Consider the following 144,179-nt stretch of genomic DNA (forward strand, 5'->3'; position numbering starts at 1 on the left):
TTCCCCATTTTTGTAAAACTCCTTCAATCATCACCTGAACCTCAACACTGACGCTGAATGTTCTCCAGGATTTGTCACTGCAGTGAATGTAATAATCTAACTGCCCATGCACACTGCCCCTAAACATTTTTCTGCCTGTCACCATCACCAGAAGCTTTGATAGTTCACAATCCTCCTATCCTTTGAGCCAGGTCTCTGTTATTGCCACTATATCATAGTCCCATGTGGCAACTTGTGCCTGCAGCTCACCAATCTTATTTACCACGCTACGTGTATTTACATACATGCACTCCAAACCCATCTTAGACTGCCTCGCATCAGTATTCGCTGATCCCTCCTATTTCTGAACTATTCGCTATTCTAGTGCAATTTGCTTCTCCCAGTCCTCTGCCCACCTTGTTCCTCCTCTTTAATGTTTCATCCTAGTGCCAATCCCCATAATTTATTTTTTTTGTTTCTCTCTCAATTATCTCTTTACTCTTTTTCTTCCTTCCTTCCAGATGGGAGATGATGGGTGATATGGCATGACATAAAGGGAAAAGGCATCCCCATCAGTTGCATTTGGGGTGAGGGTTCAGGAACAGTGTAGTCTTTAGTGGCTCCCTTAACATCCCTTCCACCAATCATCTGTGCTTCTCCCCATTTCCTTGCTCCCATCGCATTCATTACCCAGTCACCTTCATGCTACCCATTCCACATTGCACAACCTCCTCAATCCTATCATTTCCCCACCTCTGAACTACCCACTCAAATCCTGTATCCTCCCTCCGTCACTTACTTTGCCCCATTTGCTCCCAAGTATGGGTTCCTAAAGGTCAGAGGCCTCTTCACCCACAATTAGTCTCCTTTCCCTCCCCCCCGCCTTGCTGCATGCTTCCCTTTAAGAGGCTTTGTTTGCTTTCAAAATTCAACTCCAAAAAAATCAATTTAGAACCATGAAAGAAACTGCCCATCTCTGTTTGAGTCTTTCTATCGCCCCTTGTCTCATAGGTATTAAAAATTAAAACTTGTCTTTTAAGTCATTAGCACCGGCCTTTTCTGTAACAAAATAGACATGAAGACAATTCAATGGATAAATTAAATGGAATTATGAATTATTTATCTCCTTAATTCAAACTCTTATTTTTATTATCAACTCAATTACTGAAGAATAAAATGGCAGATGAATATAAATTTGAGAAAGGATGAAGGAATTTGTAGGAACCCAGTAGCCAAATAGTGCACTAGAGAAGTGCAGCTATTGTGTGTCAAACCTTTAACATTGAAAATACTAATCACAATGCCACCTACAGGACTAACAGGTACATATGATGACTTTTCAATTAAGTGTAGGCACTGTGTATTGAATTTCCTATGCAATAGATAGGTAAGGCAAGGAAAGTAAAAACTTCCGCATCTTTTTTCAGCAAGTCATCAATTCCAAAGCACAATCTAGAAGGTGTGTAATACAGAAACTTGTCAGTGTAAATGAACAGTTGTGTTGACTTAAACAAAAATGCAAGTGTATGAATCAGATTATAAACTATTTAGCTGATTTGTGTGGGTTTTCCTGCATTCATGCAATGGCATGTTAAGCACTTGCGTGGTCTGGTGACAATGATGATCACTGAATTTTCTGGAGTTTCAGGACGATGCTACTCACATCAAGAAAACAAGTGCTGAACATTCACTCAAAGGTTAGTTAAATGTTTGCCACGGTTATATGCAACAGAGGTTTTCAAAATGTTCTGTTTAGGGGACTATCTGCAAATTTAGACAAACTCCCCCAGAGCCCTTGCAGCAGACAATGTCGGTTACCCAAAAGAAAATAGCACAATCATTCGTATACAGGAACTGATACTTAATACACTAGTTAATCAACACATGCAGTAAAACCCAGCAATGATTCAGAGAGGCAGACATCTAGTGAATTAATGTACCCTTTAGGATCCCCTGCAGCCCAATTTTTTAAAAAAAGTCTACTTTGTACATAGTCCATTCTGTATGCCGGCACATCTTATCGACAGGCCTATTTCAAGAAGAAAGCTGGGGGGGGGCGGGGAGGGCGGTGATAACTGAGTGTTTGCAAAGTTGGAGTGTTGAGCTTTGAACTAGAAGATCAGCGATTAAATCCAAGGTTGGATTGAGCTAACAACTATCAAAATTCTGACATCCATTTGTCAATGTGTTGTTACTCCTCCAGATTATCAGCCAAGAGAGATTTATTCTTTTATGTGCTCATCAAGATGCAACTCTTCCCACTTCAGGCAGCCAGTGTCAGCATGAAGTTCTCCCTAGTCAGATTCTGAGTAAAGCCCCAACCAATGCCCGAGTCTGAAACTCAGAAGAGCATGCCTATTGCCCAGTGTGATATGTTTTCCACTTGCCACACCAGTATGAACTCCTAGAGTGAGATTGCTGATTGGTGCCAAACTAGGGCAGTTTTGTGCTGTAGTCCCATGATTAGTACCTATTTCATACAAGATCTCACAGCCAGAAGACAGAAGAAACACCCGTCTTATCAATCTGGGCTGAACTTCATGGTCTCAGAGGTAAAAGGCCAGTGTTTAATCCACACCAACACCAAGTTTCTCTTAAAGGGCAAATGTATATTTTACAAAATGGCAAGAGGGACTAACGACTACTATAGGCACGACAGCTCCACTAAGTACACCCATGCATATTTAAAAAAATAAACTCAGTTGCAGCAAGGGTCTCAACATTTATGCAATACTCACCTCAACTGACCTTTCCACTCAGCTTTCCTCACAATGTTACCTTTGCCAATTTTAGCAAATCAATTTAGGAGTGAGAAAAATTAATTGAGTAATGAAGGCGAATCACCTTTCATGTACTGTTCACTTACTGGTGGGGAAAGAAGGAGCTCTCATAGTAGGCAAAATCCTTTATACAAAAAAAAAAGGTCAACAGTGAAACTTAAGGAACTGATGATCATAAAACAGAAGCAACACAATAACTGCAGGTTAGGCCAACTCAAGGGAGACATACCAGTATTATCAGTTTCAAAAGCCCTTTGTCAGACTGCCATTGGTATTAATCATAATGCTGATAGTGCTGACACCACTACCACTTAGAGAACAACCCTTGATATTTCACATTTAGTTTCAGTCTGATGTGTTATGACATTTAAAGAGATGTTCCTGCTGAAAATTTTGTTTTTTCTCTTCAGCACTTCCTCTTGCATTTGCTATAAGATGATTTTCTAGTCGCCAGACTGAAAAATTGCCATTTGAAAAATCTCTATACAACATATATCTTATAATAAATATATATATTGCACCACGCACCATTAATAACTGGAATTTATGAGACACAGACTATATCACAATTCCCAAAGTTTGCAGTCTCATTCTTCAGACTGACACTTCTATCATCAAGGTACAAAATAAACAAAAAAGTAGAAAGCAAAATACTGAAACTGCTGCAAATGTGAAACAACAGAAAATGCTGGACAACATACAGATCAGTCAGCATCTGTGGAGGAAACAGTTAAGTTAAAGCTTCTGGTGTGGGACCCTGAAACACAAGAGACAAACAGACATGTTAATATCCTGACTGACCTGCTCTGAGTTTCCAACATGTTCTGCAGACTACAAATGACTCCATTATTACTATGCGCTCACCATTTCCACATGAGGTTGAGTCTCTATCCTGTTTTCCTGATCTCATTATATACCTCTGAGCTCAGGAAAAAAAAAGCAAGTGAACCACCCAATGCTCTTGAGACAGCAAAGAGGAGATTGAATGAAAGCAAATCATAAGTTCAAAAATATAACACACATGTCTTGTACCCATCATATTTTTTCAGACGCTGCAGAACATTTCTCTATTTCTAAACTTAGTGTTCCATTTGACACACTCTACAAAGTCAAATAGCATATCAGTGTACGCATGTATGTCATGAAATTTGTAGAAGCAGACACATGTTGTTATGGCCTTGTTGGAATTAAAGCAAATAAAAAAGTGTTGGTTAAAGTCACAATTCTATTTTTAAAGAAGAAAAATGATTACAAGCAATTACAAAGCCTGTTCTAGATTCCCAAATCACTGGTGATAGGCAATATTCCCTGTGTTTGTTTTGGTGCGTGTGCCCTTTAACTGGCTACACGGCCCATTCAATTTTTCATGCATGGGCGGTTATTTACATTGAAAAGCCCTTGAGCAGGCTACGCGGGACCTCTAGACCACTGTGCAGCCACGCAGCCTACAGGGAACGTTGGCCAGGGACCCTTGTTATTTTTTCTAAGATTGTGAGCCTGTTGTTTTCAGTTGACAGCAGAGCCAGCCATTTGTTTTTTTTTGTTTTTAGAATTTTGATTTGTACTTTACATGCTTTCTCAAGACATGGTTTGATAGGGTATATCCTTTACTATCGATTTCATAGCATTTACAGGTGCAAACCAGGATGATTTTGTTATGATTTCCGACCACATATCCGCTTCTTCACCAAGACTGCCTACTTCCACCTCCGCAATATTGCCTGCCTCCATCCCTACCTCAGCCCATCTGTTGCTCATCCATGACTTTGTTACCTTTAGGCTCTACTAGTCTAAATGCATTCCTTGACAGCCTGCCACCTTGCACCCTCCTCAAACTGGAGCTCATCTAAAACTCTGCTGCCCGAATCCAAACTCACACCAAGTCCTGTTCCCCCATCACCCCTGTCCGCCGAACTACATTAGCTCCCAGTCCAGCAACACCTTATCCTGCTGTTCAAATTCCTCCATGGCTTCGCCCTTCCCTATTTCTGTAACCACTGCCATCTCTACAAGCCTCCAAGAACTCTGCAATCTCCTACTCTGGCTCCACTATTGGAGGTCGAACCTTCCGCCTGGCCCTCTCTTACCTCCTTTAAAATGTTCTTTAAAATCTACCTCTTTGACCAAGCTTTTGGTCACCTGTAGCTTGGTGACAAATGTTGTCTGATAACATTCTTTAAGTGCCTTGGGTATTTTGCTACATTACAGGTGCTAAATAAATGCACTATGTTGTTTTTTTGTTGTTTGGGGAGGCTAGAGGCTTGTGGCGTGCTGGAAGGGGGGGTGGGGGGGGGGGAAGAAAGAGGTACTACAATAGGTTTAGATAGCTTGAGCTATTAAGTTTAAAGAACTAAATTAAGGTGTAAGTTTGGACCTGTGGTAGCAGTCTCACCTCTGGGTCAGAGGTTGTGGGTTGAAGTCTCCCTCCAGGGACTTCAGTACATAATCCAGGTTGACATTACAGTACCGAGGCAGGGCAGCATTGTTACAAGCTTTATATTTTAGATCAGGCTTTAAACTAAAGCGCCATTCACCTGTTAAGGTAGACATAAAAGATCCTGTGGCATTATTTGAAAAGCAAGGGAGTTCTCCCAATGTCTTGGTCAACATTGATCCCTGAGTCAACACCAAAAACAGATTAAGTGATCACTTATCTCACTAATGTTTGGGGTCCTTGTTGTGTAGAAGTTGGCTATCACATTTTCCTACATAAAAACTGTGAAAGGTGCTTCAGGCTGTATATATATCCAAGTTCTTCTCTTTCAATTGGGAAGCCCAGTGCAAGGGAAACCAATGTAACTTTGACCCAAACCCAAGTTTCCACATGCGGCGAAAAAGGCGCACCTCAGAGCTGGGCGCCTGTTTTTCGCGCCGAAAAAAAACCGCGGTATTCTCGAGCTCCTTTGAGCTCGATGTCTGCTTGGCACGGCGCACAAGGGGGCGGAGCCTACCACTCGCACCGATTTTGTAAGTAGGAGGGGGCGGGTACAATTTAAATGAGGCTTCTTGGTGCCGGCAACCCTGCGCGTGCGCGTTGGAGCGTTCGCGCAGTCTGAAGTAAACATTGGCACTCGGTCATTTTTAAAAGTGCTGCAGAAAAAGTGAAGATTTGTTTCTTGGACCCCTGCAAAGGCTTGTATTTTAATTTTCTTGATATTTCTGTGTATGAGGGAGTGCTTATAGCAGCACTGCTGAATAAATCACCTGCTGAAATCAGTGAGTTCAGCTTTTCACTGCTAAACTTGCAGAACCGGTGCCTGCAAATTAAGGACTGTGTGTTTGGAGAAATAAAAGTGCCAATTCAACTTTGCAATGGATCAACGTCCACCAAGAACAAAGAATTTCCTGCATAAGGAAGTGGAGATATTAGTGAGTATAGTTGAGCAGAGATGGCAGGAGCTAGATACCAGCAACAGAGGTCGCATAAAAGTACCACCACAAGAAAAGAAGAAACGCTGGAACCAAGTTGCAGAAGATTACTGCGCAGTGGTGCATACCAGGAGATCTGGAAGTCAGTGTAAAAAGAAATGGCACGACCTTGGTCAAGTAGTTAGTGTAAGTAATATTTTCCATTTTTAATTTAATCGTAATTGTAACCTGGCTATCTGTATGTCCCACCTTGCAGACTGACACACACTGTAAAAAGTTATATTTTACTCTTTGCAGAAAAAATTGGCCCACAACAAAAGGGAGGCAACTCGGACAGGAGGAGGCGTACCCAATCTGCATCCACTGACACCCTTGGAACAAAGGGTAGCTGCTATGATGAGTCGGACATGGAGAAAAGCAATCGGTACAGCACAAGCTGGGCCCGCACGTGAGGAAGAGGGTAAGTCCTGAAAATGCATCATGGCCCTTTAAATCAACCTGCTGCCTGGCCTGCTATGTGTGAGAGTACTCATGCCACCCACCCGGCCCCCTCCCTTGCTGTTAAGCATTTGACTGTTCTGATGTATTTTGCAGAACATGATGATGATGATGATGATGACGATGCTGCTGCTGCCAACCCTGAGGATCCTGAGGGTACAGAACAAGAACCAGTACAACCAGCTGCGGACGATCCAGACTGGATGATGGCAGCAATGACTGAAATGTCTGCAGGGGAGAGCTTCCAATTTAATGTTTATGATCCCCCATCAAGGGGCATCAGAGTTTCAACCCCTAGCATAGGTCTTGGTTCCACCTTCCATGGTTTCGCTTCCGATGTTGCGGGTCCCAGTGGTGCTGCTGGTCTAATGCAACTTTCTACAGTCAGTGCACTACCGTCCCAGCCTGTGCCTCCCTCTCGCATAGGTTCTGGTTCCACCTACTATGGTTTTGATTCCGACGCTTCGGGTCCCAGTGTTGCTGCTGATATCATGGAGCAGTTTACACCCACTCGTCCAACATCCCAGCCCACGGCTCGCACTCGAGTGCTGTCGTCTGGAACACAGAGCATCCCACCATTCCAGCCCGAGCCTCTCCCTCCAGTTCAGCCGTCTGGAACACCGAGCATCCCACCGTCCGTGCCCGCGCCTCCCATTGTAGTGGTGCCACAAGGCAGACCCAGGCAGAGAAGGAGAAGGAGATTGGAGACACGCTCTCCTGAGATGCAGCGTGCAACAGATGCGGCTCAGGTTGCGGCATTGGCTATGGAGACCAATGAGCTTACCCGATCACTCATCGGTGGGGTCAATGCAGTAGGTGAAGAGTTGACGGGCCTGACGGGAGAAATAGCAGTAATGACACGGGAACTTAGGGAGGGAATATCCGAGGGAGTGCAATCGACGGCACAGGCCATCAGGGAGGGCATGCAAATTACGGCACAGGCCATCAGGGAGGGCATGCAAGTGTCGGCACAGGCCGTCAGGGAGGGCCTGGTTGAGGTAGCTGCTGCAATAAGGGCACACAGCCCAGCCAATCAAATGACACCTCCATGAGGAAGTGAACATTCACTGAGATGTGGATGAGACATGGTTGCAGCCTTTCTTTGCTGCTTTTGTTCTTGTTCTTGATGTAGCTGTAGTAGCGTTTTTCAAATTGAAATTGTTTTGTAACTTTACAACTTATAAGGGATCTTATGGTTTTTAAGTGATCTTATAGTGTAAATGCTTTCACATTTTTTTTGTATCTTATTTAATTTTGCACCTAAAAAGTGATCCTGAAGTTTAAGTGTTCTTCAGGAGTGTAAGATTTTTCACATAGAAAGTGTTTTGTAACTTTACAAATTTATAAGTGATCTTCAAGAATCATATTAAAAAGTATAGTTTGATATAACAAATATTTTATTAGAGTGACGTTAACGTTTCAATAAAATATTTTTTCATTAACAACACAACGTAGGAACAACTGCAAAGAATAAACATGTCCATATGCAAAAGTGTTCGCAGAGCCCTCAGGCATCAGTAATTGAAGCGTTCACGGATGAGCTGCTGGCGCAAGTCTCGAGCAATCGTTAAAGGGGCACGATGGACGGCCCTCCTCCGACCTCGTGCTCCGGCATCAGGCACTTGCATGCTTTCCTGATTGTCGTTATCATCCACATCCTGGTCTTCCGTAATACTATCATGTACTGGACCCTCACGTCGGTCTTCGGGTTCCACTACCAGCTCCTGCTGCCTCATGATGGCTAAGTTATGAAGCATCCAGCACACAACAGTGAAGTGACCGACCATCTGAGGAGAGTATTGCAACTGTCCTCCGGAATGGTCCAGGCATCGGAATCGCTGTTTCAATATGCCAATGGTCCTCTCAATGATGCTGCGCGTCGCAATGTGCGCCATGTTGTATTGACGGTCAGCTTCTGTCCGTGTCACGCATAGGGGCGTCATGAGCCAGGTGGTCAGGCCGTACCCTTTGTCTCCCAGTAGCCAGCTCTGCCCTTCTGGCTGCTGCTCAAACATGTCAGATATAACACTGTCGCGTAGGATGAACGCATCGTGGGTGCTGCCAGGGTATCTCGCATCAACTGACATGATGCGTTGCTTGTCGTCACACACGAGCTGCACATTGATAGAGTGGAAACCTTTCCTATTTCGGTACTGCTCAGAATCCTCCACAGGTGCTCACAAGGCTACGTGGGTACAATCAATGCAGCCCTGTACCTTTGGGAAGCCGGCAATCCTGAAGAAGCCCACAGCCCTCTCATGGATCACTTGTGCGGTCATTGGGAAATTGATGAAGTCATTCCTTCGCACATGCAGTGCAGCCGTGACCTGGTAAATGCAGGCATGTATTGCACGTTGAGAGATGGCACACACATCTCCAGTTGTAGCCTGAAATGATCCCGAGGCATAGAAAGAAAGTGCAGCTGTTACCTTCACTTCAACAGACAAGGCAGTTATCCTTCTGCTTCTGGGCTGCAAATCTGCTCTCACCATATCACAGATCTCAGTGACAACTTCTCTGCGAAAACGCAGCCTTTTCACACAATCAGCCTCGCTCATGTCCAGGTACGAGCGCCTGGTTCGATATTGTCGACGTGGGTAAGGTCTCCTGCCCATCAACCTACGGGCTACGACGTTCCTGGTGCGGTGAGCTCTAATCAATTCTCTCCTATACAGTGAATTGATGGCAAACCATTGCATAATATGTGGTGTTGACAATACAGTACCCATTCTGCAAATTTAAATATAAAACTGTCGATGTGGCTGCCTCTCCCTGTCCAAATGGCCTCAGTCCCCCTCACAGCCCGAAGGCTGCTGCTGTATCTTTGGCTGCCGGCCAGCCACTGACGCCGCCCCTAAAGCGTGGCCGAATGGCCTCAAGAACCTTAATGAGCTGCGTGTGTCCTGCGTTGATTCTTCGGCTGCCGGCCAGCCACTGACACCGCTGCAATCCCATGGCCGAATAGCCTCAAGTCCGTCCGGGTGCTGCATCTTCGCGGGGAATGAAGGCCTGCCTCAAGCACCGCAGCTCAGCTCGAAGGCTGCTTGCTGCCTGCCCCTGCCGTCGATAAACTGACGCCACACCGCTGCCTGAAAGGCCTGCCTGAAGCACTTTCACACAGGTAGGAACATGGTTTATTTAATCTTTTCTTTGCTTATAAATTTTTATTTAGGTTGGATTTATTTGTATAATATTTGTATAAGTATAACTAAGGATTTATTGTAGAATTTAATGACTTCCCTTCCCCCCACTTCGTTCCCGACGCCTAATTTGTAATCTGCGCCTGATTTTTTAAAGTGTATACAAGGTTTTTTCAAGCGTACAAAAATCTTCACTTGCTCTATTCTAAGTTAGTTTGGAGTACGTTTTCACTGTGGAAACTTTGAAATCAGGCGTCAGTGGCCGGACACGCCCACTTTTGAAAAAAAAATTCAGTTCCAAAGTGAAACTGTTCTACCTGACTAGAACTGCAGAAAACTAAATGTGGAGAATTCCGATTTCTAAGATACTCCGTTCTACACCAGTTGCTCCTAAAAATCAGGAGCAAATCATGTGGAAACTTGGGGCCTCTGTCTCTACCATTATCATAACCAGGACTTGAATAAATAAACAAGCTCATCCTACACTGTTCCAAAACCTCTATTTGCACTTTCATCGGGCTCAAAAATGTTGCTAACAAACATTTGTACTTCATGTCATAAAGCCCTATTCTTAATTATATGTTACAAAATTACAATGGTGATCATGGTACTGACTCTTGCTGAAGTGGGAATTGCACATACCTGTATTACATTCATGTTTATTCATTCTCTATTTTGATTATAATATTGCTGGTTAATAACAAGAAGTTATATATGCAAGAGCCTGCTCTGCCATTCAATATCAGGGCTGATCTGATCATGGACTCAGCTCCATTTCTCTGCCTGCATCCCCATAACCCTTTACTCCCTTATCGCTCAAAAATCTGTCTATCTCCGCCATAAATATATTCAATGACGCAGCCTCCACAGCTCTCCGGGGCAGAGAATTCCATAGATTTACAACCCTCAGGGAAGAAATTTCTCCTCATCTCTGGTTTAAATGGGCAGCCTCTTATTCTAAGACTATGTCCCCTAGTTTTAGTTTCCCCTATGAGTGGAAATATCCTCTCTGCATCCACCTTGTCGAGCCCCCTCATTATCTTATATATTTCAATAAGATCACACCTCATTCTTCTGAACTCCAATGAGTATAGGCCCAACCTACCTTCGTAAGTCAACCCCCTCATCTCTGAATCAACCTAGTGAACACCTTCTCTGAACAGCCTCCAATGCAAGTATATCGTGGCGGAGGTGCGGCAAATGAGGGTATATGCGCACTAGGTCCGTGCAGCAGAGCAGGTCTTCAGTCATCCCGGTTAATCCTTGCCACTGGATAAAGGCCTAGCTCTGTCAAGCCTGTGTGATGGCTGATGTGCAACGGTCACCACACGTTAAAAAAATTCACGCACAGGCATCTTCTACCCCCTCAACTGGAGTTCAGGACTGGAACATTGGGTCCTTCATTGAACCGTCTGAGAAGTCTCGTGGAAGCAAGTCATCCTCGTTCGAGGGACCGCCTATGATGATGAAGATTGAGACTGCACATAGGGAGGTTAAAGTAACAGTGACCTCATTCTTTACTAAGACACTCCAGAGTGAGGAACAGGCCTTAGGGGCCGGCTTATTTACAGTGCTCCCAAGGGATGCTGGGATCCTTTGGGACTTCAGGGGATGTGCTCCCTGGTGGCGGTACATGGGAGTGCATGCTTTACAGATACACAACAATGAAGAAATCACTGACAAAGATATTCCACTGACATCTAGCTTACCAAATGTATCCTTTCTATGGGCCCAAATTTGGTCAGTACAGTTTTCTGCCGCACTCACCAGAGGTGCGCCGCTTTTGTAGAACTCCAAGGACGCCAAAAATCTTCAGGCCGAGTTTGGCCGCACCCCAGCCTTTCCTCCATGGTGGCATAGCGTGGCAACTGGATTCGGGGGTGGAGCCTTCAGCGCCGGGACCTCTGCACATGCACGCCAGAGTGTGCGTGCATGCACAGTAGCTCCTAGCCCCCAGAATCTGAGCGTGTGTGATGCAAACAGTGTGGGAGGGGCCGATGCTCGCCGCCCCTATCCCGGGCTGAGTGGCCTGATGCACAGGCCGGCCGCTGCCTTCCTGTGCTGAGGGCTACAAGCGACAGGTTGGCGGGAGGGAGGAAAGAGTTTTGATCGGGGGGGGGGGGGGGGGAGAGGGAGGGGGGAGTGGAAGAAAAGAATCTTCAAAGATGTTCCAATACTTTAATATTTAGCTATCTTTACTAAAAATATACTCAATTTAATCAGGCTGATAGCACCTACACCCTGTCCAGTCTCGCTGCTTGCGATTTTAAAAAAATAACTAGCATTCCTATCATAACATTGTCATTTGGAGACTACCTGCGCTGATCTCTTAATTCACCACAGGGTTTTTCAGAAAGTACAAAAGTGGGCACTTACTCTGGCCTAACTTAGTTTGGAGTAAGTTTTAGCTGCCTAAACTTGCTTAAATGACCAAAACAGGCGTAAGTGGCTGGTAAGGCCCCCTTTTGAAAAAAAACTTTAAAAAAAAAACCTAACTAACTCACCTTACACTGGAGCAACTTAAATGGGGAGAAATGCAATTTTTAAGTTACTCCAAAAAAAACTAGTTGCTCCAAAAAAAAACAGAGCAACTCCTGGGGAAACTTGGGCCCTTTGGTTCTATTGGAAAGGGATATACAAAACAGCAAAGTGATGCTCGCTTCTAAACTCTTCAATTTTAACATTCTGAAAAAATTTCACAGAACCAGTTTTAAAAGTCTTAAAGATTCAACCACAACAGCGAACCATTTACTGCTCTCACTAATCTGAATGTTCTCTGCAAGTAATTAACTCTGCAGGAAATAGCTGCGAAGAAAATTTAAAACAGCCAAGACTTACTAAAAATGAACGCAAGAACTTGGAATCCGATCGCCAAACCTTTTTCTCACATATGGGGTCACCATCAATAAAACTGCGATTAAACGAAGTGAACACTTCAGGAAAATGCTTACTAAAGTATACTTCCAACAAGGCACACCTCAAAAATATATCTCAAAGATGTATGGTTTTAAAGTGTGTTAAATCACGACCACTTCAGTCTGCCACATAAAAGTAGTCTATTTATTTAAGTTTCCCCTTACCTTTTGTACTTACTATTTTACCCAGAAGCAAAGCAGCCACTTCAAAACCAAAAAGGTTCAAAGTCCCCATCACTAAAAAATATTTTCTCAAGCTGCAGTAAATAATTAGCTCATTAGCTCTGCAAATCTGCAGACTGGATGCATACTTTAATTTTCAAAATAAGTTAAGTGCTAAAATAAAACGACTTTTCACGTGAGAATCAGACCAGCCACAGCTCACTTGAACAAACAGTCCAATTGCTGAGAAAGTGATAACATCTTCATGGAGGTCACAAACCTCTGCCAGGGTTATAGATTTCTACAGAGATGATTTAAGATACATTATAATCCAGAAATCTTTCTCCTCATGGTTGGCTGGCCCAACAGCTCTAGGTCGGGATTGATATCCCGAGCTGTAGGCTGGGACAGCAATTTTCTCCCTCCTAATTTCAAAGACCACTTCCCAGATCACGAGAAATGCCTCTGGTGAAAGACCCAGTTACTGTCACCTTTTATGATTGAAAGCATTTTAGCCTAGTCCTAGGTGCCTGCCAAAATACCACAATTCCAAGAATTGCCAGCAACGGGGGAACATCTTGGGGATATGAGAGAATCATGACTTCGCAATGGGACGTGCCTCATACTTCCACGCATAACAAACAGCCACTTCATGTTTCCCTGCCGTTTGGCATTGTACCTGCATTAAAATACAACACCACCCATTCCACCTCAAATGTACTGAGAGCAGCAGCCAAGTTAATGGGTGTGTCTCTTACTGGAAACTTGATTTCTGACAGTCTATGCGATTCAGCAAATGTCCCCTTGAAAACGATTACTGTTCAACATGTGTCGCTGATTTGATCTTATTTGTGATCAGCAATGAGTGACCTTAACTTCACTCAAATTGCATCAAAAAGTTATAAACATCAAAGCATACACACAGACGCGGGACTCCACAACACAAATAGTTAAAAAAAATCTACAAACGCTGGAAATCTGGAATAAACTACTGCGCACACTGTGCCTATATTGGCAGTAACTCAATTCGACTTTCAATAAAACTGTGTCACGTACAGTAAATCATAGCAAGTCCTAGTTTGCATACTAACAAGATTAAAGTGGAAAAGGACAGTGCCCAGCAGTTACGATGCATTCCTTCGTGCCAACATTCAAGATATTAATTATGCTGAGGGATCGAAAGGAATATCAATCGCTGTTCAGAATGAGAAATTAATTTTGCACAGGTAAACATTAACTTTGATAATGTGGTTATCTTAAAGCATTACCACTACAGCCTTAACCCATTTTAATCTGCATATATATTGAATGTATCATATTTCGAAAGTGTGTCTTCGTAAAAAAAACTTACGTAACGTCTCAACTTTTTCTCCGGTGGAGACTTCCTCAACCAGCCGTTGTAGACAATATCGCCACCACTCATCTTCTTCCTCACGGTAGGGCTGCAAATGACGGTGAAGACAAACGGGGAATAGTCCCTCTCACACCCAGCCCAGTAACTATTAGCCAACTTCCCCAGCACGGCCCAGGTACTCCCTCCCCTCTCTCACACACACACACACACACTCTCTCTCTCTCTCTCTCTCTTTCCCAATTCCCTGTTCAACAATCTGAAAGAAGACACGGCACTCGGTGTCGGTGGTGGGACAGACTGACTGTGAGTAAGGAGAGAGCCCCTGTGTGGCGTGCGCCTCCCGCTCCGCCCGGCCCAGCTTCGCCACTCTCGCGCCCCGTCTCCCTGGGATGATTGACAGCTCCGATTCCTCGAGCTGCCGTCTCCAGACTTTCCCAACAAAGTAACCGACTCCAACCGATCCGACTGCTCCGTGACGTGCGTGACGTGCCTTGACGTTACCCGGAGTAAGGAGGAGGAGAGGAATTCCTGAGCAGAATTGTGGGATTTGTAGTTTAAAAGCCTCCAAACTTTTCTCCTTCGCTGCTGAGTCTCCCCCCCCCGCCGTCCCACAATAAAGAACTCCCCGCCGCTCTTACTCGATGCCTGCAGCAGCAGGCACGCCCTCACCTCCAAACCGAGCTGCTCCAGTGTGCGGGAATTCCACGCGTTCGAAACTGCAGACTCTGGAGTTTGGGGGCTGGCGTCAAAACATTGCATGTTGAGCGGGGGTCTCTCTCCACGGTTAGAGGCACATGTAACCAATGTGTTGCATTGACATTGCTGAGTGCCAGTCAGTGCGAAGTGTAATATCTGCACATTTATGCCAAGGGAAAGCAGTGCACTATCCCAATGGGTCAGTCTTTGGTCACGTTAGCGGACTACATTTCCCAACAGTGGTGGCAGTCCCAGCGTCTGTGTATTGGAGCTATCCCGTGTCACAGTCCCCGGGGAGGACGGGTATAGATGGGAAACTAAACCTCAGTGTTAGATTTCTGGTGCAATACTACAGAACTACTATTCTAACCCGAATGTAACTTTATTCAAGTACCTGTCTCGGTCAGATATAACCTTTGTTGTTTAATATTTTAAATAAACACAAGAGTCTTGCAGATTTTAATATTTTTGAAAAAGGCACTTTTAAAAGAGTAAGTTTTTTTTTAATTGGCAGAAATGCAAGGTTGCTATGCCACCCAGTGCATTATTGGGTTGTGTCATGAGAAAATCATTATTCTCGCTGGGCAAGGAATCCGCGGAATGCGGTACAGAAGATCGCGCAGATTCCTGGAGCTGGCTTGAAGGTGAAACTCCCTCTGAATGTGTGTGTGAGTGGAGTGAAAAGTCACAAGATCGTAAGATAACCACGGCGATGGAAGGCCGTTCTAGCTTATCGTCTAGAAAAAAAAACCTCCATACAGTTCCCCATCCACAAAGTAAAATCCTGCAGCTCCCTCCTGTCCTCCATAGAAATCCCGGAGCCCCCTCCTCCATAGAAAATCCGACAGCACCCCCTGCCCCCGCAATAGAAAATCATGCAGCCCCCTCCTCCCCAATAGAAAATCCTACAGTCTCTTCCTGCTCCCCCCCAATAAAAAAATCCTGAAACCCCTCCTCCTCCCCAATAGAAAATCCTACAGCCTTCTTTCCCTCCCCAATAGAAAATCCGACAGCCTCCTCCCCCGCCCAGAGAAAATCCGACAGCCTTCTCCTCCCCCTGCCAATACTACAGCCCCCCCCTCCTGCCCCCAACCCCGCCCATCAAACAAGTCCAAACATTTACAAAGAACTGGTTTATCTGGTTCGGCATTTTCCCAAACTGATCCGAAAGGCATAATTAAAGAAGGGAATATTAATACATGACTGTTTTTGACACATTTATAGGTCACCAGTGATACTGCTGATGAATCAGAAGCTGGACGAGCTCCGGGGACCGAAAGCAACTTTATAAGAGGTGGAATAACAATTTTTAAAACCGAGTCACTGCAAACTGGGTAATCTCGAGTCTGCGTCTCATGTTATAAAATGAATTAAAACACAAGTGCGCGTTTCTAAACAACATTGTCATAGTGGTTCTTTAAGTGGATGATCAATTTCTGCCTTTAAAATTGTTTAGACTCTTTACCCTCGCCCACTTAAAATAAAGTTGCAACGAATTGTGCGAACTTTCTTCAGATGTTTTGTTTAACTGGAGTGTACTGATGACCTCATCAGGGAACTGGTTGGAAAGATCTGCTGAGTCAGACTATGCAGGGGAGCCGAATTGCCATGTATAGTAGATTTAAAAGAATGCTGAAACATCTTTCAGTTAATTGCTACCTCTACTGATGTTAGTCCAACTCCTTCAGACTGCCAAGTTCAATCATTCAGCCACTCCCTCAGGGGACATCATCAACATTCAATCTTCAAACAGAGAATATGTAGTTCTTAAATCATAAACTAAAAGTAAAGTTTATAGTTTTTTTTTAGCTTTTTATTTATGAAATAATCCTTTTTGGAGAACTTTATTATTGCAAGGGCTTATTACTGTTAAACACCTATCAGTGTAAATTAATACATTTAGCTCATCATCACAATTTTAACAAAGATGGAAGGAATATGTTGGCTAGTACAATTATACATAGTAGATTATATACAAATAACATTATTTTCGTGGACTAATTTTGAATGTTTTGCAGAATTTTGGGAACCTTACTTTTTCTCTTTCAAAATTTTGTGCTCATCAGGGTGAAGGATGTCAGCCCTAGAGAATGGAACATTAAAAATAAATTAACACTCTGTGTCAGTATGCGGAATTCTGTTCAGATACGCCACATGGCTATCACAACAACGTGCTTTTATATAGCACTTCCAACATCGTAAAACAACCCAAGGTGCTTCACACAAGCATAATCAAATGCACTGAAGCAACTTGCCAAGGTTTCTTCAGCAGCACATCCTAAACCTGCGAACTCTACCACCAAGAAGCACCATCACCTGCTAATTCCCCTTCAAGTTACACACCATCCTGACTTGGAAGTATATTGCCATTCCTTCATCGTTGCTGGGTCAAAATCGTGGAACTCCCTCCCTAACAGCACTGTGGGAGTACCTTCAGCATATGGACTGCAGCAGTTTAAGGCGGCGGCTCACCACTACCTTCTCGAGGGCAATTAGGGATGGTCAATAAATCCTGGCCTTGCCAGCGATGCCCACATTTCATGAACAAATTTTTAAAAATCTAACAAAAATTGACACTGAGCCAAAGAAGGAGACACAGGGACAGGTGACCAAATGTGTGGTCAGCAGAGAGGTAGGTTTTAAGCAGTATCTTAAAGGAGAAGAGAGGAGCAGAGACAAAGAGGTTTAGGGAGGGAATTCCAGAGCTAAGGCCCCAGATAGATGAAGAAATGGTGTAAAGCATACGGGGGATGCACAAGAGGCCAAAGTTGGCAAAATAAAATTGAACAAAATAAAATTTCCTCCACTTTATCAAAAACTTTTGCCTTAAACAATATACCCCTACCTCAGCCTCAGAAGGGTACTTCTTTCTATTTTCCACATAAGCCATGCTTGTAGCCCTTCTGTAGAAATTGTTAAGTTAGTTTTTTTTTGTTCAAAGATGAATAAAATGCCAAGTGTTGTTTTCCACAGACGAACAAAATGGCAGGAATGTGCAGTTTTCAATTGTTCGTTTCTTGATAATGCAATTTTATTAGCTTGAATAAAAATCAGCCAATCATCACATACCTGCAATAATGATTCTTTAACACCGTAATCAGCTAACAAGCAATGTGCTTTTTTATTCATCCTTAAGATATGGGTTTCCCTAGCAAGGCCAGCATTTGTTGCCCATCCCTAGTTGCCTTGAAGAAGGCTGCCTTCTTGAACTGCTGTAGTCCATGTGGTTCTTTCTGTGTGGTGAAGGCACTCCCAAAGTGCCATTAGGTCAGGAGTTCCAGGATTTTGACCAGGCAACAATGAAGAAAAAGCGATATATGTCCAAGTCCGGTAGCTGTGTGACTTGGAAGGGAACGTGGAGGTGATGGTGTTCCTATGCATATTCTGCTCTTGTCTTTCTAAGTGATTGAGGTCATGGGTTTGGGAGATGTTGCCGAAGAAGCCTTGGCGAGTGTATCCTCTGACCTGCCGAGGTTCGCAACATCATGGCCATACTTTTTGTAAATAACAACAATAACAATTTTGTTATATAGCGCCATTAACGTAGTAAAACGTTGCAAGGTGCTTCAAAGGAGCGTTATAAAACAAAATTTGACAGCAAGCCGCATAAGGAGAAATTAGGGCAGATGACCAAAAGCTTGGTCAAAGAGGTATGTTTTAAAGAGTGTTTTAAAGGAGGTAGAGAGGCGGAGACATTTAGAGGGGGAATTCCAGAGCTTGGGGTCTTGGCAGCTGAATACACGGCCATCAACGATTGAGCGATTAAAATAAGGGCTGCTCAAGAGGCCAGAATTAGAGGAGTGCAGATATCTCGGAGGATTGTGGGGCAATAGTACACACTGCAGCCACAGTGCACTTGAGTTGTAAACTCCCTTTTCAACATTCCGAAGGGACCTGGTCCACTCCTCACTCACCCTCAACACCCCCTCCCCTTCCTGCAGCACCTCCCTGCGCAAGCTCAGGAGATTCAACAGCTGCCCTTTTACCTCCTCCCTTCCCACTGTCCAGGGCCCCAAATACTCCTTCCAGGTGAAACAACGATTTACTTGTACATCTTGCAATTTAGTATAATGTATTCGCTGCTCACTATGTGGTCTCCTCTACATTGGGTCTCCTCCACATTTGTGGCTGATGGAAGATATCTCTATAAGATGGGAGCTTTTACTATACATTTACTATACATCAACTCAACAGCTGATTCAATGGCCACTGACCTCCCACCTCAGCTTCACAGACGTGGTCCACTGAAATTCATTCTTAAGTGGCTCTAAACAAGCATGGACCCCGTGGGCAGATTGGGTGACCGCTTTACAGAACACCTCTGTTCAGTCCGCAAATGTGACCTCAAGCTTCCAGTCACCTGTCACTTTAATTCTCTGTTCCATTCCCACTCTGTCCTCGGCCTTTTACACTGTTCCAATGAAGCTCAACAAAAACTCGAGGAACAACACCTCATATTTTGATTGGGTGCTTTACAGCCTTCTGGACTCAACATCGGAGTTCAACAATTTCAGATCAAAACCTCTGCCCCCATTTTTTCAAATGGCAGCTGGTGATGGTTCTGCTGTTTACACTCTTCTAGACCCATCTTTTGTTTCTTGTCCCATTACCATCTCCTTTTGCTTTGCACAATCATGGGGCTGGATTTTCCGGGGGTCAGCAGGCGCGATCGGTGGTGGGTGAGGTGGGAACGTTTTTTTTCCCCAGCGGGTCGGGACCCCGCTCTGAATCCGCCGCCACGCGCCTTCACCAAATGTCGGGTTTATCAGCGCTGAACAGACCCGACATGCAGCAGCGGGTTCACAGTGGGGAACCTAATTCAGGCAGTTAGTGGCTTGTTTAGAGCCACTTAAGAATGAATTTCAGCTCAGCTAATGCATTGAACAGCTCGCCCACAGGGTCCATGCTGGTCGTGGATCACGTCTGTGAAACTGGCGGCAGGTCAGTGGCCATTGAATCAGCTGTTGAGTTGACAACTTCCAATGTACAGTAAAAGCTCCCACCTTGCAGAGATATCTTCCCTCAGCCACAAACTCTTCCTCAACACATTTCCACAATAGATTCACCATGCTGCAAGTCTTTACACAAGTCTCCATCCAGTCTGACCTCATTACCGCTCTCAGATCGTTTCTGTCATCTCTATTTCACCTAATATCTATTCCATCAGCATGGGTGCCCTTTATACTCTCTCACCTTGGTCCTCAGAATCCCACCACAATCATCCCCAACACCAGCAGCACCAACAAATAACACCACCAACTTTCTCCGCAATCACCTTATGCTGCACAGGATAGAGGGCATCAGCATCTGATTACATTGCTGCCCGGGAGGCCAAGGATGGCCTCACCATGGCCAGATTTTACTCCACTTGATGCTGTACACCCTGGCTGCCACATTAAGTGCCACCACCCCACACCAACACCATAAAGCATCCCTAAAATGCCCAAGCCATTCTTTTCACACTCATCACCATCGCGGGGGTACCATTATGTCTCACCATTCACTGTAACTCACTAAGCCACTTCCAAAGGTGTACATATCTGTCAAAGAACGCAAAGTGTTGAAAATAAAGGTTTCAATTTTTGACACCACATTAACAGAAACTTTATATGAACATTGCATAAAATACCTAAGTGCTTACCCTTGTGTGTTGTTAGTTGGTATGATTGCACTAGGATGAGGGTGAGTGTGAGAGGTGGCTAGTGATAATTTAGATAGAGAGGGATGGGTGGAGGTGCAAGGTAAGTTGGTATATGGATGTGCAGGAGTAGGGTAGGGAAGGCAGAGTGATGAGATGTGATGAGAGGCACAGCAGGATGAGGTTGAGTGTGGCTTTGTACTAACATTTCGTGATCTACTAAGACCAATGAAAGGTTTGCACCACTGCAGTCTGAACCTCCTGATGACATCGCTGCTTGTGTTCACCTGTGCAATGTGCAACCAGGCTGTGTTGATCTCCTGGGGAGGTTTCTTCTGTCCATGGAAGAGGACTTCCCTGCATGCTGTGACTCCCTCTATAAGCATATGGAGGAAGTCATGGGAAAGCCTGGCTGCAGCCCTGTACCTCTGTGCAGTGTGCGTCAGTGTTTACAGCGCCTCAATGCTGTAGAATACTGACAGCACAAATGTAAAAATAAAATTGGCCATGGTACCTTTAAGGAACCGGCTGATAATCCATCATCGAATGACGTCACCAGACCTGCTTACTCTAATTGGCCGGGAAATGCGCTGGGCAGGTTTACCAACCCAATTTAGGGAAAGTCATTTCAGAAGCCGGGATGGAGACAGCAGAGGGGTTGGGACCCGCCACCGATGTCGCCTGCTACGGACCTGCCGAGGTTCGCAAAATCGCGGCCATACCTTTTGTCATTCAATCTCTACTGTCTTCCACCCTATTACAGACCTTCCCTTTTGTTCTTTGCTTCCTCACCACCTTTTCCTGTTTCTGCACTTGCTTAAAACTTGTTATATCTCTAATTTTTTTCCAGTTCTAGGGCTAAGGTGACTGGCCTCTAAAAATGACAACCCTCTTCCTTTGTTCTAGGTATGACTCCAGCCATTGGACAGTTTTCCCCACACCCCATTGACTTCAGTTTTACTAAGGCTCCTTGGTGCCACACTCATTCGAAAGCTGTCTTGATATCAAGGGCAGTCACCCTCACCTCATCTGGAATTCAACTCTCTTGTCCTTGTTTGGACCAAGGCTACAATGAGGTCTGGAGATAAGTGGTTCTCGCAGAATCCAAACTGAGCAGTGATGAGCATATTGTTGGTGAGTAAGTGCCACTTGATAGCACTGTTGACAACTCCTTCCATCATTTTGCTGAGGATTAAAAGTAGACTGATGGGGCGGTAATTGGCTAGTTTGGATTTGACCTGCTCTTTGTGGACAAGACATATGTGGGGAATTTTCTACATTGTCATGTAGATGTCAGTGTTGCGGCTGTAGCGGAACAGCTTAGCTAGATGTGCAGCTAGTTCTGGGGAATAGGTTTTCAGCACGCAGCATGATCTTGTCAGAACCCATAGCCTTTTCTGTTTCCCGTGCAATCAAAGAGATAAAAATATGGCCCTTTGTGCCAACTGTGCTAAAAATAGGCAGTTTTAAGCCTGAAATCTATGCTTACCTAGGAACAGGGGTTGAAAGTGTTGTTATTTAATTTCACATTGAGTGCCTTACATGCAGAAGAGATGGACCATTTTCATCTCATCTGTCATAGGACTCAAAATGTCTGTGTGAGAGGAAGACAAGAATTGAGTACTGGACACGGCCTAAATTTTTGAAGTGCGAAAAGACGGAGCTGGAACCTCCACTTAACGCCCATTTTACAGCTGAAATGACGTATAACGCCCATATATCACCCATTTAAGCACAAAATGGAAACTGCCGGGCATTTTTAGGAAAATTATTGCTGAGCGTTACTTTCAACATGTGCTTAACGCCGGGAAAAAATATTATCACCCGTCCACTTTTTTTGGGCGAAATCATGGAATTATCGTCAAGATTCAATAATACCGCCCGTCCACTTTTTTTTGTCGTAAAGATACATTTGGTGAAACTAACGCCCAGGAGATCGGCCACCGTCACTTTCACCACCTCACACACATATCGCCCACAATATCGCTCACCCAAAAAAACGCCCAGAAAAAGTGGAACTATTCTAAACAAACGCCAGTGGTGTGGCTGGCATTTTTAAAATCGCAGGTCGCTTCATTCAAAAGGCTGTCTCAACTTCGGGGGAGTTTGCATTGACTCTGGAGTTCTTCTCAGGTGAAGTGAACATCTCAACAGACATAGTTTCAGACTCTGGACTATTGGGGGGCTTTACTCCAGGTGTATTTTAGTGAGGAAATCATTGCTTCTGATCAATCGCTATTATACTTTCAATGCAATGGGGCCACCAAACAATAAATGTGCTTAAGCAATGCTTCAGATGTCTTGACCACTCAGGAGGGGAGCTACAATACAACCCTGAGTAAGTAGGAAAATTCGTGGTCGTGTGCTCGATGCTGCACAATCTGGCTATCAGGAGGGGCCAAGAATTGCCAGAAGGCACTGATGCTCCGCCTCAGGAGAGAGAGGAAGAAGACGATGAGGGGCTGGACGCTGACCTAGTGCCAGGCAATCAGGCTGGCTATGCAACCATGCCCACGACCCCCTCCAGACCGCAGGAAAGGGCACGTGATGGCCACATCGCTGCAAGACTCTTACGTGAGGAACTGATATCTGAACGATTTGCCTGAAAGAGCGTTGTGAGTGACAACACCGACACACTGCTGTGTGTGTGCAGCTCAGACATTAATGGTGCCAATCACCTTGGTGCCAGTTAAAGTTTACGTTGATTGATGTTAAGTTGTATTTAACCCTTTCATGTTAAGGAATCACCAGTGTGTAACGGTCCAGCTGTCTGAGACGATGCACAACAAGGTTATGTTCAATAACAAAAATTTAATATCAACATTGGTCTGAAATCATAAGTATCACAGGCAATAACACCCAACCCCTGCCCACATCCCACTTTTTCCACCGCTGTCATCAATCAAATGCTCAACATGTCCAGCACAGAATACAAAGGCAAAGCAGGAGTGTGGTCCCCAGCCCCCCATTCATTGCAACAAATTGCATACACCCAGATGGACATATAATGCAGCCATCACCTGCGGACATGTACCTCACTTTCCTTCCCCCCTCCCCTATCTTCGCCCCAACTTTACCCCTTCCCCTCCTCACTCCACGGTGCCTGACCGAGGAGCTCCTCGGGCAGTGCCTCATTGGGGGGGGATGAAGGCATATGCGGTGGTTGCACGGGTACGGGAGCAGGGGAGTGCCAAGGGGGCAACATTCTCTGATGTAGAAGCAGGATCTTGATCCTTGCTCTCATCTGTCATTCGCAGTGGTGGTGCGGAACCTAAGGGTGGAGTGCCGCGCTCGGGGACCACTGTGAGGCCTGTGCCAGCAGTGTTCCTGGCTATCGCATCCAGGGCCTCCGCCATCCATGGAATGTACTCAGTCGTGGTGGCCAGCTGTCAGGATATGCCCCCCAATGCTTCGATGAGCTGGTCACCAATGTCTACAATCCTCCTGGACAACTGTACCATCTCTCCGCTGTCATGTGGCGCTCATGGAACAGACCTGCCGTGTCCACGAGACCTCCGCGGGGTCGGCGCCGTCCTGGGGACAAATTGGGTGCCCTGTGGCGAGGTACTTGGGGCTGGTACCTCCAGAGTGGAGACGGGAATAACCGGAGGACCACTAGATGGCCTTGGTGTGGAATGGCTTTTGGAGCGTGGCGATGCAGGTTCCTCGAAGTCCGCGCTCTCATCCATGGAGCACAGACCCATCGGATTGACGGGCGAGAATCGGAGCTCCTCAGCACCAGATGTTGGATCATCCGGAGAGTCGGGCTCCGTGCCCCCACCTTCTGGCCTCTGTGGTCTTGCCTGGGGCCATGCTGCTGGCTGAACTGCAAAACACAAATGAGGTTATTAGAGGAGAAGGGGTGCTAGGGTCACAAGGTGAGTCCAGCGCTACACACAGCATATGTACGACAAAAGCACCACCGCTATCAAGATCATCACAGAATCACATTTCATAACCTTCAACACATTTGCATTGCAATGATTTTCATTAGGCCATCATTATTTCTATGACAATTTTAGAAATCATCTAACATATATGATTGTTCGCATATGAGTGGATGTGGCATCTATTGAATTCATATCATGCAATGGTGTAAGCTTTACTCATGTGGCATCACTTCAGGCTCTGCAGATGCGTCCATGGCTTTCCGGGGGTGCTTCCCCACGAGTGCGAGCACACGCTCCTCCATCTCAGTGATGTTGCTGGTAACTGGTGGCCCCTCCCACCCGTTCGCCTCTGCACAGACCTCATCATCGATAGATTCTTCTGTAAAAGGTGACAGGGCATGAGATCATTGCGTGATATCATTGCTAGGTACTGTCACAGTGACTGACAGATGTAATCATGATTATTATGAAAATTATCATTCTTTACCTAAAGATGTACACCGTGACCGCAGGCTTTGAGTAAAACATTCCCGGTAAAAGTGAAGACCTCACATCTGCTCATAGTCACTCATAACTGTTATAAATCAAATTATATAAATACATAAGTACATCTAAATCAATGTAATACATACGCTTGCGGATCCCACAAGGTCGTTCAATCGTTTGCGGCATTGGTTGCCCTCACGAACTTCGTTGGTAGCTGACGAGACTACCTGTGCTATCTCGGTCCATATCCTCTGGTAGGCCTTTGGGGTGGGCGTCTCACGCCCTCCCTGTGTCAAATCACCCCGGCGTAACTCGACCTCCTGCAGGAGGGAGGCATTTGCCTCGTCCGAGAACCTCCTGGCTCTTTTGTGCCCTCCAATATGCTCCTCTCCCACCTCACTGCTCTCTCCAGCATCAGTCTCCACAGTGTGCTGTGATGCCTCCTCCTCTCTCTCCATTATAGGCCAAATTTGGGCAAATATGTGGCTGGCAACAGCTAATTTTTGTTTGCCTACTTGCTGTGAAGCTCTAAAGTCTTCCTCCTTCGTCCCAAAGCAGCCACTCCACACCCAGCCACGCCTTCAGTCCCTCTGAGCTCCCTCTCTGTCTCCTCTTCTGCGCAAGTCATGATGACTCTTGACCTCCTGAATCGCGGGAATCGAGCGTTGCCATGCCATTGCTAAGAATGGCCACACTTTACGGCAGAAGGTCAGAAAAAATGTAACGCTACCGCCCATTTCATATCGCTCGCGGTAACGCCCATTTTTAAAAATAGAGACGAGATGCTTTGAGAATGGGCGAGAAGTCGCTGATCCGAAAATCCTTTTTTACCGCCCACGCCAGAAATAACGCCCATTTTGGGGCGTTAAGCACAAAAGTGGAGGTCCTAGCTCATGGATAATGTTTATGTAAACAGGTTATTTATTTTAAACTGCTGAATTAGAGGACACTGGGTACAAGTTGGCAAGGCTCAAGAAAACAAGGAATCAGAAGAACCTTAATTCCAGTAGCATCATAAATATGTGCAACAAAGTCAGCTGAACTCGGGGGTATAGTTTAAGAATAAGAGGTCGCCCATTTAGAATTGAGATGAGGAGGAATTTCTTCTCTCAGAGGGTTGTAAATCTACGGAATTCTCTGCCCCAGAGAGCTATGAAGGCTGAGTCATTGAATATATTTAAGGTGGAGATAGACATATTTTTGAATGATAAGGGAGTGAAGGGTTATAGGGAGCAGGCAGGGAAGTGGAGCTGAGCCTAAGATCAGATCAACCATGATCTTATTAAATGGCAGAGCAGACTTGAGGGGCTAAATAGCCTACTCCTACTCCAATTTCTTATGTTCTTATGAATAGCAGTGGATGTCTTTTCAATCAATAAATGAAAAAAGTAGCTTGGGAAATATGTGATAAGGAGAAAGAAAAGAAAAAAAGAATGACTTGCATTTATATAGCACCTTTCACAACCACCATCCCAAAGCACTTTACAGCCGATGAAGTACTTTTTGAAGTGTAGTCACTTTTGTAATGTAGGAACAAAATGTAGAGACAAAAATAATGTAATACTCTAAAGCATAGGTTTCCAAACTGGAATCATTGGACATTAGGTGGTTCACAGGAGATCCCCAAGGTTATCAGATATCAACCCAGCTGTCCTCAGTATTTGGTTTTTGTTTGTATTTCTTGACCTACTATCACATCCATTTTGTTACGATATACTAATAGCCATGTTATGGTTTTTATTGGTATATAGCAACATAATTAATCCATAGCACTATTTTCCCTTGAGTAGCTGATAATTGTCTTTCAGATAGGGAGTCCATGAATATTGGCAGTAGGTCCCGGGGAGTGTGTTAATATTTGCAAAGGTACCCTGCACCGAAAAGTTTGAAAATCATCTTTCTAAAGAGCCCAGTCGTTCCTGAGCAGTTGTGTATGAAAGGTAATTTGTGAAGTGCAACCAATTAGAATTGGAAGATGTGAATAAGAAAGTTATATTTAGATCCTAGAATGTTTACCTAATTAGGGCAGTTAAGGTAAAAACCTTAAGAGTTAATCAACAGGCAGTTGGATGCTGTGGATGCTGTGATGGGGGGAATGTAAGTGTATCTTTCTGAACAGATGGCCTTCTGTATTCACCTTATGATAACTTTCACTGGACGGGATCATCTTGGATGTCTTAACTGTGGTGATTCACAGTCAGTTCCCACAGTGAAGGTAATGAGCATTCATTATTTCAATGAATGTATCATGAGCACAAAAAGATGAATAATTAAAGTTAATCATAATTCTTTTCAACTGTTGTAAGATAAAAAGAGGATGATGGTGAAGTTCTTCTTAAACTTGAAAGAAAGAGAAAAAAATGTACAAAGGTAGTTAGTACTGAACCAGGAGACAGAGCACATGAATTATGAATAATCTTCGATCAGAGCTATATAAAGTTTGGCATTCATTTTCACTCCTTTATTTGCATAATGAATACAGCTGTGGGGATTGAGACTTGTCTCCGACAGGTTCTTCAGTCTCCTCAGTACTATATTCAAAATTCCCACATATCTTCGTTACCCTTCCTGGTATCCATTTTAACCATTTATGGTGATGGTTCTTCACTCTAACCTTCTGATTCAATTTCATACTTCTCTCTCTTACTCTACCTCCTTACTCTACCTCTTTCATGACTCTCTTTCTGCCTCGATTGTTTCTCTTCTACTGACTGTGCCAAGTTTGGCTTTAGCAAAGAGAACCTGGTTCGGGCTGTCACTTGAGGAACAACTCTGCTGGTGCACTACCAGTAGTTGTATGAGGAGTATTATGATAAATAATCAGAAAATTTGCCAATTTGTGGTCCAATGGCAATTGCCGTTTCCTTGGATTTGGATCCAACATTTGCTTGATGAGGGCACATTTTACAATTTGTACTGTGCGCTGTGCTGCATCATTTGAAGCAGGGTGGTATGGTGGAACTTTGCTTTGTTTCTGCTGGTGAACTGTGCAAATTCTTCTGAACAAAATCGTGGCCCATTATCAGACACAATTTCTTCTGGGAGGCCATATGAAGAAAACAATCTTTGCAAATTGTCTAGTGTTTTACTTGTTGTTATTTTCCACATCGGAAACACCTCTATCCACTTCGAATGACTATCAATCATTGTGTCCTTCTAGCTTAGCAAAATCTACATGGAACCTTTGCCACACTCTGGGAGGCCATTTCCATGGATGTAATAAGACTGATAGTGGTTTTTTGCTTACCGATTGACATGTTGTACACTGATTAACAATGTACTCTATATCTTTATCTAAACCTGGCCACCATAAGTAACTGCGTGCAAAACTCTTGGTCAACCATATTCCCAGGTGCTGGACATGAAGATCTCCTAACAATTTGGACCTGAATTTATTTGGAAAAACCACTCTTGCACCCCACATCATATAATCTTTATCCACTGACAATTCATTCCTACAAATGAATATCTTCCTCTGATACATGGTTTGGCCATCCATTTGCTATGTAATCATATACCTTTAATATAACTGGGTCTACCCAGATATAACGTTTGGTTGCTCTACCAATCTCTTCAGCTGTGACTGGCAGCTCATCAATATATGAAAATAGAACATTTCTTCCCTATTGGGTGTAATTTGTGATGGGGATGGCAACCTGGATATAGCATCAGCATTACTGTGATCAGCTGAGCGTCTATATTCAATGTCATACGTATATGCTGACAAAATTAAAGCCCATCTCTGCATTCGGGCTGCAGCTAAGGTTGGAACTGGAGACTTTGACTGGAGGATTGCTGTCAGGGGTTTATGGTCAGTAATGATGGTAAACTTACAACAATACAAGTATTTGTGGAACTTCTTGATCCCAAAAATCAATACCAAAGCTTCCCTTTCGATCTGCGCATAATTACGCTCAGTGGCACTGAGAGTGCGTGAAGCAAAAGCAATTGGTCTCTCCTCCCCACTAACTAGTACAGGAGAGATAACTGTCCCAACTCCATATGGAGAGGTGTCACATGATAGCTTGATCTTCTTAGATACATCATAGTGAACTAACATGATACTCTCTATCAACTGGCTTTTACACTCCTTGAATGCTGTGTTGCATTCTTCTGACCACTTCCAATGGACTTGTTTTTTCAACAGCTCATTCAGTGGATGTAAAACTATAGCCAAATTTGGTAGGAACTTTCCATAATAGTTCAAAAAACCCAAAGATGATCGAAGTTCAGTGACATTCTTGTGAGTGGGTGCATTTCTGATTGCATCCAGCTTTCCCTTGGTTGGATGTAAACCATGTTTGTCTACTCTGTGCCCTAAGTACTCTACTGAGTTTTGAAATAACTCACATTTGCGAGCAGTCACTCATACTTTGTGCTTCTGTAGTCGTTTGAGCACTTCATTCAATATGTTATTATGGATTTGCCTGATGGTGCTGAAATTAGTATGTCATCGAAATAACATACTACCCCTTCAATGCCTTGTAAAATCTGGTTCCTCACCCCTTGGAATATGGCGGGGGCAGAAGACAATCCAAATGGTAGCCGATTAAATTGATATAGGCCTAGATGAGTATTTGTAGTCAAGATGACTTGAACTCCTCATCTAATTCAAGTTGTAAGTAGGCATTTGTAAGATCTAACTTTGAGAAGATCTGGCCATCTGTCAGTCCTTCAGAGACGATTGGGCCTCTACTTTCTCACAGTATTCCAGGTGTGGTCTAACCAGGGCTTTGTACAGCTGCAGAGGGCTGGCAGCACCCACGGAACAATACCAAAGGAAGTAACTTACTTTTAAACTTTTAAACAACTTGGGAAAACATTTAAAATTTCAGGAGAAACTTTTAAACAACTTGGAGAAACTTTTAAAACCTCTGGAGAAACTTTTAAATAACTTGGGAAAACTTTTAAAACTTCCAGAAAAACGTTTAAAACTTCTGGAGAAACTTTTAAACAATGTGGAGGAACTTTCAAGAATTATTTTCTTTTAAAATTTTTTACTAAGGAATTGAATGCTGTACCCCAATCTTACTAGAAAATAATTTGGTGTGTTTTATTAGCATCATTCTCAGTTATTTGAAACCAGGTTACACACGACGACACCCGGTGAGCAGGTGAGCCTCCGACCGGGATATCACCCCCCCTCCAGCGGCGGGCCTACATCCTCCAGCGGCTTGCTTTCATCCCTCCAGCGGTGGGCCTACATCCTCCAGCGGCTTGCTTTCATCCCTCCAATGGCAGGCCTAAATCCCTCCAGTGGCGGGCCTTCATTCCTCCAGCAACGATCGGGCCTCTTCTTGTTGATGGCTGGACCTCTCCTTCCCCACTGGCGACTTGGCCTCTTCTACTGCTGAGCATCACAGATATGACTCTCCACCCTCCCACTCCTTGCTGACCTCCCACTCAGAACTCCAGCAGACAACTGACCTTCCTAATGCCTGTCCCCAATTAAGCCTCGGGCCACCTACCATCAAGGGCGCTACTCGGTGCCGAGCTTGCGGCCAACATCTCGCCATAGACAATTAAGCTCATAGAGCAGTGCCTGGTCTCCAGTCGTCTTGGACCCCCTTGCCACTGGACCAAGACCTTGCTCAGCTAAGCTTGTGTGGTGGCTGGTGTGCAACAGCCACCCCACATTAAAAGATTAGGAAAAGGGGAGGTGCAAAGAGACCTGGGTGTCATGGTACATCAGTCATTGAAGGTTGGCATGCAGGTACAGCAGGCGGTTAAGAAAGCAAATGGCATGTTGGCCTTCATAGCGAGGGGATTTGAGTACAAGGGCAGGGAGGTGTTGCTACAATTGTACAGGGCCTTGGTGAGGCCACACCTGGAGTATTGTGTACAGTTTTGGTCTCCTAACCTGAGGAAGGACATTCTTGCTATTGAGGGAGTGCAGCGAAGGTTCACCAGACTGATTCCCGGGATAGCGGGACTGACCTATCAAGAAAGACTGGATCAACTGGGCTTGTATTCACTGGAGTTCAGAAGAATGAGAGGGGACCTCATAGAAACGTTTAAAATTCTGACGGGGTCAGACAGGTTAGATGCAGGAAGAATGTTCCCAATGTTGGGGAAGTCCAGAACCAGGGGACACAGTCTAAGGATAAGGGGGAAGCCATTTAGGACCGAGATGAGGAGGAATTTCTTCACCCAGAGAGTGGTGAACCTGTGGAATTCTCTACCACAGAAAGTTGTTGAGGCCAATTCACTAAATATATTCAAAAAGGAGTTAGATGAAGTCCTTACTACTAGGGGAATCAAGGGGTATGGTGAGAAAGCAGGAATGGGGTACTGAAGTTGCATGTTCAGCCATGAACTCATTGAATGGCGGAGCAGGCTAGAAGGGCCGAATGGCCTACTCCTGCACCTATTTTCTATGTTTCTATGTTTCTAACTCACACACAGGTATCTTCCACTTGAAGTTCGGGACCTGGAATGTCAGGACCCTCATGGACAACTCCAACAGCAACAGGCCAGAATAATGCACCGCCATAGTTGCCTGGGAACTTAGACGCTTTGATACCGACATCGCCGCCCTAAGCGAGACCCGGCAGGCAGGGGAAAGCCAGCTCAAGGAACAAGGTGAAGGTTATACTTTTTTTTGGAAAGGAAAACCAGAGGAAGAACGCTGCCTTCACGGAGTCGGTTTTGCCATCAAAAATGAGCTGGTCAACCGCCTCAAAAACTCCCCCTGTTGGGTTAATGAATGCCTCATAACTCTTCGACTCACCCTATCCCGGAACCAATGTGCCACAGTGATCAGTGCGTACGCCCCAACACTCGATGCAACGGATGAGACCAAAGAGGGTTTTTATTCCAACCTTGAAACATCCCTGTCCTGCGTCCCCACGGGCGACAAACTGATCCTCCTAGGTGACGTCAACGCCAAGGTCGACAAAGATACAGCCCTCTGGGGAGGCATGATTGGCAGAGAGGGGGTAGGGAAAGCCAACTCCAGCGGTATCCTACTTCTGACAAAATGTCTAGAATATGAACTTCTCATCACCAACACCCTGTTCCGCCAGGCATCGTGGCAACACCCTCGCTCCAAGCACTGGCACCTGCTCGACTATGTCATCATCCAAGCCAGGGATCACAAGGATATGCGCATCACCCGCGCCATGACAGGAGCTGACGACTGCTGGATGGACCGCCGCCTAATCCGATCCATCATCGACATTAACATTACCCCAAAGTGGAGGGGCCAGCAGAAGGAGTGCCGCAAAAAAAGTCAATGCCGGAGCACTTAAAGACCCAGCTAAGAGAGCCCTATACAGTCAGTACCTCACAGCTAACCTGGTATGCCTTAATGACCCTGAGATGCAGAATGCCCACAGCACTTGGTCTGCCCTCCAGGCCTCAATAACTAGTGTCTGCGAAGAGACACTTGGTCACTCAACCAGAAAACATCAAGACTGGTTTGATGAGAATGATCAGGAGATCCAAGAGCTAATAGATCGCAAGTGCAAAGCATTTCTGAGCCTCAAGGAACAACACAACTCGAGAGCAGCAAAGCAACGTTACATTCGGCTCAAGGCTGAGGTCCAACAAAAAACCCGGGACCTAAAGAACAGGTGGTGGATGGAGAAAGCACAGGAGATACAACAACTGGCCGACAACCATGATGTGCGAGGATTCTTCATCGCAGTCAAGGCCACCTATGGTCCAGACTCCCAAGGCCCCAACCCACTGCTGGCTAAGAACGGGAAAACACTCATCAAGATCACTGAGGCAGTCAGAGCCCGCTGGAAGGAGCACTTCAAAGATCTCCTTAATTGAGACTCTGCCTTTGACTCGAGTGTTCTCGACTCCATCCCGTAGCATGCGACCTGCCACCACCTCAGTGAAACCCCAATGTTGCACGAGGTAGGAAAAGCCATAAGACAGTTCAAGAACAGCAAGGAATCTACTAGCGTGGATAGAAAATTGGTTGGCAGACAGGAAGCAGAGAGTTGGGATAAACGGGTCCTTTTCAGAATGGGAGCCAGTGACTAATGTAGTGCCGCAAGGCTCAATGCTGGGACCCCAGCTCTTTACAATATACATTAATGATTTGGATGAAGGAATTGAGTGTAATATCTCCAAGTTTGCAGATGACACTAAACTGGGTGGCAGTGTGAGCTGTGAGGAGGATGCTAAGAGGCTGCAGGGTGATTTGGACAGCTTAGGTGAGTGGGCAAATGCATGGCAGATGCAGTATAGTGTGGATAAATGTGAGGTTATCCACTTTGGTGGCAAAAACACAAAGGCAGAATATTATCTGAATGGCGGCAGATTAGGAAAAGGGGAGGTGCAATGGGACCTGGGTGTCATGGTTCATCAGTCATTGAAAGTTGGCATGCAGGTACAGCAGGCGGTGAAGAAGGCAAATGGCATGTTGGCCTTCATAGCTAGGGAATTTGAGTATAGGAGCAGGGAAGTCTTACTGCAATTGTACAGGGCCTTGGTGAGGCCTCACCTGGAATATTGTGTTCAGTTTTGGTCTCCTAATCTGAGGAAGGACGTTCTTGCTATTGAGAGAGTGCTGCAAAGGTTCACCAGACTGATACCCGGGATGGCAGGACGGACATATGAGGAGAGACTGGATTGACTGGACCTGTATTCACTGGAATTTAGAAGGATGAGAGGGGATCTCATAGAAACATATAACATTCTGACGGGACTGGACAAGTTAGATGCAGGAAGAATGTTCCCGATGTTGGGAAAGTCCAGAACCAGGGGACACAGTCTAAGGATAAGGGGTAGGCCATTTAGGACTGAGATGAGGAGAAACTTCTTCACTCAGAGAGTTGTTAACCTGTGGAATTCCCTGCTGCAGAGAGTTGTTGATGCCAGTTCATTGGATATATTCAAGAGGGAGTTAGATATGGCCCTTACGGCTAAAGGGATCAAGGGGTATGGAGAGAAAGCAGGAAAGGGGTACTGAGGTGAATGATCAGCCATGATCTTATTGAATGGTGGTGCAGGCTCGAAGGGCCGAATGGCCTACTGCTGCACCTATTTTCGATGTTTCTATACCAGTCCCACCCACCCTTTCCCTCAATGACTGACTGTCCCACCTGTGGCAGGGACTATGGCTCTCGTATTGGACTGTTCAGCCACCTAAGGACTCATTCGAAGAGTGGAAGCAAGTCTTCCTCGATTGCAAGGGACTGCCTATGATGATGATGATGATAATGATGAACAAATTTTCTACATTTGGCAATGTATTGGGTAGATTACCCTCTAGAACCTGGTTTACGGTTACTTTATAATCACCACACAACCTTACTGTACCATCTGACTTAGTTACAACAACAATGGGTGTAGCCCAATTACTTAGATCTACCTTAGAGATAATGTTCTCAGCTTCTAGTCTTTTGAGTTCTTGCTCAACTTTCTCCTTGAGTGTGCATGGTACGGAATGTGGCTTGCAGTAAACTGGTCTAACGTCCTTCTGCACTCTGACACTCGCCTTGATGTCTTGGATCCGACTGCCTGTTTCACGGAACACCTTTGGATACTGCTTGATGATGACACCTTTCGATGCAAAGTTCGTTTCCACATGAAAAATCTAATTCCAATCCAGCTTCAGTGATCCTAACCAATTTCTACTTATCAAGGCAGGCTTGTCTCCTGCCACTACTATGAGAGGCAAGCTCTGAAACTGACCCTTGTATTTCACTGGTACGGTGATATGTCCTACCACAGGGATTTGCTCTCCTGAGTAGCCTCGCAGCTTTATCTTTGATTTCTGCAGTTGAAAATCACACAACTTGTCGAGATATAATGATTCCGGTACAATGCTCATGGATTCACCAGTGTCAATTTCCATGGGTATCCTGGTTCCTGCAACATCTACTTGGATAACAATACTTTGCGAATCGCTGTTAGATATCCTCGTGCTCCTGAACATCCTCGTCCAGTTGCTTCTCTTCAATGCTATGTAGTCTCTAGTGATTTCTACTTCTAGCATTGAAAATTGGTTTACTCTTCAATCGGCATGCCTTCGCAAGATGCCCAGTTTTCTTGCAGCAGAAACACTTTGCTTTCACATATGGACAACTTTGAGCAAGATGTTGTCTCAGGCACTGATAGTACGACTTCAATGTACTGTTACCTTGGCCAGTTGCTGAGGCCTTGGGGCCCAACTGCCTTTTACTTTTAACTTGCAGGCGATTCACCTCAGTTGTCTGACGACTGGAAATGGCATGAGTATTGCTCAGCCATATCCATTGACATAGCTATCTGACAAGCGAAACCAAAGGTCAAGTTAGGGATTGTCAACAATTTCCTTCTGATTGCTTCATTTTTCAACCCACAAACAAAGCGAGCATGCAATGCTCAGTCCTGAAAGTTTCCAAAATGACAGTGAATCGATAAGTTTTTTAAAGCTACAATGTACTCACTGATACATTCGTCATTCAATTGATCTTGTGTTCAAAAACAATAACTTTCAGCAATTTCCAGAGGCTCAGGACTCTAGTGCTGAATCTCCGTCAGTGGCGTGTCCTTTAGCTTGACGGGAAGAAGCATATTTTTCAGGGTTTCATACATCTCAGGACCTGCTTCAGTTAAGAAAATAGACCATTTCCTTTCTAAAACCAATGTTTTTCATCTTTGGGGTCTTCGACGATACTATTTGCGGTGAAAAACATTTCTAGCCACTCCACACTCTGAAAGTCTCTCGATCGCGATGAAACTCACCCAAGCGCCCTATTATTCCCAAAGGCACAGCCATCTGGACTCTGGCAATGTTGACAGTTCAATCAAGTGTGTTTAAAATTTACCTTGGATTTTTAGTTGTTCTGCAAAAGAAAGAACCTCTCACAATCTCTCTGTCGGTTGGCAGGATTATCCACCAACAAAAATTTCAGCTAAGGGATCCAAATATCCTATCCTCGGTCGCCTCAAGCACACATCTACACAAGATGGCTCTTAACAGAAACTGTCATCACATGACTTTGCTGCATGACCACTTATTGTTAATACATCAGTAATTGCATAATATCAGTAGTCCACTAGGTGGAGCTCTTTATTACACCTACAACTGATGTCAGGCTGTCCCACTGTTTTATAAATTGTGCCCCGCCCACCTGAATATCTGCCTACACCATTGTTTGTATCAATTGAATCCCACCCCAACATCTGCCTGCCCCACTATTTTTATTTGTACCATGATCACCCTTATATCTGCATGCCCCACAGTGCTTATAAATTGTGCCACAACCACCCGAACATCTGCCTCTCCCACTGTTTTATAAATTGTGTCCCACCCATCCCCATATCTGCTTGTCCCACTGTTATATAAATTGTACCCCACCCATTTTAATTGTGCCCTGCCCATTCTAATATTAGACTACCCCATTGTTTAATAAATTGTGCTAAAATGGCAAATGATTTGGAACACGATAATTGGCTAATCCTACTGAGTGGTGATGAGACTAATGTAGAATACAAATGGAAAGTTTTTAAGAACAAGATAAAAAATGTGGAAAACAAATATGTACCCAAAGTCAAAAGAAGGAAATGTGGTAAGAAAAAAACAAAGTGGCTGACTAGTTATGTACAAAAACAAAGAAGATGTAAACATAAATGGTTCAATAAATTAAAGGCATATTATATGCAATTAACAGAGTTGAGTACAAGTAACAGCTAAAGAAAACAAAGGCTGCTATAAGATGAGGCTTGGGCTGATAAGTAGCAAGTAACATTCATGCAACACAATTGCCAGGCAATGACTATCTCCAACAAGCAAGAGTCTAACCACCATCCCTTGACATTCAACGGCATTACCATAGCTGAATCCCCCATCATCAACATCCTGGGGGTCACCATTGACCAGAAACTCAACTGGACCAGCCAAATAAATACTGTGGCAACAAGAGCAGGTCAGAGGCTGGGTATTCTGCAGTGAGTGTTTCACCTCCTGGCTCCCCAAAGCCTTTCCACCATCGACAAGGCACAAGTCAGGAGTGTGATGGAATACTCTCCACTTGCCTAGATGAGAGCAGCTCTAACAAGAAACTCGACACCATCCAGGACAAAGCAGCCCGCTTGATTGGCACCCCATCCACCACCTTAAACATTCACTCCTTCCACCACCGGTGTACCGTGGCTGCAGTGTGTTCCATCTGCAAGATGTACTCCTGCAACTCGGCAAGGCTTCTTCGGCAGCACCTCCGAAACCAACGACCTCTACGAGCTAGAAGGACAAGGGCAGCAAGCGCATGTGAACACCATCACTTGCAAGTTCCCTTTCAAGTTACACACCATCCTGATTTGGAAGTATATCGCCGTTCCTTCATCGTCGCTGGGTCAAAATCCTGTGGGAGTACCACACAGACTGCTGCGGTTCAAGAAGGCAGCTCACCACCACCTTCCTGGTCATCAGGAGTGAGGTGCTCTCGCTGTTGTTATACATGGCGCAGGTCTGGCCCATACCCTGCTCCTGTGCCGTGGTAGTCACCCGAGCCGTCTTCCACTTCGTCTGGAGATCGAAAATGGACCGTGTCCGCAGAGACACACTGTACAAATCTCTGGACAAGGGGGGAAAGGACATTCCGAATGTGGCCCTCATCCTGATGGCCACCTTTGTGTGCGGCTGCATCAAGCTGTGCATAAACCCTTTGTACGCAAACACCAAGTGTCAGTACGTGCTGAGATTCTATCTGTCCCCGGTGTTGCGAAGGATGGGTCTGGCCAGGCCGCCGCAGAACGCTCCGAGCAGTTGGACCATGCCTCAGCATCTGTCCTTCATGGAAAAGTTTCTCAAGAAAAACACTTTTGACCACAAGGCCATAAAGCAGTGGTCGGCACGCAAGGTCCTGGACGCCCTACAAAAGAAGTCGATGATGGATCCTGTCAGACGGTTCCCCGAGCAGACTGTCGAACTCATTTGCAGAATGTCTCATCGCCAGAACTTTCACACAAGCACCAAGACGTAGCTTGGTTGACGGTGAGAAGGGCCCTACCCGTCAGATCCTTCATGCACAGCTGGGGTTTCAGAGACACGGCACTCTGCCCCCGAGTTGGCTGTGGTGCGGACGAGACTGTCATCCATCTCCTTTGGGACTGCCCCTTTGCACAGGACTCTGTACTCTGCGGACTGTTCCCAGGGACACACGCCGAGACAGACATCATCTGCTGCTGGAGGGCCATCAACTCGGTGAAAGACGCACTTTGGTCTTGCCGAAACTTGCTGGTCTTCCAGAGCAAGGAGATGTCCACGTCTGCGTGTTGCAGACTGGCGCAATCCAAGATCCAGGAGTACGTGCTGAGGGACACATTAAAAATTGGTGCAGTCGCTGCAAAGGCACAGTGGGGAAGAGCCACAGTTTAAAGCCCTTTCGCCACGGTAAACCCAGGGACTGGAATCAGTATAAAACTTCCCTCGGGCTGTACTTGTAAACCTTTGTACACATAGAGCACCGTGATCTGAAAACACCTATGCAGTGCCATGTATAATGTAAGTTCAGCAACTGTTTAGTAATGTATGTTGTAAAGAAATGTAAATGTACCCTCACCCGCTCCGTGTACTGTATAGTGCCACATGTAATGTAATTTGATGATTGTATTACAATATATCCTGGATTGTACTGAATTGTACCCTGAAATGTAAAGCAAGCAAATGTATTGAACGGAACTACCGTCAGCATCCAAATGTATTGTATGGAATTGCTGACCGCATCCAAATGTACTGAACTGCCTTCCAATGTATCGTGCAAATTTTTATATGAATAAAGTATATATTTTGAAATTAAAAAAAAGCTCACCACCACCTTCTCAAGGGCAGTTAGGGATGGGCAATAAATGCTGGCCTTGCCAGTGATGCCCACATTCCATGAATTAATTTAAAAAAAGGCTAATGGAAAAGAGGATCGTAGATATTTGTGGAAGTAATGGGAAAAGCTTTTCAGTTATGTGAAGAATCAGAACTGTCAAAGATTGTATTGGGCCATTAAAAGATGTTCAAGGACAGGTTACAAAGGACTCACTTTGTATGGCAGAAATCTTAAATGATTACTTTGCATCACTCGTGAAGATGATGCTTGACTGTTAGAATGTAATAATGTTAATAAAACTAGTAATATTAACATAGATGAGCATATTATTTTAGAAAGAATTAAGAACTTGAAAATAGATAGAGCAGCCTCTGACCTGTTCTTGTGATATCCACCCATGGGTTGTCAGGGAGATGGGACACGTGCTGTGCAAGCCCCTAGCCTGTATTTTTAATAACTCACTGCACTCTGTGATGGTTCCCATAGACTGGAAGGAGGCTAACATAGACCCCATCTTTTAAAAAAGTGAGAAAGAAAGAAAGACTTGCATTTATAAAGCACCTTTCATGACCACTGGACATCTCAAAGCGCTTTACAGCCAATGAAGTACTTTTGGAGTGTAGTCAATGTTGTAATGTGGGAAATGTGGCAGCCAATTTGTGCACAGCTAAACAGTTTTGTTGTGTTGATGTTGACTGAGGGATAAATATTGGCCAGGACACTGGGGATAACTCCCCTGCTCTTCTTTGAAGTAGGATCTTCCCTGCCCACCTGAGAGGGCAGACAGGACCTCGGTTTAATGTCTCATCTAAAAGCTGGCACCTCCGACAGTGCAGCACTCCCTCAACCCTGCATTGGAGTGTCAGCCTAGATTGATGTGCTCAAGTCTCTGGAGTGGAACTTGAACCCACAACCTTCTAACTCAGAGGCAAGGGTGCTACCCACTGAGCCACAGCTGACACTGTAGAAGATGGACCAAGGTAACTATAGGCCCATTAGTTTGACATCTGTAATAGGAAAGATGTTTGAGGGAATCATTAAGGATATTTAGAATGTTTGGATAGAGAGGGATCTATTAGGGACACCAACATGGCTTCATAAAAAGGCGCTCATGTCTTAAGAATCTAATTGTATTTTTTGAAGTTATCAAGGTGGTGGGTGAGGGAAGCCCAGTAGATATTGTTTACTTAGACTTCCAAAAAGCTTTTGATAAGGTACCGCACAAGAGACTTCTCAATAAGGTTGAAGCCTCTGGTATTAGTGGTAATATATTGAGCTGGAGAACTGGTTGGCAAGACATCGGCAAAAAGTAGTTATAGATGGATTTGAATCTGTTTGGAGACCCGTCACCAGTGGTGCCCCGCCGGGATTAGTGTTGGGACTGTTGCTCTTTACTATTTTTATTCATGATCTGGATATAGATATTGGGGGCACGATCTGCAAATTTGCAGATGATACTAAGATCTGTGCGAGTGTTAGGACTGTAGATGGTGCTCTTCTGCTTCAGGTGGATCTTAATGTGTTGGGAGATTGGGCTCAAGACTAGCAAATGATGTATAACTTGGATAAGTGCAGTGTTATGCATGTGGGAAAGGCAAAAGCTCAACATTCATATACCCTTCAGGGAAAAGCATTAGAGGTGGAGAAAGAAACAGATTTGGGCGTTCTAGTGCATACATCTCTAAAGGTATATGAGCAATGCTGTGAAGTGATAGCTCGAGCAAATAGGGTGTTGTGGTGCACCCACAGGACAATTGAGTATAAGACGAGGCACACTATTTTGTCCTTGTCCAAGACCTTGGTCAGGTCTCACTTGGAATATTGTGTCCAATTTTGGTCTCCTCACATGGTGGGTGATATTGAGCCTTTGGAAAGGGTGCAGATGAGGGCAACTAGACTAATTCCCAGTATAAAATATCTTAGTTATCAAGATTGGCTAAAAGAGTTGGGACTCTACACTTTAGAGAAGCGTAGACTTAGGGGAAATCTGATTGAAGTTTATAAGATAATGAAGGGAACAGATTGTGTTCCAGTTGACAGTTTGTTCCAATTCAATAGGTTAGGGAGGACCAGGGGTCACAATTTTTAAGTTGTATAAGGGCCTGACCAAGGATAGACGGCAGGAGATGGTTCTTTTCCTAAATAGTGAACCTCTGGAACAGGCTGCCATCTCGTGCGATGGATGTTGATTCACTAAATTTCTTCAAGCGAGAGTTAGACCTGTTTCTGGTTAGGGCAGACATCACCTCTTACTAAAGGTAGGTACTTCGGGGAATTCAGTGCCAGAGTGATCTCCTGGACTAATTTCGATCAACTCGATGAATCGGTGAGGAATTTCCCAGATTTCCCCCCCCAAATTGTCCTAGATTTTTATCTGTTTTTTCGCCTCTCCCAGGAACTCTCATGGTTTCGGAGTGTATATATTTTGATACAAAAGGTATCTCAAATGTGTGGGACTGGCTGGATGGACCAGATATGAGAATCTGGAGAAGTCTCCATTTCAGATTCCCCCTACTAATGAACATGGACTAAATGAAGTAAATATTAGTTATAGGTTCAAGTTTGTATTTTGAAACTGTTACGCAAGGTACGGCGATTCTTGAATAATCATGCTTTTAAACCAGTGTAATATGCCCTGGGAAAACCTGATTAGATTTAGAATGGAAGAAACCAAAGCGCTGGACCTAGCTTGGCCAAATTAAAGATGCATTCCGAGCCGAACAAGAGAGCAGCCTATTCATGGGACCCAAGGTTAGAGGAATTAATGGAATTCCAGGACTGAGATAGGAGGCAATGGTTCTGTATTATTATAATGGATTAGTTGATTTTTAGAATACTTGTTTTGATATCTTATAACTATTAATATCTTATAATCATCAGTAATACATTTATAATCATGTGTAAGAATTAAAAGTAGAAGTCTGTAATCATCAACTGTATGCAATGCTAACCGAAATTACACATGACATGCAACCCTTTTACTTATAATTAAATGTCTGTAAGTAAACTGTAACCAGCAAGCATGGGGTGAGAAAGAGAGTTGCCATGGTCTAATAGAGTGCAGCTAGCTTGGAAAGCAAGGTCAGATGTAGCTGCCACTGTGTTGGAATGTTATGATCTCTGGAGTGAATTATAAACATAGGCAAACCGCAAGGACACCATATCTCTACACATGGGGACATCTTCCATTTGTGTTGCCATAACTATCTAGATATGAGTCTTTATGGTCAAAAACAGATGATGTAACGGTGTCATAAGACCGAACTTGCGTAAGCCAATGTGCTGCAGACGTGGCATCTTTATGATTGGATTTTGGGTTTGAGGTGTAGGCCAGTGATTGGTTCAGGAGGACTCCATTGGTTTGAATGAGAGCAAAGGTATAAGAAGGGGTCTATCATACACTTAGATTCGAGAGGCATTCGGCCAAGAGCTTGGGAAGATCTACCAGACAAGCTGAAGAGGGATTCGGGTTGGAAGAGGACCCACACACGTCACATCGGGCGGATGAGGGAGGCTAGAGGCCAGGGCTGATGTGGGTAGACTCGTGGAGATTGCAACTTCTACCCGGGGCATACCGGGTAATATAACTCACGATTGTGCCTCGTTAGACTACTGCTCAGATACTGTAATGCATAAAGTCTCTGAATAAAATAAAATATCATGAATCACCAATACATGCCAAGTTGAATCATTTGAAACATAGGAGTGAATGGGGTAATTCTAACGCAGACTGACTTTACCTGTCCATTCTTGTTCATATGTTCGTAACCCCTCTATCTCATGCCCCCACTATTTTATCAATTGTGCCCCTCTTGGCCCAATATCTCCCTTCCCTACTGTTTTATGAATTGAGCCCCACTCCAATATCTGCCTGCCTCGTTTTTTAAATTCGTTCATGGCATGTGGGCATCGCTGGTAAGGCCAGCATTTATTATCCATCATTGCTCTTGAGAAGGTGGTGGTGAGCCACCTTCTTGAACCACTGCAGTCTGTGTGGTGAAGGTACTCCCACAGTGCTGTTATGGAGGGAGTTCCAGGGTTTTGACCCAGCTACGATGAAGGAATGATGATATACTTCCAAGTCAGGATGGTGTGTAACTTGGAAAGGAACTTGCAGATGATGGTGTTGCAATGTGCCTGCTGTCCTTGTCCTTCTAGGTGGTAGAGGTCACGGGTTAGGGAGATGCTGCCGAAGAAGCCTTGGCGAGTTGCTGCAGTGCATCTTGTAGATGGTATGCACTGCAGCCACGATGCGCCGTTGGTGGAGGGAGTGAATGTTTAAGGTGGTGGATGGGGTGCCAATCAAGTGGGTTGCTTTGTCCTGGATGGTGTCGAGCTTATTGAGTGTTGTTGGAGCTGCACTCATCCAGGCAAGTGGAGATGATTCCATCACACTCCTAACTTGTGCCTTGTAGATGGTGGAAAGGCTTTCAGGAGTCGAGACATGAGACACTCACCACAGAATACCCAGCTTCTGACTTGCTCTTGTTGCCACAGTATTTATGTGGCTGGTTCAGCTAAGCTTCTGATCAATGGTGACCCCCAGGATGATGATGCTGGTAATGCCATTGGACGTCAAGGGCCGGTGGTTAGACTCTCGCTTGTTGGAGATAGTCATTGCCAGGCACTTGTGTGATGCAAATGTTACTTGCCACTTATCAGCCCAAGCCTGAATGTCATCCAGATCTTGCTACATGCGGGCATGGACTGCGTCAGTATCTGAGGAGTTGCGAATGGCACTGAACATTGTGCAGTCATCAGTGAATATCCCCACTTCTGACCTTATAATGAAGGGATGAAGCAGGTTGGGCCTAGCACACTGCCCTGAAGAACATCTACAGCGTTGGCCTGGGGCTATGATGATTAATCTCCAACCACCACAATCATCTTCCTTTATGCTAGATATGACACCAGCCCGTGGAGAGTTGTCCCCCTGATTCCCATTGACTTCAGTTTTACTAGGGCTCTTTGATGCCACACTCAGTCACATGCTACCTTGATGTCAAAGGCAGTCACTTTCACCTCACCTCTGTAATTCAGCTCTTTTGTCCATGTTTGGACCAATGCTATAATGAAGTCTGGAGCCGAGTGGTTCTGGTGGAACCCAAACTGGGCATTGGTAAGCAGGTTATTGGTAAGTGCCACTTGATAGCACTGTCAATGACCCCTTCCATCACTTTGCTTATGATTGAGAGCAGACTGATGGGGTGGTGATCGGATGGATTGGAGTTGTCTTGCTTTTTTGTGCACAGGACATACCTGGGCAGTTTTTCACATTGTTGGATAAATGCCAGTGTTGTAGCTGTACTGGAACAGCATAGCTAGAGGCACGGCTAGTTCAAGAGCACAAGTCTTCAGCACAAGGGATGCTAAGAGGCTGCAGGGTAACTTGGACAGGTTAGGTGAGTGGGCAAATGCATGGCAGATGCAGTGTAATGTGGATAAATGTGAGGTTATCCATTTTGGTGGAAAAAACACGAAGGCAGAATATTATCTGAATGGCAGCAGATTAGGAAAAGGGGAGGTGCAACGAGACTTGGGTGTCATGGTACATCAGTCATTGAAAGTTGGCATACAGATACAGCAAGCGTTGAAGAAGTCAAATAGCATGTTGGCCTTCATAGCTAAGGGTTTTGAATATAGGAGCAGGGAGGTCTTACTGCAGTTGTACAGGGCCTTGGTGAGGCATCACCTGGAATATTGTGTTCAGGTTTGGTCTCCTAATCTGAGGAAGGACATTCTTGCCAGTGAGGGAGTGCAGTGAAGGTTCACCAGACTGATTCCCGGGATGGCAGGACAGACATATGAGGAGAGACTGGATCAACTGGACCTGTATTCACTGGAGTTTAGAAGGGGATCTCATAGAAACATATAACATTCTGACGGGACTGGACAAGTTAGATGCAGGAAGAATGTTCCCGATGTTGGGAAAGTCCAGAACCAGGGGACACAGTCTAAGGATAAGGAGTAAGTCATTTAGGATTGAGATGAGGAGAAACTTCTTCACTCAGAGAATTGTTAACCTGTGGAATTCCCTACCGCAGAGAGTTGTTGATGTCAGTTCATTGGCTATATTCAAGAGGGAGTTAGATATGGCCCTTACAGCTAAAGGGATCAAGGGGTATGGAGAGAAAGCAGGAAAGGGGCATTGAGGTGAATAATCAGCCATGATCTTATTGAATGGTGGTGCAGGCTTGAAGGGCCAAATGGCCTACTCCTGCACCTATTTTCTATGTTTCTAGAGGTTTTCAGGGCCCATAACATTAGCTGTATCCAGTGCGCTCAGCCGTTTCTTGATATTACGTGGAGTGAATCAAATTGGCTGAAGACTGGCTTCTGTGATAGTGGGCACCTCGGGAGGAGGCTGATATAGATCATCCACTTGGCACTTCTGGCTGAAGATGGTTGCAAACACTTCAACTTGTCTTTTGCACTCACGTGGTGGGCTCCACCATCATTGAGGATGTGGATATTCATGGAGCCTCCTTCTCTCGTCAGTTGTTTAATGGTCCACCACCATTGACGACTGGATGTGGCAGGACTGCAGAGGTTTGACCTGACTCGTTGATTGTGGGATCACTTAGCACTGTCTATAGCATGCTGCTTCCGTTGTTTTGCATGCACGTAGTCCTGTATTACAGCTTCCCCAGGTTGGCACCTCATTTTTAGATACGGTACCTCATTTTTAGGTACGGTTGTTTGTATAAATTGCGCCACGCCGACCTGAAAATCTCTCTCTCCCACTTTTTTATAAATTGTGCCGTATTCAGCCCAATATCTGCCTCCCCCACTGTGTTATAAATTGTTCTTCGCTCACCCCCCTGTCTGCCTGCCCCATTGTTTCATGAATTGTGCCCTACCCACTGATTTTATAAATTGTGCACTACCTGCCCTAATATCTGGCTGCCCAATGTTTTATAACTTCTGCCCTGCCAAACACATGTGCCTTCCTCACTGTTTTATGAATTGTACCCCACTCACCCCAATATCTGCCTGTCCCAATGCTGTATAAATTGTACCCCACCCCACCAAGGCCCTATATAATTGCAGTAAAACTTCTTTACCCTTATACGCCAATCATTTTGCAATAAATGCTGACATACCATTTTCTTTCCTATTTGCTTACTGTACCTGCATGTTAGCTTTCTGTGATTCGTGTACAAGAATACTCAGGTCCCTCTGATTACCAACATTTCCCAAACTCTCACCATTTCAAAAATATTCTGCTTTTCTATTCTTCCTACCAAAGTGGATAACTTTACATTTCTCCACGCTATATTCCATCTGCCATGTTCTTGCCTACTTACTTAATCTTTCTATATCCCTTTGTGTCCTCCTCACAACTTACTTTCCCACCTAACTTTGTATCAGCAAACTTGGATACATTACACTCAGTCCCCTCATCTAAGTCATTAATATAGATTGTAAACAGCTGAAGCCCATGTACTGATCTTTACGGCCCCCACTATTTATAGCCTACGAACCCGAAAATTACTATTTATTCTGTTTTCTGTCCATTAACTAATTCTCAATCCATGCTATTATCCCCAATCGCATGAGCCTTAATTTTGTGTAATAATCTCTTGTATGGCACTCATCAAATTCTTTTGAAAATGCATACATTACATCTATTGGTTCCCCTTTATCTACCCTGCCAGTTACAACCTCAAAAAACAGATTTGTCAAGCACAATTTCCCTTTCATAAATCCGTGTTGACTCTGTCCAATCATTATGATTTTCTAAGTGCCTTGTTACCACATCCCTCATAATAGAGTCTAGCATCCTCCCTACTACTGATGTCAGGCTGTCCCGCAGTTTTATAAATTGTGCCGTCCACTTGAGTATCTGTCTGTCCCAGTGTTGTTATGAATTGTGGCCTGCCTGCCCCACTGTGTTTATAAATTGGGCCCCGCCCATCCCAATATCTGGCTCCCTCACCATGTTTATCAATTGTGCCACAACCACCTTAATATCTACCTGTTGCACTGTTTTATAAATTGTGCTTGACCACCCCAGTATCTGCCTGCTCTACTGTTTCATAAATTGTTTCCCATCCCAGTGTGTGCCTGTCCCACCATTTTTGAATTTGCACCCCGCTCCAATATCTGGATGGGCCACAGTTTTTGAACTTGTACCCCTCCCCAAATTGCCTACCCGAGTTTTTATAAATGATTTGGTTGAGGTCGGTCTGTGCTGCTCAGTTGTGACGTGTGAAGTCCAAATGCAGATCATCTCTCAGGAGGTTCCAGTTCAGAGTTGTCACCATCACACGGAACCGTAATCCAAACCAGACTCCAAGGAGCTCGGGAGAAAGATCGGGATTGTTAAATTGGGGAGCCTGACCATACCTTATGCAGTGCAGGAAGATTCTGGCTATGGTTTTAGTGTGCATATCAGCAAATTATCGGGTTACTACTAATTACAGGTAGGATATCAGGCCATTATACCGATTACTACTACCAGCTATCAGTGAGTTATTGCATTACTGTTGGTTACAAGGGAATCCAAGTATTATTAGTTATCATCAGTTATAGGTGGAATTAAAGTTCCTCCTACTTCTTGTTTTCCTTCTGCGAATCACTCCCCCACTTTCGGATTCCTCTCTTTGTCCTAAGTATCCCCTCTTCGCCTGCTCTCGGATGGCCTCCTGGTTCTTAGAACTTGATGCACAAGAACTGCTGGCGCGAAACCACGAACAAAAATACTTAACTACAGAGCACCCAACTGTAAATGCAATCATATGTGTAAAAGGCCTATGATCACAGTCAGATGACCTATGGTCAGAATATCACATAATCAAACCACCAGGAATGCTTCCAACCAGAGATCGCAATTCCAGTTGTCTTTGGTGGATCAGTTGAAGTTCACAAACTACTATAACTGATTCCTGTTTTAAGTCATAATATTTATTCAATCCTTGTAATTTGTGAGATAATCTGAAGTACAATTGTGATTGATGGAGTATCTTTTATTAATTATACTGTTGCCTCAACTCAGTGTTTCTAGCAAGTTGCTTTGAGCAGACATTTCAATTTCCTTCAGTTTGTATATAGGAGGGTGGCACCCCCTGCTGTTTTTTTTGGAAAATGCACAATAGTACACACATTTGAGTAGTTTTTTCCCGAAAAATCTTTTGTCTCCATTTATTGCTCTCTACATTGGACGCTAGGGGAAATCAAAGGATATAGAGGTTGGACATGAAAATGGAGGAGCAGGCTTGAAGATCAGTATTTTATATGATGCAGTGAGGAAGTTCATTGTCTGATTGGCAGGACATAACAAGTGGTGTTACCCAAAGATCTGTACTGGGGCCCCAGTTGTCACTATATTTATAAATGACTTGGATGAAAGAAAAGAGTTGTATATCCTAATTTGCAGATGATATGAAGTTGTATGTATGGGAGCAGGAAGTTACAAAAGGACATTGATCGATTAAGTGGTGGGAAAACTATGGAAGATGGAGTTCAATGTGAGGACATCTACTTTGGACCCAAAATAGACCAACTTAAATATTTTCTTAACGATGAGAGATTGGGAACTGCAGAGGAGCAAAGAGATTTAGTTGTCCAAGCACATAAATTACAAAGAGATTTAGTTGTCCAAGCACATAAATTAAAATTTTTTGTAGAGGTACAAAAAAAGTATAAAAAAGTCTAATGGAATGTTGGCCTCTCTCACAAGGGAGCTGTAATTCAAAAGTATGGAAGCAAAGCTTCAGTTGTACAGAGCCTTGGTCAGACCGCATTCTGGGCACCAGAACTCAGGAAAGATACATTGACCTCGGAAGGTAGAGTGCAGATTCACCAGAATTACACCCGAGTTTAAAGGGTTAAATTATGAGGATAAACTTGGCTTGTATTCCCTTGAGTTTAGGACAAGGAAGGGGTGGTCTAATTGAGGTGTTTAAAATGATGAGACAATTTTATAGGGTAGATACAGAGAACCTATTTCCTCTGGTGGGAACAATTCAGAACAAGGGGGCATAACCTTCAAATTATAGCTAGGTCATTTTGGAGTGACATCAGGAAGCACTTCTTCCACACAAAAGGTAGTGGAAATCTGCAACTTCCTCCCCCAAAGGGCAGTGGATGTTGGGACAATTGAAATTTTCAAGACCAAAATCAACAGATTTTTTGTTAGGTTAGGTTTTGAGGGATATGAATCAAAAATCAGGTAAATGGAGTTGAGATACCAGCCATGATCTAATAGAATGGAGCAATAAGCTTGAATGGTCTACTCATGTTCCTATATTTTACATACCCAAGATGATTTACTAATTTTGACTTGCAAAATAGGGATTATATTCTACTGGAGACCATCATAATCTAAATTAGAAAAGACTCTATTCCAAGGTTTTGCTTTGTACTTTTCTAAATTTTGTTCGAGACATATTACAGTCAAACAATTAGTGTTGATTTAACCAGTACAAATACATTCTAAAATCAACAGCATAAATTTAATTCCTTAGTAAGCACTTTCCAGTAATCAAATTGCAGCAAAGACGGAATTCTATTTTTTTTGATACATTGAGTGAAAGGTCATGGCCTGGAGTGAAGGACACGGCCAAGGTTAAAAATAGAAGTAAAGACAGTATAAATCACCACTGTTTGTGGCTGCAATAAAGTAAATAAATAGGATCTTGGGCTATAAAGCCAGAGAAATAAAACACAAATCTCAGGAAATGATTCATGTTTATCTTGTGTTTAACGTCGTCACAGATTCTACAAGAGGTCAAAGCCTCAAACGTAGGAGGGTTTAAGGACAGTTTAACCAATACTGATGGTTATGAATGTATGCACTGAACTTCCAAGAGAGGCAGTAAATTCAGAAGAGAATTGGCTAAATACCCAAAGCAAATGTTGACAGATGTGGTGAAAGGGATCGCCAGATGTGTATCAGACACTGGGAGCAGCCAGATGGACTGCAATTGTCTTTTCCAGTTCTGTATGCTCTTATGTAAGTAGTGCTAAACTAATGCCAAGCATGGATTTTAATAGGTTGAAGGCCGCAAGAGGAAGGAAAGAGGTCGAGTCTCAGTTCTGAAGTTCTGGGAAAGAATAAATATTTTAAGTTAATTAACTGCAAATTAAACAAGCCTTCAATATGGTGCAGTATTTATTAACTGAATAGGCAAATGTGCTCCCACCTTATTTTTGTCAAAGATTTAATATAGTATTGGCCTCTTAAATTGTCATGCTATATGAAGGGTCAAATACTGGCTTCACTCACAGAACACATGACCTAATTTATCTTTGATACAATTGTTTCAAGAATTAGTTATTTTGTCTTCACCAGGCATCCAAGAGAAAGGCAATAGGCAATATTATTAACTTTAATTACAAATATCTTGCAGCATTGGTTAGAAGTATTGTTAAATTCAAAAGGAAGCTGATATTTAAGTTTAATATGACTATAAAACCTGTGAGTCATTGCTACTGTTCGCTTATTAATTTAGTGCTCGTGTTAAATAAAAATAATTTAGCAGTTAAACCCTAAGTCACAATCTAGCGTTAATTTGACACTTTCTGAAATCAGGGAAAATCACACTAGGACATGTGCTAAAAGCAATAAGCAGCAATAAAGTCTCAAAGATTTTACAAGAGCTAGGAAAAGGAAAACAAGCCAAAAGTTATTTTAAAAATAAGTCAAAAAAGAAAACTCCATAAAATACAATGAATAGTTTTACATCATCAGTGTTTGATATTAGATAATGAAGGAGAAACTGTTGCAAAATAACACAACTCAACAGTCACAGTTTATTGCTGGTCTCTGAAGAAGCTTGCAAAAAATCATAACTAAAATGCTGTTGAAGTGTTTTTTTTATTTCATAACCTAAAGCATAGCAGTGCATTTCTAAAATAAAAAACAATAATTTAGTGAAAATTTGTTATTAACAAACAGCCAACATTTTCCAGCAAGTTGATTTTTGCTAATAACGTGGGCTGCTCTGTCCTATACATTTAAATATTTATAAATATTCAGTTTTTCAGAAATTGCTTAGCACTGTAGTCTGCGCAATGGTAGAACAATTCTCAACACATTCATAAGCTTGACAATGTTTTGAATTATTCAGTAGTTAAATCACTGCATCAGCCATGAACAAACGCAGAGGAAAACACTTTTGTTAGTCTTCTATATTTAGTATACATGTGCAATAAACCTCAGATCTCTTCAAGTGATGGCAGGGTTTCTTAGAAACTTCAAACGTAAACAAGACTTAAGATGTTAAGCTACATCTGACAAACATACAAGTAATTCTCCTCCCTCTCCCAAGGATATGCTTATTGAAAAAAAAAGTTTGAAAATATAACTTTCAAATTCTGTTCTTGCATCCTAAATGTACCTAGTCTACACAGACCTCAAGGCACACACGCACAAATACACAAAAAAAGAGCAAAATGAATTTATCAAATCTGTGACAAATACTGCTCCCTGAAATTACAAGATGCTGTTTACACAATCAAAAATAAAAAATATCAAAGAAATGCAATACTAGAAATGTGGCAATTTAAAAATTACCATCTCCATATTTTGGATCACTTACAGGTTTGAAAAGTTCACTTGAAATGTATTTACAGGCTTTATACAAATGCACATTACAATGCTGAATGCTGTATTTACAAAATTAATCCAAACATGCAAATATGGTTATGGTTAAATTCAGGTCAACATTAAAAATTATTGCAATCATGAATGTTTTTCCCATTTCCCCCCCCCCCCCCTACTTAAACAAGGAAATAGAGCTAGTATAGATCAATTTTTTCTCAAAATGCCAAATAGGCTGGGAAAACAAACAGAATAATTCGAAGCATCTTGAGACTTCATTAATAGATTCTGACCCATAGAGTGACTTGATGCACAAAGGATATAATTTCCCCATTTATCAGCAGGAAGGAGGGGAGGGGAAAAAAGTTGGCCTTATTGAAAGAGTCTTAGAAGACAAGCCGGCTAATAGTATTAAACCCACCACCTCCTCCACCACCACTTGGGCCGCAACTCCCAGGTGGGTCACTATCATCAAAACCGCGTGGCCGAAACGAACATGTAGTAGAGGACGCTTGCAATGCTCTGGTACGGGCGTTTAGCTCTTGTTCCTGTGTGAAGGAAAGTTTTAAAAATCAATTTCTATTTTATTTCAACAGTAATATCATTAAGAAGTGTCGAAGTCTTTAATTACAGAGCTCAACTTGTGTGTCAACTCGTGCTCCAACACACAGTGATCAGTGAGGAAATTTGCACCATGGAGTGTGTAGGGCACCTATTCAAACTTTCAATGCCTCATGATGAGGTCCCAACCTTTTATTCAGAATACGAACAGATCGCACAAAGCATAGGCATATACTCATAATACAGAGACAATAAGGTCTTCAGGGCCCATTACTTAATAATTGGTTGGAAATTTCACTTCTACCCAGTGTATAGGTTCAGTTACTGAAATCTGCTTAGTGAAGTTGAAGGAGTACACATAAACTGTCAAAAGTGGCTTACAATCAGTACCTAGTGCCAATTTGCCTATATTTAAAAAAAAGAGATGGTGTAGCCAATCAGCGCAATTGGAGGCTGCATTGGGCATTTTAAAAAGTTTGGAGCACCAGTATTTTAGAGGGGTCAGGGAAATAAGTGAAGAAGATATTATGGAGAAAGTGGTATAAAATGAAAGAGTGATTGAAAGCAGCTGAAAGAATGCACAATCCACATAAAGAACCACTGAAGATGAAGATAAAACCACCAACTAAACAATAAACAGTGTCAAATGATAAAATACAAATAAGAAAGGATAAAATGAATGTTTACAATGTAGAGTGCGTAGTGTTGTCCAAAGCTCGTAACACAGCGGCCCGGATTTTGCTGTAATAATAACGATAAGGCTATTAGCGCCGCTACAGGATAAATCTGACAACAACTCTGGTGTCCACACATGCGCAGTTAAACGCAGAAATCCAGAAGCTGCCGTCAGAGATATCCTGCTCCTCCACAATGTGCGCTGTGGCAGTCCTCGCTGATAGACTTAGCATTGAAATCAGTGTAATGGCGTGAACTTGGGGTACTTACCCACTAGTTCTGCACAAATAACGGCTGAAAAAGTTAGGGGTGGTATATGTACGACTGAGTTTTTAACCCTGTAATAAGTAATAATTACTGCTGAACAGCCTCTCCGTCACTGAAAAATTACTAATAGTGCGGAGTCTCATTTCCTCAGAAGAAAATTAATGTTGCAGATTTTTAAAGAATTAAAAATTAAAATAATTAAAAAAAAACTTTATCTCTCTCTTTAATCTCATCTGTATTTCCCAATAATTATTTTGCTTACTATACATGATTTAAATGTAATTTATAATTCCTGTTTTTTTTACTTCCTGGTTTGGACTCCGTGTGTTTCAGTGAGGTACTTAAATCTGATTAGTTGAAGAGCCTCGCGGTTGTTTGCCCTGTTCACAGATGCCACAGCTCCCCTGTAGAGAGCGTCACACTGAAATAGAGACACCGGATTAGTCGGAATGCTCGCTGACAAACCCATGAAAAATGTCGAGGAACCAACTAGGGAGCTGGCCATCCTAGACTGGGTGATGTGTAATGAGAAAGGACTAATTAGCAATCTTATTGTGCGAGACCCCTTGGGGAAGAGTGACCATAACATGGTGGAATTCTTTATTAAGATGGAGAGTGACAGTTAATTCAGAAACTAGGGTTCTGAGCTTAAGGAAAGGTAACTTCAATGGTTTGAGGCGTGAATTGGCTAGGATAGACTTGCAAATGATACTTAAAGGGTTGATGGTGGATGGGCCATGGCAAACATTTAAAGATCACATGGATGAACTTCAGCAATTCTACATCACTGTCTGGAGTAAAAATAAAACAGGGAAGGTGGCTCAACCGTGACTAACAAGGGAAATTAAGGATAGTGTTAAATCCAAGGAAGAGGCATATAAAATTGGCCAGAAAAAGCAGCAAGCCTGAGGACTGGGAGAAATTTAAAATTCAGCAGAGGAGGACAAAGGGTTTAATTAACAGGGGGAAAATAGAGTACGAGAAGCAGCTTTCCGGGAACATAAAAACTGACTGCAAAAGCTTCTATAGATATGTGAAGAGAAAAAGATTAGTGAAGACAAATGTAGGTCCCTTGCAGTCGGATTCAGGTGAATTTATAATGGGGAACAAAGAAATGGCAGACCAATTGAACAAATACTTTGGTTCTGTCTTCACGCAGGAAGACACAAATAACCTTCCGGAAGTACTAGGGGAATGAGGGTCTAGTGAGAAGGAGGAGCTGAAGAATATCATTATTAGGCGGGAAATTGTATTAGGGAAATTGATGGGATTGAAGGCCAATAAATCCCCGGGGCCTGATAGTCTGCATCCCAGAGTACTTAAGGAAGTGGCCCTAGAAATAGTGGATGCATTGGTGATCATTTTCCAACAGTCTATCGACTCTGGATCAGTTCCTATGGACTGGAGGGTAGCTAATGTAACACCACTTTTTAAAAAGGGAGGGAAGAGAGTAAGCGGGTAATTATAGACCGGTTAGCCTGACATCAGTAGTGGGGAAAATGTTGGAATCAATTATTAAGGATGAAATAGCAGCGCATTTGGAAAGCAGTGACAGGATCGGTCCAAGTCAGCATGGATTTATGAAGAGGAAATCATGCTTGACAAATCTTCTGGAAGTTTTTGAGGATGTAACTAGTAGAGTGGACAAGGGAGAACCAGTGGATGTGGTGTATTTGGACTTTCAAAAGGCTTTTGACAAGGTCCCACACAAGAGATTGGTGTGCAAAATCAAAGCACATGGTATTGGGGGTAATATACTGACGTGAATAGAGAACTGGTTGGCAGACAGGAAGCAGAGTGTCAGGATAAACGGGTCCTTTTTAGAATGGCAGGCAGTGACTAGTGGAGTGCCGCAGGGCTCAGTGCTGGGACCCCAGCTCTTTACAATATACATCAATGATTTAGATGAAGGAATTGAGTGTAATATCTCCAAGTTTGCAGATGACACTAAACTGGGTAGTGGTGTGAGCTGTGAGGGGGACGCCAAGAGGCTGCAGGGTGACTTAGACAGGTTAGGTGAGTAGGCAAATGCTTGGCAGATGCAGTATAATGTGGATAAATGTGAAGTTATCCACTTTGGGGGCAAAAACACGAAGACAGAATATTATCTGACTGGCAGCAGATTAGGAAAAGGGGAGGTGCAACGAGACCTGGGTGTCATGGTTCATCAATCATTGAAAGTTGGCATACAGGTACAGCAGGCGGTAAAGAAGGCAAATAGTATGTTGGCCTTCATAGCTAGGGGATTTGAGTATAGGAGCAGGGAGGTCTTACTGCAGTTGTACAGGGCCTTGGTGAGGTCTCACTTGGAATATTGTGTTCAGTTTTGGTCTCCTAATCTGAGGAAGGACGTTCTTGTTATTGAGGGAGTGCTGCGAAGGTTCATCATACTGATTCCCGGGATGGCTGGACTGACATATGAGGAGCGATTGGATCAACTGTGCCTTTATACACTGGAGTTTAGAAGGATGAGAGGGGATCTCATAGAAACATACAAGATTGTGACGGAACGGGATAAGTTAGATGCAGGTAGAATGTTCCCAATGTTGGGGAAGTCCAGAACCAGGGGACACAGTCTTAAGATAAGGTGTAGGCCATTTAGGACTGAGATGAGGAGAAACTTCTTCACTCAGAGAGTTGTTAACCTGTGGAATTCCCTGCCGCATTGAGTTGTTGATGCCAGTTCATTGGATATATTCAAGAGGGAGTTAGATATGGCCCTTACAGCTAAGGGGATCAAGGGATATGGAGAGAAAGCAGGAAAGGGGTACTGAGGGAATGATTAGCCATGATCTTATTGAATGGTGGTGCAGGCTCGAAGGGCCGAATGGCCTACTCCTGCACCTATTTTCTATGTTTCTATGTGTGGGGCAGCTGTATGCAAGGTGAACAGCGAAATCCGTTTCTTTACTGCCGAGAGCAAAATCCGGGCCAATTTTGCTTGTTTTTTTTGCCTCTTCCAGGAGATCGCATGGCCCCGGGTTGGGAGAACACTGCTATGTGACATCACAGGTAAGTGATTGGTTGTGATTGTGGGCTGTTTTTCTTTTACATTAACATATAGCATATAATTAAATTCGAAAAACTAACCTTTATTTGTATAACTAATTTAATAAGCTATATAGGGTAAATACTTGATTAATGCTAAACTAATTAATGAAATAAAATAATGGGAAAACAGGAGATGTGTTGTTGCTGCAATATGTGGGAGCTTCTGGATGATTTGGTCCAGGGCGACTACATCTGTGGTAAGTGTCTGCAGCTCGACGAACTTCGGCTCCGAGTTGAGGAGCTGGAGTCCGAGCTGCAGACATTGCGAGAGGGAGGAAGTTACCTGGACCTTTTGCTCCAGGAGGCAGTTACACCCTCTAGATTAAATACTTTAGAATTGACATGTGGTCAGAGACAGGAGGGTGTGACTGCGAGTGAGGCAGGTATGGGGGGGGGGGGATCCAGGAGGTAGTATTGCAGGAGCCTCAGTCCCTGCACTTGTCCAATAGATTTCAGGTTCTTGCAACCCTTGTGGACAAATGTGCAGACTGCAGGGTGGATGAGCAGACTGACCAAGGCACCATGGTGCAGAAAGCCATTCAAGTGCGGGGAGTAAAGAGGCAGGTGGTTGTAGTAGGGGACAGTATAGTTAGGGGGATAGATAGGGTTCTCTGCAGCCGAGACTGTGGGTCCCGAAGGCTGTGTTGCCTACCCGCCAGGGTAAAGGACATTTCCTCCGGGCTGGAGAAGAACTTGGAGTGGGAGGGGGAGGATCCAGTTGTCGTGGTACACTTGGGTACCAATGACATAGGTAGGACTAAGAGGTTCTGCTGAGAGAATTTGAACAGCTAGGGGCTAAATTGAAAAGCAGAACTACAAAAGTAATAATCTCTGCATTCATTATTACCTGAGACACGAGCAAATTGGCATAGGGTCAATAGAATCAGGAAGATGAATGTGTGGCTCAGAAGTTGGTGTGGGAGAAGTGGGTTTCGATTTGTGGGGCACTAGCACCAATACTCTGGAAAGAAAGCTGTTCCATGGGGACGGACTACACCTGAACTATGCAGGGCCAGAGTTCTAGTGAACCAAATAAACTAGGGAGGTAGACAGAGCTTTAAACTAAATAAGGGGAGGACGATCGCAGTGGAGAGAAATCTAGAATGCTGAAGAGAAAAGAAAAGGAAGCAATGCAGGGAAGTGATTGTGGTAAGGATAACCAGATGATGTCAGGAAGGGACAGAGCATACAAACAAAAGAGTGCACTAGCAAATAAGGTCCAGGTAAGAAAAAATAGCAAGAAGACAAAAAGGGCTACAGTACAAAATAATGTTAAGATGTCTAATAATGTTACAAAGACAAATCTAAAAGCATTGTATCTGATTGCATGAAGCATTTTAATAAGGTAGACGAATTAACAGCGCAAACAGATGTAAACGGATACGATATAGTTGCAATTACGGAGACATGGTTGCAGGGTGACCGGGGTTGGGAACTGAATATCTAAGGATATTCGATATTTAGGAAGGACAGGCAAAAAGGAAAAGGGGATGGTGTGGCGTTGTTAGTAAAGGATGAAATCAGAGCAATAGTGAGAAAGGATATTGGCTCAGAAAATCAAGATGTAGAATCAGTCTGGGTGCAGCTAAGGAGCACCAAGGGGCAGAAAACATTGGTGGGAGTTGTCTATAGGCCTCCGAACAGTAGTGGTAATGTAGGGGATGGCATCAAACACGAAATTAAAGATGCATGTAACAAGGGTACTACAGTAATCATAGGTGACTTTAATCTACATATAGACTGGCCAAACCAGACTGGTAATAATACTGTGGAAGCTGAATTCCTGGAGTGTGTACGAGATGGCTTTTTAGACCAGTATGTTGAGGAGCCTACTAGGGATCAGGCTATCCTAGATTGAGTATTATGTAATGAGAAGGGATTAATTAACAGTCTTGATGTGCGGGGTCCTTTAAGGGAGAGTGACAAAACATGATTGAATTCTTTATTTCGATGGAAAGTGAAGTAGTCCAGTTCGAAACTAGGGTCCTAAATCTAAACAAAGGAAACTACGAAGGTATGAGGAATGAATTGGCTATGATAGATTGGGAAGATTCACTAAAAGGCATGACGGTGGCTAGGCAATGGCTAACATTTAAGGAACGAATGCATGATTTGCAAAAGTTATACATTCCTTTCTGGTGTAAAAACACAAAAGGAAAAGTGGTCCAACCATGGCTAACAAAGGAACTTAAGGATAGCATTAGATCCAAAGAGGAGTCATACAAAGTTGCCAGAAAAAGTAGCAAGCCTGAGGATTGGAAGCTGTTTAAAATTCAGCAAAAAAGGACCAAGAAATTGATTGAGGGGAAAAATGGGAGTATGAGAGTAAACTTGCAAGGAACATAAAAAACAACTGCAAAAGTTTCTACAAGTACGTAAAAAGAAAAAGATTAGTGAAGACAAATGTAGGTCCTTTACAAGACAGAAACAGGAGAATTTATAATGGGGAACAAGGAAATGGCAGAACAATTAAATAAATACTTCGGTTCTGTCTTCACGGACACAAATAATGTCCCAGAAATGTAAGGGAACCAAGGGTCTAGTGAGCAAGAAGAATTAAAGGAAATGATTAGTAGTAAGAAAATAGTGCTGGAGAAACTAATGGAATTGAAGGCCGATAGATCCCCAGGGCCTGGTGATCTGTATCCCAGAGTACTAAAAGAGGTAGCCATGGAAATAGTGGTTGTCATCTTCCAAAATTCTATAGATTATAGAACAGTTCCTGCAGATTGGAGGGTGGCAAATATAACCTCACTATTTAAAAAAGGACGGTGAGAGAAAACAGGGAACTACAGACTGGTTAGCCTATCAGTAGTAGGGAAAATGCTAGTCTATTATAAAGGATGTGATAATGGCACACTTAGATAATATCAACGGGATTAGACAAAGTCAACATGGATTTATGAAAGGAAAATCATGTTTGATAAGCCTAGTGGAGTTTTTTTTGAAAATGTAACTGATAGAATAGATAAGGGAGAACCAGTGGATATTGTGTATTAGGATTTTCAGAAGGCCTTTGATAGGTTATTAAAGCACATAGGATTGGGAGTAATGTACTGGCATGGATTGAAAATTGGTTAACTGACAGGAAAAAGAGAGTAGGAATAAACGGGTCTTTTTCGGGGTGGAGGGCAGTGACTAGTGGGGTACCACAGGGATTAGTGCTTGGGCCCCAGCTATTATATATATATATATAATATATGTGATTTAGATGAGGGAACCAAATGTAATATTTCCAAGTTTGCTGATGACACAAAACTAGGTTAGATTGTGAGTTATGAGGAGGATGCAATGACACTGCGAGGTGATTTAGATAGGTTGAGTGAGTGGGAAAACACATGGCAGATGCAGTTTAATGTGGATAAATGTGGTTATCCACTCTGGTACAAAAAACATAAAGACAAAGTATTATTTAAATGGTGATAGCTTGGGAAATGTCAATGTATAAAGGGACCTGGGTGTCCTTGTACACCAGTCATTGAAAGCAAACCTGCAGGGTGCAGCAAGCAGTTAGGAAGAGAAATGGTATTTCCCATTAAATGGTATTTGGGACATTAAAAGGCAACCTTCATTGCAAGAGGATTTGAATACAGGAGCAAAGATGTCTTACTACAGTTATACAGGGCCTTGGTGAGACTACACCTGGAGTATTATGTGCAGTTTTGGTCTCCTTACCCAAGAACGGATATATTTGCCATAGAGGGAGTGCAGTGAATGTTCACCAGACCGATTCCTGGGATGGCAGGACTGTCGTATGAGGAGAGATTGGGTCGCCTAGGCCTGTATTCACTAGAGTTTAGAAGAATGAAAGGGGATCTCATTTAGACGTATAAAATTCTGAAGGGGTTGGACAGACCGGATGCAGGGAGGATGTTTCCCCTGGCTGGGACGTCTAGAACAAGGGGTCTCAGTCTCAGGATTCGGGGTAGGAAATTTAAGACTGAGATGAGGGAAATTTTTTTCACTCAAGGGTGAACCTGTGGAATTCTCTACCTCAGAAGGCTGTGGAGGCCAAGTCACTGAATATATTGAAGAAGTATATAGATTTCTAGACACAAAAGGCATCAAAGGGTATGGGGAAAAAGGAGAAATATGGTGTTGAGATAATCAGCCATGATCATATTGAATGGCGGTGCAGGCTCGAAGGACTGAATGGCCTACTCCTGTTCCTATTTTCTATGTTTCCAGGGTTACTTATTTACGGCGACTGAACAAGTCAAATCCCATTTTTATTCCATCTGATTTTGGAACTTTTATTCGTGTTTTGGTGTTGGGAGTTCTGTGATTGCATCCATTTTCACATGAAAATGCAAGTCAAGTTCCATGGTCATGGATTGAAAATTGTGAAATACATTCTCATTTTTTTTGAGAGTATGTTAACAATTTTTGATGTCATCTTGCCAGGCCGTGCACCTTTTGTGGTTGAAGTTGGGAGGTCCACAAGAGATCATCCGTGCTGATTTCCTTTTCCCTCTCTGTCAGAAGGCACTTAGCCTACATCACTGCCTACCTACATCACCAGGACTCAAATGAAGAACTCAGTAGAGGAAAGAGGAAAAAGAAACAAAATCTCATCACGCCATGGTATTTAACAGTCCAACATGTTGCGCAACCTGCCCTCAGTCAATATTTGTATAAATTCCACCTCTTGCTAGTTTTCACCCCCCCCCCCCCCCCCTTCTAATCGCAGTGGCTTCTTGCTGGGTATGGTTCCATCAATTCCAGTCACCCTCCAGTACTTTGCCCAAGTAGCCTTTATTCATACGTGAGACTAGGGCGTGAGTCATAGAATCATAGAAATTTACAGTACAGAATGAGGCCATTTGGCCCATCGTCTCTGCACCAGCCAAAAAAGAGCTATCCAGCCTAACCCCACTTTCCAGCTCTTGGTCCATAGCCCTGTAGGTTTGGCACTTCAAGTGTTGTCGGGTTTTGATTGTGGAGAACCTCATAATCCAGTTCTCATCGAGTGACCACACTTCAAAAGTGGTTTCTGGATTGTAGTCAGGATCATGATGTTTTCCCCTCCCCCCGCCCCCCCTCTAACCCACCTAAAGCCAACTGTACCGCTCCTACTTTCACTACAGACGGGATCAACACAGACCAGGGATCAAGCATGGGACCTTCCTCATCTGTATGGTTCAGTTACTCGCTTATTGAGCTACTGGGGAAGGGGGAGTGTGGGCCGAGGTCAGGGAAGGAGCAGAAGGTAACAGTTATATAATAGAATTCCATCGTACTTCATGGGTTCACATTAGAATTTTGAAATGTACAGCTCTTAAAAATCAGGCTGACAGTATGAAAATATACCTCTAAAGGGCTGAACCGCACATCTCTGTAACTGGGCTGTAATTCAGCCCTGACCTATGGGATGCGAACATTTTCTCTGGTAGTCGTAGGGGTTCTTTGTGAAATGAATTTGGGCTGTTAACGCCCACCTCCCAATGGCAGCAGACGTAAAGCATAAACATGCTTTTAATTTGGCCCTCAACATTCACAGACCAAATGTTTGCTGGTATATTAGTCCACTAGAGGAAGGGGGAAAGGAGAAGTGCTCCTCTGATATTAACAGAGTAGAGGGAGTTTTATGCTACACTTGACATAGGCGTGCTTGGTACCAACACTGGGTGCATAAAATTAGATAGTATTCCTTTCTCGTCGCTGAAATCCCTCACCTTGAAGAGTACAAAAATTCACCAACAAATACCTGTAGGTAAAGCTTGTTGTCTTTAGTGATTGCATCCATGAGTTCTTTCTGCAATGGCGGCTCTCCATTTACCCACAGTCCATTTATTGCACTTGGGTATACGCCACAATTAGCACCTTGTTTCCTGTAAAACAAGACATATGCCGTGTCCTTTGGAAACCTGCTGGTGATGTTCTGAACAGATTGAAAGGATGTGAAAGTCACTCTGCTGTCATTGAACAGAAACCACTCCTTTGATGCCTCTTTGCAGTTTGGATCATGCCAAACAACCGAAGTATTTGAATCATCATTATCTGTTGCACAACCCTGAGTGGAGGACAAACCTGCAAGGTCAGTCTGGTAGCATAACTGACCTACAGATCCTGAACTGGTGTTTCTGGCATAGCAGTAATAGTGCCCACTCTCAGATGACATCCCAGAATGCACCACGATAGAAGAGAGGAGGTAAGATACTGGCTGTGGATTACTCGAGTCTACTGAACCAGAGGGCTTCAATTTTTTAGGCAGGTTTTCAGGCGAATCAGACAGCAACGACTGGCTGATCGCTGGTGATTTCGGAGGTGTCTTTTCAACTGGCAACTGTAAAACGAGAGGCAGTGCCACATCATCCAAGATTTTCCGCCTTATGTGACTCTTTGAATCATATGAAAATCTCAGGAGAGTGAGAATGAGGTATTCAGGTTCGTCTACTACCTGCATAACCTTCTGTGCATTTTGCAACGAGGCACATTTTTCACAGTAATACTTGTTCTCTCCATTGAGAATCTCAGGGGCCAAGAAATAGTTTATTAGATTAGGGACAGACTTAGTTTTGTTACTCCGCTCAATGGATTTATTGCTGTGAACTGTGACCAGTTTATCAGATGGCATTGGCAGGCTACAGGAATTTACAGAATTAATGGGTTGCAATGGAAACTTTTGAAGCATTTCATCCCCTGGCTCTGATCCGTGTCCAATTTCTTCCACTTGAAGGCCGTGAATTACAGGAGGCTCGATACGAAGAGCATCCGAGACTACTCCAGTACAACATGGAGGCATTGTGCTTTCATAATCTGCTGGGCTAAGCAACTGAGTGGATCCACCTTCAATAACATCTTCAAGGCATGGTGGAAAGGCTAGTGAAAGATCAGTGAAAGCTTCCTGTTTCTGAGAGGTGCTCTTACAGTTTAGACAGCGTATTGTGGTTTGCAGTTTGCCTCCAAACATTTTCTCTATTAACGTTTTCCCTTCATCAACTCTTGGCAGAGTTGATTCAGTGAGCGATGGTGTTTCCTCGGGATGCTCTCGAGAGCTGCAGTCAGGTGTGGAACTGCTATGAGGGGAATTCTCATGAAGAATCCTACAAGTTTTTTCTTCTTCATGTAACCTGGAGGGGGAAGAATAGGAAAAAAGGAGATTTATTGGGCACAAATATTAAATTTAACATAAGATAATTTCCCCCAAAACTAGATTCTTATTTAAGTCTATAAATCCACTGTAGTTATGATCCTCATCAGTCTATGTACACATACACACACAGAAAATGCACCAATTTGTTTTTAAACTGCACAAGCTTGTCCCATAACGCAATTATTGCTAGTTTTCCCGTCCACATTTTTAAAACGCATATCTATCGTGACATAGTCCTCTCAGTACCCAGATTAAATGCCTGGATGAGATAGTGTTAGAAAGGCAGTTGGGGCAAGAATTAAAACCTTACCCAAGAGCCACATATTCAAGAACTAGAGGACCTTGAAAGAAATGTCAAAGGGGAACACTGTCCAGAAGAAAACCTGACATCTGCTATTCTCCATAAATATGGGGATCAACTGGGATATTTCGCTGTAGATTTTGATAGCACTCGCAAGTTTCCTTCATAATTTTGAACATGTCTATTAAATCTCTGATCCAAGGAGAACAAACTCAGCTTCCCTAGTCTCGCCACATAACTGTAGCCTCTCATCCCTGGTACCATTTTAATAAATCTCCTCTGCACCCTCTCCAAGGCCTTGGCATCCTTTCCAAAGTGGGGTGCCCCAGCATTGGACAGAATACTCCAGCTGAAGTTTAACCAGTGATTTATAAAGGTTCAGCATACCTTCCTTGTTTTTGTACTCTATGCTTCTTATTTATAAAGGACAGGATTACATATGCTTTTTAAAAAAAAAACAGCCATATCAACTTACCCACTGCCTTCAAAGATTTGTATACGTGAACCCCCCCTTGGTATCTCTGTTCCAGCATCCGCTTTAAAATTGTACCATTTAGTTTATATTACCTCTCCTCATTTTTCCTTCCAAAATGCATCACTTCACACTTCTATCTGGTGCAGATATATATGGTTCCACAACAATTGCTATTTCCTAACTCCCATAATATTTCAACTCACTGCATCCACTTTTTGTAACATTGTTTCCTTCGGATGTAGAGAAAAGCAATTGTTATAGACAAGGTGCCTCTTACCACTTTCTAATAAAATGTCCATCTGACATTACGTTTGTTTGAGCAAAATAGTACTCAAAGATGAAGGTGTGAAACAAGATATTATCTCCTTTTCTTTCAAGATTCCCTGTGGCAAGCACCAGAAGAAACCAGACAGGGAACCTGCTTCCAAGCCTGTACCAATAACTACTACCCTCAGATGGCACAGCTGAGCTTGCTAACTCAATTATTTATTAAAGTCACTCAAGCAGGACAATAGGCTCAATGGTAGCACTGTCACCCGAGTCAGAAGGTCGTGGGCTCAAGCCCCATTGCAGGACTTCAGTCCAGTTTATACCCGAGGGGCAAGAGCTCTAATTGCCAAAAAAACAACCATGGACGACTAAAGAGGTAAGGGACAACATAAAACTAAAAGAAAAAACATACAAAAATGCAAAAAAAAGCACAGATCCTGTCAAATGGGAATGCATATAAAGATCAGTGAAGGGTCACAAAACAGATAGCAAGAGCTACAAAAAGGGAGTATGAAAGGAAATTTGCAAGGGATATCAAAATTACCACAATTTAAAAAAAACAATTATATTAAAAACTGAAAGCGGTGATATTATCAATGATAATAAGGAAATGGCGGACATGTTGAATAATTACTTGGCGTCAGTATTTACAGCAGAGGAAGCGGATAGCATTCCAGAAATCCCAAGGAAATTAAATCAGGGACGGGGACTCAATAAAATTAATGCGAGTAAAATAACAGTAAAGAAGAAAATAATGGCACTAAAAAGTGACAAATCCCCAGGATCAGATGGTTTCCATCCCACGGTTTTAAAGGAAGTAGGCGAATACATTGCAGATGCCCTAACTATGATATTACAAAAGGTCTCTCGATTCAGTAACTGTTCCTTTAGATTGGAAAATTGTGCATGTCACTCTGCTATTTAAAAATGGTGAGGGGGGAAAACCAGGGAATTATAGACCAGGTAGACCAACATCTGTTGTCGGGAAATTGATGGCATCTATAATTAAGGATAGGGCGACTGAACACCTCGAAAATTTTCAGTTGATCAGAGGGAGCCAGCGTGGATTTGTGAGAGGTAGGTTACGCCTGACAAACCTGATTGAATTTTTTTGAACAGGTGACTAAAGTTGTGGACAGGGGAATGTCTATGGATGTTATTTATATGGACATTTGATAAAGTCCTACATAAGAGATTGTTAACTAAGGTAGAAGCCCACAGAATTGATGGTAAATTATTGACCCGGTTAGGAAATTGGTTGAGTGGCAGAGACAGGCAGTAGGGATAATGGGTAGTTACTCAAATTGGCAGGATGTGACTAGTGGTATCCTGCACAGATCTGTGATGGGGCCTCAACTATTCACAGTACTTATTAACAATTTAGATGATGGCATAGAAAGCCATATATTCAAATTTGCCGATGATACAGATAGGTGGAATTGTAGGCAGTGTAGATGGAAGCATAAAATTACAAAGCGATATCCACAGATTAAGTGAATGGGCAAAATTGTGGCAAATAGATTTCAATGTAGGCAAATGTGAGACCTAAAAAGGATAGAACAGGGTACTTTCTAAATAGTGAAAGGCTACAAACAGTGGAGGTCCAAAGAGACTTGGGGCTCCATGTACATAGATTAAAATGTCATGAACAGGTACAGAAAATAAATCAAAAAGGCTAATGGGATGCTGGCCTTTATATCTAGAGGACTAGAGTACAAGGGGATAGAAGTTATGCTGCAGCTGTACAAAACCCTGGTTAGACCACACCTGGAGTATCGTGAGCAGTCTTGTGCTCTACACCTTAGTAAGGATATATTGGCCTTCGAGCGATTGCAGCATAGGTTTATCAGAATGATACCCGGACTTCAAGGGTTAAGTAACGAGGAGAGATTACACAAATTAGAGTTGTATTCCTTGGAATTTAGAAGGTTAAGGGGTGATCTGATCGAAGTTTTCAAGATATTAAGAACAGATAGGGTAGATAGAGAGAAATTATTTCCACTGGCTGGGGATTCTAGGACTAGGGGGCATAGTCTAAAAATTGGAGACAGACCTTTCAGGAGTGAAATTAGGAAACATTTTTACATACAAAGGGTGGTAGAAAGTTTGGAACTCTCATCCGCAAACAGCAATTGATGCTAGATCAATTGTTAATTTTAAATCGGAGATTGATAGCTTTCTGTTAACCAAAGGTATTGAGGGATATGGGGCAAAGGCAGATATATGGGGCCCAAGTTTCCACATGATTTGCGCCTGATTTTTAGGAGCAACTGGTGGAGAACGGACTATCTTAGAAATCGCAATTCTCCACATTTTTTTTTCTGCAGTTCTAGTCAGTTAGAACAGTTCCACTTTGGAACAGAATTTTTTCTTCAAAAGGGGGCTTGTCCGGCCACTGACGCCTGATTTCAAAGTTTCCACAGTGAAAACGTACTTCAAACTAACTTAGAATGGAGCGAGTGAAGATTTTTGTAGAACTGAAAAAACCTTGTCTACACATTAAAAAATCAGGCGCAGGTTACAAATTGGGCGTCCAGAACGAGATTGGGGGGGGGTGGGGGTGGGGAGGAGAAAGCCGTTCGTTTTCGTTCCCGCGGGGGCGGGAGGAGAAAGCCGTTCGTTCCCGCGGGGGGGGGGGGGGGGGGGGTGGGAGGAGAAAGCCGTTCGTTCCCGCTGGGGGGGGGGGGGGGGGAGGAGAAAGCCGTTCATTCCCGTGGTGGGGGGGGGGGGAACGACTGCCTCAACTTTCTGAGGCTTCCTGCAGCCTTCTCACTGCTGCAAGAAGCCTCAGTGCTGATGGCAATGTGCTTTTATTAAAAAATGTTCAAAAATTAAACAGCTACAAAGAACTACAAAAATGGCCGAGTGCCAATGTTTCCTTCACACTGCGTGTGCGTGAACGCTCCAACGCGCATGCGCAGCGTTGCCGGCAGGAAAAAAACTAATTTAAATAGTACCCGTCCCCTCCCACTTACAAAATCGGCGCGAGTGTAGGCTCCGCCCCCCTGGGCGCCGCGCCAAACAGACAAAGAGCTGCAGGGCGCTCCAGAATCGCGCGTTTTTTTTCCGGCGCCGTTTTAGGCACGAAAAACGGGCGCCCAGCTCAGAGGGGCGCCCGTTTTTTATCGTGTGGAAACTTGGGCCCATGGAGTTAGATCACAGATCAGCCACGATCTCATTGAATGGCGGAGCAGGCTCGAGAGGCTGAATGGCTTACTCCTGTTCCGATGTTCACTCGGCTGACATTTCAATGCATTGAGCGAGTGCTGCACTTTCAGGAGGTGTTGTCTTTTAGGTGAGATGTTAAATCGCAGGTCTTTCTTGGTGGACCTAAAAGATTCCGTGAAGAACTTGAAGAACAGACGAGTTCTCATGAGTCCTGGCCAACATTTATCCGTCAACCAACACCTCCAAATACAGATTATCTGGTCATTTATCTCATTGCTGTTTGTGGTACCTTGCAAATTAGCTGCCACCTTACAACAGTGATTACACTTCAAAAGGTAATTCATGGGCTGTGAAACACTTTAGGATGTCCTCGGGTTGTGAAAGAAACTATATAAATGCAAGTCCCTTCTTGCTAACTAACACACTAATAAAATGAAGTTCCAATAAGTATTTAAGAGTACACACACACACAAACAGCCTGGTCCAACCATCTTCAGTGGCTTCATTCCCTCCATCATAAGGTCAAGACTGGAGCTATTCACAAATGATTTCACAGTATTCAGCTCTATTTACAACTCCTCCAATAATGAAGCAGCCCATGTCAGCTTATAACAAAACTTGGACAACCTCCTGTCCTCTCAATGCCTCTCCATCAATTACAAGGCTCAAGTCAAGACAGTGTGATGGAATACTTATCACTCACCTGAATAGGCTCAGCTGCAAGAACACTCAACAAATTTATCACCATCCAGGATAGAGCAGTCTATTTGACTCTCACCCTGCCAATAGACAAAATATATACCCCTCCACCATTGGTGCATTGTCTATAGAATGAACTGCAGCAACTCACTTTGCTGAAACAGTACCTTCTAACCCTGTGGCTTCTACCATTAAGAAGGACAATGGCAGCAACGTTATATGAACACCATCACTTCCAAGTTGCACTGGAAAAGTGGACATTATGATGTATTAGGATAGTACACAGTTTACACTGCACTGTACTCTCTCCATAGACAACAGTGCAGCATGCCCGTAAGAGGCACGCGCATAAAAAGGGACTGAAGTTACCTAGTTTACAATGTTTAGTTACAGAACGATGGCAACTAGACAAGAACTGTGTTTACCTATCCAAAAGGAACCTGAGGTATTCAGAACAATCTTGCTGGGATCCAGGGGTGAACCATGGTGGTCTTGATTCTTCAAAGAAGCTCTGTGGAGCATATGCTGCTCTCTGTTGGTAGAGTAATGGAAATGCTTGGAACCTGCACTTTGACATTAAAAGCTGCATTGTATGGATCCACATCAAGTGAAATATGTAGAAAACTGAACAGCCAGAAATGTTGCTACTTTTGTGACATTTCTGTTCCTTTCAATGTGACAGACTACAAGCAAATTTGCAAATACATTTTAAGAATACATTGGATTTGAATTCATTTAACTATAAACTCAACCTCGATGAATTTCAAAATATCAATACTAACATCTGGCCTGCTAAAGTGTCAAGTACTCTTTTCTGCAAATGCCATTCTTTAAATATTTATGTGCACAGTGCAGAATTTACAAAGATGGACATTAAATGCAGTAACTTCAGCTCTAATTAACATATGACAAGAGGTTGAATCAAGCATTTGATTTGTGGAAGAATGCATGAATCAAGGACAAAATAACTGCTTCACATTTAAGTTTTGTGTACTTTGAATAATCATTGTTTTCCAAGGTTAAGAACACACGCATTGGAAATGGGTGATTAAGCTGCAGATGTGACAATTTCTATTATTGTTTAAATTGTTCTGTACATCTCCAAATTCAGCATCAATGGCAAAAACATTGTTAATGTCATGAAAACTCTAAAACTGTTTCCCAACATACCCAGCCAAAAATGAAGAACTCGCACCACAAAGGTTTCTAAATTAGCAGTCAGGATAATAAGCCCAGTGCACAAACCCAATGTTTACCCATCCCACTGAATTAAAGTATTTACTGAAAGGGTCATTTAAAAAAAAAAGTACCTGAGTGTGAGCCAAAAAGGCAAACAGAAGTTGCAGCTTTCTCATCAAAGAACGGGATCCATTTAGATTCAGTGATAACACAGACCGTCTGAAACTGAAGGAATTTTTTTGAGAACACTTAAGAAAACAAAACGAATCTTTTTGAAATTCCACCCCCCCTCCCCCGCAACATTCACCACGAAAATGTTTTTGATAAACTATGGCTAACTATTAGTTTTGTAGAATTGTTTCTCAAAAACAAAATCGAAGAAAAGCTCACCAGTTTTACTGAACCATACTACACACTTGCAGTTATACTGCAAGTCTCAGACTCAGTCTCAGACCACTGACTGAGAAGTGTGATTCATGGTGGACAGCTCAGAGTTCTATCAGAAACTGCAGGTCAGACTAAGTTCAGCAACGAAGGAGTTCTGCACATATAGCTCATTTTTATAGTTAGAGAAGTGTGCAAGGTGGGAGCATCTGCTTTCTTCTAATATTAAAAAGCATAGAAAAGTTACTTTCTAAAATGTTCAGGAGGTCCAATAGCTCTCCTGAGCATTTTTAAAATGTATAACACTGCATCCGATAAGAATCAGTCCAGTGTGAGATGGTCTCTAGGAGTTGGGGTCCAACTGATTCCTACGTTATATTGCCACTTTGATATTAATCACCCAAAATAGTTTTGCATTGTTGTAAAAATGACACTATAATGGAGTCCTGAATCTTCACATTGTCATTGCTAACAAGTTACAATTTGGTTAAACATGCTAGAGTTAAATATTAAAGCCTTAATTTCTCTACAATACTGAAACAGACTCCACCACTTACTCTGTAGCCATAAATAATGCTTGAATGACGCTGTTCATATAACATGTATTGCCCAGATTTATTAACCCAGTTTTTCCCGTTTCAGATTTTCCAGAAAGCCTCGACAAACAAGATGCCAAAGAATTTGAGTGCGATGTCCAGGCACTTTGATTAAGAGTGAGCTTCATCTTTTCTTCAGAAGGTTTTGGCAAATCCTACAAACATCAATTTATATTTAGTTATCTATCAATTTATATATAGTCGCCTAATCTACTATAAAGGCACCAAAAACACAGATTATAGAAAAAGGTCAAGTCCTGAGCAGCAGAAAAACATAATAAAAATTAAAAAATATAACAAATGGCAACAGAAAAATATGAATGAAAATATGAAAGTAAAAACAGTCAAGCCAAGTAAGTGTATGTTTGAAAAGCGCTGGCAAAGTTATAGCGTGTCAGCTACTTTGTGGGAGATCAGCAGTACTGACTGCTAAAGCAACTTACACAGAGAATTCTTTTTCACATAAAAATACATTACCTGAAAGACATTTGCAGTATTACTAAGTTAAGTTTATTTATAATTAGAAGTGTAATATGAAGTATTACATGATTATTCTGCATAACTAGCTGGTGAATGATTATTGTGTCAGTGGTATCAGTACTATAATCAGCAACAATGAGGGTAGATTTTGTGATCTCAACAAGGTTCAGTCTGAGGAACTAATGCAAAGCTAGCCCAAAGTGCACGGAGCTGATTACACACAATTTCTCATCACTCCCTGTGCAGTTCTGGTCTTGTGTATGAAGTTAGCATAATGGGGGCAGAGGAACCAAAAACAACTTGCTTTTTGTCTAGTTTAAAAGGATGCGGGCACGGGGGGGACGGGACGTGAGAAAATTCCTTGTAATGATTTAAAAGGATATATCAACATGTTAGCAGCTCTACCTGTGAAGGGGAGGGAAAATAGTGTCAGGTACAAATAAAGTGAAAGGAAACCCAATGTGGAGACATGTAAAGGAGTCTCTACCTGAGTAACCCAGTGCAGACTCATAGTTTTTCATAGCTGGCAAAGTGGACATTATGATATACGAGTTGGATGCAAGGAGCGTTGCCCTGTTTGGCACTCCAATGTTCCTTTCTCAGACATCGGTGCAGCATGCCTGTAAGGTATGATGCATAAAAGTTTAGCACTGAAGTGACTTTTACAACTACTGGCAGTGTCGTGTATGTGACAGGGTTTGGCTGCATGTATACAGTACAACTTAGTCACTACCTCCCTGTGTATTGGAGTTTATGAGAAATCCTCACACATGAATAAAGGGATAATGGAAAATTTGTGTGAGTGCACAATGGTATGTGGGCACAATCCAATGTTACAATCTATCAGGCCTGGTACCTCGCCATACCTCCTCCAGAGGAACAACCATTATCCAACTTTGTAGGTATGAAACAACAAATGCATGGTCATCAAACCCAGCCACAAATCTTCTTTAGCTTTTGTGTTGGCTCAAAAAAGGGAAGAAAAATGAGCAAAACCAATTGGAAAGCGTACATTAAATGCAGTTTGTCCCTTCATATTCATATTCAAAAGGCACAGCCTAGTAACCCTGGCTGCACAATTCATATGCGCACAATAATGAAGGCATATACATTCGACAGAGGTCGGAAAACAATGTCAACTCCTACGTAACATCATTTCCACTGCATTATATAAGGTTCCTGTACATTTATGGTGGGACCCTGATACAAAGAGATAAATGTCATGCGCATTATTAGTGAGATCAACCTAAATAAACTCTGCCCCCCATTTCACTCCATAGCACTTATGAAGCATGATGGAACTAAAAGGCAACTATTGGTTGTGATGTTTTTTGAAGCTACATACACATGTTCAAATTCCCACCCTCCCAATACGAGTGCTTGTGTTAGGGTTCTACTTACACAGATAGCAAGGAGTTGGGAGAACAATCAACCTAAAATTCAACTGCTTTTTTGAAGCCCCATTTCTTTCTTTCTCTCTCTCTCTCTCTGGGTTATTTAATATTGTGTTTGAAGTCTCTACAAAAATACAAGGACTAATTAGTGTGCCATCCTCCGCTTAATGGGATACGAAACAAAACAAATTTACTATCAACACAATTTTCAGTATTTAGAGGTGTGGGAAAAACATACCGCACTTACTTAAGTGTCAAATACTGGTGTCACCATCACTAACTTCAACATCCAACCCAGGGGAAGCACAAGATAGCAAATAGACAGGCAAGTGAGCATCTTAAAGTGGACAATATAAAATAACAGAAGTTCCTATAATATAAACCCCCACCCCAGGTTAGTCATCTGAAAAGGCAGATTAAGGATGTTCTGATAGACTCAAAACATTAACTTATCTTGCTCTTCCAGACACTTATTGATCTATAAATTTTGAGCATTTTTTTTTTTAGGTGATAAAATTTGAATGGTGTTGCTATAAAGTAAGAAATATATCTGTGCATCAGAGCCCTATAACTTTTTTTCTGAAAATGTATTGACTATACAGAATGGCACTATAATTTCTTTTCACTTCACATGATATAAACGCGACATACGATTCTTGGATCTTAGTGATCCGCCAATTTGCATCTCCAGGAATTATGCAACGCACTTTGGGTGGTCAGGTTCAGCGCAAAGTTATAATGAGTAAATACTGGAATAATTGACATTAATTTCCATTACTTTCCATAAAGCTGCAAGTTGATTTGGTTGTGACCTACATTTTGTTGCACCTTTTATAAACTGTGCCAAATACAAAACAGATTAAACTCTTAAGAGACTGAAATCAGACATACCCTGTAATTAGCTCTCAGGTTCCTACCTTAATGGCCTCAATAATAGGTTCATAGAGATCAGGGAACCCAGAGTACTGATACATCATACAATGCACCAACTCAGTCAACTGCATGAGGAAGATTTTACTGGTAGGCGATGCTTCATCTTTCAGGAACTGAACTAGCTTTATAATGTGAGGAACAATCTGTGGAGAGATCAGTTCATGGAGTTACATGTATAAAATGTCATGCATATATCTTCAGAATAACATTTCTCATGTTTGTCCTGACAATTCACCAATCGGATTTTGTTATGCCAATCACATACAGAATACTGTTGTCATGATGGTTGCTCACTCACCCAACTATATATTCCTAAAAATAAAATTAATTATATAGAAAATAACAAATCTATAAACTTGGCTCCAAAAACTCCTTATCCTGTTCCCCAGTCAGGACAATGGAGCTCACAAGGCTGTATACCCTGGATTCTGATGCAACCCGCTACCTCCTCTGAAGGCTTTCTGACAAGGACCCTCAGTTCCAATCCTCACTACTGTAGTATGCAGACTGGAGAAGTACATCCTTAAAACTGCAACTCCCAAACAACTGGCCAAAATACAGGCAGGATTAAAATTTCCAGGCGTTACTATGACTTCTCCACTGCTGCTCAGAATCTGAAAGTAAACATTCTTGTTGTCTTACTGGTTCATTATAACACCGAGTGACTATTCATGTAAACTAGGTCGCATGGTCATCGTGTACCAATCCCCGCAGTCCTGCTGCTAACCATGGTCTTCCCCTTCTCTCAGCTCCTGGACTTCACTGCTCCAGGTCACTTCGGGCCCCACTGCTGCTCTTAACCGAGCCTGTCTTCACCCACAACAAACCTAATTTTAACTGCAGGGAAGAAAGGAACTGGCAAATCATGGATAGCATGATTCTTAGGTGTTGAAGCGGCAAACAAAGAGCTTACCATGCTGAAGTGGTCAGACATGCATGAATATAAAATTGCTCGTTTCCAACAGTTATCCCACAGACATTTCTTTTAGGGCGAATCAACACCACCCCACTCCAATATCAAACTGCATTCAACTCAGAGTGGAACTGATATTTTTCCTTAGAGTTTATAAGAATGTAATTTCATGAACTGCAGGTAGACTGTAAATGAGATAAATTCATTAACTGTGAATATTGAATAATTTATTCATGGTTATTCAACTCACTGCCTGTTTGTGAAATACTGGCACAGAACAGTTGCTGTGCTTGCCTACAATATCGTCACTGCACTCAAAAACTGGCAATTTTAAACGTGTTAAGTGTTTTGAGCCATTTTAAAATAAGAAAGCAAGAATTTAAATACTTATTTAAAAGAGGAGGATATTTAGAGAAGCAAGAAAATAGAGTTTTAAAAAGTTCAAAATGAGATCATCCTGTAAGTTCTGACAAAGGATTACAACCAAAATATTAACCTGTCTTTTTCTCTTTACAAATGCTGATGGACCTCTGTATTTCTATTATCTGTTTTTGTTTCATAATTTTGTAGTGCCTTTTTGAAGAGTACAGTGAAAAGGAACAGTAAAAAAAGGCAAGCATGAGTAAAGGCAATTCAACCCAGTCTAATGTCCTGGCACTTCAATTACAGCATTCAACCACATTTTGGGGTTCTCCAAGGTCTCAGTTTCTACTATTTGACTTGACAAATTATTCCAAACATTTCACTAAATAAAGTCTTTCTTAAACATGTTTTTAAATTTACTTTACACTAATTTTAGTTTGTGGCTTTTGGTTCTACTTTCTTGATTACTCTGAAATAAAATTCTTGATTTACCATACCTACACGATTTGATATTTCATGTAGCTTAATGAAGTTCCCCCTTAACCACCTTTCTTCGAGACTGTAGAACCTGACTGTCTCTAACCTTTCCTCAAAACCAATCTCCTTTACAATTGGAGTCAATCTCATTACTCGTCCCTGCACACTCCTTAAATGTCTGTCAATGCACCTCAAATGTCTCCCGTGTAATATCTCTTTTTTTGTAGTGTGGTAACCAGAACTTAACACAAAGCTTGAAATGTGGTCCAAAGTTCACTGTACAGTCTCAAGATAACCTCTGGAGACCTATACTCTTACTATTCTTGCTATATATCCCAGCACTTTTTTAAAAACTGCTTCAGTGCATTAACTAGAACATGAAACTATTACTTTGCCTCTAATTCACTGTATTCTTCCTAAGCCCCACCAATGTGCAATACATCAATTTTAATTAGCAATTGATCTGAATGCTTAATGATTCAAATCCTTCTGCAAGTCTTTTGTTACATTTTCTCTCAACTGCTCCTTATTTAGTGTTCCCAGTTTGAGAATCTTACATTTGGTTTTGATATTCACATCCAGATCATTAATGAAACATAAAAATAACAATGGTTAAAACTCACAGTGAAAATAGATTAATATTTAAAAATTGCTATTTATTTTGGCCAGTTTCATTTTTAGTTATATTTCTTACCTACTGCTTAATCACATAAATAATCTTATACATATTTTCTGAAGTCTTGGGTAAAATAGAATCTCATGGAAAGCGAAGATATTAACTGCAAAAGAAAACAGTTTTGCTTTGTAAACAGTGCAAGTATAATAACTTACTAAATGAAAGGCTTCTGGAGAATGCTGAAAGCTGAGCAGCATGTGGGAAAGAACCGCTAAAGCACCAGGCCGCACAATAGGATACCAAAGGCGATGAAATACCTAACAGAAAATAAAGTCACCAATAAGCAGCCATGAAACAATGATTTTCCCTCCAATGTCTTTACCCACACTCCTGAAGGGCTTGACCCTTTGCTGGGATATGGATCCACAGGGTGCCAGTCATCCTCCGGTACCTCACCCAAGTAGTCACTGTGAGTTTTCACAATGAGCATTCAAACCATGGGGAGCATCACAGCGGAGCCGGATGCAGCCCTCACCTAATCTCACTTGTACGTTCAGCAGATGATACTGATGGCAATCAAGAGTAAAGACCCTGGTCGGTTTTTCTCTCTGTGATACAGGGACACGGAGGCCTCTACTGCTGCCTAGCTGAGATCAGCTACCTCAGGACAGACCGAGGTCTGAACTTCCATACCAGAGAGTGGCCAGTGCACATGGGGTTTTATCCACTCTGTGCCCCCCACCCTTCCCTCAACCAATGCCATTTATGAACATCAAATTTAATTTGCAATTGGTGTGCCCAATCCCATAACAGATGTGAATTATTTTGCTGACTCCTCTGTCTCTGCTTCAGGAGATGCTATTCTACAATTTATTAAAAATAGCAATTTGAATAGAAAAAATACAAATGTCAAAAATAGGCAGTCATCTCTGGCAACTCTCACCAGTTTTCTTAATACTATTTGTTAAGATCCAAAAGAAAGTCTAGAGCCTAGCCCTTGACCTAAAGTACTTTGGGTCAGTGAGGGGAAAAGTAAGACTATCCATAAATTTTGGTTAAACCCAATTAAATCCTTAAGTTAATGTGACTGCAAATCCACATTTTAAACACACACAACTTCTGCAAATACAGTTACCAGCTCAGTGAATTGCAAATGAAACAGTGTCTCAGGAGCACAGTCAAGACCAGACAAATTTATTACACTTATATTATCAGCAGCTATAGGCACACTGGGTAAGCAGCACAAGTACAATAAATTCTGACCCTGGAGCAAATAAGCAAATTGAAGGCTAAAAAGGATCTGAGATGAAGTGTTCTTTCAGGGCAGGGATATTGCAATAGACATACTTGTGCTGCTGCTATCATGCATACTTGCTGGTGGTGCGGGTTCACAACTGTTTGAAGTGACGCTGCGGTTATAAAATGGTTGAACTCTCACTGAGCACAATGGGTAAACTTTGCCTTCATTGATATGAAAAGGACTCTGGTTGCAGTAAATTAGAAAAAAAAGCAGTACAAAGTACTTCAATTGCGAGGTAGCAATGTGCATAATTCTGCTTTACTGAAATCATAACACTATATTAAAATTTGTTCATGTTATTTTTCAGACGTCTTGTATTATCTTAAATGTTGATACTATTAATGTCATGTAATGGTTCATTTTGATTTAATTCCCTACTCTGCATATAATTAATGCAACAAGTAATGTCAACAGCTACAAGTGTTCCAATGCTAACATTTCAATGAGGCAGTTCCCTCCGAAATGATGTGAGCAGACTTTGTAATTTGCATCCGAATATACACGAGTAAGTGTGTGTGCGTGCATGAGTGAGAAGGAGATCTCATTGATTATTAAACATACTGCTCTGTATATACATGTCTGCACTTTTTTCAGAAGCAGCTTAAAGTTCTCTTAACAGGTGTGTGGGTCTTCACAAAATGCTTATACCAAATTCCTCTCTACTATTTCAAATGAAATGCTAAGCCTGTTTAACATCTCTGCACCAGCATTCATACACTCACATCGGCAACAGTAATTTGCACCCTCGTTCTCTTCATGGAATCGTTGTACTTGGTTTATCCCCCCACTTACCTGTTCAATTTTAAGCAAAGTGACATCTATGAGGATAGTGAACTTCTGGACAGACGCCAATCCCTTGAGCAGCGCAATCACCCACGTCTCAACATGCTGAGCTAATGGCCAGGACAGCCAATCAATCATCCTTCAGGAGACAAAAATATAGAACCAGAAAAATTTAAATTTTATCCATGGTTTCTAGATTTAAATGTTTAAAATTACTTGAATGTGCAGCATAGAAGGGAGTAAGAATTTATCTTGTTGTGCCAATTAAACACTGTATTCTATAGATTTAAGTAAGCCTTCCGCAATTTCTTTCCAAAACAAAAGCTTCCTACAATGCATTATACACTCCTGTTTATAGATTATTCAGAAGGCCAATTTCCATTTGCTTAATATATTTTTCACCTTTAAATGGACACAACTAGTTGATTGCCTGTCTGCAGTTATCATAAATGACATGGCTCAGTTCGCAAAAGGTTCATTCAATCTCTTTGCATTTTTTTTCTTCAGTTTATGCTCATGTCTGTACCTCCTTCCGTTGTGCCAACTGGGTTTCCCCCCATACTGCCACCTAAATTAGGTGTTCATCAAGATAGGGGTTATTAGTGGTGAGTAAATGGAATGCTTTTTACACCAGTGCCAAGCATTCAGGGGTCAGACACAGAACAGTTGGAGAGTAAAGATCCTGCTATTTTGTCCCAAGAATGTACCTTCACTCCAACCTCAATAGCATTTCCAGTTTCCTAAACCAGCAATCCTGTGGTCCAGCAAAGTGAGGGGAGGGCAAGGGGAGATTCTAAATTTGGTCGATAGTGCCCATCTTTCTCCCAACTCCCATGCTTGAATCACTCCAATCAGGTTTTCGCCCCTGCCACAGCACCGACCAAAGTCACAATCTGTGACTGCAGTGCATTTTCCTCCTCGTCCTTCCTGGACCTCTTCATAGCCTTTGACATGTTCGATCACACTGCCCTCCTCAAATTTATCTCCGTTCTTCAGCTTAGTATGACTGAGCTCACTCGGTTCCACTCTTGCTTGTTAAATTGTAGCCAGCGCATTTCCAATGGCTTCTTTTCCCACCCGGTTACATCTGGAGTCTCCCAAGGATCTATCCTTGGCCGCCTCCACTTCCTGTTCCTTGGCGACAACACCCTAGACATATGCTGACAACACCCAGCTCTACCTCTCCACCACCATTGCCTTGGCACTGTCAAAATGGTGGTCAAACATCCAGTCCTGCTGAGGGCAATTTCCTCCAGTAAAATATTGGGTACATCAAACCACTGTCTTCAGCCCCTGACACAAACTCCATATCCTTGCCACCAATTCCATCCACCTCCACTAACTCAGGTTAAACCAGGCTGTTAATAATTTCAGCATCCAATTCGACCCTATGCTGAGCTGCTGATCTCATATCTTCTCCATCACAAATACCATCTTCTTCCACCATCATAACATCGCCCACCCCCTCCACTCCTGCAACTCTCACCCAAACCGTTGTCACGTCCAGACTCGACTATTGCACAGTCTGCTGGCCGGCCTCCCATCCTTCAAGCTCTGTAAACTTCAGCTCATCCAAATCGCTGCTGCTTGTATTCTATCCCACATCAAGTCCTGCTCACCCATCACTCTTGTCCTTGCTGACGTACACTGACTCCTGATTGTCCAATGCCACCAATTTAAATTTCTCATTCTTATACTTGCATTCAAATTCCTTCATGGGCTTCCTATCCCTTCCTTCCTATCTCCATAAACTCCCCCATCTCTAAAACCTCTCAAGAATTCTTCGTTCCTCTGACTCTGACCATGTGGCATCCTCCCTTGAATGGTGGCTGTGCACCACACTCTGGAATTCCCTACATAAGTTTCTCTGCCTCTCCACCTCCTTTTCCTTTCCTTTAAGACCCTTCTTAAAACCCACCTCTTTGATCAAGCTTTTGGTCATCCTTCCTAATATCTCCTCCTTTGGCTCACGTCCATTGTCTGAAGACACCTCTGTGAAGAGTCTTGGGACGTTTGCCTACGTAAAAGGTGCTATACAAATGCAAATTGTTGTTGTTTTGTGCTTAGGGCAATGCCACTGGAAACTGGATTGAGAAATGCCAACATTCATATTATGCAGAATCATTACAGCCAGCAAAAAGGAGATGCTTATCCCATCAGTTTGAGCTGGAAGTGAAACTGGGTACCAGGTGAAAGATTACTGACTTAAACAATAAAGTGACTCCCCATATCACTAATATAATAAAGCTTTAACTAGTTTGGGCGGGGGGGGGGGGGGGGGGAAGGGAAAAAGTTTTCACTTGTTTCTGCTAGTTTTGCGCCCAGATTCCAATGCAATCTGGCACAACCGGTCGGAGCAGAGCTAAAGTTCGGGGAATTTAAAATGTAGGCAAGTTACACCCATAACCACTTGCGCTCATGTCTGCTGTGATCTTTTACGCTGGTTCAAGATTCAATTCACCCAAATCAGTTTCCAACACTGGCAACACCCCAGGTTAAAGTTGTGAGATTCCTTGATTGTGCTGGTTAGGGAAGACTTTTCAAATTGCGCTAATTTTCTTAGGCACACAGGCACTTGTCGGCATATTTTAAAAGTTTTAATTTAGTCAGAAACTGACCAGACTACACCAATAAAATGGTTCAGTTGAGTATTTTTTATAAAGTCATTTTAGGTGATTTTAAATCAGGTTACTCACAGGTGGAGGACTGGTCACCCTTATTAGAAATGCTTATTTTTGGTTGTAAACCCATTTTCAGTTGTATTAATAAAACCACTTTTAAATACATCTAGGAATACTTTTTATGGAAAGAAAAAATAAACAATTACGTTCTATTACGCTGCCTGATTGTACTGGTTCATTGAAGATTTTATGTTTGTAATCATGCAAATTAATTTTTGTGGAAACTTTTTTGGTATCCTAACCAGCATAATTTCAAATGCATTTTGGGCACAATTTCGGGCACAAATTCTACCCAGTTACATTTAATTATATAAATGCCTTCAAAAATGTTTACATTTTAAAAGAGGAAGCTAGTAAAGAATCTAATTTCCTTAGATCCTCAGCAGAAGTACTATTCTACCGAAAGAATTTGGGCTATAAATTGCAGTGGCTCACCGCCCGGTTCTCGGCAGTATTTGCCATTTTGGGCGATAACCAGATCGGCTAAAAATTGCCCAGCTGAGTCACGCTGGCGGTTTCGAGGTACCGCTGGGGAGCGGACCGCCAGCGTGCATTGTCCTCAGATCATCATGGCGTGATATTTGGCTCAGCGGTGACCCGTAGGCAAGTATTTTTTTTAAATGCCCACGAGAATCAGCGGAGCTGGGCGGTAGGTGAGTAGCTCTGTAAGAAAAAGGTTAGTAATTGTTTTTTTTACTCATTATTTTAAAATTGTGTTGTGGTGATTTAAGTTAAAAGGGTCCTGAGAATGTTATGTTTTTTTTATATTCTGTTTTTTGAAAAAAGATTTAGTGTTTTTCTTCTCCTAGGCCCAGCCCGCAGCCTCGGGGTAAATTTTTAGTGAATTTTTAAATTATCGCCCATTTTCTTTAAGAACTGCCCAATCGACCCTAAATTCCACTTTTTCGCCGAGAATCGAGGTACAACGCCCATTTTTTTCGCTGGGCGGATTTTTCCCTTTTTTTTTTTAAGGGGACGTTTTCGCCGGCGATAACCTTGGAAATCTCAGCGGTCTTTTGGGCGGCAACTGGGTGCTGGCGGGTTGTTAGGACATTCTAGCCCTTAAGACTTTCTTTGGATGCTGGTCTTGGAAAGTATAGAATGAAACATATTTCAACAAAAAGTGGCTTATGTGGTTTCCCTTTTAACATATGATAGCCAATACTCCTATATATGCGAAGGCAATACAGCGAGGGCCTACTGCATTCTCTCTTATTTTGCATCCAAATCTTATACCAAGAGATAGCTTCAAGTCATAGGAACAGGAGGAGGCCATTCAGCCCCTCAAGCCTATTACAATTACATGATGGTTGACCTGTACCTCAACTCCATTTACCGACCTTTGTTCCATTATTACGATGCCCATACCTAATAAAACTCTGTCTATCTCAGTCTTGAAAAGATAAATTGACTTAGCATTCACAGTATTTTGGGGGAGACCATTCCACTATCCTTTATGTGGAAAAAGTGCTTGCTGATTTCACACCTGAATGGCCTGGCTCTAATTTTAAAATTGTGTCCCCATGTTCTGGATTCCCCCCACCATTCATACACATGGGCAATTACAAAAACCACCTTCTCATAATAAGACTCAATTTTTCCCCCTTGAGTTGTGCTACCCTTCATTTTTAATCATCATGCTGATTATGAGCTTTAAACAGTAGCTCCAAAAACAGGTGGCCACATCTGCTCACATAACGAGAGCGACTATAATTCAACAAGTAATCCACTAGATCAGAAATGCTCAGACATCCTAAGGATGTGACAGGTGCTACACAAACGCAAGTTCCTTCTTTACCTGCAGAGAGCACAAGTCATGCTGGCATCCTTAACGTTTTGATCTGTGATCAGGCTCCGAATGAGAACTGTAATCATTTGTAATGGGATGTGCTGAACAAGACTTGCGAGGGCAATAGATGGTTCAAATATGGAATCTGTAAAGCAAACAGATACAGGGCTTTTTTATTAGTTCGGCAAAACTATTCAGTGTCGAACTTGTATCGCAACTTAATCCCGAGACATAACAGCAACCAGAAAGCATTCAATAACAGACACACATCAGAGTTGGATAGTATATACAATATACAAGAGAGAATTGAGAATTTGATAACAAAATATGATCAATAGACAGATAAATTAAGAATTCTAAAACGTCACTCATTCTTAAAGGGGAAGGAACATATAAATAACAGGCACTTTTGAAATATATGAACTTTATTGCTATTCATTTATGTTTGGATGGTTCAATTTATTTGAGCCCAGTCGAGAAGGTAGCTGCGAGGGAAACCCCCCACGTAAGAGGGTGGTGGTTTGATCGGCACCTCAACAAGCCAACCCCTGGACACAGAGAGCTTTAGAGGGGGGCAGCGGGGGGAGTATTGGTGTTAAAATTTTGCCTCTCACTTTAGAGTTGTCAAACAAAAAACACACAAATCTGGACTGGCAGACCTGCTCCAAGTCAGAGAATAGTTTGTGGAGCGATGGCTTAATAAAAACTTGTTTAAAAGACGGAGAAACATAATAAAATAAACAATAGCTAGTGACAAGAATTAAAGTTTTTTTTAAAAACAAGTCAATTGCTGGATGTGGAACTGAGCTATACAGAGCAGCAAGGTCTCAGGTTTGATCCCCAGAGAGTAGAGTTAGCTACTTTCAGCCAGGGTAACGACAGTGGTGCTCCAACTGGCTTCACTACCTCTGGGTTGGGGGCACGAGAAGAGAAAGTGAGCCCAAATCTCAACTGTTGATGAAAATTCCCTGCCAGAACACACAAGTGTGGATGCTTGCCAGAACACACAAGTGCGAATCTTTCCGCGGTACAGACTGGCCGCTGGCTGAGGATGCTGGTGGCAAACTGCTTGCCCCGGCTCGAGGCCAGGGCAGAACTGTGGTTCGATTCCCGGGACCCCAACCTCACCGAGGAAGCAGTGGTCAGGCAACTGGCACTGGTCCAACGGAATGGAGGAGGGGAGGAGGAGAAAACCTCCAAAGGTCAGGTAAATGAAGTAAAACCCAACTCGATTCCCAAAGGGGAATGGCACCAGGAGGGTGGCCGCTCGTCTGATAAGGAGGGAGTGTGCTACGGGTGCGGGAAAGCTGGGCATTTTAAAAGGGATTGCAGGAGCCCAGTAAAGAGATATGGGGGGAGAAGTTCTTTAGGAGCCGCCCAGAGTGGGGGAAGTGGAGGGAGCTCCTCACCATCCCTTGATGAGATAGTAGCTGCAGTGAGGACAGCGCTGGAGGGGACTGGGAAGGTAGCCACAGCAACGGGCAGGGAAGCACCAGCAACCCTGCCAGTACAGAGGCCGTGACTAGCCCAGACCCAGCCTGCATACCTGTGCCCACTAGAATACGACCCCTGGGGACGACCCTGGGTCAAGATGGAGGTTGAGGGTGTATTGGGTACCTACCTTTTGGACACTGGTGCTTCCAGCACGATAGTCCATTCGGAGGACCCCGCAACCTCACCTCTATCAAACGGGGTGCCGTATCAACTAGTTGGGTTCACAGGTAATGAGAAGGCTGGGTTTCTCAGTCTCGCTCGCGGTTCGTTTAGGAGCACTCCAAACACAATGGAAGTGCGTCCTAATGAACTGGGAGCAGGTGGGAAAAGGGATTTTGGGGGCTGATTTTATCATCGCTCGCCAGATCCTAGTAAACTTGAGGAATCACTGTCTATGGGACACAGTGGGCACGGGAGCAGAGGGAGAAGTCATGGTTATTGATAAGAAACAGGGAAAAGGGACTCTGTGTACAATGAAGCCAAAAGGGGGTTACGACCTGGAGGTTCTGGTCTGTAACATCCCGGCCGAGTACCGGGCCTATGTGCAAGCAAATCTTGCAGCATTCGCCACCCATAAACACGACTGTGGGAGAGTCACAGGAGTGGAGGTTCGAATAGATGGGGATCCCATGTCCCGCCCGCAAAAGCAGTATGGCTTTCCCCGAGAGGCAGAAGCAGACTTGGAGACAGCTTTAAGCTCGCTTGTAGAGCAGGGTGTTTTGAGACCCATAGCCACCCATGTCAACTCCCCGCTTTGGCCGGTTAGGAAACCGGACAATTCTTGGAGGGCTACGGTGGATTATAGGGTGCTCAATAAAAACATCCCAGCTTGTGCCCCCACAGTAGCGGCGGTTGCGGATCTGATAGGGGAAATCCCTGCATCCGCAACCATGTTCACAGTGTTGGACATATCCAACGGGTTCTGGTCTATCCCTGTACGGAGGGAAGACCAGTACAAGTTTGCCTTCACCTTCCGGGAACAGCAGTATACATGGAGTTGCCTCCCACAGGGCTTTCATAATAGTCCCAGCATCTTTCACCAATGCATGGCGAACTGCTTAAAAGGCTTCAGCCAGCCACACCAGCTGGTCCAGTATGTGGACGACCTGTTGTTGTTCACAGACAGCAGTGAGGAACACGGTCCACTGCTGGCCGAACTGCTGGTCTTACTGAAGGAAGGGGGTTTTAAAGTTAACCCCAAGAAAGCCCAGATAGGTCTAGGAGAGGTAAAATTCCTGGGCCTGACGATAAGGGCAGGAGAAAGGGCCATTGATGAGGCTAGAAGAAAGGCTGTGCAGGAACTCCCTGTCCCTAGGGATGTGTCGGGGGTAAGGTCTTTCCTGGGAATCACTGGCTACTGTAGGGACTTCATCGAGGACTATGCAGCCACTGCCGCCCCTCTGCTCAGACTCCTACAGAAGGGGGTCGAGTGGGAATGGGACGAGGGCTGTGAGGCAGCATTTGTCCGTCTTAAGAGAGACCTGCAGGTAGCACCAGCCCTAGGGGCAATTGATGGGGGGGGAGGAATTCTTCCTGGAGGTGGCAGCCAGTGGTGACAGCTTAAGTGCAGTGTTGCTCCAGGGGCGAAACGGTCAGCTGAGACCAGTGGTGCACTCTTCCAGGGTCCTCACGGAGGTAGAAAAGGGATACTCCAATTGTGAGAGGCACTTGCTTGCCACCCACTGGGCAGTAAAGAGAGCTCAGATCTTTACCGGAATATCCCCCATTACACTCCTCACCCATCATACCCCGACGCAGATGCTGTTGGACGGGAGGATTAAGGACGGGACAGTGAGCAGTGCTAGAATCACTCGCTGGACCCTCCTCCTCTCCCAAATGACTTTAAAGGTCAAGGGCCTCTGCGAGCCCAGGCTCGCAGCAAATTTAATCTATCCAGGGCAGCCGCATCGATGCTCTGTGGAGGGAGTATGGGACATTAACTTTGGATTTCGGGCAGGGATACACCCCACAGGCCGCGAGATCTACGTTGATAGCTCCAGTTCAGTGTCCGCGGGTACAAGACTCACGGGCTGCGGAGTTTGGGATCCCAAGGCAGGAATTGCCTTGGCTCTTAAACTCCCATGCACCCTGAGAGCCCAGCAGGCGGAACACTCGGCGGTGATGTATGTGGTCACACACCCCGAGGAATTCCCTACCCCATACACGATTTGCTCGGACAGCATGTTCACTTGCAATTCATGTACAGAGTATCTGGCGATTTGGTCACGCCGGGGGTACACCTCTGCGGATGGGAAGCCCCTTGTGACCAAACCCCTGCTAGAAAAGATCGTGGCTGCAGTGGGAGAAACCGGGGATGTATATATCCATAAGGTAAAGGCCCACTCCAAAACTGAGCCACGGGGGGAAGGTAACCAGCAGGCAGACCTGCTGGCAAGGGAAGGTGCTCGCACAGGTCGCCCATGGGACCCATATGAGGCAGGCAGGATAGCAGCAGCAAGAAGCAAGCCAGGGACACAAGGGAGCGTAGGGGCGGCTGCGGCCCCGGACCTTAAAGTAGTCCAGATGCAGGATCCGATCCTGAAGGCTGCCTTGGCTGCTATCAAAAGGGGGGAAAAGGCAGAGGGCCCATACAGTGCTGTAGATATTGCTGTGCGGGAAGGCATGTTGTTTAAAGGGGACAAATGGGTAGTGCCGCCACAACACCGGAGGGAATTCCTTCAGCTGGCCCATGAGGGTCCAGGTGCGGGACACCCTGGGCCGGAATCTACCTGGCAACGGGTAGAAAAGGCAGGGTGGTGGCCAGACCTCCGGGAAGACGTCCGCAACTTCTGTGCGGGCTGTCTGGTTTGCGCTGCAAACAATCCAGACCCTCAGAAAAGGAAGGTGTCTATGGGACACGTCAGGCGGGTAGAGGGACCATGGCAGTCGATCCAGATCGACTACATCAGACCCCTACCGGCCGCCCAGGGAGGTTATAAATACTGCCTCGTCCTGGTGGATGTGTTTTCCAAGTGGGTGGAAGCCTTCCCTTGCCGAACAGCTACCGCGGTGGGGACTGCAAAAATCCTGGTGAGGGAGGTGTTCTCTCGGTGGGGTCTACCTCAAATCGTGGAGTCCGACCGAGGAAGCCACGTCACCGGCCAGGTGATGCAGGCCACCCTAAAGGTGCTGGGGATAAGAGCCAAACGGCATGTCGCCTACAACCCTCAGTCCTCAGGCACCGTAGAACGCCTGAACCGGACCCTAAAGGAAAGGCTGCGCAAGGAGACGGGAGACTCACCGAACAAGTGGGTGGAGGTATTACCGTTGGTCCTCATGGGAATCCGGGCCAGTCAGTCAAAGAGCACAGGCTACTCACCCCATGAGCTGATGACGGGCCGGATCATGAGAATCCCAGTGCATGTGTTGGCGCCGGTTCTCACCGAAGGGCAGCTCCGAGAGGTGAACCGGGACCGGTTTGTCAGGAACCTGTTTGAACACCTGAAACAGATTCACTGGCAGGCTGCTAGTAACATGGGCAGACAGCATCAGAGTAACCGATTGCTGCTAGAACCCAGCAAACACCACGAATGGGAGATAGGGGACCAGGTCATGGTGAGGAACTATGCTCGGGTCGGGGTTTTTGAAGCATTATATATGGGACCATACAGCATAGTCGACAAGGCTAGCCCTATGGTCTATGCGGTTCGACTGCCTCGCCGGGTGAAGTGGTATCACATTAATCAGTGTAAATTGTTTGACCCCAAAAGAGGTAAAAAACAGAGGGGACGAGCAAGGGAAGGGAATCAGGCACTGGGGGAAGAACAGGCCCCAGTGGATTTGGAGGCTCCGGAGGAGGCAGCGGGCCCTGAAGCTCTACAGCCGGGGCTGGTTCATTGCTCCTGTAAGGCTATCCCACCACTGGGTAGAGGTTCCCAGCCCACTAACAGAAGTAGGGAGAAAGGCTCTACCATTAGCAAGGTTCAAGGCGAAGCTGAACCTCCCATGGTGGATCAGCTGGGGCTAGCCCAAGAGGTGGAGGAGATAGCATTGCAGCCCATAACGTGGGACTCTGCACTGACAGTAAGGAGGAGTAACAGAGTGCCACAGCCCAGGGCGCCGTGGTCCCCTGTTTACTTGGCCTCCCGCCCCAGACTGATACGGCGAAAGACAACAGGGAGGGTGCTCTGTTGCACTAGCAAGGGTCTCCCACCGATTATCCGGGGCTCGGGACGGCCTTGGAGGGCAGCACAAGACTCATTAAGGGGGACCATACGAGCCCCTCAGCAGAGGACATCCTGGTCCCCAGGGTACGGTCAGCCAAGTGGTCGACGACGCCTGTACAGTGACAGGATATAGCCTGGCCACCCGGAGACGGGTGGCGGTGTATATATTTTCCCTTCCTGTTTTGTTACTTTGTGTTGTGAGTATATGTGTTTAGGTAAGGCAGTGACGGTTGGGTACAGCATTTTTGTGTTTGGAACATGTTACGCGGGCCGAGCCTGGAGAGGTCTCTCAAGGCAAGGCCATGTTCTTCTTGCCTTTCAGATGTCAACACCTCCCTACTGGACGTTAGTGATGCTGGTATCGCTAAGGATCTGCACCGGGCACCGAGGGGACACCGAGGACTCCCTAGTTTTCGGATGCTCCGGGGGCAGAGAGCCGACAGTGACCACAGGAGAAGGGACTCCGGCGGCGGATGGCCGGGTCACCTACTCCCATGAGGGGAAATGGCCTGGGTGGTTAGGATCGAACTCCACCAAGTACTCCAACCATAAGGACTTTACCTACGGAGAGGCCTCCATCCCCTGCCCGGAGATCACTGTGGCCACTTCCAGAGTGAGAGTGACAGAAGGCAGGAAGGTATGCCTAAAATGCCAAGGGGACATACCTCTGGGACGGTGGTGGTGGCTCAGAAAGCTCAAGAGGGAAATGGGAGACCGACACTCGGACTGGGAACGTCTGGATAATGATACCTACCGAACCATCATGGGGTCATCCGGCGGGGTAACGGTGTGCTGGGAGAAATGGTGGGCGTACGACCAAGGAATTTATTTGTGTATGTGGGGATCCACTCGCGTGTGTTCAGAGGGGGTCTCCATTGCTTTTTATAGGTGGTGGCAGGATGTCGGGGATGGGGTGGTATGGGATTGCAGCGGGGAGGCGTGTGTGATCCCTAATCCCCGGGTACCAGTAAATGCCACTGAACTTGTAGTTCGGGAAAGGAAGCCCCCACCCATGGCCAAGCCCACCGTCCCACACGAGTGCCCGACAACAACCAGGGGGCCGGGGAATGGTTTAGTGTTGGTCCCTACCGAGAAACTATTTTATCAGGGGGTACACTACGCAGTGGCATCAGTGGTGCTAAATCTGACAGAAGTCCGCCTACCTACGTGGTGTCCCCGGGAAACCGAGCTGTTATACCAGGCTCTGCTGCGGGAGATGTTCCGGAAGTTCTATGAACTGGACTTCGGGGATGTCAAAGTGACAGACTTGTATAAACAGTGGGATAGGGCCGAACCGGGCAGGCAGAAGCGTGGCACTTTAAATGACATTCTTACGGGGTTTAACACCGGGGCGTCCGCCATAAACAGTTTGGATAACATGCAGCTGGCCCTCCAGATAAATGGGTTAAAGAATCAGCTGCGCAAAGTCCTGGGGGACGAGAATACCGTAGTGGGATCCGCGCTCCACGAAGAGGTGGCAATGACAGTTCACTTAAAGGAGATTATCTCTCAATTGGAGGCGCAGGCCAGGGCTGTAAACGCCTTGATTCGGGAGGATAGAAACGCCTCCGATCAAGCTGCCCAAAATGAGGTGTGCGTGCTCTATGGGGCCTGGTTGCTGGGAAAGGGACGGAGTAACCTCGAGGATCTGAGACAGGGACAGGTCCCCTCCTGGATCAGCAACCAGCACTTAGCAGCACTTACGATAATGTTTTGAGTCTTTGCCAACTTCGTGTAGCATCGGAAGCCTACCCGGTACCGGTGGACTGTGGAAAGTCAAATCATACCATCATGGGTGTGGTGGTCAGGATGCCCGTGATGGGGGCGTCCCCACGACCAGCACCCCTGTACCGAGTGGAGAATGTGGGAGTCATTCGTGGAGGGGTGCATGTTGGATTCCAAGAGGTCCCACCTTATGTCACAATATGGGAGCACACTGTGACAGGTACAGACCTCTTGGGTTGTCGGAGCAGGGGAGCACAGGTAATCCTGTGCCCCCAGCACTTGAACGCTTTTGCAAGGCCACAATGCGGGTTCAGCACTGCTGGGGCAGAGCCTATCAATTGCACAATGGAGGTAATGGCCCCTAACCACATGCCTCCACAGGTAGCATATGTAGGCGGTGGGACATATTGTGTCACCACAAGTGCCCAACGGTATGAACACGGACCGGGAAGGTAGTGTCCAATTCCGTACAGCAGCTTTTGCTTTAAACCCAGGGCAGAGGTTCAAGTGGCACACACCAGAATCACACCCATCCCTGAACCTTCCATGATTCACCTCATGGTACAAAACAACCTCAGCCATCTACAACAATATGTCGCCCAGTTTGGCTATCCCATTGCCCCATTACCTGAGAAACTTACAGCCCTCCTCCAGGCAGTGGATTTGTCTCAAAAACATTTTTACACCATGGAGCAGAAAACTGAAATTCTACCAGATTAAACCCCCAGCATGGTGGGATTTGGGAATACGGGCAGACATACCTGCATGGATCCGGGTGGGATCGCATGCCTTAGTAATCGGCCAACTCCTGATTGTAGCTTATCTGCTAGTTACAAGCTGTAAGCTCAGGAGAAAAAGAAAAAGAACGCAGTTCCTCAGGCTACTACACAGCCAGGAGAGCCGTTGCTAAACACTCAAGGTGTGTAAACAAAGCTTGACCGCGACACTTAGGCGGTTTTGTTATTTCCAGGGATGACTGCGTTTTCATACATGGCTCCTGGGGAGTTTGCAGGGCAGGTTTCTTTGTTTTACGTTTGAGACCGAAATGAGACTCAATGTACAATTACTGCTGTAACCTTAAGTACATATATGTATGTTGCTGTCGTGTATTGTAACCTGTTGGATTTCTGTGTTTAGTACCGCGTTAAAAGGAATTACGATATATATCGACGGGATCAGTTTAGAGTTAAACTGGGGAAAGTTGGGCAATTTGGGAGACCTAGGGTTTTCTCACCACCCTGAACTTTGACACACTCGAGTGGTGTCTGACTGTGTCAGATGGGGGATTATGTAGGGGAGGACGAAAACCCCCTCATTTTACCCAGAAGGAAAAGGGCTGTGGGATCAGTCTGTGCTGTGAATTGAAACCGATGGAAGGAAAACTTTGGGACACAAATGGAGACCCTCCCCCCCCAGTATTTGGACTCATAGGAAAGGGAATTTAATTTGGAACTATCTACCAGAAAGTTTGAAATCCTAAAGTGCACATGGAAGAAACTATGAACTTTAATCGAATTTGGGATTTTTTTTAAAGGTCTGCAAGAAAAGGGGTGGAGTCAATATCAAAAGGGCCAGTTTGGACATTGGAACTAATCAAATTGTCTGGGAACTGTATACCCTCGAAACTTGCCCCTTGAAAACATGAGCATTTAAACAATGCCACATACATATTCCAACACCTTTTTCATCAGGCATAGAAATATCTGGCTCAGGCCAGACTAGCACAATGGCTACAGGAGGCCAATGCAATCAACACCCACTCAAACCTTGAGTAGGTTAAGATCAGTGGAAAAAAAACCTAAAAACCTCAAACTGCTGCATTTTTCAAAATCAAAAGTCCACCAATGAGAAGAATCGACTTCAGCAGGAGAGGCGGACTGGATAATCTGGCTATAAAAAAGGGGTTTCTGACGTAGTGAAGATAGAGGAGTGATGATTTTCCCTGCCCTCGTGATTCAACAACCACAACCACAGGCCTCTCGACACTGAAGGAAAACCAGTGTCCGAAGACACCAAAGATAGAAGAAACAAACCACCAGACTGCGGAAGGCACAGTAGTGAGTATAACCTCTGGTCCCCAGAACTCCCAACTCAGTTAGGCCAGGAAAGGTGGGAGGTTGGGCATTGTACTGCTAAACTGGTGTAAAGATTTTCGTTGTGTCCGTTTAGTGGGATTTAGGGGGATTGTTTTGTTGGTGTATTGCTGTTTGTTGAGTTACACCTTGCCAAATAAATTGGAAGCCTAAAGTTCCTCTTGGAATCACCTTGTCTCAGTTCTATTGTATTACATCTCCTGATCGTGAGTCTTATGTCAGAACCGTGTAAGGGAAGCTAGGAGTGCCTCGAAAATGCTCAACTGTGTGTCACAGGCTAGGGAAGAAGGGGTTAGGAGTGTTTGACACTCACAGGTGCTTCACAGGCTAGGCATAAGCTGTGGGGACGCACGAGTCTCAAAACCCCCTTCATAAGCTGTGGACACAGTCTCTCCAGGGGTGCTCTTGCAGCACTCAGGGTACCTCACAGGCCAGGCATAAGCTGTGAGGGCAGAAGCCCAGAGAGAGACACCCAAGGCACAACAACAACCCTGTGAAAACCCCTTACAGAACAAGATAAGACTTGATTTTGGTGCTGTAAATAGTTGATCAGCTTGCTGACACAAAGATTGATTCTTTGTCTATATCTACAGGATAGGTGAACAGAAAATGGGAGAATGGCAAAATCTCCTCTGAAAACCATTAAAAAGCAATTGTGGAGTTAAATCTACAAAAATAACTATTTACATTTTTAAAACTCATTTGATGTGTTCATTACCTGTAGCAGAGATTATTACGAATACCTCTTGTAGAGAAGGCAGAAGTGCACCAGGCTCAGCTTTCCAAATGCTTTGCAGCAAATTGCTTACTTTGTTCACCTGAGAAATAAACCCACGAATCTCTTCCTCCTGCGTTGCATTGCACTGGAACTGACTTATAGTCCTTACTAGCTGCTGGCAAAACAGCACCGCTGATTTACCCCTTGGGATGCAGTGCACAAAGTCAGACAACAACTCACTTAACCTAGCACACAGCAAAGGCTCTGGTCTCTCACAAACTAATCGCAATACCTCAGTGTGCATGAAGCCAAAGATTTCAAGCACAGAAGGGCAGCTCATTATAAGTTTTAGTCCCATGTGGATATAGTCAATGATGGCAATATCTTTCTTATCTAATGATCCATAACCTTGTTGCAGAAGGTTTAGGATAAAGCCCTTGTTAAAGAACTCTTCAAATTCACAACGATGGTATCTGGCATAGGCATCAAGTACCTGATGACCCACTTGTTTCTGGAAACTGTCTTCCCCAATTAAAATTAACCGTGTAGTTAGATCAAACATCGCCTTGCACTGCTCCCTGTCAACTGAGTTCTCAGCTGCATCGACCACTTTCTTCACAATCCCCTTCTTCACGGGTAGGGGGTGCGCAGAAGTGATGAGGGCTTCTAGTATCTTATCCATCATGGATTACTACACCGCAGTGTTACACCACAGGTAATCAGATCCTAAGAGAGAAAGAAACATAAAAGTCAAAACGCAAATAATATTTTCCCAATTACAGTTTGATAAAAAAAGTTTCTTTAAATCTCAAAGAAAATGCAAAAGAATGAAGAAATCCTTCCCCCCAACCCTGCTCTGGAGCTGCTGCTTTCCTAGAAGAGTCAGAAAACCACGTGAAATAAAGTCAATCACATCCAAGCCGTAAAAAAGCAGACATCCTCATCCTTGACCAAATGAAAAGTATATCGTATCCAAGGAGCTGATTACATGCCACCATGAGATTAGGATGTGGCAGTATTCCTTGACTGAACTTTGGAAACAAAAGTTTAGAAAGGTTCAAGTAACTCACAGTAAATATCATGCAAATGATCTACTTCAGCACAATAAAAGGCACTGCAAAAATAGTTTTTAAAAGGTGTACAGATTTGCCTTTTAAAATGGATAGGCATCCTTCTAAAATGGGTTGGCTTAACTGAGCTCAGGAATTTATTGTAAGGATCAAAAGTGAAACCATGTTTGTGATAGTGTGTTGTTTACTACCATACCCGACGTAGTCGCTGTATTTACTGAGGCGTACGAAAGCATGGGCCTTACGCTAAACATCCGTAAGACAAAGGTCCTCCACCAGCCTGTCCTCGCCGCGCAGCACTGCCCCCCAGTCATCAAGATTCACGCCGCGGCCCTGGACACCGTGGACAACTTCCCATATCTCGGGAGCCTCCTATCAACAAGAGCAGGCATCGACGACGAGATCCAACACCGCCTCCAGTGCGCCAGTGCAGCCTTCGGCCGCCTGAGGAAAAGAGTGTTTGAAGACCAGGCCCTCAAAACTGCCACCAAGCTCATGGTCTACAGGGCTGTAGTAATACCCGCCCTCCTGTATGGCTCAGAGACATGGACCATGTACAGAAGACACCTCAAGTTGCTGGAGAAATATCACCAACGATGTCTCCGCAAGATCCTACAAATCCCCTGCGAGGACAGGCGCACCAACATCAGCATCCTCATTCAGGCCAACATCCCCAGCATTGAAGCACTGACCACACTCGATCAGCTCCGCTGGGCAGGCCACATAGTTCACTCGCCAGACAGGAGACTCCCAAAGCAAGTGCTCTACTCAGAGCTCCTTCACAGCAAACGAGCCAAAGGTGGGCAGCGGAAACGCTACAAGGACACCCTCAAAGCCTCCCTGATAAAATCAGACATCCCCACTGACACCTGGGAGTCCCTGGTCCAAGACCGCCCTAAGTGGAGGAAGTGCATCTGAGAGGGCGTTGAGCACCTCGAGTCTCAACGCCAAAAGCATGCAGAATTCAAGCGCAGGCAGCGGAAAGAGCGTACAGCAAACCAGTCCCACCCACCCCTTCCCTCAATGACCATCTGTCCCACCTGTGACAGAGTCTGTGGTTCTCATATTGGACCACCAAAGAACTCACTTCAGGAATGGAAGCAAGTCTTCCTCGATTCCAAGGGACTGCCTATGATGATGACCCAATGTCATCACATACCAAGAGAAGTGAGTAAATGTGCAAAATCTAGTTGCAGCACACTGTTAATTTTACTCTTTGGTATGATCTACATTATTTGCTTTGCTCCTCATGCTTTCAGGCGCTTGAATTTGAGTATGGTTTCCCTCTGAATCATAATGCACACCATCAGGGTGTAACACCAAGTGTTCAAAAGCTTTGACTACTTTTAATATTCAATGACAACACTTCAGTAACTGCATCAACATTTTATATACTCAATCAAAATGTCCTGAAACTTCAAAACACTAAAGTCAAGCGTTTAAAGTCATCAATAGACACATTATGAAATATTTTTAAAATCTTTGATTCTGCCAAATTGAAGACTGTAATCCAGACTAAGATTATAAATATATATCTCCCACAATAATGCTCATGGACTGAGGTACTTGCTTGAGGAATGCAGAACTTGAATTTGGAGCAGTGGGTTGATGTACAATAGAAGAAAAACAATCAACAAAAAGCCCAGGCATGGAACACAAGGGGGCCCTGGTGTAGTGTACAGGATGGAATAGAGCACAGCTTCCTTAAAATCAATTGAGGCTGGTAGATGCTTAGGTGTCTCTATACTAATGGAGTTACACGTAACCACTCTGCCATTTTATTGCTCAAAGTATATGATAACCTAGTCACCTCAGACTTAAGATTTTAAAGCAAGTCAAACTGTTGATATCCAAGATAAATCAATAGTTTTCAACCTTCAGTACCATAGCATTATGCATGGATCTTTTACTGCAAATCAATGCAATATTCAGACACTTGATGGTGGCGGAGCCATACCCACTGCTGATTGCAGATGTTGAGTAGGCAAACATGCAGTTTCATTACATACATTGGCAGACAGCAATTTGGAACCAAAACTCTAATCTGTCTATTTCGGCAGATCTTCCGGTAATCACAGGTTTTCAATCTGGAATATCCAGATCTTGAAAGTGCAAAATTTCTGTCTGTCATTAAAGTTCAGATTGTGTTTGACATTTCTTGATGTTTGTTGCTGTACACGAACAGAAAAGACATCTTCTGTAATGACATCCAAAACTCTGCTGCTTGTATCCCAACTCTCACCAAACCCCATTCACCCATTGCCCCTGTGCTCACTGGCCTCATGCGTATTTTATTGGTGGTCATGCCTTCAGTTGCCTCAACTCTAAGCTCTGGAATTTCCTCCCTAAACCTCGCTACCTCTTTCTCCTTTTAAGACACTTAAAACCTAACTCTTTGACCAAGCTTTTGGTCACGTGTCCTAATATCTCCTTCTGTGGGTCTGGGTCACATTTTGTTTGACAACGCTCCTGTGAAGCATCTTGGGACATTTTAATAGTTTAAAAGTGCTATATTAATGCAAGTTGTTGTTTTCCTTTGGGTAGCTGCCACTGTGTTTCATAAGTTAGGACAGACAGGTTGTGTATAATCATCTGCAGAAGGTTCACACTACAGAAAATGTTGAAACCACTAAGCTGGAAAGTCACACAAGTAAGAAAATTTGAATTGTGAAATTACTAACTGTTAAACACTGAAGAAACTTGAAAGGAAGAAAAGACTCCAAGAGGTGCTTTGCATGGTGGTGTAGTACTGAATTCTTCACACTAGGATGATCCCTGATATGTGTTGAGTTAGGTAGTTAATCTCAGCTGGGGTAGTGGTGGGACGCAAGAATAATTAGGCCCAGTTAGGAAGGAAGGAGATTTATTTTTCTTAAAACTAGAAAGGTTTCCACTTATGATCACTATCATAAATGCTGCAAAGAGCACATGTGGATTTTAGATAAGCACAGAATTGATCTTAACTGTAATGCTTCCCCCAGTTGAATTGCTTACCAACACTCCATCTAAGCTCATACATGAAAATGATTGTTTAGGTGAAGTACCAAAAGGCTGCTGATGCCTGTGGAATTGTAAGGCACCGTCTTCAAGAGAGGAGGAAAGTGTAGTAAAAATATATTTTAAAAATTTACATTCCCCGTTCTAGTTCTCACTAAATTTCTAGTTTATGTCATTGACCACACAGATATTATAGAAAATATGGCGTAAGATTTTATTTTAATGTTGTCAAAGAATAATCAAGTTTTCAAAGAATAAAAATTCATATTCAACTACCAGTCAGCTATTCAAAATGAACCAGGTTTAAAACAGATCTTAACTTAAAACCACAGGGCATTGCTGCTGAAAGCGAAATCCTGGTCAGTAAAAAGCAACACAACTGGAAATGTTTATACTAGTTAACCTGAACTGGTCCTCTTTGTACAAGACAACAACTAGAAGTTAGGCAAACAAAATGGCTTTCGAGGCATAAAAAAAAGTTTCTAGTCGCAGACTGGAGGATTGAAAAATATGTTGCTCGAAACATGGATTCGATCTGATGTTACAGGAAGTTAAAGTGATCAGCATTTTTACTGCTTCTTTCAGACGGCAAAGTTCCTCCCCTGCATTCTTAAACTAATCAGATTAATATTCCAGTTGGTTTAATAAAAAAAAGTAAAAAAGGTTAGAATAAAATCAAGTAAAAGTTCTCCTCCAAGTTTCAGCGATCGGAGCTGAACTCGGAATACTACCTCAACACCATGACATTGCAAATTCTGTCCGCATACTTAACACACTACCAATATTAAAAATAAACGTAAAAAATACGACTTTAAAAAAAACTTCGGAGCAGATTGTAATACGAGAAATCGTACCATATAACCGACCATTAAAAAAGAAACCAAGCCTGACAGTAAGCAAATAAGGGCACAGTGAGTGTGCTGCAAAATCATGTATGTGGAGGCTTTAGGCCAGAACAATCGCGGCTCGATCGGCGCCGCCTCACCCTTTCAGAAAGGAACCCTTACCCGGGGAAACCATGGCAGCCGCGCTGCTCGCTCTCCGCCCGCAGCACAACCTTCCAAGCGCTGCTTCCTACTCCCCTCACTCCGTCCCCAGCAACACTCCGCTCATACCAGCGGCCCGACCACTGAGCGCGGTTCATCAAAACAGACAACCCCCCGGCAACTGGCGGAGCAACGTCAGCGCGACACCACCGCGCAAGCCCCACACCGCTTCATCTTTTAGCTGGTCGGCGAAACGCCGCTGCCGTATTTGTGAACGAGAACCCGGGGGGGGCCAAGGGAATGAGAGAAAGAAGGGCAAGAAGACATTCCCCCCCCCTCCTCCCTCCACTGAATCTTACATTTTCGTCGGTGTCATTTCTGAGGGAATTATTGATTCCAAGTTTCACGTATTTCCCTCCGGCCCAGGCAAATATTAGGATACCTCCGGCAGAGTTGCCCAAGTAGTGGCGATGCGATTCTGTTGAGAATATAGTTAGCATCCGTTGAGCACATGTAATTTTGTCACCATCAGAAATTTTAATCTTTCACGTCTGTAATGTTACAATCAAACCGCCAAGTGTTAATTATTTGGAGTCACTGCCAATGTCTGGTTTTAAATGCACTGTAACCTATTTTGATACGTTTCCCTGAAAATTAAACACCGCTTTCTATCTATGTGGTTGTAAATAATGCCACTATTGATCATCATGTTGGATTTGCTTATGTTGCCAATTGTAATGCCATCACCAAAACTAGTGCATCCCATTGAAAAAGTACATCTTAATTTTTGTAATTATAATCACTTAATGTGTAGCACAAACACGGTAAAGGGCTGCAGGGGCCAGTATCACAAAGATAAGTACATATGAAGGAGGCCATTTGGCCCACTCGCTCATCCTTCTGCAGAAGCCTGTGGGTTTCCCCATCACAGCATCTAACTGTCTCTTAAATGACTCCAGAGTTTTTGCATCTACAGATCTATCCAGAAGACCATTCCAGGTATTTGTAAAGTCCGTACTCTACAGCATGAAACCACACGAGGCACACTCTGGGGACAAGGTCACTCTGTGACCTTAACTCTTTATTCACAGGACTCCAAAGACTATGACCCTGCATGGGACCTCCCTTTTTAGACCTGTGTGATCAGGTAAGGAATGTCTCCCACAAGTTCACCCCTTGTGGTCAAGGTGTGCATCTAGGTTGAGTATATACAGTAATACAGTGGTGTTACATTGTGGTTACATACATGACATCACCTCCCCCTCCCCCCCCCCCAAAGTCTCATTGGGATCATAGGTTTAGTCTTTCAGGTGGTCTACGCTCCCTCGTGGAGCGCCGCAGTTGGGGCTCTGGTTGTTGGACACTGACATGAGTGTCTGTCACCTGTGGTGATTCCGACCTGTCCGGGCTGACCGCAGGGACTGTGCATTCTTCCGATTGCTCTTGTTGCTCGTTCACTGGCGGTGTTGTGAGCTCCATCTCATGGTCTTCTTCAGGTTCCTCCGTGTCGATGCTGAACCTTTTTTTTACTTGGTTCAGATGCTTACGGCATATCTGACCATTGTTGAGTTTTACCACGATGACCCTATGCCCCTCTTTGTCAATTACAGTGCCCTCAAGCCATTTGGGCCCCATGGCGTGATTGAGGACGAATACAGGATCATTTATTTCTATACATCTCCCCCTCGAATTCCGGTCATGGCACTCGTTTTGTGACTTGCGCTTGCCCTCAACTATGTCGGTCAGGACTGGGTGAATGAGGGACAGCCGAGTTTTGAGTGTCCGTTTCATTAGTAGCTCTGCGGGCGGGACCCCTGTGAGCGAGTGTGGTCAGGTTCTATAGGCCAGCAGGAGACGCGATAGGCGGCATTGTAGGGAGGGTCCTTGAATTCTGAGCATACCTTGCTTAATGATTTGGACCGCACGTTCCGCCTGGCCATTGGAGGCTGGCTTGAACGGCGCAGTCCTGACGTGGTTGATGCCATTGTCCGACAGCATGAGTTAAAGTTTCCATTGGTGGGAACAAAGGGACTATGGCCAGGCATTTCTGGGGTGATGTGTATCACTACTTTACTGCCTTTGAAAGTCCCGACGCCAGGTTGGAAATAGGGAATCGAATTGTTGTAGGACTTGTGAGCACGAACTTCACTCCACAAATGACATTGCGTGAACATCCCCCCATTTCCAGTTCATCTCGGCTAACCAGCTCCTCCCCAACAGTGCGGGACCATTGCCTGGGACAATCCAGAGCGCCAGCCGATTCACTAACCCATTTTGTGTGACAGCCAACATTGCACTGCCTAACACCGGAATTATTTATTTAGTGTAAGTCCGTAATTGTGTCCCAATACGTGCTAATTTGTGTCTACTGGCTTTAAGTGGCCATAGCTTCTCAAATTGCTGAATGCCGATGAATGACTGGCTGGCCCCAGTGTCCAGCTCCATGAGTACAGGGATACCGTTTAATAAAACCCTCATCATCATTGGTGACGTTCTGGTGTATGAACTGTGAATATTCGACACATGGACCCGCTGAACCTCGACGTCCATCGATTTACCCCAAAAATCATCCTGCCTCAAAGAACCCTCTTCTGGTCCATCCGCCTCATATATTAGTCTGGTTGCAGAATTCTTGCACATTCGAGCTAAGTGTCCACTGAGATTGCAGTTCCTGCAGACAAACTGTTGAACTCTGCAAGATCTAGCTGAGTGTTTTCCCCCACACCTCCAGCATGAGTTAAAGTTTCCATTGGTGGGAACAAAGGGACTATGGCCAGGCATTCCGTGCTGACTGTCCCTTTGACTGCTCTTAAGTATCCCATTAGTGGGTGTCAATGGTCCCATCCTGGGCCGCATTGTCCACTGTGATGGCATGAATGTCCGTTCAGCCTGCCATTGTCTCTGTTGAAGTCTGACTCTGGAGTCTATTGCTGCCTGGGGAGTGTCGGACTGCCCCTGCCTGCCTGCCTGGCTCTGAGTCGCATTGATGATGTTGACTCCCTGATCCATCGCCGCGTTAGAGGCAGAATTGCGCGCGTATATTATTTTCATCTCTTCCTCCCCCGCCATGAAAGTTTGAGCCATCAACGCCGCCGCTTCCAAGGTCAAATCCTTGGTCTCAATTCATTTGCGGAAAATTCCCGCATGACCGATGCCCTCGATAAAGAAGTCCCTTAGCATCTCCCCTCTGCAGGCATCTGTGAACTTACAGAGGCTGGCCAAACGCCGGAGGTCCGCTACGAAGTCCGGTATGCTCTGTCCTTCACGACGTCGGTGGGTGTAGAATCTGTGTCGGGCCATATGTATGCTACTCGCCGGTTTGAGGTGCTCTCCAATCAATTTGCTAAGTTCTTCAAAGGTTTTGTCCGCCGGCTTTTCGGGTGCTAGTAAGTCCTTCATGAGCGCGTAAGTCTTTGGTCCACAGCTGGTCAAAAGATGAGCCCTTCGCTTGTCGGCCGCTGCATCCCCCAGCCATTCTTTCATAACGAAGCTTTGCTGAAGCCTCTCGACAAAATCGTCCCAGTCTTCTTATTCAAGACACGATAACTGCCGACGAGATACAGATAACGAACCCCACCGCAACAATGCAGAGAATCGTGGGCATCCTGGAGAACACTTAGGAGGGAGATGATTGAGAAACTTTCGTGGAACGACTCGACCAATACTTCGTGGCCAACGAGCTGGAAGGAGAAGCAAATGCTGCCAAACGAAGGGCGATCCTCCTCACCGTTTGCAGGGCATCAACGTATGGCCTCATGAAAAATCTGCTCGCTCCAGCGAAGCCCACAGAGATTTGTGCACACTGGTCTGGGAGCATCTAAACCTGAAGGAAAACGTTCTGATGGCGAGGTACCGGTTCTGCAAGTGCAAGCGGTCTGAAGGCCATGAAATGGTGAGCTACGTCGCCAAGCTAAGGCGTCTTGCAGGACATTGCAAATTTGAAGGACATTTAGAAACATAGAAACATAGAAAATAGGTGCAGGAGCAGGCCATTCAGCCCTTTTAGCCTGCACTGCCATTCAATGAGTTCATGGCTGAACATTCAACTTCAGTACCCCATTCCTGCTTTCTCGCCATACCCCTTGATCCCCTGAGTAGTAAGGACTTCATCTAACTCCCTTTTGAATATATTTAGTGAATTGGCCTCAACTACTTTCTGTGGTAGAGAATTCCACAGGTTCACCACTCTCTGGGTGAAGAAGTTTCTCCTCATCTCAGTCCTAAATGGCTTACCCCTTATCCTTAGACTGTGACCCCTGGTTCTGGACTTCCCCAACATTGGGAACATTCTTCCTGCATCTAACCTGTCTAAACCCATCAGAATTTTAAACGTTTCTATGAGGTCCCCTCTCACTCTTCTGAACTCCAGTGAATACAAGCCCAGTTGATCCAGTCTTTCTTGATAGGTCAGTCCCACCATCCCGGGAATCAGTCTGGTGAATCTTCGCTGCACTCCCTCAATAGCAAGAACGTCCTTCCTCAAGTTAGGAGACCAAAACTGTACACAATACTCCAGGTGTGGCCTCACCAAGGCCCTATACAACAGTAGCAACACCTCCCTGCCCCTGTACTCAAATCCCCTCGCTATGAAGGCCAACATGCCATTTGCTTTCTTAACCGCCTGCTGTACCTGCATGCCAACCTTCAATGACTGATGTACCATGACACCCAGGTCTCGCTGAACCTTCCCCCTTCCTAATCTGTCACCATTCAGATAATAGTCTGTCTCTCTGTTTTTACCACCAAAGTGGATAACCTCACATTTATCCACATTATACTTCATCTGCCACGCATTTGCCCACTCACCTAACCTATCCAAGTCACTCTGCAGCCTCATAGCATCCTCCTCGCAGCTCACACTGCCACCCAACTTAGTGTCATCCGCAAATTTGGAGATACTACATTTAATCCCCTTGTCTAAATCATTAATGTACAATGTAAACAGCTGGGGCCCCAGCACAGAACCTTGGAGCACATGCTCAGGGACTTCTTTGTACTTGGCATTGGCCATGAAGTAATACTTCGCAAACTTTTGACTGTAGAGACCCCAACCTTGAGTAAGGCCATAGCGATAGCCCAGTTCATCGCCACCAGTGACAATATCAAACAAATCTCTCAGCACACGAGTGCTGCTGCAAGTACTGTGAACAAAGCAATGTTGTTTTCAAATCGTAATGTACAGGGCAGGACTCACATGCTTGCAGCTGCACGTACGCAGATGTCTCAGAGTCCACCATCAAGGGTGGTGAATGCAAGGCCATTAACACCTTGTTGGCGCTACGGAGGTGATCATCGATTCCATTCATTCCGCTTCAAAGGATACGTTTGCAAGGGCTATGGAACAATGGGACACCTCCAACGTATGTGCAGGCGAGCTGCAAATCCTGCTAATCCTGCAAACCACCATGTTGCAGAGGAGGACAGATCCACGGTGGATCACGACGAACCAGAGCCTCAGACTGAGGAGGCAGAGGTATATGGGGGGCACACATTTACCACAAAGTGTCCCCTAATAATGCTGAAGGTTGAATTAAATGGACTCCCGGTGTCAATGGAGTTTGACACGGGCGCGAGCCAGTCCATAACGAGCAAAAAGACTTTCGATAAATTGTGGTGCAGCAAGGCCTCAAGGCCAGTCCTGACTCCCATTCGTACTAAACTGAGAATGTACACAAAGGAACTGATTCCTGTAATCGGCAGTGCTACCGTAAAGGTCTCCTACGATGGAGCTGTGCACAATTTACCACTCTGTATGGTACCGGTTGATGGCCCCATGCTGTTCGGCAGGAGCTGGCTGGGAAAGATACGCCAGAACTGGGACGACGTCCAAGCGCTCATCTGTCGATGGCACTTCATGTGCCCAGGTCCTAAACAAGTTCCCCTCGCTGTTCGAACCGGGTATTGGGAAGTTCCAAGGAGCAAAAGTGCAGATCCACTTGATTCCGGGGGCACGACCCATCCATCACAAGGCGAGAGCGGTACCGTACATGAGGAGAAAGAGGGTGGAGATCGAGCTGGACCGGCTGCAACGAGAGGGCATAATTTCACCGATCAACGAGTGGGCCAGTCCGATTGTTCCAGTCCTCAAGGAAGAATCTGTGGTGATTACAAAGTAACTATCAATCGTTTCTCCCTGCAGGATCAATACCCGCTACCAAAAGCAGACGACCTATTTGCGACGCTGGCGGGAGGAAAAACGTTCACGAAGCTGGACTTGACCTCGGCCTACATGACTCAGGAGCTGGAAGAATCATCGAAGGGCCTCACCTGCATCAACACACTCTTCATTTACAACAGATGCCCGTTTGGGATTCAATCAGCCGCGGCGATATTCCAGAGGAACATAGAAAGCTTGCTGAAGTTGGTCCTGTGCACCGCGGTCTTCCAGGACGACATCTTGTTTACAGGTCGGGACACCATCGAGCACCTGCAGAACCTGGAGGAGGTTCTTAGTCGGCTTAATCATGTGGGGCTCAGGTTAAAATGCTCGAAGTGCATTTTCCTGGCGCCTGAAGAGGAGATCCTGGGGAGAAGAATTGCGGCGGACGTCATCAGGCCCACCGATTCGAAGACGGAGGCAATCAAGAACGCACCAAGACCCCAGAACGTGACGGAGCTGTGGTTGTTTCTAGGACTCCTGAACTACTTTGGTAACTTCTTACTGGGTCTTAGCACCCTGTTAGAACTACTGTACTCTTTACTGCGCAAAGGAGATGAATGGGTATGGGGTAAAAGCCAAGAAAATGCCTTTGAAAAAGCTGGAAACTGGTATGCTCAAACAAATTGCTTGTGTTGTATGATCCATGTAAGCGTTTGGAACTAGCATATGATGCATTGTCATACTGTGTCGGGTGTGTATTGCAACAAGCTAATGCATTTGGGAAATTGCAACCGGTTGCTTATGCATCCAGAAGTCTGTCTAAGGCTGAGAGGGCCTACAGCATGATCGAAAAAGAAGCATTAGCGTGTGTTTATGGGGTAAAGAAAATGCATCAATATCTGTTTGGGCTCAAATTTAAATTGGAAACCGACCATAAGCCACTTATATCCCTCTTTTCTGAAAGTAAGGGGATAAATACGATTGCATTGGCCCGCAACTCGAGATGGGCGCTAACGTTGTCCGCATACAACTACGCCATCCGCCATAGCCCAGGCATAGTTGTATGCTCTCAGTAGGCTGCACACGGGTGGAGATGGCATATCCCGCAGATTTAGTTATGGTAATGGAAGCCTTCGAGAGTGAGCAATCACCTGTTATCGCCCGATAGATTAGAACCTGGATGAGCCAGGACCCCTTATTGTCCTTAGTAAAAAACTGTGTGTTCCACGGGAGTTGGTCTAGTGTCCCGTTAGAGATGCAGGAAGAAATAAAGCTGTACCAACGGCACAGAGATGAAATGTCCATACAGGCAGACTGCCTCCTATGGGGTAATCGGGTAGTTGTGCCAAAAAAGGACAGGAACACTTTCATTAGTGACCTCCACAGTACCCACCCAGGTATTGTAATGATGAAAGCGATAGCCAGATCCCACGTGTGGTGGCCCGGTATCGATGCAGACTTAGAGTCCTGTGTGCACAAATGTAACACATGTTCACAGTTAAGCAATACACCCAGGAAGGCGCCACTAAGTTTATGGTCCTGGCCCTCCAAAATGTGGTCCAGGGTCCATGTCGACTATGCAGACCCATTCTTGGGAAAAATGTTCCTTGTGGTTGTAGATGCGCACTCCAAATGGATTGAATGTGAGATAATGTTGGCAAGCACGTCTGCTGCCACCATTGAAAGCCTGCGGGCCATGTTTGCCATGCACAGCCTGCCTGACGTCCTTGTGAGTGACAAGGGGCCGTGCTTCACCGGTGCCGAGTTCAAAGAATTCATGACCCGCAATGGGATCAAACATGTCACATCTGCCCCGTTTAAACCAGTGTCCAATGGTCAGGCAGAGCGAGTAGTGCAAACAATCAAGCAGAGCTTGAAGAGGGTAACTGAAGGCTCACTGCAGACTCGCCTAGCCCGAGTCCTGCTTAGTTACCGAACAAGACCCCACTCGCTCACTGGGGTTCCCCCTGCTGAACTGCTCATGAAAAGGGCACTTAACTCAAGGCTCTCGCTCGTCCTCTCTGATCTACATGAACAGGTATATAGCAGGCGGCTTCAACAGAATACATATCATGATCGCGCAAATGTGTCACGCGAAATCGAGGTTAATGATCCTGTATTTGTGTTGAACTATGGACAAGGTCCCAAGTGGCTTCCTGGCACTGTCGTGGCCAAAGAGGGGAGTAGGGAGTAGGGTGTTTCTGGTCAAACTTTCAAATGGACTCACCTGCAGAAAACACTTGGACCAAACCAAACTCAGATTCATGGACTATCCAGAACAACCAACAATAGACTCTATCTTTTTCGACCCCTCAACACACCACACAAGTGGCAACCGACCCAGCGGTTGACCAAGAAGCAGAACCCATCACCGGCAGCAGCCCAGCAGGACTCACTACACCCAGCAGCCCTGCAAGGCCAGCTACGCAGCAGCCCAGTGAGGGCCTAATAAATGACTCACCAAAACCAGCATTTGCACCAAGACGATCAACCAGGGAAAGGAAGGCCCCAGATCGACTCACATTGTAAATAGTTACACTTTTGACTTTGGGGGGCGCGGGGTGGGGGGGGAGTGTTGTTATATATGTAAACCACCATAGGGCTCATCCCATGGAGTCCCAAGGGATCCTACAATCCCTTGGGAGCACCTGTACATAAGGAGGCCTCACAGGCTGGAGAGGCACTCTGGAGACCTGTAACAAAGGACGACAGTCACACATTACTTTGAGCTTACAGTATCTGGTCAGATTCTTTATTCAAGACACAACAGTAAGTATGCAGCTACAGCAAGTAATCAGGAAGGCAAATGGAATGTTGGCCTTTATTGCAAGGGGGATAGAGTATAAAAGCAGAGAAGTCCTGCTACAACTGTACAGGGTATTGGTGAGGCCTCACCTGGAGTACTGCGTACACTTTTGGTCTCCGTATTTAAGGAAGGATATACTTGCAGGCTGTTCAGAGAAGATTGACTAGGTTGATTCTGGAGATGAGGGAGTTGACTTATGAGGATAGGTTGAGTAGGTTGGGCCTATACACATTGGAGTTCAGAAGAATGAGAGGTGATCTTATTGAAACTTATAAGATAATGAAGGGGCTCGACAAGGTGGATGCAATGAGGATATTTCCACGCATACGGGAAACTAAAACTAGGGGACATAGTCTTAGAATAAGGGGCCGCCCATTTAAAACTGAGATGAGAAATTTCTTCTCTCAGAGGATTGTAAATCTATGGAATTTTCTGCCCCAGAGAGCTGTGGAGGCTGGGTCATTGAATATATTTAAGGCGGAGATAGACAGATTTTTGAGCGATCAGGGAGTAAAGGATTATGGGGAGCGGGCAAGGAAGTGGAGCTGAGTCCATGATCAGATCAGCCATGATCTTATTGAATGGCGGAGCAGGCTCGAGGGGCTAAATGGCCCACTCCTGCTCCTATTTCTTATGTTCCTATTACATTATTGTCAAATAATATAGTGAAACTAATGGACCTGTTTGTTCTCCACAGTGAAACACATGAAAATTGATGGTTATTTTCCCTTCAAACTGTAATCATCAAATCTCACTGGAAATAAACAAGACTTAGCACAGATGTGCATTTATATTCTGACGTCTATATTACTAACATATTTGACACCTCATAGATTGCTTAGCAGTTTATTTATTATTGCAAGCAGTTTTTATGTGCAATTACTTATGTGGTGGAGCCCTAATGAACAGTTTTGAGTGATTGAGAAGTATTTCCCTGTATTGGGAGAGGGAAAGGAGAATAGATGGGAGCCAAACTGGGGTTGTGTTGTGGAACTCATCGCAGGCACTAACACGGCAGCATTGACATCATCAGGGAATGATTGCATGGTGTGAGGGAGGGACATAACAAGAAGGAGTAAAATATCTTACCTCCCTAAAATATATGAAGCAAAATAAAAGGTTTTCTTAATTCATACATCTATTAACCTATTTCCTTGCCATTGCTTATGGGTTGTCTGGTTTCTGGAGTTGTGATGTTTAGCTGCTGAGGTGGACCTATTTTCAATCTGATTGTCCTTTTTTTCTAGTCTCAAGGAACAACACACACACACACACACACACACATGGCTATTGTATATTTAGAGGCACATTCACACATATATTTTCTATGGTGGCCTATCTCTTTAAATTAATACTCTGATATTCCATGCGTGGATGTGGTTATAAATAAGCACATCCTGAAGTCAGAGGTTCATTGTTGATGGAGGTTTATGTAGAGTGGCAGCTGCTTGTAACTCCCTAGCTTCTGGCCTTGGGTAGAGGTCAGATTATCAAGGCTGGAAAGTCCAGCAGGAACTGACTGATTCTCTTTCTATTTTATGTACTTTTGATGCTCAGAAGTAAAACATCTAGATTCATAATGGAATCTGCCTGTGCAAACTTGTGCTGTAATTATGCCCTCCCACCAGTATTGGCACTATTGCACTTCAGTTTGGCATCTTCCTGCTCCTCAGCATAGTACGCTCTAACCAACTTGACTTCTCTGCTTCCCAAATTGCAGTAAACCTACTATTTAACTATAAATAATATTAAATAAAATACTATATAAAAGTAAAGATAAAATGTTTGATTTTAAGAGAGGATGTAATTACATCTGTATGCCCTTTTCAATTCTCCACCATCTTCTAATTTCCCTTCACCTGAAGTCTACATTTTGTCTTGATTCTCCTTAAGCAACATCACTGGAGATTGCCTCGTATAATTAAAAATACTACATATGGCTTGCACTTTGTGTTCAGAAACACTTGTTTTCTGTGTTATGATTTTACATTGTAAAATGCTATATAAACATTTCTAATGGGAATTTCAGTGTTACATTTTCCTGATTTATGATTTACTTTTAACAATTTCCTGTAATATCACTCGGTGACGCTTTAGTGGGAATTCTGGTATTAATATCTCCTTGCCTCAGATGGCACTGTAGAACCTCTCTAATTCCTCACACAGCTACCAACAGCTGAAGACGTGTTGTTCATCAGCCCCTCCAGCTTGGATTTTTTTCCCATCTTCTGCTCCCCGTGACCCCATTCAAACTTTTATGCCTGCTGAACCTGACTCTGCCCCAACTGTAGCAACTAAAAATTCTTGGCCTTTTACCCCTCACGTTTGTTGTCCTCTGTGACAATCTTTTGCCTGCCCCAGCTTGAAGATTTGGCCCTGCTAGCCTTCCTAGCTGTTTCAAAATGTCTTCGTTCCCTAGCCTAGAGGTTCTTCTTGGCCCCAACCCTACTCTGTACAAATTTTCATCCTCTCCTCGTCCAAAGCTTCTGCCATACTGCTGTAGGTTTGTCCATGACTCTTCAAAATTGTCCACTTTTCCCCCTTCACAGATTTTTCCTGACTCCAGTACTACTTTGTACAAATTTTCTGGCTTTCTCACCCCAAAGTTTAGAATTGCCAACTCTCCTGGATTGTCCTGGAGTCTTCAGGAATTAATAATTAATCTCCTGGACAATTCCTGCGGGCAACCCAAGATAAATAACATCGGGGTGTGTGTGCTTATGTTTTTCATTTTCTTTAAACATATTAGTTTATTAGTTATAAAAATATTTGAGATGGGGGAAGAATAGGCTGGTTGACTGGGCGGGTTGGTTGGAGACATTGAACTTTTTCCTCCCAGTTTATATTAGTTTATAGCCCCGGTAAAACATTTCAGGAGACAGTATTTTTTCTCCCTGAAAAAGAAACAATGGCTTTGTGATGTGACTTTGTCATTGTGATGTTACTCTTGTTATGGTCGTGTAGTTTCTAGAGACCAATGAACACTGGTTACTGCAGTTGAATCACAGATTATATTTTTTAGTTATATTGGCCCCAAGTTTCCACATAATTTGCTCCTGATTTTTAAGAGCAACTGGTGTAGAACGGAGTATCTTAGAAATCGGAATTCTCGTCATTTAGTTTGCTCCAGTTCTCGTCAGTTAGAACAGTTTCACTTTGGAACAGAATTTTCTTTTCAAAAGGGGGCGGGTCCGGCCAATTACGCCTGATTTCAAAGTTTCGTGAGTGAAAACTTACTCCAAACTAACTTAGAATGGAGTAAGTGAAGATTTTTGTACGCTCGAAAAAACCTTGTCTACACTTTAGTAAATCAGGCGTAGGTTACAAATCAGGCGTAGGGAATGGGGGGGGGGGTGTTTAAAGGGAAGTTTACAAACATTAAACACTTCAGTTTTACAAATAAAGAGCCATCATCAATAATAAATGATAAATACATCAATAAATCAACCAATAAATCAATCAAAAAAAATTAATAAAAAATAATTTTTAAAAAATCAATAAATAGAAATTTTTCTACTTACCGACTGCAGCACCGGGAGCCCTCCAACAGCATGCTGGGATGCCCCCCTCAGTGTGTCTCTGTTAGTGTCTCTATCTCTCTGTCTGTCTGTGTGTCTCTCATTCTCTGTCTGTCAGTGTCTGTGTTTCTGACAGCGAGGGGAGGGGGAGGAGTGGGGTAGAGGGAGAGGGAAGGGGAAGAAGGGGGAGGGATGGGGGAGAAGGGGGAGGGGGGGAGAAGGGGGAGGGATGGGTGAGAAGGGGGAGGGATGGGGGAAAAGGGGGAGGGGGGTAGAAGGGAAGAAGGGGATAAAGGGGAGAAGGGGGAGAAAGGAGATGGGGGGGAAAGGAGATGGGGGAAAGGAGATGGGGGGGAGAAGGAGATTGGGGGGAAGGAGATTTGGGGGGGGGGGAAAGAGATTGGGGGGGGGGAAAGGGGAAGGGGGAGGGAGGCTGAACGGGCCGGGCCCGAGACTTCGGGCAGGGCCCGTCCCCAGCACCAGATTTACAGGTAGGTGGCGTTGGGTTGGGTTGGGGGGGTGGTGGGAGGGAGATCGGTTAGGTTCGGGTCAAGGGGAGGGAGGGAGGGAGGGAGAGGGAGGTCAGGTCGGGGGGAGGGAGGTCAGGTCGGATCCAGTCCGGGGGGGGGCGGGACCGGGTGTCGGGTCTAGTCCGGAAGCGGGTGGGTGGGGGGAGCGGGTGTCAGGTCCGGTCCGGGGGCGGGGGGTGGGGGGAGCGGGTGTCGGGTCCGGTCCGGGGGCGGGGGGTGGGGGGGAGCGGGTGTCGGGTCCGGTCCGGGGGCGGGGGAGGGGGGGGAGCGGGTGTCTTGTCCGGTCCGGGGGTTGGGGAGAGCGGGTGTCGGGTCCGGTCCGGGGGTGGGGGGGGTTGCGGGTGTCGGGTCCGGTCCGGGGGGGGGGGGGGCTGAGCGGGTGTTGGGTCCGGTCCGGAGGCGGGAAGTGGGAGTCGAGTCGGGTCGGGTGGAAGCAGGAGCTGGGCGTGGGAGGAGCCCTATTCACGCAGCCCCAGTGAGGCCATTGGGCCAGGGCTAGGGGCTGCGTGCTTCGGGCCCCTCCCACACAGTTTCGGGCGCCTGGAGCTACTGCATTTGCGCGCCCACTGTAGTGCGCATGTGCAGGGGTCCCGGCACTGTTTTCAGCGCAGGGACCTGGCTCCGCCCCCTACAGCTCCTGCTGCGCCGCACCGCGCCGAGGGCCAGAGGACCTGCAGGGAGGTGGAGAATCTGGAGGTTTTTTTTAGGCGCACTTTGTGGTGCGAAAAACGGGCATCCAGGTCGGGACTGTGCCGTTCTAGGCGCGGCTCTAAACTTGGGCCCATTGATCCCAGAGGCCAATCTCAACAGCTAGACACCAACGCACTGTGGTTACCATAGAAACAGTTAGACTTTATCAAGGATCAAGATGGTATTACTACATAGACTGATATCTTCCAAATCCTCACCCCACCGGTCCTGTTTTTACTAGTATTTGGTCTAGAAACCTGTCAATCAAACAGAACAATCAGGACAGTAACATGCTTACCACCAGTCAATGAGATTGCTAGATAGTGACATGAACAGAACAGTCATACAATTAACATTAGCCAGTGAGATTTCTAGATAATGACACTGACAATTATTTGATGCCGATTGATCAATGAAATTGTTTAAAATAGACACAAGGCCAATCTTTCATTATCCACTAATTTCCTACTTTTTGCAGAATGATAAGGCAACACTAACCGAAGGGTAACAGACAGTTACAGAAGTCACTTGCCAACAGGAAAAAATATTTATTGTGCTCATATAAGGAGCTGGTTTTATAGTGCTTCAGCTTTGCACTTACAAATTAATTTGATATTAATGTATTCTGTTAACTAATTAATACTAGGCGCCAAATTGTGCTGTGAAAATAACGGGGAGGCGAACAACGCTCACCGTTAGTTAGTTATGCGTAAATCAGACAGCAACTTCTGGTGAATGCAGATACGCAATTAAACGCAAAAATCTGAAAGTTACTGTCCAAGATGCGCCACTCCTCCCATAAGCTGCGCGGAAACAGCATCTCACTGTCTCGCTCCCCATTTGAACATATTGAACGGCATGACATTCCTGCACTGATGTCGTAGATACAGACTAAACTCACCACAGAAAGTTAGGGACAATTTTTTGGAACCATGCAGCTCCTTAAAGTAATACCACACATTCGCGGTTTTTGCATTGAAAAGCTGGCAAGTCAGCTGCGTGGGAGCCCTGGAGCGCTGCGTGGCCATGCAACTTAAAGGAAACATTAGTTAGGGCTTGTCCATTCCAGTCTAAGCACCCTAATAACAGTATGGTAACTCTTAATTACTGCCAAACAACCTCTCTGGCACCAAAAATTAACTTTTACAAGTGTGGGGTCTCACTCGTTCAGCTTTTAATTATTGATGGAGATTTTAAAAATGTTTTCATTTTTTTAAACTTTTCCTTTCTGATTTTTATCTCTTAATACAATTTTTCTTCTCTCTTTATTTCACTTTCTGTACCTGATATGACATTGGATTCACTATTCTAAATCACACTTTCTGGTTCAGACGGTGCTGCTTATTAACAATTCTTTAATCTGATTGGTTAAAGAGATATACAGTTACTTGCACTGTTCACACAACTCCCAGATGCCCTGTAGAGGGTGCTGCACTGTTTGGATGTTTGGCTGAAAGCAACTCGTCATGTGAAAGCCCATCGAAAGTCTATGGACAAGTGTCTAACGAATGGCTTGTGCCCTTTGTTTGGCACTCACAGCAAAATCTGGCTCTAGACCTCAAGTGTTTTTTTTTAGCTCTTGCAATAAATGACTGCGAACAATAAACAAATAAATAAATAAAAACGAGAAATAGCAATGCAAGCTATATGTTGGGGCAGTAGTATGTGGGAGTTTGTGGACAGTGGGACTGTCCTGGACTGGCACATCTGCAAGAAATAGTTTTACCTTGAGACACTCCAGCTCAGAGTCCTTGAACTGGAGTGCGAATTAGAGACACTCTGACACATAAAGAAAGGTGAAGAATTTCTGTATAGTTTTCTCCAGAGTAAAGTCACATCTCAGAGGAAAGCATAGATACAAGAAGGGGAGAGTGTGACTTGTCAGTCAGCAGGGTAGGGATACTGAGGAGAGATAGAGAAGGAGGCCCCACAGACACTGGTCCTGCCCAACAGGTACAATGTACTTGACACGTCTGAGGATAAGGAGAAAGACTGTGGGGAGAACAAGCACAATGCTGTCCTAGGCACCATGCAGCAGAGGGCTGTCCAAAGGGGGGAGAAGCAGAATAATAATAAGCAGAAATAGTAGTAATAGGGGATTCAATAATTAGGGAATTGATAGCATTCTCTGAAGCCATGATCAAGAGTCCTGAAGGGTGTGGTGCCTATCTGGTGACAAGGTAAGTAATATCTTAAAGTGGCTCTAAAAGAACCTAGAAAGAGAACGGGAAGATCTACTTGTTGCGGTCCATGTTGGGACAAACAACATAGGATAGAACAGGGAGGAGATCCTGCTGAGGGATTACCAGGAGATCAGAGCTAAATTAACAAAGTGACTATGTGCATTGACATTTTTGTGTTCTTCTCTGCACGTGCGGAGTTGACCCCGCCCCTTTTTGCGCATGCGCGCTCAATCTGGTCACGCATGTGCAGTACGATATATAAGGAAGCCGGAAATGGGGCTGAATCACATTGCTGAGCCTGGAGCTCGAGCCTGAGCCTGCTACTAGGGCTTTTGGGTTATCTTTCAAAAATCAATGACTATACTAAAGCAGCCTCCAGGACTTAGGCTTAGAATATCACTGTGATTATCTACACAAACATTTTCGTGACCTTCTGAGAGAGAGAGGAAATTGGAGGTGCGAGAGAGAGAGTGGGGCAGAGAGAAAGAGAGAGAGGGGCAGGGAGAGTGTGGCAGGGAGAGAGAGTGGGGAGAGACAGAGATAGGGGCAGAGCGAGAGAGACGGGGGCAGAGAGAGAGAGAGACTAAGACAGAGAGAGAGAGTGGGGCAAAGAGAGAGAGCCAATGAGAGTGGGGCAGAGAAAAAGAGAGACTGGAAGGAGGCAGAGAGAGGACGGGGAGAGGGGAGAGGAGGTCAGGAACACGGAGCGGTCAGGAACTGAGTGGGGTAAAGAGCACAGTGGGGATGGCGGATGAACGTGATCGGGGAGGGAAGGGGGGGGTGGTTGGGAGCGAGAACGTAATCTAGATGGTAAGATGGATCATGTTCTTCCAATCCCACCCCTTTTACACCCACACCACGTTCCCCCTCTGCTCCCCCTAGACCTGGTTGATTTCTCAGAAAGCTCAGTGCGTGTGTGGCATGTGACATAATTGGACTGGACGAAATCCATAAGTCACGACACTGTCACTATTCATTTCATACCCAATAAACCTGTTAACAAATCCGTGACCCACACACAATGCCCCATCTATGGCAGGGTGGGGGAAGGAAGATAAAGAACTTGTCAGGGGGAGACGGTCAGGAACCCCGTGGGGGGGGGAGGGGGGAAGGGCGGTAGGGGAGAATGTGAAGAACTTGGGTGGGAGGGGAGGTCAGGAACTTGGGCTAGGAGGAGATCAGGGAACTTGGGCAGGGGGGAAGGTCAGGCACTTGGGCGGAGTGGGGAGGAGGTCAGGAATTTGGGTGAGGGGGGGAAGGTCAGGAACTTGGGCTGGGGAGGAGGTCAAGAACTTGGGTGGGGGGTGGGTAGGTCAGGCACTTGGGCTGGGGGGAGGAGGTCAGGAATTTGGGCTGGGGGGAGGGGATCAGGGAACTTGGGCGGGGAGAAGATCAGGCACTTGGTCGGAGGGGGGAGGAGGTCAGGAACTTGGGCTGGGGGGGAGGTCAGGAATTTGGGTGGGCGGGGCGGGGAGGTCAGGAACTTGGGCTCAAAGAGGAGGTCAGGAATTTGGGTGGTGGGGGAAGGTCAGGAACTTGGGCTTGGGGGAGGTCAGGGAACTTGGGTGGGGAGAAGGCCAGGCACTTGGTTGGAGGGGGGAGGAGGTCAGGAACTTGGGCTGAGAGGGAGAAGATCAAGCACTTGGCCTTGCGGGGAGGAGGTCAGGAACTTGGACAGGGAGCAGGGGTCAGGAATTTGGTCGGGCGGAAAGTCAGGCACTTGGGCTGGGATGAGGAGGTCAGGAACTTGGGCAGGGGGGGAATATCAGAGACTTGGGGGGAGATGGTCAGAACCTTGGGCTGGGGGGAGGAGGGCAGGAACTTCTTTGGGGGAGTGGGAGAAAGTCTTATCCCATGAGAGTGAGCACTGTCTGGTCAAAGCGAGCTCATTTCTGTCTGGAGTCAGCAGTCAGAATGGCTCGAATTACACTTTTAAAGAGAAACTGCTGATTGTGTCTTATCTTCCAAGGGGACCAATCACCAATCAGTAGTGGTCATCAAGTGGGCCCAATCAAAGCTTTAGGTGTTGCAAATTAACGCATCCCTAAATTAAAAGGCAGGAACTCAACAATAATATTACCTGAGTCATGTACAAATTGGCATAGGGACAAACAGATTACGAAAGTTATCATGTGGCTAAAAGATTGGTGTGGGAAAGAGGGGTTCCATTTCATGCGACACTGGCACCAGTACTGGGACAGGAAGGAGCTGTACTGCTGAGACAGGCTTCACCTGAATCAGGCTAGGACCAAGTTCCTAGCTGAAAGGATAAACAGAACTGTAGAAAGTACTTTAAATCAATAAAGTAGGGGGTGGGCTCAAGCAAAAATAAAAAAATATAAATAGCCTAAAATTAAAAAAATGGGATGTGAGCGAAGCCCAGGTCATCAATTGTGTTAAAAATAATGTAAATACTTAAGATTCAGAATTTTTTTAGGAAATAGCAAAATAACTGGTCAAAAATATAACAGAAGTGATTAAAAAAAAGGCGTCTCATAAGTTAAAATGTGTGTTAAAAACAACATCATGTCTTAAAGGCAAAATGGTTTATCGCGCAATTTAAAGTTCTATACCTAATGCACATAGCATAAGAAATAAAGCAAGTGAATTGGAAGCACAAATTCAGCTTAAAGGGTATGTCATAGGGGCCATCACTGAGATCTGGCTACAAACTGGGCATTGCTAGGAGATCAATAATCTAGCTTATAAGGTCTTTAGAAATGACAGGGAAATTGGAAAAGAAGGAACAGCAGCAATATTGACAAGGGACACTATTACAACATTGGAATGAAGGGATATCAGTAAGGTATCGGCAGGCAATAGAAACGCTACTGGTAGAATTGAGAAATAGAAAAGGATACAAGACTTTGGTGGGAGTTGTTTATAGACCTCCAGATATCAGTGATAAAATAATGGAATACATAAATGCAGAGATCAGAGAAGCTTGTTGCAAAAACATGGTAGTTATAATGGGAGACTTTAATTTTCACATAGACAGGGGAAGCAGAACAGCTTGAGTCCCAAAGACAACATATTTCTTGAGTGTATGTGGCATAAATTAAGTCATACGCATAGTCATCTGCTTTTCCACTATTTGAGAGCAGTGGAAGAAAAGCAGTGCTCCCAGCTCACAGTGCTTTCAAAGTCATGCTATATAAAATGGTAGCTGAAATATAACTGCACCGCATGATACACTTAGTGTCATGTATTCAACCAGCATTGTAACCCATGTATAAACTGACCTAAGTTGTACACCGTGAGAACACTGACCACTAGGTGGGAGACACTCCTAACCTGGACCTTCAGGTATAAAAGGGGAAGCTCCACCCACCTTCATCACTTGAGTGCTAAAGAATAAAGGACAGGTCACAGACTGACCTTCTCTCAAGCATGGGCCTCTTGTGCATTTATACCTTGTAGTAAGGACCGATCACTTTGCATTCATCTTAACTTTAACACAATCATATTGTTCAGTTTTCACATGTCCACCAAAATTGCAAAAAAATACTTAAGCAGCTTTCTAGTTTTCTGATCCATCACCTTATAAAACTATTTTATCAAATAATCTAGAATATTTAAACCTATTAACAAAATAAATAAAGTAAACAGTAGAGTAAAAATAAATATTTACTTGAAATAAGATGGGAGGTTTCCTTTACACATATATGAATCCTTATTGCATTCTGCATCTGTTTTCCCTTAACATTCACTACATTCATTTGTGCAACGTTATAGGAGATTGACTATCATAATATAAAAGGGCCTGAACTCTTAATTCTCCATATGAAATGTTACATAATGCACACATTTATTTTATAAGCAGTAATTATTTTGGTGATTTTCTAAAAGCTGTCTAGTTCCAAAAAAACGTTCATCAAGAACAGTTTAACTTATTAAGCATGATTCACGTTTATATTCTAGACACCTGCTACGATCTAGCTGCTAAATGAAGAGATTGAATTCTAATACTGTATACTGATTGAGCAAAGTTAATCCAATTTGTGGAGATTTTGTCTCCACATAATACTAATGGAAATTGAGGTTACCAGATTGACATGCATTAACAACACACACTTTTACTGTTCTCCTGCTGTCTCTATAAAAGCTCATGACTGATGATTTCCAATCGAGAAGGGAAGTTAATGTGAAACTTGTGAAAAAAGCACTTGTAATTATGTAGAATCTTTTTTAATAAGTCAAAGCATTGTAGAAGAATTCTACTTTTCAGTAAATTAACTATTGACTAATGTGTCAATATCATTGAATTTAATGCTGTCTTTGAACATTGCTTCCCATCTCTTGTACTATGTGGATTCCAAATGACAACTTTAATGGTCGAGTGTCTTTGGAAATGGGTGATATAGATTGTAGTAGACTTGTGATCATTGGTGGTTTGCAGAAGTTGTTTCAGGTTTAAATAGAAAGAAAACAAAATCATGCCGGAGCCATCTGCAGTAATTCTGAGGCAAAGATAACTTCTGGTTGCCTTTGTTACTTCTAGATTTGACATAAAAACAAAGAAAATAGGTGCAGGAATAGGCCATTCTGCCCTTCGAGCCTGCACCACCATTCAATATGATCATGGCTGATCATGCAACTTCAGTACCCCATTCTTGCTTTCTCTCCATACTCATTGATCCCTTTAGCCATAAGGGCCACATCTAACTCCCTTTTGAATATATCTAACGAACTGACCTCAACAACTTTCTGTGCTAGAGAATTCCATAGGTTCACAATTCTCTGAGTGAAGAAGTCCTAAATGGCTTACCCCTTATCTTTAGACTGTGACCCCTGGTTCTGGACTTCCCCAACATCGGGAACATTCTTTCTGCATCTAACCTGTCCAATCCCATCAGAATTTTACATGTTTCTATGAGATCCCCTCTCATTCTTCTAAATTCGAGTGAATATAAGCCAAGTCGATCCAGTCTTCATATGTCAGTCCTGCCATCCCGGGAATCAGTCTGGTGAACCTTTGCACTCCCTCTGTGGTGTATGTAGCACACAAATCACTGACTCCACATGGTCTGGTGTAAATCTAACTGCTGTGACCTTCGTCCTTTATTGTTCAGCTCCAGAGTGCCTCTCAGGTGTGGTGGTCAGCCTTATATAGCACCTGTTGCAGGTACTACCAGGGTTTCCCACCACAGCGCCCTCTGTGGTGTGGCATAGTGCTTACATTACATTTAAGGTACTGGGACGATACACACATCATTACATAACACCCTCAATAGCAAGAATGTCCTTCCTCAGATTAGGAGAACAAAACTGTACACAATATTCAAGGTGTGGCCTCACCAAGACACTGTACAACTGCAGTAAGACCTCCCTGCTCCTATACTTAAATCCTCTCGCTATGAAGGCCAACATGCCATTTGCCTTCTTCACCGCCTGCTGTACCTACATGCCAACTTTCAATGACTGATGTACCATGACACTCAGGTCTCATTGCACCTCCCCTTTTCCTAATCTGTCACCATTCTGATAATATTCTGCCTTCCTATTTTGCCACCAAAGTGGATAACCTCACATTTATCTACATTATACTGCATCTGCCATGCATTTGCCCACTCACCTAATCTGTCCAAGTCACCCTGCAGCCTCTTAGCATCCTCCTCACAGCTCACACTGCCACTCAGCTTAGTGTCATCTGCAAACTTGTAGATATTACATTCAATTCCTTCGTCTAAATCATTAATGGATATTGTAAATAGCTGGGGCCCAGCACTGAACCTTGCGGTACCCCACTATTTACTGCCTGCCATTCTGAAAAGGACCCATTTATTCCTACTCTTTGCTTCTTGTCCGCCAACCAGTTCTCCATCCACGTAAATACATTACCCCCAATACCAGGTGCTTTAATTTTGCACACTAATCTCTTGTGTGGGACCTTGTCAAAAGCCTTTTAAAAGTCCAAATACACCACATCCACTGGTTCTCCCTTGTCCACTCTACTAGTTACATCCTCAAAAAATTCTAGAAAATTTGTCAAGCATGATTTCCCTTTCATAAATCCATGCTGACTTGGACCGATCCTGTCACTGCTTTCCAAATGCGCTGCTATTACATCTTTAATAATTGATTCCAACATTTTCCCCACTACCGATGTCAGGCTAACCGGTCTATAATTCCCTGTTTTCTCTCTCCCTCCTATTTTAAAAAGTGGGCTTACATTAGCTACCCTCCAATCCATAGGAACTGATCCAGAGTCTATAGAATGTTGGAAAATGACCACCAATGCATGTACTATTTCTAGGGCCACTTCCTTAAGTACTCTGGGATGCAGACTATCAGGCCCTCGGGATTTATCGGCCTTCAATCCCATAAATTTCCCTAACACAATTTCCTGACTAATAAGGATTTCCTTCAGTTCCTCCTTCTCGCTAGACCCTCGGTCCCCTAGTATTTCCTGAAGGTTATTTGTGTCTTCCTTAGTGAAGACAGAACCAAAGTATTTGTTCAATTGGTGTGCCATTTCTTTGTTCCCCATTATAAATTCACCTGGTTCTGACTGCAAGAGATCCACATTTGTCTTCACTAATCTTTTTCTCTTCAGATATCTATAGAAGCTTTTGCAGTCAGTTTTTATGTTCCCTATAAGCTAACTCTCAAACTCTATTTTCCCTCTCCTAATTAAACTCTTTGTCCTCCTCTGCTGAATTCTAAATTTCTCCCAGTCCTCAGGTTTGCTGCTTTTCCCGGTCAATTTATATGCCTCTTCCTTTGATTAACACTATCGCTAATTTCCCTTGTTAGCCACAATTGAGCCACCTTCCTCGTTTTATTTTTACACCAGACAGGGATGTACAATTGTTGAAGTTCATCCATGTGATCTTTAAATGTCTGCCATTGTCTATCACCATCAACCCTTTATGTATCATTCACCAGTCTATCCTAGCCAATTCATGTCTCATACCATCAAAGTTACCTTTCTTGAAGTTCAGGACCCTAGTCTCTGAATTAACTGTGTCACTCTCCATCTTAATGAAGAATTCTACCATATTATGGTCACTCTTCCCCAAGGGGCCTCACACAACAAGATTAATCCTCTCATTACACATCACCCAGTCTAGGATGGCCAGCTCTCTCATTGGTTCCTTGACATATTGGTTGAGAAAGCCATCCCTTTTATACTCCAGGAAATCCTCCTCCACCGTATTGCTACCAGTTTGGTTAGCCCAATCTATATGTAGATTAAAGTCACCCATGATAACTGCTGTACCTTTATTTCACGCATCCCTAATTTCCAGTTTGATGCCATCCCCAACCTCTACTACTGTTTGGTGGTCTGTACACAACTCCCACTAGCGTTTTCTGCCCTTTGGTGTTCCGCAGCTCTACCCATACAGATTCCACATCATCCAAGTTAATGTCCTTCCTTACTATTCCATCACACTCCTGGCTGCTTCCCATCTTTCACCCTCCATGAACTTAAGCCCTCCATGAACTCTGCTGTGCATATCTTAACTCATATCAAGTCCCGTTCACTCATCACCCCTGTGCTTGCTGATCCACATTGGCTCCCGGTTAATCAACCTCGATTTTAAAGTTCTCATCCTTGTTTTTAAATCCCTCCATGGCCGTGCCCCTCCCTATCTTTGTAACCTCCACCAGCCATACAACCCTCTGATATACAACTTTCCAAATCTGGCATCAAGCGCATCCCCAATATTAATCGCTCCATCAATGGCGGCCATGGCTTTAGCTGCTGAGGTCCTAAGCTCTGGAATTCCCTCCCCAAACATCTCCACCTCTCTCCATCTCTTTCCTCCTTTAAGATGCTTCTTAAAACCTTCCTCTGCTCTAATATCCCCTTCTGTGGCTCGGTGCCAAATTCTCTTTGATAACGGTCCTGTGAAGCGCCTTGGGATGTTTTACTATATTAAAGAGGCTATATAAATACAAGTTGTTGTTGTTGAAGGATTATACAAATCAATAAATCATAATAGTGATGTGATGAATTTCAATTAAATTATTAAATTTATCTGAAAAGATTTAATTGAGAATTGCAGTAAGGTTGCAAGGCTAACAGTTTTCATTCTACATATATGCCAGTGTGATCTGGAAGCGGTGTTTTAGCAATAGATTACATCGTATTACATTACATCGTATTTACAGCACAGATTGAGGCCATTCAGCCCAACAGGCCTCTGGCAGTATTTATGTTCCACATGAGCCTCCACCCACCCTTTCTCATCTAACCCCATCAATATATCCTTCTATTCCTTTCTCCCTCATGTGTTTATCTAGCTTCCCCTTAAATAGATCCATGCTATGTAGGTTCTGAAGTTACAAATTTAATCACAAAACAGCAGAACAACAGTAGTTCATTGGAAGTGTGTTGCTGATTGCAAAATATTGTGATTGCATAAGTGGTGTCTCTCTGTTCGTTTAACCATATCATTGCTAGTCTACCAGTCTTTTTTACTGTCCCGCTCTCAGACTCTATCATTTTATTCAAAACACTCCTTTCCTTTTATTCTTCTCATCATTTTGTCTTTATGCCCCTCTCTTTCTGTACGTGTTACACACTTTCCCTCCATTTTTTGAAAAACTCATTGGTTCAGTCACCCTCAAATTTCCTTTATCAGCCAGAGATGTAAAGGTTATTTTTTTTCTTTTTAGCTATTACACACATGCACGTGCATCTCGATATTAAAAATGGTGAGTGGTCTCAGAGTCCAAAGGTACTGCACCAGTAGGCGGCACTGCAAATGTAACAATACGGGATGAGTTGAAATGAATAGGACATCATCTAACATTACGTGAAAGTCCAAATGGTACCCTGATAAAAACAGGTATTTATCCTTCAAACGAATAAGCAATTGTGGCAACACAGGAAACATCAATAGAAGCAGGTAATGCTCTTAATTAGCTTTACCGATTTCAATTCATTGATGCAATATTAAAAAGTAAACATTTCTGAAAAACAACATGATCAAATCTCAGACAGACTGCCACACACTGAGGAGCAAAATAATAAGATAAGAAGAGACACAAATGAATTTCCAATCAAAATCCAAGTCTAAAATATTTCAATAACAAAAATGTTGGTGTCATGCTAATAGCAGACAGAGCACATGAGAGCAAGTGCTAAGGAACTGAAGTGCCAAGTTCATGCAAGCCACTCAATGTAAGTAATATTCACTTGCATAGTGACTACCCCCTCCACTGAGCAAGGTTTTGCTCACAACCCCTGCTGAGCAAGATTCCCCCTACAAATTTAAGAAGAAAGCCTCAAAATGTCATGGTAGATGCTGGCTGAAAGACAGCGAGTCCAAATAGATTTGAATCCTTATAATAGCAATAGAAAGTGCTAGCATTTGAGTAAATGAGCGACAAAGTAAAATAAAAATGAAGCAAAAAAGTTTCCCACTCTTCACCCAATAGTCAAGTGCCTCCACCTCTTCCTCTGGCCGAGAACCCCAGGCTTCCCTGTTTGCTGCCTTTCCTGTTCCAACACTGCCAATCCCTTTCCCCACTGGCTTAATTTTCCAGTACCGGCTGCCCCATGGCGCGGAGAGGCTTTCCTCGGCAGAAGTGAAATCTGCTGAACAGTACCCTCTCCTGTGCCCCTCTCCCTTTCTGCTTCTGTCCCTCACCACCGTTTCCACATCCTCTCTTTCCTTCTACCCTTTCCCTGCCTTCTTCCTCCCACTTCCCCCTGCTCCCTCCCTCTTTCAATTCCCCTGACCATTTCCCTCCTCCCTACCCTCTCCCCAACCTTTCCTTTCTCTATTTTCCCCTCCCTTTTCTACATTCTAATGGTGTTGCACGTGTCGGTGACGTTGTGGGTGTTGTATTATGTGACACATTAAGTACAATGGGGCTCTACTAACATTACATGTCACTGCCACCATACTAATATTGAAAACCCCCATCATGGATTAGAGCAACCCATGATTTTCTAACTTTAAAAAAAAATTAAGTTCAAATCGCCTTCTCATTGTTACCCTGACATTTTTGCACAGGGAATAAGGGAATATTCCATCAGAATATTTCACTCTTTAGTTACGAGTTAGGATGTTGAAGATTATGTTTGGAAATTAGTCCATCAGCAGCCCCTAATGAGTGGGCTGTCTGGGGAAAAAAGTTTTGAAGGTGGGAAACGGAGGACTAAGGATCTAAAGAAACTGCTTCAGGACAGAAACTAGAACTGGGGGGGACTCCAAAACAGTGTCCATTGAAATCCGGCGGCACTCTGAAGTTAACCAGTTCTCCGCCCCCCCCCCCACCCCCGCCCCCCGCACCCCACACTCAAGGCTGATTTTTCAGATCTGGCCTATTCTCATTAGACCACAGATAATCCTGTCATTCCTGTCAGTGGAGTTCCAGTCATCAGTTCCAACATTGGGTTTGAACCACCATTCCACCCCAGAGAGTTGTTGAAAAAAGAACTTGCATTTTTATAGCACCTTTCACGACCTCAGAACATCCCAAAGCACTTTATAGCCAATCTAATCACTGTTGTAAAGTAGGAAACGGGGCAACCAATTTGTGCACAGCAAGGTCACACGAACAGCAATGTAATCATGAGCAGATAATCTGGTTCAGTGATGTTGGTTGAGGGATTGGCCAGGACATCAGGAGGACTCCCCTGCTCGTCTTTGCAAAGTGCCATTGGATCTTTTATGTCCACCTAAGAAAGCAGACTTGGTTTCAGAACTCATCGGAAAGGCGGCACCTACAACAATGCAACACTCCCTTCAGTACTGCACTGCTGTGTCAGCCTAGACTATGTGCTCAAGTCTCTGAAGTAGGGCTTGAACCCACTATCTTCTGACTCAGAGGTAACAGTGCTACTACTGTTGACGGGCTTCACCTCTGGCTGACAATCATCCTATACGTAAGCCGGTATCAATAAGAATAAAGCACACACCAACCCATGGTGATTTTCCACTCACCTCATGAGGCCATCTTTCTGCTCTCTCTGCAAGCACCCTTATAGTGCTTCACGTATATCCATTCAATGTACAGTCCCACTGTGCAACAGTATAACAAGGTTTCTGAGACTGCAATCGCTGCCATCGAGTCTAAAATGCTCCCAGTTCCACCGTGTTCAATACGTTGGCCACAAGCCACATGTGGCGAATTGGGAATCCAGATGTGATGAATTGCATTTCTGATTAGTAAATATAAAATCAGTAATAGACATTGTCATTGGGCAGGTAATTTCAGTACTCATTGGCATGGTATGTACCCCAATGGAGGGCTCATTATCCGGGAGTCCTCCCTTTATATATTGGGGACTTGGCCTGGAGGGTGTAGCACAGGGCAGTCCTGTGTAATAAGTTTTTAAGTCGGTTCATGTACTCCCCGGCCACCTGCATTTTCTGTGGCCTGGAGGAGTCTGTGTTCCACGTTTATGTTGCGTGTAAGGTTGCAGCCCCTCTTCCACTATTTGAAGGGGCTGCTCCTCGATTTTTGGTTGCACTCCAGTCCCACATTCCTGATGTTTGGGCAGCGGTGCAGGGGGAGCAGGTGAGTCAGAGGACCTCCTTGTGGGACTACTTCTGGGACTGGCCAAGATGGCCATTAACATGTCGGGGCAGCGGGCAGTTGAGAGGGTCATTCGGCCTGACTGTCTGCCTCTCTTCTGCGACTATGTTCGTGCCCGAGTTTCCTTGAAGATGGAACCCGTGGTGTCCATTGGCATGCTTGAGGCATTCCGCGACCGGTGGGCACCGCAGGGACAGGAGTGCATCATCACAATCAGGAACAAAATGTTAATTTGATTTATTAAGGTTCCTTTAAACGTTTTTTGTTAATTTCCAGGTTTTAGTGGTTGTGTCCCTTCAACATGAGTTAATTCAATTGGCAAATCGCCGGTATTTAAAAGAGTTGTATATGTGTCCTTTAATCTTTTTGTGCATTTGTTGGTAAAGTAGTCAGACGAAGAGCAGAGTGTACGAGTGTATTTTGATTGTTGTAGTGCTTTACTTCCTTGGTTACTGAATGGTGGTGGATATTTGTTAAGTAAATATACACATGTGAAGTACTTTTACATGTATTATGTGAGCATATGTAAGCATTTTGTACTAAATTACTGCATGTGGCTAAAACAGGGTTGACATAGTCACACCAGTCTATTGGACAGTGCCACACTAGCAGTCTTCTGGCAGTCCCTCCCAGCAGTTGAGATGATTTTCTGCAGCAACCACCTGAGATGATTTTCTGACATATAGCTAACTTGCTATCCCCTCCCCCTCATCCTCCTATTCTCCTCTCCACACCCTCATCTTCACCCCCCTCCCTTCCTCTCACATCCTCCCCCCACTTCCCCTCCCCGTCCTATGTTTCTGTCTCCTCCCTTTCTCTCCTTTTCGGCTATCACGTTCCCTTTCTCTCCCTTCTTACCATTCCTCTCTCTCTCTGTTTCTCCTCCCTCTTTTTTCCCCCTCCCCTTTCATCTCCCCCTCTGCACTCCACTCCTCCTCCCCTTCCCCTCCATCCATTTACCTCCTCACTCCCCTTCCCTACTCCCTTTCTCCCAACTCTCCCATCTCTCATGCTACCCCCTCCCCACTTCCCCTGCCCTCTTCCTCTCCCACTTTCCTATTTGCCTCTTCTCTTTCTCCCCACCCCCACCCCCATACCCACAATTATCCCAATGTTTTTCAACCTCTAATCTTGTTTCACCTGAAAAATTAAAATTGATCTTGGTCTTGAGTATTTGTGTGCAATGCCACAGGTGATTGAGTAGTATATTTTACAAGACCTATATTACAAGTCCTCTGTCTGGCGTGTGTCTGCACAATAATTTTACCATGCCTGTGCAAATCATAGATGTGTCTTTAAACTGATAATTGATTTCTATACTTACATTGCAAGCCTTCTCCAATGCTAAGTTGCGTTGCTGTATCTCCAAACTCTGTCTCCCAGCTCCAACCACAACCAGTGCTCCTGTAACATATTTGTATAAAGGGAAGGAGTATCGAAAGTGATGGGAACAAGCTCGGTAGGAAGCTGAGGGGTACTGCAATCGTAAAAGATTATGCGTGAGATAGAAACAAAGATGTAGGGGGTAGCAAGAGTGACAGGGAGAGGGGATAGGATGGAAGCCGCTGAGGGCTATCAGCTACATTTTCCATGTAAACCTCCGCTAGAAAATGTGTCTGACAGCTTTCAGTGTCTCCCTTCCCGACCATAACAAACCTCACCAGCAACAGTGCCCCACCTGAAAGAAAAGAAAAAAGGAACTCAGAGAGACAAGCAAAAAGAAGAGAAAGGACAAGATGAGCATAAGAGAAAGTCACAGAAACAAAAAAGAGGAATAATTATAACTTTTATCGCTGGGTGAATAACAGGTGATAGTAAATTGGCTGCCATTTTACACCCACCCGAATTTTGGGTGGGGTGTAAAACAAGCGAGCGGATTCACTGTTGCCTGTTTTTCGCCTGGCGTTAAAAGTTAAAATTACCCCGAGGTGAGAGACGGACAGAGAAGCAACAACATGAAGATGATAGAGATAAATTATATTGATTTACTGTGTGCAATGTCATGGGAGATCCACTAGTTATATACTAATAGAAGAATGAATAGTGACCTATATTCACCCTATATTTATCTTTATTTAGATATGTTTTAGAATTTGCACAGAATAATGCCAATATCAGCTTTTAATAGATGAATAAACAAATGTCAATTTTGCATCTTAAATGTTCCTAAAATTATCACACTCTTCTCACCTGTGATTAGATTCCTGCCTTGTAATCATCCATGGGTAGTTATTATTCTGTATTGATTTGTTTTAGTACAGAAGGTACTATAACACTTTCTCTATGTAGTGATAAATCCAGTTGAACTTTATTATAACAAACCCCCCTCTTGGGACAGGCTGAATAGATTGTTATATCAGGATGTTCACTTTAGCAGGCTTTGGTGAATCGCTGCATCAGAAAAATGAAGAGCTGACCAATTTGAATTGAACATAGTTTTGTTCTATTAAAAAAACTATGTAGTGTCGATTGCTTCTTATTATTTATGCTTTTCTCAATGCACATTGTTTCTATCATTTTAACGAGTCCAAAAAGATCCTCAGTTCCAGGTAATGACCTTGAAGTTTTGCACAGTTGCGATTGCTTTTCTGAACTCATCCAGTGAAGAGCTAATTGATTCCGTGCCTTCCACATCCTTGTCACCAGAAGTTTCCTCATCCTCTCCCCGGCTCAGTGTCACAGAGTCAATAATGTCCTCATCACTCATAGTTACAGGTGTAGTTGCCTCCTCACGCCCGTTGCTTCATTTGTGTGCAGATGGTGGACTATCCTACCTTATCAGGCTACCGATTCATATGTCGTGTGGAATTCACACTACAATAGGTATTGGCACACTGCAGCCTTCAGTCACCTGAGGAAGAGAATGTTTGAAGACCAGGACCTCAAACTTGGCATGAAGCTTATGGTCTACAGCAGTGATACCTGCCCTCCTATATGGCTCACAGATGTGGACTATATACAGCAGACACTTCAAAATGCTGGAGAAGTACCACCAGCACTGCCTCTGCAAGATCCTGCAAATCCATTGGCAGGATTACGTCAGTGTTCTCGCTCAGGCCAACATCCCCAGTATCGAAGCATTGACCACGATCGATCAGCTCCGTTGGGCGGACCACATCGTCCGCATGCCTGACATGAGGCTCCCAAAGCAAGCGCTCTACTCGGAGCTTCGACACAGCAAGCGAGCCCCAGGTGGACAGAGGAAATGCTTCAAGGATACCCTCAAAGCCTCCTTGATAAAGTGCAACATCCCTGCAAACACCTGGGAATCCCTCGCCCAGGACTGCCCAAAGTGGAGGAAGAGCATCTGGGAGAGCGCTAAGCACCTTGAGTCTCATTGCTGAGAGCAAGCAGAAACCAAACGTAGACAGGGAAGGAACGCGCGGCAACCCAGGCACCCCACCCACCCGTTCCTTCAACCACCATCTGCCCCACCTATGACAGAGACTGTAGGTGTAGTATATGCAAGCACTCTAGTAATGACTCCACGAGGTAAGGGTATTGCACTTGAACTGTAGTGCCCTTAGTCCGTTTGTTGCAGCTCCTTGAGTGAGGACACAGTGAGTTGAGCTCCCTTTTATACTTGGTTACCTGCAGTGTGCAGGTGACCCTTAGGTCTCCAGCAGTAGCACCCTCTGGTGGTACAGGTATGGTATATACAGTTTAAGGATACATTCAATGGTCTAGTGTTACAGAACATACATTATACATCCACAACAACACTCCCCCACGTCTTGTGCCACAGGCTTTTGCATTGTGTGCTCTGGCCCTCGACTTGAGTGCTCAAAGCCCTTGCACTTTGTCTTTGCTTGGGAATAGCTCACTCCCTGTGGACCCCCAAGTCCTTATTGCCACGACATTGGGAAGTGGTCAGCAGTGGACGGTTGGAGGTTGTAGTGAAGGTTTTGTGTGGGTTCTGGGTGTGATCCATGTGTTCATGATTACATACATCCATTTCCCCCCCCTCCCCCCATACATAGACCATGTGTGTGGCTCAACACCTGCATTGGCATACATGTACAGAGAATAAAGAATCCAATTGGTTATGTCACTGTTTTTGAGTTCAGCAGTGATGGAGCAAGTACATATTACAGGTAAGGTACATACGTGGTATTGCAGACTGGCCTCTGGGGTGTGGGTGCAGGTGGGTGAGGACATTTAGTGCTGGGCAGAGATGCAGGAATGTGTGGCCTCCCTGTCCTCCTTTGAGGGCTGCAAGGTCTCCCTGCTGCCCTTCAGCGGTGGTGGAAGTCTAGTCATCCCAGGTCCCGTCGGGAGGGCTGGAGGGTGCTGGCCTCTTGTTCCCGGTGCTGGCCCTAGTGGTCAGGGGGATAGGGCCGATCTGGGGCAGGGTGCCAGTGGTGGTGCCTGTGCAGCCCATTGATTGCTGGCCCTGCAGTGTGTATGTGGCCACCCTCCCTGGGGCATCACATTGATCAAGGAGGCGCAGGCTACATGATCGGGTAGCCCGCTGGACCTGGGTGCTTCCCACGGGAGGTTGCCTTTGGCTTTGTCGGCGTGCATGTAGAACCCGGCATCGTATCTCATTTCATTATTAGCATTCATGATACATTGACTCCAACCGCAATCAGCTGACTCGACATTGTTATTTGTCTTTACACTTTCGCATTTGTCAATTACATCACTTTCCTGTGTACTATCAGCATCTTTGTGCAAGGTTACATTTACATACCTGGATTTATTAGTTACATTTTTTTCATTGGTATTACCAGCATCACTGTTCAACAGTACATTTATATACTTGCATTTGTTGATTGCATCTTTTACATTAGTGTCACTGGCATCACTGTTCAATGGTACATTTGTATACTTGCATTTGTTAATTACGTCTTTATCATTAGTGTCACTGGCATCGCTGTACAAAGAGTGGATCTGTCCCTTTAATTGTTCTGGGTTGCCGGTCTCCTTTAAAAGGGTCTTGCAATCTTTACCCCAATCTGGTTCGCTGCTCGGCATCACGTGTGCTCCCTCAACGCTGCCCCTCGTAGTCTGGTCGCGGCTATCTTGATTTCAGGTGCTTCACCTCGTGGTGCGGGCGCCATCTTCTTTCTCTCCACGAGGTAGGCTGCGGTGATCCTTTTCTCCCCAGGTTCTCCCACTGAAGCCAGGAATTTACCTTCTGCACCGATCTTCTTCCCTTGGAGTCCTGCCACTGGAGCCCGGAAGGTGAGGTCTGGTCGTTCAGGTTGGATCATCCCGCCGTTGAGTTGTGCAGTCTGTGTCGTCGCCACACAGTCGAGTTGGACGGTAGGATTTCCAGGTGCTGTGATAGATCCAATTTTGGGGCTGCGTAGGATGTCGATTGCCGGGGCCTGGAGGCGTTCCCAGCTCCAACAGAGTTGGATTTGCTTCATCCATCTTCTTCCCAGCAGCGGTGGACTATCACCAACAACGATCCACAGAGCTAGCTTGTGCATCGCGCTGCCATGGGACACCTGGACATCCACGCTGCCAATGACTGGGATGGTGTCTTTTTGTAAGTGAGCAGCTTCGCCTGGATTGGGAGCATTTTGGTTCATTCGGCGGGATTGTACCAGAGTTTCTCGAAGGCCATCTGATTCATCAGCAATTGGCTTGCCCCTGCGTAGACCTCCATCAAGACTGGAACACCGTTGATTTCTACTTCCATTATCCACGGGGAACTCTCGGTGGAGCAGGTATACACTCCGTACATCTCTTCCAGGGGCTGAGCCACTTCATAGACTCTCTCTTCGGCTTCATCAGCGCTGGAGCCCGGGTGATCAGCCAACTCTTCAGCGACTCAGTGAGTAAAATTTATTCTACACATTCGCTGGAGATGACCTTTGGTGTTACAGCCTTTGCAAGTATAGTCTTTGTATTGGCATTGGTGGGCCCTGTGATTTCCTCCACAACGCCAGCATGGGGCTAGCCAGTTGGCCACATGTGGCAGACTCAGGGTTGCGGGACTCGGGGCCTTGCCTCTGAAAGGTGCCATTCGGTTCAGTGTACTCGTCGGGTTAGAGTCCTGGGGATGAGTCATTATTCTCTTGGAGTCACAGGCCGAAATCATGAATGCCTGGCTCACTTTGATTGCCTTCTGTAGGGTGACAGTGGTGTCCGCAGAGAGCAGCTTGTGGAGGAGGCCCTCGTGACCGATTCCAATAACAAAGATGTCCCTTAATGCTTCGGTGAGGTGGTCGCCAAAATCACACGGTGCAGCCAATCGTCTCAGGTCTGCAGCATATTTTGCAATTTCTTGGCCTTCGGGCCGCCGGTGGATGTAGAACTGGTGTCTAGCTGTAAGGATGCTCTCTTTAGGTTTGAGCTGTTCCTGTATTATTGTTACGAGCTCCACATATGATTTGGTTGTCGTCTTCGCTGGGGCTAGCAGGTCCCTGACGAGGCCATGGACAGTGGGCCCACAACTGCTGAGCAGGATAGCTCTGCACTTATCAGCCAGCGAGATCGGGTCGTCTCCTGCCAGGTCATTTGCAATGAAAAAGTGTTCGAGCCTTTCCACAAAGGCATCCCAATCGTCCCCATCAGCGAATTGTTGAAAGTTGTTTAGGTTAGACATGTTGGAAATTCGTAATCTCGTCGCCAGTTGTAGTATATGCAAGCACTCTGGTTATGACTCCACGAGGTAAGGGTATTGTACTTGAATTGTAGTGACCTTAGTCCATTTATTGCAGCTCCTTGAATGAGGACACAATGAGGTGATCTCCCTTTTATACTTGGTTACCTGCAGTGTGCAGGTGACCCTTGGGTCTCCACCAGTAGCATCCTCTGGTGGTACAAGTATGGTGTATACAGTGTGAGGATATATTCAATGGTCTAGTGTTACACTACATACATTATACATACACAACAGTAGGTCCCGCATTGGACTCTTCAGTCACCTGAGAACTCATTTTTAGTGTGGAAGCAGGTCATTCTCGACTCCGAGTGACTGCCTAAGAAGAAGACAATAGGTAATCTTCCAATTAGCCTCAGCTTGAATTCCATTGTTGTGTCCAAGTCAGTCTAGTTAGAGCCTGCTAAAATTTTCATTGTAGTAGGACTGATTTCCATTGAAATAATTGGGTCCTGCCGCTGTTAAAAGGGACTGCTAAAACCAAGGGTTCGTTATAAATTGGGTTCATTATAGTGAGGTTAGATTGTATTTGTACAAAGCATAGGTAAAATGAAACGGGGTTGTTCAAAAAAAGAATTTGATGCCGTGATAGGAGAGATAAATACTTGAGGGAGAAGTTTTGAATTCAAAGAGACCTGAATTGGACCTGTTGGATCATGTTCTCGTCCCTGATGTCTATTATATGTTTTATATGTACGTGCTCATCTGTATTGTGCAGTAATCAAATTCTGAATTCAAAGAGACCTGAATTGGGCCTGTTGGATCATGTGCAAAATGCCCAAATTTAGCTCAATTCACTAACTTTGTTGCAAAAGTGCTACCCATGTGCCATTTAAAAAAAAGACAGTTCCTCCCTATGTGTGTTGTGCTATTTTAGCTATCATCACAAATTTTTACATCACCATGCGACTATTGATCATGCATCTACTGTCCGTGCATAAACTCCACAGACAGTAGATACACAATCAATAATCTGCATGATGATGACAATGATAGACGTCTTTAATTTTAAAACTTCAATTCTGCAATCTCTTCGGCTTTGGAGTTGTGGTTTGATGGCATCTATCTGCCCCAGGTTTCCTTTTAGTGGGGGTGTAGCTATTTAATTTTTGATAGTCCAGTGGGAAAAGGACTAAGTAACATGATTGATGGTACATCCGTGTTATCTCTGATATCTATTAGATGAGTTGACCTTACAATGATGCATCTTGTAGTGGAGAATGTGCCTCTAATCCTTCAACATGTTGTATCCAATTATTTGAAATAGTTTTGATCGGTTTTACTAACATTGAAGAGAATGTGCAAGTGCCATTACAGGTTGAACCTCTCTTATCCGGGACTCCCTTACCGGCACCACCCCTCGTCCGGAACCATTTCTGGCTGCCGGGTGGTGCATGCACAGAACATGAATGTCAAAATCCTACTCACCAATATAATCATTCTCCTCAATCGGCTGACTCCTCCTTCTCGCCCTTCTGGAACTCCTGCAGCTACAGTCCTTGGGCTGGTCGCTCCTCCCCACAGCGCTCCCTCTGGGGGGGTCGGAACGACTCTTCTCGGCCCGCCAACTCTTGGGGGTCCGCTGACTCTTCGAGGCCTGCCGGGGCCCACAGACTCTTCTGGGCCCGCCGCAGCCCGCAGACTCTTCGAGGCCCGCCGGCTCTTCAGGGCCCGTTGACTCTTCTGGGCCCGTCGACTCTTTCGGGCCCGCTGACTCTTCAGGCCCACCGGCTCTTTGGGGCCCGTCGACTCTTCGATGCCCCCTGCACACTGATTGGCTGACTGACTGACTGACAGTCGGTCCAGCCAATCGGCGCACACATAAACTTACCCCAGCAACAGCACTTAAAGGCGCAGTCCACCCAAACACGTGACCTCCCCTCATCTGGCAAAATCCCTCGTTCGGGACAGGCCAGGTCCCAAGGGTGCCAGGTAAGGGAGGTTCAACCTGTACTAGACTTTGATTTGGATTCCCACCTTTCAAAGCTGAATTTAAACCATACAGAATCAAAAGGGATTATTGAATTAATAAATCAAATTCATATATAATATATTTGCTTGTCTACAACAATGGGACAGCCAATTAAGACAACAAACCAAAGCTATGGAACTAATTTAGCTATAATTTAATTTGATTGTTGACTCCAGGAGCTGAATTTGCTTGGTCAGTGAGATATGATCTATAGAACTGAGTAACCTCACAGTTGATCAACATGCTCATTGTGATGTCTTTGGCACTTCCCTTACTTCCATGAGTGTTAAACAAGCAATGACAGGAGTATTGCAACTGATAGTGTGAATAACCAATCATGTATAACATTGAGTCATTAATCAAATTTTGGCTTGAATGACTGTGAAAAGGGAAGTCACTTTTAGAAAAATAACTTGAAGGCAAATAGCAAGTAAGAATGTTTCCCAAGTTGCTGTCCATCACAACAGCAGTTTTGGGGCTGAATTTAAGCAGTGCAGATGGTTCTTCTCTCACAAAGAATCTAACTAAGAACTCACCTTCTATGAAAAAGTTAACTGGGAATGTCAGTTAGTAACTTAGATTTGATTTTGGATCTTCACCTAGTTGGTATTCCATTGCTCTACAGATAATATTGAGCATTATAAATACCAGACTTTCCAAGAACTGTCTAAAATAAAGAAAATAATGACAGCTTGACATTGATGATGAAATATGACAAAGTTTAATTTTTACAACAGCAAGTTCCCCAGATGGTAAATGTAATGCCTGTTATGGTATTGATTATACGGATCAGGAAGGTCCCAGATTCGTTCCACAGTCCGTGTTGAGTTAGTGTCTAGATTGGGAAGGAGATAAGGAAACTTGAATTACTCAGTTATAGTGTAAAAATCATTTAGGTTTATGTTTGTGATTGCTATCTAGTTCATTCGTGCTGGAAGATGTGTGGACAGATGGTGGATAGATCCCATGGTACTGTTTGAAAAAGAACGGATGTTTTGCCAGTGTCCCGGCCAACATTTTATCTCAACCAACATCATTAAGAAGATAATTTATTCCTTTGTTGTTTATGGGATCTTGATGTGCATATATTTGCTGCTATGTTGGCCGACATTGCAACAGTGATCACATTTCAAAATTAATTCATTGGCTGTGATTTGTTTTGGGACATCCTGAGGTCATGAAAGGCCCAATGTAAAATAAGTTATTTCTTTCAATTAATTTTTTTATTTGGTCTTGGAATGTGGACAATGCTGATAAAGCTGCATTTATTGCCCTTCACAAGTTGCCCAGAGAAGGTAGTGGTGGGCCGCCTTCTTGAATTGCTGGAGGCCTTCTGCCAACCAGTATCCTCATGATGATGTTAAGTAAGGAATTCCAAAATTGTGACCCAGCAATGACGAGGGAACAGTGATGCATGCCCAAATTACAATAGTGTGTGACTTAGAAGAAACTTGAAGGTGCTAATGTTAACATGATCTTGTTGTTCTTGTCTGTTTTGATGGTAGAGGTTTGATGGTAGAGGTCACGGGGAAAGATGTGCTGTTAAACTAAGATTAGCAAGTTGCTGCAGTACATCCTGTCAACTATTGCTAACTTCTCCCATCATTTTGCTGACTATCAAGAGGAAGCTGATAGGGTGATAATTGTCCATGTTAGATTTGTCCTGATTTTTGTGGTAGCACATTCCAGGCAATTTCACAGGTTGTTGGTTAAATGCAGCACTGGAATAGCTTGTTTGGGTGAGGATTTGCTAGATCTGGGGTGCAGGTCTGGGCCATTGTAATTGGTCCATAGCTAGGATACTTAGCTGCATCTTAGCATGCATTGAGTGAACTGACTGGAGACTGACATCTGTGATGGTTGGGCCCTTGGGAGGAAGATGAGTAAGATTGGCCTTGTGGCACTTTTGGCTGAAGATGCTTACAAGCATGAAGCTTAATTTTTTCAACGTCAAAAGGGAGAAAATGGAAGTCGAATAAAATTCTTGAATTTTTGATTTTTTTCAAAGAACCATGCCACCACTGAACGTCTCCTCACAGAGCTCGAGGGTCGGAGTATTGGCCGGCACAATCACTACCTCGCCCAGACATGGGCTCGGGGCTTGGCTTCAAAAGAAGCCAAGGGTGGGGGGGGGTGGTGGAGGGGGGGAGGGTGGGGTGGAAGTCAAACTGAAGGGATGAGAACCCTTAGGCTATACAGCAGCTTCAAAAGAAGCTGAGGGGGATGGGGGGGGGGGGGGGGGGGGGTGGACGCTGAGCTCCTGTGTCCAGGCGAGTGTGATATATTCACAGAGCACAGCACACACAGCTTTCTAACATGGCAGGCAGCTCTCGGAAGTCTCCAGAATTCTGCCTGGTTCTGTTTATTATTAACCCTGCACTTGCAGTACACAATATCCCACATCCACAGTGTGGCACTACAAACATTACAAGCTTACAGACATTACAGCGAGGGAACGATTCTGCCGATCGAACCTTGAGCCTGGTGAGGAAACATTCAGTGGTGGGGTGGTACTTTGAAAAAAATCAAAAATTAAAGAATTACATTAGACTTTGTTTCTTTATTGAATGCCTAGCTTCCCGTTCTAAGCAAGCCTATTGCGCATGCGCAGACCAGGGTGTGGTCCATACTAGGGCATCAACCTTGGGGAGAGAGAGAGGAAAGAAGGTGTGAGTGCTTTCTCCTGCTGTTTTGAGCTTCTTGCAAAGCTACAGTTAAATTATGGGGGCAATATTGACAATGCCATACCTGGTGCAAGGCTTCTGCATTATTGTGCTGTGGAGAAGATTGATTAGACATCATCGCCTGAGGAACCTCAGAGCATGTAGGATGATGGGCAGGAGACTTTACCCACATTGGGTATATCGAGACAGGCGTTCATACCTGCACCTGAGTGATGCAGACTGTGTGAGAAGGCTGCATTTCCGCAAAAAAGTTGTAACCGAGATCTGTGAGTTAGTAAAAGCAGACCTGCACCCTAAAGGTTACAGCTGCACTTTTATTTTATGCATCTGGATCATTCCAGGCCACAACTGGAGATGTGTGTGCCATTTCTCAACATGCAACACATCTGCTTTTGGCAGATGACTGCTGCACTATATGCCCAGAGGAATGACTACACAAAGTTCCCCATGACCACCCAGGCAATGCGTGACAGGGCCGTGGGCTTCTCCAAGATTGCTGGCTTCCCCAAGGTACAGGGCTGCATTGATTGTACCCACATCACCTTGTGAACACCTTTGGAAGATTACAGGAACAGAAAAGGCTTCCACTCCGTGAATGTGCAGCTTATCTGTGACGACATGGCAGTTGATGTGAGATACCCTGGGAGCACCCATGATGCGTTCATCCTACGCAAGAGTGCTGTATCTGCCATGTTTCAGCAGCAGCCAGAAGGGCAGAGCTAGCAGCTGGGGGACAAAAGGTACGGCCTCGCCACCTGGCTCATGACTCCCCTATGCGTAATCCAGACGGAAGCTGAGCGGGAATACAACATGCCACACATTGCGACGGGCAGCATAATAGAGAGGACCATTGGCATCTTGAAGCAACGTTTCCGATGCCTGGACTATTCAGGAGACTACTTGCAATACTCCCTTGAGATTGTAGGTTAGTTCACTGTTGTGTGCTGCATGCTGCACAACTTAGCCATCATGAGGCAGCAGCAGCTGGTAGTAAAAGACCCACCTGAGGTGAGAATGGCTGATGATGAGGAGGAAAGATGAGGGCGAGGAAGCCATGCAACTACCTGAACCTGGTGCACGACGGCGGAGGAGGGCAGGCCTCTGTGCCCCTTTAACGATTGCTCGAGTCTTGCACCAACGGCTCATCCGTGAACGCTTTGCTGCCTGAAGGCTCAGCGGCAACTATTCCAAATGGGCCATGTTTACTGTTTGGACCTGTTCTGTAATGTTGTGTTGTGTTAATGGAACAAATAATGGAAATGATTCTTCTTTCGTTCAAAAAGTTGTGTTAGTATTGGAACAAATAATGGAAATAAGAACATAATAAATAGGAGCAGTAGTAGGCCATTTGGCCCCTCGAGCCTGCTCCGCCATTTAATAAGATGGCTGGTCTGATCATGGACTCAGCTCCACTTCCCTGCGCGCTCCCCATAACCCTTTATTCCCTTATCGCTCAAAAATTTGTCTATCTCTGTCTTAAATATATTCAATGAACCAGCCTCCACAGTTCTCTGGGACAGAGAATTTCATAGATTTACAACCCTCTGAGAGTAGACATTCCTCCTCATCTCAGTTTTGAATGGGTGGCTCCTTATTCTGAGACTATGTCCCCTAGTTTTAGTTTCCCCTATGAATGGAAATATCCTGTCTGCATCCACCTTGTCAAGCCTCCTCATTATCTTATATGTTTCGATAAGATCACCTCTCATTCTTTGAACTCCAATGAGTGGAGGCCCAAACTACTCAACCTATCTTCATAAGTCAACCCCTTCATCTCCAGAATCAACCTAGTGAACCTTCTCTGAACAGCCTCCAATGCAGGTATATCCTTACTTAAATATGGAGACCAAAACTGTACGCAGTACTCCAGGTTTGGCCTCACCAATACCCTGTACAGTTGTAGCAGGACTTCTCTTCTTTTATACTCTGTCCCCCTTGCAATAAAGACCAACATTCCATTTGCCTTCGTGATTACTTGTAGTACTAGCATACTAACTTTTTGTGTTTCATGCACAAGGACCCCCCCAGGTCCCTCTGTACTGCAGCACTTTGCAATTTTTCTCCATTTAAATTATAATTTGCTTTTCTGTTTTTTCTGCCAAAGTGGACAACCTCACATTTTCCCACATTATACTCTATTTGCCAAATTTTTGCCCATTCATTTAGCCTGTTTATTTCCCTTTGCAGAATTTTTGTGTCCTCCTCACAATTTGCTTTCCCACCCATCTTTGTATCATCAGCAAATTGGTTACATTACACTCGGTCCCTTCATCCAGGTCATTATTTAGATTGTAAATAGTTAAGGCCCCAGCACCGATCCCTGCAGCACCCCACTAGTTACTGTTTGCCAACCGGAAAATGACCCATTTATCGTGATTCTCTGTTTTCTGTTAGTTAGTCAATCCTCTGTCCATGTTAATATATTACCCTCAAATCCGTGAGCTCTTATCTTGTGCAGTAACTTCTTATGTGGCACCTTATCGAATGCCTTCTGGAAATCCAAATACACAACATCTACTGGTTCCCCTTTATCGACCCTACTCGTTACATCCTCAAAGAACTCCAGCAAATTTGTCAAGCATGATTCTCCTTTCATAAAACCATGCTGACTCTGCTTGATTGAATTATGCTTTTATCAATGTCCTGCTACTGCGTCCTTAATACAAAAGCAAAATACTACGGATGCTGGATTCTGGAATAAAAACAGAAAAAGCTGAAAATCTCAGCAGGTCAGGCAGCATCTGTGGAGAGGAAGAAGAGTTAACGTTTCGGGTCGACGAAAGGTCATTGACCTGAAACATTAACTCTGCTTCCTCTCTACAGATGCTGCCAGAACTGCTGAGATTTCCAGCAATTTCTGTTTTTATTACAGCTTCCTTAATAATGGACTCCAGCATTTTGCCAATGACAGCTGTTAGGCTAACTGATCTATAGTTTCCTGCTTTTTGTCTGCCTCCTTTTTTAAATAGGGCGTTACATTTGCAGTTTTTTAATCTGCTCTGACCTCCCCAGAATCCAGGGAATTTTGGTAGATTACAACCAATGCATACACTATCTCTGCAGCCACTTCTTTTAAGACCCGAGGATATAAGCCATCATGTCCAGGGGACTTGTCCGCCTTTAGTCCCATTATTTTACCAAGTACTACTTCTTTAGTGATAGTGATTGTATTAAGTTCCTTCCTCCCTATAGCCCCTTGATTATCCACTATTGGGATGTTTTTGGTGTCTTCTACCATGAAGACCGATACACAATATTTGTTCAACGTTTCTGCCACTTCCCTGTTTCCCATTATTAATTCCCCAGTCTCATCCTCTAGGGAACCAACATTTACTTTAGCCATTCTTTTTCTTTTTATGTTCCTGTTTTTATATTTTGTGCTAGTTTACTTTCATAATCTATCTTCCCTCTCTTTATTATTTTTTTAGACGTTCTTTGCTGGCTTTTAAACATTTCTCAATCCTCTGGCCTCCCACTAGTCTTGGCCACATTGTATGCCCCTGTTTTCAATTTGATACCATCCCTTATTTTCTTAATTAGCCACGGATGGTTATCCCTTTTCTTACAGCCTTTCCTTCTCATTGGGATATAATTTTGTTTTGAGTTATGAAATATCTCCTTAAATGTCTGCCTCTGCTCATCAACACTCCCATACTTTAATCTATTTTCCCAGTCCGCTTTAGCCAACTCTGCCCTCATAACTTTGTAGTCTCCTTTATTTAAGCTTCGGACACTGGTTTGAGATCCAACTTTCTCACCCTCCAACTGAATTTGAAATTCAACCATGTTATGGTCACTCATTCCTAGAGGATCGTTTAGTAGGAGATCATTTATTAATCTTGTCTCATTACACAGTACCAGATCTAAGATAGCCTGCTCCCTGGTTGGTTCTGCTATGTACTGTTCCAAGGAAATTATCCCAGATACACTCTATGCCTCAAGGCTACCCTGGCCAATTTGCTTTGTCCAATCAATATGAAGGTTAAAATCACCCATGATTATTGCCGTTCCCTTTTTACAAGCCTCCATTATTTTTTGATTTATACTCCGTCTAACAGTGCAACTACTGTTAGGGGGCCTATAGACTACACCCACCAGTGACTTTTCCCCCTTATTATTCCTTATCTCCACCCAAATTGATTCTTCTTTAGTTCAAAAAGTTGTGTTAATAATGGAACAAATAATGGAAATGATTCAGTTATAATTTAAAATATATTTTATTCAAAAGTTTAACACTTGTTTGTACTTAACTTAACTTTAATTAAAAATATTCTTGTACAGGTTGAACCTCCCTTATCCGGAATCCTCGGTACCTGGCCTGTTCCGGATAAGGGATTTTTCCAGACGAGGGCTGGTCATGTTAACTTGGATTGTACAGATACTGAACAAGTGGATATTGGGGCTAGTTGGTTTGGGGTTGGGAGTGCAGCAGAGAGATCACGGGGGTGAGGGGTGGTGGATTGCGGGGTTAGGGCAGCAATTGCGGGAGTCGGCAGCGAGGAAGGACTTCAATTTGTTCAATTTGGTCATGTCGGAGTTCTGCGAATGGCGGTGAATGGTTCCGGACGGGGGGTGGTTCTGGTTAAGGGAGTTCCGGATAAGGGAGGTTCAACCAGTATCAAACTTTAAAGTTTTCAGTTAAGATCACTTACAAACTTTAAGATCGCTTAAAAACTTTAAGATCACTTACAAACTTTTAAACTTGTAAAGTTACATCACTTACAAAAAACTTTTAAGTTGAGAACAGTTACAACAGTAACAACAATAATAATAACAACAACAACAAAGAAATGCTGCACCCATCTCTCCTCCACCTTACTCTTAAGACCACCCGCTGCAATTGATCTTGGTGACTCCACCCCTGCCCGCAGGCAGTGGTGCAGCATTTTTCGGGTTGGTATCAAGCTTATTCTTTTGAGCATCTCGGGTAATGTGCACTTCTTGATGGGGGTTGTGGGCAGGCAGTAATGTGGAAGGCCCGGCTTGCGCCTCTTCAGAGGCTGATCTGGGGATTGGAGTGGGAGTGGCAGTTGATTCAGTCATGAACCGAAGCATGGCTAGCCCGCGCAGTACTTAACTTTTAGCAAAGCCGGACTCTGGAATTTGCAGAACTTACCCTCTCCCACAAGTGTGGGCCCAGCTTGTGCAGTGGTGGTTGCTTTTCTCCAGGCAGGACCCATCAAAGCAGCGACCCTGCCTTCCAAGGGTGTCAGTGGGTGCAGATTTGCTGGGCCTCCTCCTATTCGAGTTCTCTCTCTTGTGCCACCTTCCTCTGCAAAGATGAAAATATAACTTTTTAGAGAGGGTGTCTTTCTGCTGGGTGGGACATACAGCTGGTCACATTTACAATTGCATTCCAGTGAATAAATGAAAATATTACTTACACTAACTACTTGACCAAGGCCCTGCCACTTCTTTTGCCACTAGCTTCCAGACCTCGGGGTGGTCACCATTGCACAATAATCTTCTGCAAGTTGGGGTCCAGCTCATGCCATCTGGCCTCAATTACAGTAACTAGTACCTTCACTTCATCCTGTAAGAAATTCTTAGTCCTTGAGCCGTGTTGCATATTGGAGCTCCAATTTTTCCAATGAGAATTAAAGTTCTCACATAGTTCTCACACACAACTGGCTCTTTAAAAATGGCCGAATGCAGATCGGGAGGTGTACTGGGCATGCGCGCCCATAGCAGTCATGTAAAAAAACTTTTTTTTTCTGCGCATGCGTAGGAGGGCGGGAGGGGGGCATCGTTTTTTTGGCATAGACATTAGGCTCCACCCCCCGAAGCTAAAGAACGGGCTGCGCAGCGCCAATTAAAACAATTAGAATGGGGAAACTTTCAAGGTTTTTTTTGGTGTAGTCAGGACCCCCAAAAACGCGCGTAACTCTTGAAATACGCCAAAAAACGGCATTGGGAAAAATTGAGCCCATTGAATCCGTACTCCCAATCGCCTCATAGTCCCCCAATAACTACTTCATTTAAATTAAAATAACACATGAGAATCTTTAATGAAGTAGATTTTTTAAACAAATATATAATTGTAGTTTGCAATTAAAGAATAACGAAACTGATAAGAATCCAGCATGGCTCTGAGTGTTTCAAAACAGAAAATAATTAGAGTCTTAATATTTTTTTAAAAAGCAGATCGGAGTCAACAACAAAGGTCCTACATTTTAATGCTGGCGTATACATACAACTGTTATCAATAACATTGACAGGAGTTGCATTATCGTCAAATTTATAACTTCATCTGACGGGACAAAAGGTGGCTAATTTAAGGTGATAATAAAAGGTGACAAACTTTCTGAAACAATTGCACTCGTGAACTTAGATCCGACCACGTGCACTCATTGAAATGCGGAAGTAAGATATTGAAAAATGAATTCAGATATGATAAAACTATCCGGATTCAATGGAAAGTACAGAAGCAGGGTCATAATAGCCTGTCATGTGGCTCTGTGGCCAATTTTAGAGGAGGAGCCACAATTACCCGGCTTATGCCGAGGAAAATTTATTTTTGTGATTTTAAATGATAGCTTATGGTAAAATGGGACGTGTCCCACCCAGTGACATAATTATATACCAGTTTTCAGGAGGCTGTGGGGGAGGGACTTGTGTCTGGAAGAGCTGCGCGCCGGCCAGCAGAGGGTGTTGCACACGATTTGTGTACTCACCTGTGAGTGGGGCAGAGGAGGAGCGCCTGAGCCAGGTGAGCCAGGCTGGCGAAGGACAGCTGAACCAACGTGTGTTCTCACATAGTACAGTAAAGGCATTCGCTGCTTAACAGGGGCCGAGCTAAGGTTAGTTGACTGTTAGAGGTCGCTCTTCCTGATTTGACGATGGTTCTTTATTTAGCGAAGGAAACGAAACCACCAATTCCTACTTAAAAAAAAATATTGAATGTGCAATATTCTGAAAGGATTTTTTTTTTTACAATGATCTCTTGGACAGTCAGAGATAACGAGATGTACATGTAATGGCGGGAAGGAGTGATATGGCCTTTAATTTTGGAGGCTGAACCTTACCGTTTGAAAGTCTATGGAGATTTTTAAACGTCCAAACTAGTTTCTGTGGTACTTTCTTCCATCTGTACAAACTTGTTCCCCTCGTTGAAGTGAAAACTGAGAAACCTATCGCAAATTTAAATGTTCTGAATATATGGTGAAACTAAACTGCAACTTTTTGTGGTGCTGTAGTTTTTTTAGGGTGCTGTTGCAATATCCATACAATATTCTATGGGGCCGAAATTCAGATCCACAAGAAAGCTGGTGCACCTGCTGACTTTTTGGAGCCATCACCGCCAAAACTTTGCCGCGGGCCCCCGGTCCAAATTCAGCAAAAAAAAAAAGACACCCTGCACGAAGGAGCAGTTTGCAGCGGTGATCTGGGTGGGGGTCTTGATTGAAGCGGGATCACCACGGAGAAATTCAGCATTTTGCTCATATGGAGATAACGAGCCAGCTTCTCCCTGGCCTTCTTAAAAGTCAGGGTTTGCAGCTAGACCCTGAGGAGGGAAGGAGTTGAGTTGCAGGATGGCTGGTGCAAGTGGACCAAGGAGGGCAAGCCGGTTTACTGATGCAGAGCTGGAGACCCTCATGCAGGGTGTCGACCGCAGGAGGAGACTGATTTATCCTGACGTGGGGAGACCAACTCGTGAGGTGTTAAGCAATGCATGGAGGGAGTTTTCAGGCACCTCCGTTCATAACAGGGTGCAACACAGTGCAGAAAACGCTTGATTGATATCATCTGTCTTATGAAAGTGAGTACCTATTCCACCAACTGCTGACCTTGCATCTGCGAGCCTCTCCTTCAACATTCTCTTAGTTCCCATCCTCACTGTTTAGTCACTGAAGCAGCATTTCATTGTTGACAATGATATAGGTGCAGCATCCCGAATCCGGAACCCTCGGGACCTAGGCCGTTCCGGATTCCCGAGCCCAGGTTCGAGTATTTCCGGATTTCTGAACGTCAGAAGTGGGGGGTGGGACTGCTCGCCGAGGAGCTGTTCGGGTCGCTGGCCCCATCGATGAAGTCATCGGGCGGGGCCCTGCCGCCGAGGAAGTGCTCGAGCGGGCCAGCCAAGAGGAGCTGGTCGGGCAGCCCCAACGTGGAGGAGGTGTTTGGGCAGGCCAGCGACAAGGCCCCGAGGTAAGGGCAGCGGCGGCGAGGTGAGGCCTGAGGTTGGGCAGTGAGGCAAGGGGCGGCGAGGCCTGAGGTCGGGCAGTGGCGGCGGCGAGGGGTGGTGAGGCGAGGCCTGAGGTAGGGCAGCGGTGAGACGAGGCCCGAGGTTGGGCGGTAGTGAGGCGAGACCCGAGGTTGGGCAGCGGCGGGATCTCGGTCGGCAGGGTCGGCGGGTCCGGATTCCGGAACATTTTACGGATTCCGGACAACCCTGCCACCAGTCGGTCCGGATTCTGGAACTCCGGATTTTGGATGTTGCAGCTGCACGTTGGGGACAAACACTTGTGCACTCACTTCTGATGCGTCATCACAGTGGTACTCTTCAACCATTCTTTGTTTTGCAGGACAAACTGGCTCACCATAGAGCCGAGCAAAGGAGGTGGTGGCGAGGCAGACATCCAGGTCCACACACCTTTTGGAGGAGAGACTTGAGACGTTCATGGGCAGACATGCTATTTTCCCTGTGGGCCAGGGTACTGCTGA

The 144,179-nt window shown here is 44.4% G+C and overlaps 2 protein-coding genes and 1 long non-coding RNA gene across 7 annotated transcripts in view; 1 reads left to right on the top strand and 2 right to left on the bottom strand.

The window, feature by feature from the left end:
• gab1 (GRB2-associated binding protein 1) overlaps positions 1-14,774 on the bottom strand; it is a 281,418-nt gene extending 266,644 nt beyond the window's left edge. For all 5 annotated transcript variants that reach the window (XM_070872027.1, XM_070872052.1, XM_070872036.1 and 2 more), the window contains exon 1: positions 14,195-14,774. In XM_070872027.1, the coding sequence (XP_070728128.1) occupies positions 14,195-14,266 (72 nt within the window). In that variant the 5' untranslated portion in view covers positions 14,267-14,774. The remainder of the gene's footprint in view (positions 1-14,194) is intronic.
• A 419-nt stretch (positions 14,775-15,193) lies between these two features.
• Positions 15,194-16,190, top strand: LOC139234703 (uncharacterized). Its single transcript, XR_011588331.1, has 3 exons — positions 15,194-15,269; positions 15,408-15,537; positions 16,118-16,190. It is a non-coding gene; the product is annotated as an uncharacterized lncRNA (long non-coding RNA).
• A 34,291-nt stretch (positions 16,191-50,481) lies between these two features.
• On the bottom strand, positions 50,482-97,087 carry usp38 (ubiquitin specific peptidase 38). Its single transcript, XM_070872064.1, has 11 exons — positions 96,939-97,087; positions 91,865-92,590; positions 81,678-81,813; positions 77,208-77,337; positions 75,331-75,432; positions 72,731-72,889; positions 69,901-70,094; positions 69,091-69,184; positions 68,206-68,312; positions 61,479-62,844; positions 50,482-51,765 (listed from the first exon to the last, which is right to left on the bottom strand). The coding sequence occupies exons 2-11, from the start codon at positions 92,547-92,549 to the stop codon at positions 51,604-51,606; spliced, it is 3,135 nt and encodes a 1,044-aa protein (XP_070728165.1). The 5' UTR covers positions 92,550-92,590; positions 96,939-97,087; the 3' UTR covers positions 50,482-51,603.
• Between the last annotated feature and the right edge of the window lie 47,092 nt (positions 97,088-144,179).

The sequence above is a fragment of the Pristiophorus japonicus genome, chromosome 2 (assembly GCF_044704955.1).
Source record: "Pristiophorus japonicus isolate sPriJap1 chromosome 2, sPriJap1.hap1, whole genome shotgun sequence".
NCBI lineage: Eukaryota > Metazoa > Chordata > Chondrichthyes > Pristiophoridae > Pristiophorus > Pristiophorus japonicus.

Coding starts and splice junctions, on each gene's coding strand:
- usp38 (XM_070872064.1), bottom strand. CDS start 92,549: ATGATGGATAAGATACTAGAAGCCCTCATCACTTCTGCGCACCCCCTA. Junction 81,814..91,864: donor CGTAATAATCTCTGCTACAG/GTAATGAACACA, acceptor TTTGCTTTACAG/ATTCCATATTTGAACCATCT. Junction 69,185..69,900: donor GCATTATTTATGGCTACAGA/GTAAGTGGTGGA, acceptor AAATTCCTTCAG/TTTCAGACGGTCTGTGTTAT.